At 40.9% G+C, this 144,179-nt stretch overlaps 2 protein-coding genes across 2 annotated transcripts; both read right to left on the minus strand.

Annotated features, from left to right (window-relative positions):
• Positions 1 to 31,221: 31,221 nt before the first annotated feature.
• ARHGEF28 (Rho guanine nucleotide exchange factor 28) lies at positions 31,222 to 92,574 on the minus strand. Its single transcript, XM_026057424.1, has 29 exons — positions 92,490 to 92,574; positions 84,718 to 84,848; positions 82,002 to 82,279; positions 79,253 to 79,448; positions 77,735 to 77,846; positions 74,573 to 74,653; positions 73,544 to 73,583; positions 72,835 to 72,958; positions 71,338 to 71,470; positions 70,904 to 70,959; positions 69,458 to 69,509; positions 68,713 to 68,860; positions 68,496 to 68,617; positions 67,437 to 67,577; positions 66,779 to 67,029; positions 65,757 to 65,879; positions 65,243 to 65,360; positions 64,134 to 64,388; positions 63,014 to 63,090; positions 62,123 to 62,301; positions 61,328 to 61,422; positions 60,264 to 60,446; positions 57,436 to 57,570; positions 56,587 to 56,681; positions 53,113 to 53,151; positions 52,967 to 53,014; positions 50,631 to 51,110; positions 48,153 to 48,453; positions 31,222 to 31,379 (listed from the first exon to the last, which is right to left on the minus strand). Exons 1-29 carry the CDS (start codon positions 92,572 to 92,574, stop codon positions 31,222 to 31,224), a joined length of 4,236 nt encoding a protein of 1,411 aa, XP_025913209.1.
• An 11,052-nt stretch (positions 92,575 to 103,626) lies between these two features.
• On the minus strand, positions 103,627 to 132,832 carry LOC112961821 (rho guanine nucleotide exchange factor 28-like). The gene is made up of 8 exons (XM_026057400.1): positions 132,640 to 132,832; positions 129,861 to 130,154; positions 116,779 to 116,962; positions 114,555 to 114,735; positions 111,142 to 111,214; positions 106,650 to 106,696; positions 105,059 to 105,119; positions 103,627 to 103,711 (listed from the first exon to the last, which is right to left on the minus strand). The coding sequence occupies exons 1-8, from the start codon at positions 132,830 to 132,832 to the stop codon at positions 103,629 to 103,631; spliced, it is 1,116 nt and encodes a 371-aa protein (XP_025913185.1). The 3' UTR covers positions 103,627 to 103,628.
• Positions 132,833 to 144,179: the final 11,347 nt, after the last annotated feature.

Below are 144,179 nucleotides of genomic sequence, written 5' to 3' on the forward strand. Positions count from 1 at the left end.
TCAGTATTAGTGGGGGCAAAACAAGAATGTACCACTTGGAAGTGATTTTTCTGTTTCTGAATGACAGAGAATTTTGCTCTTATGCCTCCTCCTGATTGATGGGATTCATGTAAAAGTACCAGATTCCTGTGGCTAAACATGGAATTAACCTATATACAGGCCAGCAATACCTGTCTTTTTGATATATTTCTGTAATAGAATAATAATGGGCTCCTCGCTAGTCCCTCGATTGTAGCTATTTTTAAAATGAAACATAGTGTAAGGGTCTTTTGTGCCCTTCTTTTGAAACGGGCAGCAAGAGGACATTGCTGACTGGTAGCTAAGTTCAAGGTCAAATTTTTTACAAACTATACAACCCAACTTTAGCAAGAACAAAATAATTTTTCAGCTCCTTGTGTGAAAGTGAGTGTGTTCACACTTCTTCCATTTGACAGGCACAAATCTTCACTGTTGCTGCCCTTGATAAGGTCTGTTACGTTTCTAGGCACCAACTTGAACACTAATGCTCTGTCTGCTTCTGCAGGAAGTCAGTCTATTCCCTATCAGTATGCTCCTACATATACTGTTGCTTTTAGTTACCTGAAGTACAGTGCAAGCTTTGATTTGTCAGCTCCCTTCATGGTAGCATTTTTCTGCGGACACATACAGTCCTTCCACAGAGCCATTGAGGAGACCTCTCGTGGCCAGCTGCAGCATTTTCTGCACCAACGTAATTAACACTGCTAAAGGCACCATTATCAGGCATTGAACCTGCCGTACAGGGGGAATCTGAGAAAGGAAAATGTGGTGACGTGATCAAGGCCACCAAGTCACTATAATGCAGGTCCCCTTTTCTGCTGTCTCTTAACTCTACTACAATTTTATTATTACTTTTAAGGCTCCACCATAGGTAAGTTTGTAGTCCATTTGATCTCAATTAATAATGGCTTTGTAATCTGTGTGACAGTTTATTTTAATTTTAGTAGTGGCTGAAAATTACCATCCTTGTTCCTATCATGTCCTCCCATCAGTTTCTAGGCAAATTCCTTCCTGCAACACCTTAGGTCACCTTGCACATATACATTTCTTATAGGTCCCTCACGTGCAAACAGAAGCATTCAGAATCATGAGTCAACAACTCAACACCTCATAACAGTCTCTTAAAAATCAATAATTTGGTGATTTTTTGGTAATTTTACTCTTTTGGGGAGTTATGGCTCACAACATGTTTTTACAGAAAAGTAGGAGGTTTGTTTTTTCATACATTCCTGTGAACCTGGTTGTCCAGTCCCTGTCTTGAGTCCGCGCATCCCACCGTTTTCAGTTCAGCCTCTTGTCCTCATTTTCAGTCCTGCGTGGAGGCAGTGAAACTCAGCCAGAGAGCTTCTACCAGAGACAGAGTTAGGACACAATCCCAGCCTGCCGCTGCCGTGAAACACAGTGATGACTCGGGCACCAACAGACACACTACTTGAAGCATTTCAGTTTGGCAAATGAGGATAAAACAATTTGAATGGGGGACATCAAAATGAAGTCTTGGGGCTGACAAATCCTTACTGAACACACAACCAAAAAGTGAAAACCTCTCATCCCACAAAAGCACTTTGTGTTTTAGCCTCTTCTCTGGATGGAGGCTGAAGGCAACGGGAGAAACACTGAAACTGCCTGCAGCGCTTTTTGTTCTGACCTGTTCTCAGGACGAAGGCAAGTGAACTGATATGGTTAATCTTTACCAGTGAAGGCTGGAGAGAGGATCCTGAGTTATCTAGCTGCCAGCTAGTGCTGCCTTGGCAACAGTTTAATGGGCAATGGCCTGTACTTGAATGACTTCAAGAAGAGATGTAATCAACCATTTGCTATCTTTCTTCTTTCCATTAAGTTCAAAGTACTATATAATCACTTCAATTTTCTTTCAGCAGTGATAAGGCTCAAGTATAAACCACAAAGCCTGAACTCTCAGTCAGGCTCTATGTTTTATCCTGGCTTTATCTTCAGCCATCATCAGGTGCTGTCTTTCTGCCTGACCCCATACGGAAACTGGCCTCCAAGGAGGGTCAAGCACTCACTTTCATGATCGTTTGTGCTGAAATGCTTTTCCTGGCAAGATTAGATAAAACAATTCCCTTTAATTTCAGGCCATCCCAACTAGATTCTTATAAAAATCTACTTTAAAGCAATTCTTTTTCTCATTTGCTATAGATTTAGACTATGGTCAGGCTATTTTTATATTCACTATGCCAGGAACAAAGCCCAGTAATTTACTTGCTTATGGGAAAAAATGATTTTTATCTTAAAAAGGCATTTAGAGGATATTGTCAAGGACTCCTCTCCCAGTCACTACCTGGTCAAAATCTGCAATATGACTCAAAGCCAGACCCAATAAAGCAGTCAAGGGGACAGTAGGTCTTAAACAAAATTTGCATTATCCCTGTATTTTACATTAAACAGTCATTGATAAAATATAGAAGCATCCTCCCTTAGCGATGCTCCTGGGCCTCTTCCAGTCATGCTAGTCTCCTGCTACTTTTCCAGCAGCCTGTAGCAGTGATTTCCACATCCCTGCATCTCTGATGCAGGGCTTTGGTGCCAAACCCCAAGTGAAGGTGGCCCGGCGGCCTCTCTCACGTGGCCAGCAGGCAGTACCCTCTCCGTGCTGTCCAAACAGAGGCCAGCGTGGACGTGCTGCATGGAGATGATGCTCCCCTGCCCATGCTGTGCCTCCCCATGCAGGAGGGCTAGAAACACCCCCAAACCATCCCTCACCTTGGGCATGGAGCGCACGGGGGAGCTGCACCCGGCAGCAGGGTATGCATCCTCTCTGGGAAGCTGGCGCGGTGGGGGCCAAGCCTCGCTCACAGGGAAGAGCAAATTTTCACTCCCTAAGCCAAATGCCAGGATATGTGCATAGCTTGAAGTGAAATCAGTCATGTGGTAAATATTTCCAACGTCCTTATACACGTGTGCCTGCATGCACGGGCACATACGCACATTTTCCTCTATACACATACAGACGTGATCCCATGCACAGCTGGTGAACTCCAGTAGCCAGAGAGCATTTGAAAAATGAAATACATGTGARTATTCACATTTCAGCATCTTGATCATATAAGGAATGAGGGAGCTTCTTGGTGTACAATAACATGACAGAACATGCAGCGAGGACACAGAGCATTCAAAACATTTCATAGAGTTCGTGGTGAAATTAAAGATTACAGGTAGGGCTGGTAGCTCCACCCATTTTCAAGGTCACCAGACATTTTGCATTGTAAGACCCTGTTTTCACTTCCTGGCACACCAAATGTTAGCCATTTGGACTGATGTTTGCATCTGTGCCAGATGTTTGCATCAGGATTCTGCAGTATAGGTTTTTTTCAGTTGTAGAAAAAATGGTTCAGACACTTAAAAATATAAAACTAGGAAAGATATGTTTCTTCTGCTGTTGTTAAAAGAATATTTTTGAAGCCTTTTCTCTGAGCATCTTGGGTGTCCTGTAACCTTTGGGAAAGATTTAGCAATTTGAGTAAGATTGCTTTCGCCTTATGTGTGTGCCTTCTGCCATCCCATGAAAACCCACCCAAATTTTTCAAGGTTGTAAAATCAGCTATACTGAGTAGAGACTTTGATCTTACTAAATGACATATTGAAGAATATTCAAGTGACATCTGCCCTGCACACCAGGCAGCAGAGAGTCCTGGGTCAGTTGTCCCCAGTCTATCGCCTTGAGTAACTGAGAGACCAGCTCCCGGCTGGGGGGACAAAGTCAGCTCTCCCTTTTGCCCACTGTGACCAGGCACTCAGGATCAGAGAGCCCTGACCCCTAAACATAAGCCCAAAAAGCCAAGCTGCACCCAGCTGTGTCACACGCACCCTAGCACTTCCTCTTACCCTGCTTTGAGCTGAAGGGAAAAGAGTTAATGAGACCAAGGAACCTGGTTTGACCAAGGCAGGAAGGAAGGATGAGTATTCATAGGCGTGAAAGGGGTCCCTGCTGTTGGAGGCACTACACATACACTACCGCTTCCAGGAACTCACCCAGCTGCATTGTAAAAGAGCCTTTCTTTGCCCGTTTCCTGGGTGGAAGGCCACTTCATACTCTGATGTTGAAGCATCTTCCTTTAAATTACAGCCTAAATGCCTGTGTGGGAAGTTTGTAACCACTTATTCTCATGCCAGTGTTGTCCTTTAACATAAAAAGTGGTTTTCTTTCTTATGTATTTTTTCTTGGTACATTTGTAGATCATTGTGATATTGCTAGACTGAGCAAAGACAAAGTCTGGATAAAGAGCTATCTAGTTATCCAGCTATCTAGAGGAGAGCCTGGACCTTCAGTATGGGAAGGAGAGGCCATGGGCTGGAGAAGGGGGTGTCAGGAGGGGAGATGAGATTTGCGCAAGAGAGGAAAGCTGCTGTGACAGGGCAGGTAGAAGAGGAAGGGAAAGTACAGGGAAATACACTGGCATGCTGTTCCCCATGCAGGCTGCATAGTTCTCTCATAATCCCTGTGAGTCACCATATGATACCATTTCTTTGTTTAAAAAAACCTAGGAAATTGAACACTAAATCATATGTGAAAATTGTCTGAACAGCCTCCTTCTGCTATGGTTTCTGCATGTACAGCGTCCAGACTTCCTCAGCCTAAGTGCTGAGCTAAGGACAGGCTTATTTCTAGCCCCAATCCTAAATCCAGTATGGAGATAGGACCAGCAACTTAGGGTCTAAGCTCTAAGTTGGAAGTGCTCACCGTTCATCCTCTGCTAGCTACTCAAAAATTTCATCTTTCCTCTAAAGAAAAAAAAAACAACAAAAAAGAGTGGACTGTAAGACACATACTGCAAGCCAGATCTAGCTGTCTGGGCAGCAGCTACAGCATGACACAAACTTCAGGTACGGTCACAATCTATTTTTTTCAATAGTATCCAGTGTATGGGATGGACCATCCTCAAGGATGAAGCAGAAGAGTGTGGTGATCGACAGCATTGCTTGAAGAAACCCGAGAGAGAAAATGCTCTGCTATGTAAAAGAGTATCTGGCAAAAAAACCTCTAATATCCCATGTGTTACAAAGTGAGTATCTAAACTTAGGAAATACTTCTGATTCAAGTCATTCTGTACCGCAGCTTGCCTGCTCTGAGATGGAGATAACTCTCACCATCATCTTACAGACCTAGTGGGAGGACACATTCATTATTGTTTATGAAACATTCAGGCTTCATAATGATAGGTACCACAGAAAAGCCTATAAAGCAGTTAATAACTTCATCCTCACAGCAGGGTTTACAGGGATGAGTAGTAAATAAGATACAGAGCCTCGTATTAAATAGTAAGGATAGAATAAAACACTGAATAATTGCACACTAAGCAGTCTCTTCCGCCCTGTGCGCTTAATGGGGTCTAGGGAAAAATTAGTATGCGATCTTCTGAGAAAGGGGTCATGCTGCCTAGTCATAGCAGCAACACAGGTGAGAATGTATAGGCAATCTTTATTCTGGCATTTCCTACATTTTGATTACTTGATTTTGCTTCTTGATAATGCGCTTTAGCACAGTTTCTGGTGTGTTCATGTGTCATGTGATATAAACACAGGAGAAAGATATCCATACATTCATCTTACCCTTTGTACTGCTTTACCATCGCTGGCCATTCATTATTCTGGAAAGAATTATACAGGGCGGCTGCGTGAGGTAGCTCAGGTTTCCAATACAATATCCTGGCTTTAGGTGCTTGTCCCTCAGAAAGAAACATATGCCAGACCGGGTCTTAGCGAAGCACGGAGGGAGCACTGCAAAGCTGTAGACTTTATTAAAACCCTCTCACAAATGAGACATCTGCCCAAAGTGAATGTTTCAAATGCTTCAGAAAAGGATGAACTGCTAGAATTCACATTTTGCCACTACCCACGGAGCCAGCAGCTTTCCAAACACTCGTCTCCATACGAGGTGGTTTCATGGTAATGACACATGCTTTGTGAAGCCCCTGAAGGCGTGTGCCAGATCTGCACTCCCCGCTGTGCCCATGGGGCAACCCCTGCACCCCGCTCTGCCTTGCAGGAGTCCCCGGTCCCTTCCCACAGCCCTGGCGAGGAGGAGGGTGGACCAGGGCTGCCGCTGCTCGCACGCTGGGGGCAGGACATGGACTGTCAGGACCTTGGCTGAACCTTCCTCCTTGGCCTGCAAGGAGCCAACTCGGAGGTTAGTTCAGGGTCTCCTGGGGAGCTGCAAAATCCCCCCCACAGCCCAAGGACGCTGGGGTGCTCAGCTCTGCCAGGGCTGTGGTGCAAGTGGACACAACCTGGTGGTTGCGGAGGTTTGCACTATCTAGGGGGTGTCCAGGAGCTGTGTGGTGCCTCCTGAGAAGGAGATGTTGTCTTAAGAGAGCTGCTAGGTTTAAAATAAAAATTAAAACAGTCTATATTATTTGGTTTTCCATGAATACAAACAACTTGCATTAAGGATCAAGAAGGCCAAAAATGTAACACTCTCTCTATATAAATATACAAAAACATGCATGTGTGTGGTAAAGCACTGTACCCACAGTCACACAACAGGCCAAGGGCATGTCTGGGTAGAATACACCAGTTCCCTGTTTCCCGGTTCAGGCCTTTCCTCAGGACTATGCTATTTAGTGGCACGGGAAAACAGCTCGTTAACAATACTGGCAACCTGCAACCCAAGCAGCCTGCTGTAATTAAACGATGACTGTCTGCTCTGCTGCAAAGAAGGACTAGGACCTTTGGCCATGCAGGAAGAAAAAAGTGCTCACGGTCTGGCTAGAGCATACAGAACCGTGGGAGCAATGGTGTGGACACGGTTGTCCTAGTACACAACTCTAGCTCAGGTTTCCAAGACAATATCCGGAGTTTAATGTGCTGATGTCTCAAAATACAGGTCCCAAGCAACCTAGTGTAGTGTAATGTCGAATAGATCCAACATTATGTTTCAGATCATTTTTAATATATCTCTTTTATGGTTGTTCTTTCCCTTTTTATTTTTTTCTTCTGTGCTGGTATAGGTATTTCGTGTGGTTCCTTTGTTTTAGTCTTGATTTTTATAGTCATGACTCCCTTTTTTTGTTATTGTTGAACTTTCTGCTCTGTTGAAGCTTATTAAATTATTCTTTTTTTTACAGGACGATTTACATGGTTTCCTCTACCTCTCTCTGGAGATCAGGGTTTCAATAAATATATTTCACATAGCTCTGATAATGTTTCTCCTTTTTTATTTTCTACCCAGGGGATGAGGAGAAATAGGTCTGGAAATCAAAGAACACATCCAAGGAGACAAGTAAATATGAGAAAGAGCCTCATTCCCTCTGGATCAACAGCATCACTTCCCAGCAACTCCTGTTCAAGCCCTTCAAGACGAACACAGGAGATTAGGCAACAGCTGCATTTATAGCTAGCATTGCTCTCTCTCCTTTCTTTCTGAGTTGTTGGTTGTGATCACTTATTCAGTTTATTTTAGAGCTAGTTCTTTCAGGCCTCTCAATTATTTATGTCCCAGTAGTGAAAAATGCCATCCAAAGTACCCCCATAAATTTACTAATGTCACCTCAGCTTTTGAAAGCTGAGACCACAAATTCCTGGACTATTGACCTTCCAGTGATATGATTTAAAGCCAAACTCTTAACTTATTGACAATGTATTGAGACTTACACAGACCATTTTAAATGTTTAGCCTGGCTGACTGACCACTGGCAGAGGAAATAAAGTTCCCTTGGAGTTGTTCAAAGCTTTGAATGAGGGCTACCAGCGGCAGCAGCACACACTACAAAGCTCTGTGCTTTCGTGAGCCTCTCCTAAGGCACCTTTTTAATTATCTCCATCATGGTAACAAGAGCTGGCCTTTGCTAATACAACAAGACATTGTGTTATCTGCCCTTCCCCTCACCTCAGACATGGGAGAGGCTGTTCCTGCCGGTTCAGGTGATGAAGCCTTCCTGACAAAACAAAATATTATCACTGCAACACAAAAGTTGTGAGGGAAATAAATCTCTGTCCTGATTGATTGAATCATGTGTGAGTGAGAGACATATAATGATATGGAGGGCTCCATATCAGACCTCCACACTGCATATTGCATGCAGTGTCTAATAAAATATGAAACATTTAATTACAGTGAGTGATTGCTCTCATTTCTTCAGGACCCCTAGAGCTGTGGTAATTTGATGAGGGACGATTTGAAAAATGATACATGAGAACAGAAACGTGTTGATGATGCACATTGGAAAAAAAGCCCCTGCTACCTAAACAAGGGCACCGCAGTACTTTTGAAAGAAACCTGTAAATTTCGATCCAAAATAAAGGCATCTCCCTTAGAATGAAATGTTTCTAGACCAAGATACAACAAAGGGCACTGAAAAATCTCTGGTTACTCTTATAGGCTTCTCGATTAATTTTATTATTTTGCAGAATTAAAATGGAGTCACTGGCAAAACCCAGTGGGACGTTCTCTCTGTGTTTAATCAAAATCATTATTCACTTGAAAGGCTCCTCCAAGGCAGCCCCATTTTTCCCTCACTCATTCTGCTCTGGGCAGAAACGCTGCCCCCAGGCAGGCTGGCTGACCGATGGACCCGTTGCTGGTCTGTCAGCCTGACAGCCATCACCTGGGCTCAATTCACAATTACACCTTGGCCCCAGTACGGTACCCTCGCAGGGCAGAAAGGAAGCAGAAACAGCAGCTGGAAAAAAATATGGGCAGGAGACCTTCCTTAGTGGGACAGGGTCATGGGGGGCACTCAGTCATGCCCACAGGACATGAGGAGGAGCAGGGGGAAGAAGAGCAGGGCGGAAAGGCCTGAGCAGGGCGGTCAGTGCTTCCTCTGCTCATGCCTTCAGACCATCAGGGTTACACCAAATGTACCTGCAAGTTACTGTCCTGTCACCCATGAAGATAGTACTGCATTGCCAGCCATGTTTTTATAGTCATTTGCGAATTTTTTAAAAGGGACTTAAGAGAGAAAGAGCTATATTAACAAAAATCAGAAGAATAAAAGAACTGAGGGGTGGATGGGTGCTAAAGGATTGTATTTAATCTTTTTGGTTACTTTGCAAAAGAGCTGTCTCCCTGGTCAGGGCTCTAAGAAGGATATGCAGGGCTGTTAGATGGGAGGAACATAGGAGACCACCTTTAAAGAGCACCCACACTGATGTGGCAGCTTTGAGGAGCCAGTCCGGGGAGGAAGGCCGTGAAAGGGAAGCACAGAGGCTGCTGATGCCACTTCCACCTCTCTCCTTTGATGAGTTTTGCATTTCAGTCTTCCTCTGGTGCAAAATACCACTAACTGGTGACAGCTGTTGAACACCAGCACAGTCTGTTTTTTCACAAGTGGCCACTTGACTCAAACACATTAATCTACAGCCAGACATGCAATGGAACACAAGTAGCTACGATCGCCTTTGAATGCCAGTTTGCTTATTTAGATGGGGGGAAGCTGGGTATGTGCTTGAAGCAGCCACTTTTGTAAATGAGCCTGGTAGTGAATCAGCTTTGCAAGGAATGGTGCAGCTGTGGTGGCATCTGCCCAAACATCCCTGCTGACCACAAGCTAGCTACCAGGAAATCTAGCTGCTTTTTCCCAGGGCTCTCAGTGTCTGGGGCCTAGCCCATATCAAGACACCCACCTTTTAACTGCAGGGCCTCTGGCATGTGACCACAGTGCAAAATCTGTCCAGTGGCCCTTCTTACTCCCTGTTCCTCAAACCAGTTCTGGCTCTTGAGGCTTTCATCTGAGTTTAAGCACATCGTCTCCCAAAAGGTTGTCTTCTGTCCTACAAAGTATCTTCACGAAGCTTGGGACAAAGAGGAGAAAGCAGACATGCAGTTATAAATAGCCTTTGCAGAAATTGTGCAAAGGTGCTGTTGTACTTACTTACAAAATAAAACAGGACAGATCAGAGAGGTCATTAGAAAAAACAACAAACTCCTGAAGTGCAAAAGCCCTCAGCCCAGCTACCTTCCCCACAGAGATCTTTGAGAGTCCATCAGGGTCTGACTTCTCCAACCTTGAATGACACCTACACCGATCTTTCAAATGCTCACCAACTCCCTCCTGCCTCTATCCATAGCTTCCCATGTCCCTCCCAGTGACATTTCTTTCACTTTGTTTCTCTTTGTCTCTATCTCTTTGTCCTGGGGTGGATAATATTTCATTTTCTCCACTCCTTGCAACCTTTCAGATGGCAGGAAGGGCCACCTCCTCCCAGCTTTGGCAAACACATTGTCCCCAAGAGTATCTTCAATAGGTGGTGACAGAGTTCATGCCATCGCCACTGGTTTGGCAGAGATCTTACCCAGCTTGCCTGCCCATGGAGGTTAAGAGGCAATGCAGCAACATCCATGGCAAAAATCTCAGTGTACCTGCCTGAATCAAGCTGTCCAAAGGGGCTCCCCAAATTGCTGCAACATCTTTGCCTAAAAGGCCATAGTATTACTCCAGCTACAGGGGGGATTTCTTAGCCTGCCTTTGTCACTTGTCTTTTGAATGGGAGTTACATAACAACTTTTATAACTGAAAGGAGGGAAGTTAGGACCTCCACTCCTGCTCTGGGGCTCCTGGGCCAGCAGCTGGACGGCCCTATCAAGGAGGGAGGAAGAAGCCAGACCTGTAGTTTGGACTGAGGGAGGTAGTGAAGCACAGCTGTAGTTCTTGAAACATCCACAGAGCTGATGGGGCTGAAGTTATGTTAGTGGATAGGATTGCCCAGAGATAAGACGCAGGGAGAAGCAAGAAGCAGCCAACGGCAGAACCTTATAGGGTACCACAGAAAGTTGATGAGGCTGCAGGAGCATCCCCTGAAAGATGCACCTCCCTGAGTAATGAGGGGATGACAAATGACATGGGAAACAGAGAAGAACATTCTGGTTCCATCATTAGCATTGAAACATTTTCTTAAAATGAAAAAAACTAGTTTAATGGACTATGAGGTAATTTGTTCTGTGTGTACTCTCCTCCCACAGCTCCGTGCCAGCAGGCGGTACCATCAGATACTCTCACATCAGTTTCGTGGCAATTACAAAACACAGAATAACCTACAGAGAGACTGATTACTTATTTTTAGCATTGCTACTTAGATTGCTTAGAACTGCAGAACACTCTGAGTCTCATTGTCTCTAAGGGGGATTTAGCTACAGTTTAATGCCAAAACAGAACATCCATGGTATACCCCTAATTTGATACCATGAAATTTTCTCTCTGAGCCCTGTAATGCTCCTTTTTCATCCAAACTTTAAAAGCTTTGTAAGAGCTTATCAACTGTTTTCAAGGTGCTGTGATTTTATAATCTGGAGATCTTAAGTGTTTGGTATTTGTTACTCGTGGGCTTTACTGAGCTAAATTTGCCTTACCACAAGGAATGCATGTACCCAGATGATTTCCTCCCACCTTTCCATCACATGCCTAGGCAGGCACCCAGTTTTGGGAGATGCTGAATTAGTCATGTGACGCTGCCCATGGCTATTAGGAAACAACTCACACATCTGTTTTCTTGGCATCAGACAAAAAAATGCACTAACACGTCTGAAACCCAGCTCTTAGGAACTTTAAAGGTGTGGATATTGTTTAAATCTAACCACTGTTGTTGAGGCAGCTTTTGATTCTTCTCTCACTTGGACTGCACTGTACAGCTGTGTTATTCCTTTGGTAGAGGAAATCCTCGCTCCCGACACCAGCCCTTGCTACTATTGAAGTCAGAAGGGGAACATGCCATCACCTTGGGCTAGAGTCTCAAACGGTATAAATCAGCATAACTTCTGTCTCCACTATATTGGAGAAATGCCACTTCCCACTGGTTACAGAGCTGCCCTTACAGGTTTGTAGCTCATCTGTGCTGCAGTTTGCTGATTTCCTGGATTAAGAGCGTGAAGACGGGAAGAGACTCTGGGAGGTGACAGGCACAGTCCAAGCAGTGCGTGGCATGGCTATATTTACCTGGCAGTGCCAGATGAGCTGCAAGCTGCCAGAGAGCAACTGATGTCATCTGGGAGAAAAAATGTGCAGGAACATGCCCGTCTTCTACTCTATCAGAAGTAAGGACTTGTACCTCTCCTTCGGGTTCATTCACTCTATGACATGCCAATGTTGGTAGACTTCAAAGCCTTCCCCTTTTTCCAAAGGGATCAGCAGTTTCTCAGCTCGGGGTGGGATGAGTAATCAAAGCTTTGTAAGCATGCCATAGCATTTACAGAGGTTATAATTCATACAGAAATAACATATATATTCATGGATCTGATATTTTCAGCTTTGTGTAGCCCATAAGCAAAGAAAGAAGAGAACTAATGTAAAACCTCACTGATCTGATATGACATGTTTTACAGCCAGAGCACCCCTTCCCAAAAGCATAAATGACTCTGTATGATACAGAAGAGTGAAGAAATCAGATATAAATATCCTCACTGAGGAGAGCTAAAACCACTACTGATAGCCTAAATCTGAATATCCTGTGGATGAAGCAAACTCTATAGCTGGTTCTGAACAACTTGCTGCCTGCTTCACTTGCATTAGTAATATACTTTCTAATTTTACAATATTATGACATAGGACACTAAGGTCAGTTAATCCAGGGGAACTGAGATCCCCAGTGTGTTGGCCGCGTTTCTCCCTCAGAATCAATGCTAGCACTTTTTCTCCCTGCTCACTTCATGTCAGCTCTTTGCCCTTGCCTCTTGCCCCCAACAGTCCCTGCTTTTCTATGCCTGTAAGTACCTGCACGGACAAGAGAGAAAATGTTGCCCTTTCAGTAGCACTCTTAGAGCACACTTGCCCAATTCAAGCCGGCCAAGACGATTCGTCATTTATTAAACACCATATTATGCGGGCCATCCAGCAATCAAATGTGCACGTGAGTAACAGCGACGCCTTGCAGACTTCCCGCTTTCTTCTGAAGCAGAGATATGTGCAGTGACAACAGCACAATTACTTCAGATGGGCCTGAAAAAAACTAAGCTGAACTATGGTAAAAGCAAAGACTCATGTCCTGATCCCTCACACTGATCTAACCAATGCGGAAATGCCTGAAACATGGGGGGACAAACAGAGGTTTTACCCTAAACGGGTCTCTAATTTTTCCAAGTGGCATTACCGTTTTTTCAGTCAATCTGCCTCCTTTGGGAGTTCCTCTTGTTTGGGAAGTGCTGCTGTAGCCCTGCCCTAGCTCCCGCAGCCGCACAGCGAGGGGCACCTGCGGCGTCCCCACTTGCCTCCTTGGGCAGGAGCAAACTCAGCCTGGCTCTCTGGGCTGTGAGTCGGGTTGCAAAACCAGGACCCAACCAGACCCAGCTCACAGCTTCAGCATTTCCTTTCAGGCTTTAGCCTGGAATTTGTCTCCATGGAAATGAGTGACAAAATTTCTGCTGACAATCCGTGGGCCACAGTTTCAGCCTAGGAACATCACAACCAGCCGTCAGTTTTCTAGACCAGCAGTTATACACAGAACTAAGCCATTTTGGCATGAGAGGAGAAAACTGATAAATGGATTTAAAGAGAGCACACACAGATGGAAAGAAAAGAGTGTAGTGCAGAGGTGTGGGGCAAGCAGGCACATTGCAAGGAGATGGGTCAGAAAAATGTTCAAGCCATGCCAATACATCCCAGCACATTTGACTTAGCTTCCAGCATGGGGAAAAAGAAGTCTTTGCTATGGTTTTAGCAGGGCTGATTCCTGGGGGAAAGAGACCTCCTGCAAGGATCAAGGATCCTTCCTAGGACTCTCGCAGCATCTCCCCCACCACAGGGATATCAAGAAAATAATGCATCGATAAAACAAGAGTAGCAGAAGAGACATCCTTCATCATGTTACAGTTTGCATTTTCTAGATTTCTTTTGAGTCTCATGAGTTACTCCAGTGAGGAGGGCAAACTGGTGCTAGGTTTCTTTGCTCTAATTGTAGTTGTTTGTAGGGCTGTGCCAAGCTCTGCTTTACTGAACAGAAATAATCCTACAACCCTAACCAGAAATAAAGCCGCTAAAGCATCTCCCCGGCCCCAGTACGAGTCAGGTCCTTTACTCCAGGTTGCTTCGCTGGGGTTAACAGCATGGCCAAGCCCCACAGAGGTGCTTGAGCAGCTGGACGCAGGCACTGCTGCTGGTGCATCCCCAAAATTCGACACATAGGAAAACCCATGGTTGTCCTCACATTTTTGGGGCTGCCTTCTTGTCACAAGGCAACACTTGCTTTGTAAAGGTCCTTCTCCTCCCGTGCTCTCCTCAAAGAGCACCAAAAGCTGTTTTTCTTTCCCTTCTCAATTTTTTCTCTCTTGGCCAGGTTGTACACATGTTCCATTTGGATCTGAGTCTCCCCTTGCACTTTTTGGCTGAGCTGGAAGAGCCAAGGAGGCGACCCCATCTCTGCTCTGCGCGCACAGGGTTTCCAAGCCGCTTTTCACTTCCTCATGGCTAGACTGCTGCAAAGCAGCCTTCATGCACTTGGCATGCCATCCTCCAGACATTAAAAATGAAGCTACTGCTCTAAGTCAGCAGGCAAAGAAACACCCAGGTGGCAAATTTAGAAAAGACGACTGTGCAGATGAGCACAGAGCAGGGCAGTAATTGCCTGTTTGCAAAGAGTCACAGCCCAGTGCCTTGTGCAGGGGAAGGGGGCTGCACCTTCTTTTTTTTTTTTTTTTGCATTCAGGAATAGTCCCACTGATGAGAGGATGCAGTCCTGCCTCTGAATCCTGCCTCCTCCTACTTTTCCAGATATTAGATGGAGGCACACTGCAGCCCTCAGCTCAAGCAATTAATCATGTTCCTTAAACATTGTCGACAGAGGCTTGTTTCTCATTAAACCACCTGAAAGCAGATCTACTGACAGTCCCAAGAGGAAAATAAAGAAAGGTATTTGTTTCCACAGTTCAAAGGCAACAAAACTAAGAACTGCTGAAACAGAAACAATTATCATTAAATTTTTTCCCCAGCCTGAGACAAATTCCCCATGCGACGTCCAGCTGAGGCAGAGCAGCATGGCTGTCTAAAGATACAGTCTACTATTTCATGCCTCCGACATGAGGCGGCAGGATGTAGCTTGAGAAGTGGCAAATTATTGGGGCAAAAATCTTACTTTCAACTCCAGAGATGTAGATGAGCATTAATTCATTGAGGTCAAAAATACAACTACAGGTTTACACCAGCACAACCAAGGTTCTGGTCCCAGAGCTGCACAGTGAAATATGTTTAGACAAGCAAATATAGATGTGTTTAGAGATGGCTAGACACAATAAGCAACATATATGAAGCTTCATGTCCCTGCTCAGCCATCAGGACCAGCAGACCCATTGCAATGCTCGGGTGAATTAGAAGAATGGTGAATACGATAGTCAGAAGTGTCAGCTCTCTTCTGCAAGTAACAGGTTAAAACCCTTGCAGGTGGTGGAGGTACAGGAGGCCTGATGTTGGCTGCAAGACTGTTTTTTTTCTGGTTTTTGTTTGTTTATATGTATTCCCTCTACATAAGTAAAATGCACCTGCTTTTGTGAAAGGATACAGCTGCACTTCCTTAGTCTAGACTTTGAATTCACTGCTTTCCAGAGCACATCTTATCTCTTGGCAGCCTGGAAAATTACTACAATCTGGCAAGCCAAAAATCCAGGCAGTGAACAGGCAGATAGGAAGGTCTTGGGAAATCCAAACAGCAAGTCCCAGAAGTATTTCTGGCTATGAGTCCTACAGTGGCCTTGGCAACTCCAGTACAACTTTGCTGGGCCCTTGCTTTTCTAGCATACAATATTCATGGCCTTGGTGTGTGGAAAGGGTTGGCTGGATGGCCCTGTGGTGCATATGACCTGCCCTCTGAGATCAGTCATGGGTGCTGCTGAAAACTTTGTCACTGCATGGCTTAGCACACCACCATCTCCTCAGCTCCCATCTATAAAAAGGAAATGATCCTCTCTTTCTCCTGCACTGTCCCCCATTCAGCTCTGCAGCAAGACGTCTAGGTAATCTTTTAATGTGAGGTGGGATCGATGATCCCGCTCCTGCTGGCAGCGAGCAGTGATGGTGTGAGAAGGGTCAGGCTACAAACAGCCAGAACTTGGAGGCGCATGTCAGGAATAAGGGGAACACCTCCTTTTCCCACCCTTCTGCACCCGCAGAAAGACTGAAAAACGTGAGGTCCCTGGTGTCCCTCTAGGATGGGGATAGTTGAATGAGATCCCATTGCTAAACCGGTTTCCCATCTTTCTCCCTTGATATCACATCTTTAGTCCACTTGAGCTTGAAGGGAGAGTAAAGAAACTGCTGGCCAGACTGCCATGAATCTTCAAACTTTGTCATTTGCTTTTGTTTTCCAAATCATTTTTCCCAGCTGTCAACAGGGAAAGTCACTCAGATCCCAATAGCAGAATGTCAAAGGAAGTGGTGACATTTAAGAAACTGAACAAATGGGTGTGACAGATGCCAGACATGCCTCCCTCAGCCTTTGCTCTTTCCTTTAGCAAGGCTGAAATAAACAACTTTCATGATTAATGAGAAAAAACATATTGAAAATATCAAATAATACATGATCTGAAGTCACTGCAGCCCTGACATCCTACTCTTCATACCAAAGAATATCAGAGGTAGTTGGATTTTCCAAGAAATTTTACTGATTGCTCTCAGTCCGTCAGAAAGCTCATTACCTCCTCTATGGCATTAGATCTTTAGCAGCCCCTCCTGTGCCCGTGTGTGTGGGGTCACTTCCAGCCAACTCCCCACATAGCAGGTGTCATTGCAGCAGAAGGCATCTGCAAAACTTCTCCCCAGGAGTTATCTCACCACTCAGCATGCAGGAGCTGACATTCATTCAGTCCAGACACCGAGGGCAGTGAGCGAAGGGGCAGGCCACCCTCCCTCTTCATTGCCCATGGGTCACACGCCATGTGCTCTGGCAATGGCACTTGGGTGGCGAGCCCTTCTGTCACAGATAAACACAGGAGCACCTGTGTGTCTGGCTGGCCTCTTTTCCAAATGCTCATGATGGGATTTGGCCTGAGCCCATTGAAGTCAGTGGACGTCTTTCCTTTCCTTTCAACGAGCTTCTGAAAAAGCTTTAAACAAATCCAGTAACCTCAAACTACTCATCAGTGCAAGAAGAACTTGAAATTCAATCCTCTACATTTTAAGTATAATTAGTAGGATTTAAATGATAAAAAAGAGACACAAATTGCTTTGAGTATGTATCATACATTTGTGTATAAAAACACCTATTAAGATCACAGGCTTTCAGCAGCAAATTCTAGACTATCTACAGATTTTATTCTATAGCTTTGATAAAAAACTGACATAACATGGACTGATGTTTGTCATGTTTCAGATCCTCAGTTGCCTTAGGTATTATTTCTAGACAGCATTTGAAGCCAAGGCTTACGTTCTTCAGTCCAAGAAGAATATTTTAAGAAAAAATATTCCAGCCTATCTCCTGAACCTACTTCCTGCATAAGATCAGCTGAATTTAAGGTGAAACAAAACAAACAATCCAGAAGCAAAATTCCTTTTTGATGTTGTTCTTAAGGTAACACAGCTACATATCATCCCTTACAGAGAGCAGTGAGTGCGTAATAGAATCTAGGGTAAAGAAGAGTGACCACTAGAGTTGTATTGATAGAAAATAATGCTATGTGACTGTGCAGTATGGAATTTGAAATAAGAGTAGAAACTTTTCTACACAGCAGTAAATGTCTGTTATATACAGTTCAGAGCAATAAATAAGCTATATGCCTTGTAAGTCAGAATCAAAAGAAAGGAGACTGTAAAACTCAAAAGAAATGCCAAAGCACTGGTAGAACAATGCAGACAATAAAGCTTTTATAGGCTGATGGAGAGGATGGGCCAGAATATATGTAACAGCAATTCTCACAAAATCAGAGAATAATTTAGGTTGGAAGGGATCTCTGGAGGTGCCCAGTCCAACCTTCTTCTCAAAGCAGGGCTAACTTCAAAGTTACTAGAGGCTGGTTAGGGTCTTGCCTAGTTAAGTTTTGAAAGCCTCCAAGGGCAGAGATGCTGTGGCCTCCCAGTACAACCGGTCACAGAGTGTGACTGCTCTCATGGTGAAGAATTTTTCTTTTAGCTGCAGTAGGACTTCCCTTGCCGCAGTTTGCATCTGCTGCTGCCTGTCCTTTCACTGTTTGCCTCTGAGAAAAGTCTGCCTTCATCTTCTCTACATCCCCCAACAGGCAGCAATAAGAACCTGCCTTGGCTCTCTCTTTTACACCCTAAGCCATCCCAGTCCCTTAGGCTTGTGGGGCATGTGCTCTACCCTCCTGCTAGACTCCCTCCACTTTGTCAATAACTGTCTTCTACTGAGGTCCCCAAGCTGGACAATGTTTTCCTTCATGTAACCTCATGGGTGTCCAACCCAGGGAAACAATCACATCCCTTGACCTGCTGGCTGTGCTCTTGCCACCACTGCTCTGTTGGCAGCTCAGCCTTCCTCACTGCAAGGGCACGCTGCTGGCTCAGGCTCAACTTGTCCACTAGGACCCACAGCTCCTTCTCTAGGTCTCCAGGTCCCTCAAGTCTAGGTCACCCAGACCCTAGCCTGCAGTGTCATATAGAGTTACTCCATCCCAGGTGCAAGTCTTTGCATTTGTCTTTGTTGAACCTCTTTGAGGTTCCCGCTGGCCCATTCCTCCAGCTGGTAGAGGTCTCCCTGAGTGGCAGCACTCCAGCATCCTCATCATTTCCACCTATTTGGTGTCACTTGTGAACTTTATTCTGCCACGTCATCCAGGTCATTGATGAAGACATGCACCAGTATCAGCCCCAGCATCAGTCTCTAAGGAACAGCACTCATGAATCGCTGACCACTACCCTTCAAGCATAATGGTCCAGCCATTTTATCACCTACCTTGTAATTTGCTCATTCAGCCCTTATCTCCCCAATTTGGATACAAGGATGAGGTAAGAGACCATATCAAAGGTCTTGCTAAAGTCAAGTAATAAGTTTAGTAATAAGTTGCTAGGGAAAGAAATTAAGGCATAAATATAGAACACGAATGACTGTTCCTGCCCTATGCAATAAAGTTTTAGCCCCAAACAGCTCCTAAGAAAGCTCTCGGGCTTTTTGACATGGAAGATGCAAATCTGCTTAACAGTATCCAAGCTTGATTTCAACAAGTTAGCTTGGATACCAGAAACAGTTTAGACACAGATGCACAGTGCACTACAAGTCATTTTCCCTGCCAAGGATTTTAGCACATGCAGAGCTTGAGGTTGTCACAACTAAATTTTGTCTAGTATCCAAGCTAGCTGATTTACACCTAGCTGAATGTTTTTGCATAGTGTTGGTCAGTGGAGGCATATTCCAACAACCTTCAGATACACAAGGTCATTTCAAGAGTTATCTGAAATCTCACTAATGATGACATACAGTTAAGGACCTCTGAAAAAATAGAGATGAATTTGAAGCCCAGGATGGGAGAATGATATGTGGAGAAGGTGATCTAGTGAGGAATTGTGGGAAGGCTAATAAGGGAATCATGTAAAAAATATAGTGACATTTTGCTGGGTATTAATAAGGAAAAGGAAAAAAAAAATCTTTGACAGAAAAAGGTGGTAAATAATTATAAGATCAGCCAACAACATAGGGATCTGCAGAGTCAAGGAGCAGGTGCCTTGGGCCAAAAGGCTTTTGGGCATCTACCTAAAACTAAGAAAGCATCTAAATTGCCATTGAAATCAAGTAGCTGGTAACTAAATACACATGTTCAGAAACAACTTATATAAGAAGAGTATGAAGTATTATATTAGGAGAGTATGCTCTAGAGGAAACTACTTCATGTGTTTAGAGAGAGCATGTGGACAAGCCTACACTTATTTAAAGAAATGGTACAGGTCTCCTTTACCTAATGGTGCAGGATTGGGACAGAAATAAGAGCAATATTAGTTGAGCTGAATTCACTGGAATTTCATCACAAATCTGGGGAAACTCCTCCTAAACAGTTCATTTCATTTCTGACCTTTCCTAGTGACATGATAGCTGAATCAGCACCTCTAGTTTATTTCAGTCCTTTCTTATTTAGAAGGTGATGTATGATTAATTCTAGCATATTCATTTCATCAAAATCATTCAGCCACTTCTGTTGATTTTTGAAGCTTTTCTCAAAGATTTATTTTTTCACATTGTGGATTAGACTGTACCTTTCTTTCTGCAAAAAAAGTTTTCTAAATCAAAGTAAGAATGAGCAAGCCTCTCATTAGCAACAAGAAAAACAGAAATAAATCTAGACTCATTCAAAAAGCAGGCTGTCATCTCTTCTAATTATTTCCATAACCCGAAGGAAGCCACATTTCCCAGGAGAGCATCTGAGATAATCCTTGAATGTTAAGAAAGGGAGGAAAATGCAGCAGATTTAGCAGGCAAATTGGAGAGAGAAAGAGAGGATTGAGCACCTGGGAAAGAGACATGCTGCAGCATTTATTACACTGACTGTTATTTCTCACAATCTGGAAAAAAACATACATCTCTTCATTCCTTAGTCATACAGATGATTCAGACAGTTTTACACTACAGATAATTCTRTTTTAAAAATACATATTTCAATTACCTGATTATTATACGAGCAGCAGACTTGGGTATGAAATTTTGCCAAAACATCTTAGAAAATCTTTTTTTAAAATAGGATCCAAGATGAGAATTATGCCATAGAAAAAATTTATTTAATAGCTCTCAGAAAGTTAATATCCCTGCTATTACCCTCTACCTCTTTAGATAAAAGTGTCTAATTTTGTCTTAAAACTGTGAGTTGCAGTAATACATTTTCCTGTCCAGAAATGCTGGATCCTTGTCCCCCCTCACATGGATCTGTTGGGCTTTTGCAACATTTCAGCTGGAAATATTGCAAATAGTTTTATTTCACTGTAGAAAATGTGTGCAATTTTGAGAAGCCAATTTCTCTTTTTCACCAATATACACTTAGGAAACATTGTGAGCAATTTTTTGCATTTCTCTTTCCACCAGCTGCAATCCCAGCACAACCAGTTATTCACAAATCAGCCAGGGCTATTCTGGAGTGCTGTGTTCCCACTTCCTAAAGGCTCGAATGACCAGGTTCAGGTAATGCTTTTGCCATTGGGCAGCTTTTGACTTTCTCCCCCCTCTTACTTTTGGCTGAGGCTTTGAAAACTGGAGTGTCCACCAGCACCTGCAAGGCGTGAGCGCTCCCCTTCGGCTGTGAGGACAGCAGCGGCGGTGACGGCAGGCACCTCCGCCACGTCCACCCTCCCTCTCTGGAGGTGGCTGGTCCTTTTGAGCGGTCCCTTACTCTTAAACAACCTTCCCAGAGACACTAAGAAGGCACGTAGAGAACTGGGCACTATCCCCTCACTGTTAGGCAAAGAGGAAGCACTTAATGCAGTGGGGCGATGCTGCAGACCCCTGCTCGGTGCACGGAGGGAGAGGACGAGGGTTTTGCAGTGGTCTCCTGGTGCTTCTTTTGAACTCAGCAGTACTCCTCAGGCTCCAGTAAAGCCACAGGGAGGCCTAAACTTTACATGCACCCACAGGAGTATAAGCTTCTCCCTCTCTCTTCACATGCATACATTTATGTAAGTATATAAATGCCCCTAAAAGCTATGATAATGTTTGAGCTTTTTAGGCTGAAATTAAATCCTTTAATCCTAATCCATTTCACAGGTGAACAGCTCTTCTGAATTCCTGGATGTGGTAGGAACATGGAGGTCAGCCTGTGCCTCTGACCCTGGCATTTTCATGTGACACAGGATGACCCAAGACAGACGCTGATTTTGATCATCCCTTTTTATTTTCTTTCTTTTCTCTAATCTGCGTTTTCAGAACGAGCTAGAGAAGAACTGCTTTTCATATACCAGTAGTTCATTTTACCTGGAAAACTGTCAAACTTTCTCTTCCTTTGTTTCTCACCCACATGCGCACGCACACGCACACACATGTTAATTACAAGCAGAAAGCACAAATGACACTACATACTTCACAGCATCTGCTCAGGCCTTAATTAATCCAACCTTCACACAGTCTCCATGGCAACAATGCTTAACAGACTCCGCTGACTTGGAATATTCAATAGCTAATCTTACACTACATATTTTATTCAAATTATAGCCATAGAATCACTTCTGCGCTAGCATTGCAATGTCAGCGCTGATGGGAACAGAAGGAGCCCTTGCTCTGCTTGACCCCTCCTTATGCATTACCTCATTATAATGTATAATGATGTTCAAGCTAAGTCACATTAAAGCAGACACACTCTTTTTCAATGCCTATGAAAAACCCACCCCATTTTGTGTACGTTTAAAAGAAATGCTTGGGCTTCAGAAAATGAATAGGAATATTTTTCAATGCTGTTCCTGCAATTCATATCATAAAGGCAATTACTGCATGAAAATATCAATGGCAAAAAGGACTTTCCTTGGCATATTTTCTGTCTATCTAGTCCTGGCGTCCTCCTTATCAGCTTCATCTCCAGGCATGTGTTTGGGCAAGGTGCGATCCCCATTATTTAAGTGTTAACAGAGGCTGAAGCAACATTGACTGTTAGGGCTAATGGGAGAGCTGCGTATTTTGGTGGTTTGTTTGGCAAGGGAAGCCCTGTCACTAGCTTTCAGCTGTGTCCCCTCTTGCTCCGCTACTTTCCAGCAATAAAACCTTGTCCCGGACCCTGGCGCGTGGCCCTGAGGGCCCAGAGGAACCCACCAGGACGCAGCCTCCCCAGGGACAACGGCCGACTGGGGCAGGCAGCCTCCGCATGGGGCACCAGAGACAACGGGATGGAGGGCACCCTGGCACGGAGAGCCACTGCACGCTTACATCTCATAAACCACTGTGTCTTTCCTCTGGGTATTAAATTACAACTTTAAACACTGACAGCATATACACAAAGTTGGAAAGAATGATTTTGCTATTGTACTCAGAAAACTATGTTGCTCTGAAGGTATGCACAAATTAAATGTTAATCTGAGTCCACAGATAATCTAATTATTGCTTCCTTTTGATGTAAGGGAAATAATATTTACTGAATAAATTATGGCTCTTTAAAGGTAAAACTTTCTTTGAAGATTAAGCAACACACATGTTGTTAGTTATTATAACCATGCTTGACCCCTGTTGCTTTGTAAAAATTGAAATGAATTTTGAGCTTTCACAGAGATGTTACATATCTGAAGGTGTTTCACTACTGCATATCCTTGTCAAACGTCTTTAAACAGTAGGTGAAACGACAACATAACATAGATGACCAACTACATGAAAACCTGCTTGTGTGACCCGTGTAGCACACAACTACTCTGCACTGCAAGAGAAACCCCCACGGCAGCAGGAGGACTTGCTGTGGCTGACCCCACAGCGCAGGGACGTGTGACACCGCCTCGGGGGGCTGCATCACTCCCCTGGCACCCGGAAGGACAGCGCTGTGTCCAGCAGCACGCGGTGCCCACAGCGCGGCGCCCACCTCTCACCTCCCGGCTTCAAGCAAGATTCCCACGGGAAAGGCTCACGCGCTTGGGGTTTGCGTGGGAGCAATGCTCCCAGCACCCCGAGGGGCCTGGGGACGAGCACGGGCTCCCGCAGGAGCGATCAGCAGGCTCCGGCTGGACGGGACAGTGTAATTGCACCCTCAGCCTGCTCCAGTGATGAGTCCTCCGCCTGTCAAGAAAGGCTTTCCATGGAAAGAGATGATCCTTCTTACTACCAGGCGTGAATTCCCAGGCTTTACTAAACCCAATCCAGCATATTCAGCTTTGCCTTCAGCACTGGTTTAGGCTAGAGCTACACAGTAGCTTAATTATATACTAAACTGAAAATTTTAAATAAATAATAACAAATTATTGCGATGATAAAGGAATTTCATGGAATTCTTGTATAGAATTTTTTGTCAATAACTCTCTGACCATTGTACAGAAGAAGCTGTTGCCACCGTTTCTTGTGCTGCTTATTTCCCCAATTACTTATTTTTGAGTCCGTATCACTTTGGCAGTTTATAATCCACATTTGAAAAATATTTCATTCAACCAGAGCATTTTGTCTCTGAGTCTTTAAAGTTTGGATTCAAGTCTGTATGTTCCAAATATTTGAAGGCCTTCAGATCTCTTTTATGTTCAGGCCCATCTCTGTAATTACCCCAAAATCACTGACAGACATTGCAGAAATAATAGGTTGGAAACATCTGAGCAACGTTTAGGGAAATGTTTCTGCTTATCAGAAGGCAATCGGGAAATTAAGTTGTGCACAGTAATTGAGTTACTTTTAATTGAAATTATAGATGGAAGGCCTACATTCTGGGGAAATTCAGCTGCTCAGATGTTGTGAGCTCCAAATTTCCCATAAGAAAGAATATTTTGAGGTTAGTGTCTGTAAACCATGTCCTGTTGTGCATTTTCAGAATATTATAGACATATTTTGACCATATCATTGGCTCTTTAGTTTGTGAGACTCCAGTGTAGACCATGAGACGAGCAGAAGTGACTAACACCTTACAAATAAACTAAATTGCTTCCCCTCTTTTTGGTGGTTTTGGACAATGTTGACATACTGCCTTTTAAAACTGTTATCCTGATCTTTTAGAAGTATTATACAATAAATAGAATGAGAGGACCTGGAATCAGAAATGGAAATTGAACTGTATTTACTGTGCAAACAGAGACTTCCAATAAAACAACTGATGATTCCTACCATTTTCAATAATTATTTTGTATTGTAAGATACTCTTTAGCACATTCAGTTTTACATACCAAGAGTGGTTTCCCAGTGTTGTAAGCCACCTTTTAAAATCTGCACACAAAGATTCAACCTCAAGATACCTACCTGCAGGATGATAGCCAGAAGGACTGGTGAGCTGGGGTGACTCACAGGCTCCTCCAGGGCCTCTCCTCTCCGCTGGGAGGTGAAGCAGGACTGAGTATGCTGCCGGGTCCCAGCATGACCTGGTGATATTGGCCTCAGCAGCACCAAATGGTGTGTTGCTCCAACAGCTAGGTTTTCAGATCATCAAATTTCTAGCACTTTCCTACTGATAGTCCTCTGAGAGCCCCAGAGCTGGAACCTTTTGCTACACATCCACTGTTCCTGTTAGGGCCAGCCAGAGAAACGTGCCTCCTAGCTCTCCTCAAATATGAGGGAGCACCATCAGTTTGTCAGGGAGCTCACTCCCCATCCAAGGATCGGTCATAAGCAAGCTTTGCCTCCTGTACCACTGAGTTTCACCTTCTGCTAAAAAATTCTTCTGTGCCAGAGTCAGAAAAATATCAATGCAGATCTCTATCCTGGAGCTTTAGATGTCTCCTGAGGACTTAAACAAAATTAAAGAAAACGATCTTGATGAGCCTTCCTACAGAAAGCCAGGGCAGCAACTGAAAGCTAGATCTGACATGCTCCCAGTAACCTGTGTTGCTTAAGAGATGTGCCACAGCATTCAAGAGCAGCTAGGGTTTTTCTATAGGCTCATGACTTCCTGTCCAGACATTTTACATGAATGTAGTCTAGATATCAAATGAAGGATAACTGAAGCCAAGTCATCATTTCCAGAGCGGGACCAAGTTTCCAAACCATCTGGAGAAGGAAGAGAACCTTACTCACAGATACAGCTATGTGCAAGCTTCTTCTGTCCATAGGGCATCTAGAAGCACTCCCAGATCTCAAAGTAAATGACTGATTTGATGTGAGCTTCAACGGAGGCCACACCTTAGCTTCAGATCCTCAAAGTCCTTCCTTTGCCTGCAGCATTGCCACTGTCCAGCTTTCATTCAGATACAAACTATTTAGATGCTACTCAAGCATCAGGGCACTTGGAGATAATTTTATGAAGTCCATGCCACTTTGTCAATTCACCTAGTGACTGCACAGAGACGCTAAGTAGGACCACGGTTGGCTGTATGGGACTCTGCAAGGGAGACCAACAACAGGGAAGGGGTAATTTCACCTCCACTAATGTTCTGGAATAGATGATTTGAGTACATCACCCTGAAACCTTGCTCCTCACCCATATGGGATATCAGTAACACACAGTCAACAGCATCAAAACCTGCAGGGACAAGGATAAGAATGGTTACCCTCTACTGAGTGAAAACAGGAGTTGCTCAGTCACTGCCATTAAGGCTATTTCCATCCTACTGGCTCCCTTGCATCTTGGTTGTGCTCTGCTGCTGCTATTTGCTTCAGTTAGATGAGCTTATAGTTGGCCTTCAGTGTAACGAGCCCCTCAGTGCCACTACGACAACTGTGTGCGTGTAGAACAGAACAAAATGTTTGCTTCCAATGATGCATTACTTATTTCAGCTAGGATTAACACCAATTTCTCATGTTTCTTGCACTACTGAAGACCAGCATGAGTGGATTTACAACTTGGTCTGAACCGCCTTAAAGGGCTGCGCCCTGCGAATCCAGGCGTGCTGTCATTTCATTCAAGTATGAGGGCAGAAGACTTATCCTGTTTGACAAGCTGTCTTCAGCTCATGGGGTAGTTTATCCATGCAGGCCTCTGTGGTGAGTTGTGGTAGCCCAGGTTAGCGAATGATTCTCACCTCTGCATAGCTCCTTTAGGCATGATTTGGCAGTTCTTCAGAATGCTGATGGGAAAGTTTCCTTGGGCCTGTAAAACAGCCTCTCAGAAGAAATTCTTTGTTTCAATTTGTATGCTTCAGCTGTTCCTTTTGTAAATATCTCATCCTCTCTCCATCTGGCAGTGGGTTTCAAAAACATGGCATTTAACCAGTTCTCCGATTAACAGTCTATAACAAACAATGAGCAGTTTAATAATTACTGATATTTTGTCTGATTGAAAAAGCTTGATCAATGAAGGTGCTTAGGAAACATCCCATGGGGTAGATGACACTTCCTGCATACTCTGTATCCTGTGTACCTTTTTCATGTTTCTTTTCTCTCCTTCCTGTTTTCACCTAGGATGTTTTGAGTCTCAACCTCAGAACTTTGCAGGTGCACTGAGGCTGGCAGGGAGTCAGGGTAGGTTAGCAGATAGGGGTGGGAAATAGCACCTGAAGCCAGTGAGAAAGCAGAGGTGACACCTGGAGTATAGTTCTCATACCAATACCAAATCTGAAAAAACAGCTCTAGTTCTAAGACGAACCCTCAAATTCCAAGAGAAGTGAATGAGGAGATGTGTCCTTTGGCCTGCTGTGCCATCACTGGGACATACGACTCAGTGACTGGTTTGGGAAGAAGGACCAAGGACTCAGATCTCCCTGGGGCTGAGCACACCTGGGGTATGGTGTGGGGATAAACGGATCTGAGCCTAAGCAAGCAGGGAGAAGAGGAAGAAACTCCCACATAGTTCATCACGAAGGTGGGCAACATAGCTCCCCAGGAATTTGGGGAAAACTCTGTTTTCACATTAACTTGTTAAAGGAAGCCTTTGTGCAAAATGACGTTTGAGCTATTTTCACAGTCTCATCTCAGAAGCTGGTAGCAGGTGAGACAGGACAACCTTTTTGGAGATTCAGTTAATATGCTGGTGTCCATGTGACTAAGACTACTGAGAATCTTAGCAGCTACTTCTGCAGTGCTTTTACATGCAGATATGTACTAGAGACAAGCAAACAACAAATACATCCATTTACCTCAGGAAACAAGTCATACAAGGGACTATGACTCAATAACAAAGCAGACATCCAAAATCCTACAGTATGCTAATGCCCCATAACCTAAGCTGTTTCTATCTATAGACTAGGAACAGGGCACAGAGAAGGCTTTGGGCCAGAAGGATTTGGGGCTGGAATTCTTTTCAAAAAGCAGACTCCTTAGAAGGTATCTGAGAACTCCTGTTATTTCCCCATCTGTCATAAAATTGTATGGAAAACTGCCCCATCTGCAGCTTCTGTTGCATGCAAAATTCAATCAGTGCATATCCTTAGCATGTTATTTACTATCGCACAGCCTGTTTGCTTTTCTCTGAATGAATAACTCCATGAATATGATTTTACCAGTATTACAGCACATCACCACAGAATTTACACCAACTTGATTGAGATGCAGTGAAAAGTCTTAATTGCTTTTGCCACCTAAATGGATGGCATATAAATTAATGCAGCCCATAGGGCACATGGCAAACAGACTTTTTAAAAATCATCTTAATAAATAATCTTCAGGGAGTTTTACTGAGAGGCCTAACCTGTATTTAATTTAGTCATTTGAAAATTACACCTGTGCATAGACAAGCTTTGTGAAAAATCTCTAGAAAATGCAGCTAAATGTTTTGTTTACCGCACACTATAACAAGAGCAAAGTGAAGCAATTTCTTTATTCTGGCCTCATCCTGTAAATGATTGAATGCACAGCTCCAAGGTTCTGGGTCCAGCCCACTATAAGCCTGAGCCCTTCATGAATTCCTTCTTCACCGTTTTTGTAGATTTGCTGAAAAAAGTTTTGTTGAGAGTTTCCCTTAAAAAAAATCTATCAAAGCTGTAAGATATGATGGCTTTACTATTATACAATGACATCAAGCAGGATGGGCTGGGCAAAGTCTAGATTTTGCAGTGAAAAAAATCCCCCTTTCCTTAAATGATGGAAGAATGTTGAAAAATTAAAAAACAATGAGACAGCCCAGCCCAGTGCAGTAGAGATTTGCAATAAGGCAACTGCTCTTTTAATTCCAACACTGAAATGAATGACTGAATTCTGTTCTGAGCTTTCAGAGCCAATATGCCTTGAGAAGCATGGGAAAAAAAGAAAACACAATGTATGGGATCAAAATTAAAAATAAATAAATAAAACAGGCCTTGCAAATATGTCCACTTCACTTGTAATAAAGGTGAGGGGGGAAAAAAGCATTTTGAATATATTTTTCTAATTAAAAAAGAAGAGGAATCATTAATATGTACCTGACAGTGACTGGAAATGCAGCCTGCTAAAATAGCTGAGTCTCACTGGGGCTACACTTAAATTCTGCTAAGTATTCACAAATGCCTAAACAATGCACAGAGTTCAGGGGTGCATAATATATCTTGTTATAAAGAGCACATGCTGAAACCATACTGGCCCATAGTTTAAACATTTTCTACAATTAAAATACCTAAATCTAGAGGCCACCTGTTTCCTGCCTTTGCCTTCCTCTGGTGCCTTAAGTCTTACTGTAAACACAGGTGAGCAAAATAAGATGCTGCCTGATGGTAGAGGATGGGAGGAATTTGCACAACAGCTGAAGTATGGGCCAGCCACTTTTGACTCCCAGACCCTTAATTAAAACTGATGAGAGAAGCAGCATCCTCTCTTCCTCTCCCAGTTGCCAGGTACTTACATGACAATTCCCATATTGGGTTGGGACAGCAGCCATCCATCCAGCAGCTTGTATTTGACAGTAAGCAGTACCAGATGTTTCAGTGAAGGCATAATAAAATGCAGAGTGAACAAGTATGAAGAAAACTGCCCATTTTTTTCCAATTTCCCACTGGTCAGTGGGTAATGCACATAGCATGAGACGCTGCATTCCAGGAGCTGGTCCTGCTATTCAGAAATTTGCCAAAAAGCTGTCCAGATGGCAACCCCAATTATATTGCTGGCTAGTCAAATAGAGAGGTTATGGACTGCTCTTACTTTAGGACCCTCAATAAGAGGTTGGATTTTGGATTCCTATTTTAATTTTTGTCTAACAGTGAAATTTAAAGAAAGTAAAAAAGACTTTCTTACCTCCTAAAAATCCTTTATGGAGCATAAGTAGCATCAAAGTAGTGCTGTCAGGTTAGCAACAATCCTGAAGGTTGAAAATAGGAACTTGAAAATACATCTGAATGCCCCATCTTTCCCTGGTGCCACTGGAAAACCAATTAATACCAGCAGGGAATCAGTACCTATTTGTCAAGAAAGTTCAGTGGTACAGTCGCTAGTCCAGGATAGCAGCCAACCGGTAAGCCTGGTAGCCCAGCAACAAGCAACTCAAAAAGGACTAGTTTTGAATATTCCCAATACCATGGCAATCCCTGGAAGAAAATGCTCCACAAGAGGAAATCTGTGCTGACAAACATCTACTATCTAAACCTCTGCTCTTTGCAAGAGGTTTTGCACATCACAAGACTCAATGTAAAGCAGAAATCATATGATATTTGGGGCTTACCCAGGCAAGCGTGCACGAGCAATGCTGTGTTCCCCTGCCCCGTGAGGTGGGGGGTGAACACGAGGCAGCTCTGATCCGGGAGCTGTGCATCTGCATTCCTGCTGCACTATTCCTGGTCTAATAAGCCACGCTAAGCAGCCTCTGGCCAGTCCAGAGGGCAGGTATAGCAAGCTGAGGGCTGCCCACGCCTGCTGGGGTGGCACAGCCTTGGGTTTGCCAAGTGGGGAAGGAAACTTTTTCCTCCTGTTTTCAAGCCTCTTTGGAGGACCTGACATTGCATCAAAGTTGCAGTGAGAGGCACAGAGTATTTATTCAATTCAGCAAAAGTATACAAGGATTTCTGAAAGACAAAAGGCACAAAACAGGTACTGGTTTCTTACTGTCTACCACACTGATGATCTCGTGAACCTGAAAGCATAAAGGTAGCTAGCTGCTACCTACATGGAAAAGCAGCACACTTTCAAAGGGGTTCAGTTAAACTAAAAGAATACAACTTTTCCTCTCTCTTTTCCTTTGATCAGTGAGAAGGTTTCATCTGGTAAATTTTAATGCAAATATAAGTACGGGCACTTACTGAAATAAGGTGCAGTTATAATACAATAACAAACCGACTTACAGCATCTCTGCACAGAAACTGGTAATAGCATCAAACTGATGATAAGCTTTGGGACATGAACAAACACTTGCTAGCAATTAATGTTGACACCATAAAAAGCATCCTCCTCTGAGCAGTTTCTGAGCCAAGTGACAAGGAAAACAACCTGATATAGCCCTCTGGTTAAGGCTAGATAGCGCATTTTAACAAAGATTATAGCCATCATTCTTATTTTGCTGTCTTTTGGTGTAACATCACAATTGTTAGAAGGTTACTGATCCATACTCTGAAATCACAGATAGCAAGTTCATACCTCTGAGTTTGCCCTTTGAAAAAGAGGACTCAAGAGAAAAGCAACACCAGCATTCACAGCTCTTGGTGGCATCTTTACAATTCCAAAACGTTATGTTTCCCCTGCTTCCCATTGCTTCTTGTGAAGCATTTGAAATCACGTCATAAATTAAAGATTATAAAAAAAGGCTTCAAAATAACTTAATTCTTATATTTATCATGGGGCAAATTTTGCACTGAATATTAAATACTATCCTTAAAGCCATTTGGTCATACAGAGAGCAACTACATATATTTAGAAAAGCAAACACAATTATATTCCAAAGTGCTACTGAGATTAGAACATAAAGCATCAGAGGTAAACAATATTTTCCTCTACTCTGTCTCCACTTTCTGCATCCTGCTGGCTCTCCAGCTGGTGGTTCAACAGCGCATCTACCCGCAGGGGCTGGATGGATCCATGGCTGGGACTGCCTGTTTGGGGACCCTGGGCCTGTGATGCATTTAGATCTGTAACACACAAGAGAAAGCCATGTAACAATCCATCTTCTTCAATGCCCTTGCACTCACAAAGAGCAAATACAGACTTTTTGATTAGCAGTGTGTTAAAGCATTATTTCCTAGCTTACAGCATCATCTAGAAAGGAAAACACTTACGTATAAAGAATTATACTAAAGCCTAGAGAAAGGTATCTTATCCAAATTTACAAAAATCTGTTCAAGTCTTCCCGCTGTTATCCAGAGTCATTATATTTGCAATAGTACTAAAAGCACATGCAAAAAGATCTATAAAAGAGTTTTATACTCATACTTTACTAACCAGACACACACTAATGGAAAGGCATAAATGCTCTAAGAGTTGGGCTGGAGGGCAACATACAGTACATAATTATCCTTTATTAGTAAGATAACTCATTTGTAAAATTAATATAGTGTCCAGCGGTGCATAAATTTTATTTGCAAGCCTTTTTTTGTGGATGAAAAAGAATAAAGTGAGTAAATCTCAGTTAAGTCTACCTAACTTGCACTTGCAGTCTGTAATAGCTGCATAATCATTCAACTTGTTCTGCCAAGACTATCTGTGTTAGCTCAGGCAAACCACCTACTCTATTTCTTGTTTCAATCCTTTAGGTGTGAAGTGAAGATAATACCTGCTCCCAAACACTAATAAATTATTTCACAAGGATCTTCATTTGTTATCTTCCAAATTTTCTCCTTCAAATGAGGAAAACAGAATCACATACTTCTTCTTCAGGGTAGAGCTTTGAAGGCTTTTGCTATCATCTGTGGGTTACTCAAAAACAAAAACCATGGTTGGGCTTTTTTTCTTACTCAGCTTTCTGTACCACTTCAGGCCCTCAGGAAYGATACTGTAGTTGGCATTTCTGCATCTTTATTTCTTCAAAGCAACATTTACCGGAGTAACAAGCTGCGTAAGAAGGAAGCACATATCGCCATCCTCAGGGAAGAGAAATGACTGTCTGCAATGGACAGGGCTGCAATGCTTGCTCCTTTCTGGTGACTAATCCCAGCCCAATCTACCTCTACTATTACTTCAGGAGGGTTAACTTTTCACTCTCAACTCTACAAAAATGACCGAGTAGGAAGAAGCAGAGCTTGGCACCACTCCCACAGTCAACACTGGTAATTCCAGAAGCCACCAAACCCAGCAGCGGGGCTCTTGGAGCCCTTTGTCATTCGTGCAGAGAGGTGAAAAGGCATTTAGTGCCTGCCCTAGTCCCTAACCCTTCTCACAAATGTACATGCGAGCAAAACCTGGTATAAATGAGACGCTTGTTTTTACACATGGTGTCACTCTGAATGGTAGAAATTTAAAATGACACCTACCCACATTTAGCATTCCCCAGTTGCATGCAGCTTTCCCCAGTCTTGTTCACTGAGGCAACAGTTTAAGGAAAAACAAGTTTGCTGGCACCCTCCAAAGCCTCGGCCTCTGCTCCAGCTGCCTCCCTGCCACTGGGCGTGTGGAGCAGTGGGAGATGATTATGCGACGGGCATGTGGGAACACATCGTATCACGGCCTCTGCCTTCAGAGTACTCTCCTCTCTGATATTCGCACAGCTGAGGGGAGCAAACAGGCTTCAGGGATTTGGCTTCCAGGATAAACTGAATATATGCGTGACTGCCACTGAGATTGCAGGGTCTGTGCCAGGGGCAAGGTAGATGTATACAAGTAGTGCCTGGTCACAATGGATTGACACAGGATGTAAGAAAAATAAACACAAATTCCCTTTCTTTTGTTTTACATTGGATTGAAAGGATCATGTTTTGCTATCAGTGAAAATCCAGAGTAAGTCTTGACAGCAGGTGAGTTACTCTGGATTTGCAGGATTTGACTCTTGAACTTACTTGACTAGTCCTTCTTTGTTAAAGCTGACATTTGCATTTATTTCTTTTTGACAGCCATATTAGAAAAAAGATTCCAATTTGCAGACACAGACTCAAGAAACCAGAAATATCCTATGTCTGCTTTTCTTTATGGGAAATGTATACTTTGATTCTATTTATTTATTAAAAAGAGCACCACCAGTGAAAGGTCCTCATCCTCCGAACACTTACATTTCAGGGTAATTTTACCCACATTAATATTCCTTTTAAGTCCTGCGAGTCTATTCACCTTAACAAAGTTAAGTACATAAGAATACCAGGCAGTAAGCACTTATTTGAAAGATCTGTTTCCAAAGTTTTTGAAGTACATAATTGGAGAAGCCTAATTAAAAATTTGAAAAAACCTAGAAAAGAAAAAGAAACACCTTACATACAGTTATTTTATATCATCAAAACTAAACAGTAATTGCTCCACCAATTAAAACAGTAGCTGTTTCCAAACCATTTCTCATTAACTGTTACAATTCTGAGAAGCAGAGCTAAGCAATGGAAACTGACTGATCTGGGAGAAAAAATCAGATTCTGTCACTATTGAAATAAACAATTTATACCTAGTTTAGCTGCTTTTCTATCTTTTCAGTTCTGTTGCATTAAGAGAACCTGAACAGTAGGAGAGTACCTAGGAGGTGAGAGCCTGCTATTACTGGAGTGGCAAGCGGCTTCTGGGGCTGGAAACGTTCTGCTGCACCTGACAGACGAGGACACGTGTTGGTTTTGGCCACATTCGGGTGACACAGAAGACAGGCTCTGCCTAATAAAAGCACAATGTGTCCCCATGCTGCCGCAGGCTGCCTGGACGTGGGCAGGGTGCCTGCTCTCTTGTGCTTCATGCCATGCTGGGGACAGCCAAGCCCAGATACCAGCTGGTATCGCAGTAGGCAGCGAGATGCTACGATGGGAGCAGCTGCTCCAGGAGGGATGGAAAACTGCCCGGAATTGGTAATAAGAGCCTCAGGTGAAAGGAAAGGGGACCTGCTGTACGGTTACTGATATGCCGGCGCGGGCTCTTGTTATGCAGAGCAGGGACAGCTGCCAAGAAGGCTTCCCCAAGCTCACCAGTGCGTTGCTGCTGCGCCTGGAGCACGGGGGCACGGGCTGCCCTTGGCGCTGAACGGTCACTGCGGTGCGGAGAGAAACCCTCCTCAATAAATGTTCTTCCCAAATAGGGAGGAAACCTTCAGAATCAGGCTGGAAAGTATCAGCTGCTGCCTACTAAACAACTCCAACAACTAAGCATGCTCAAATTCCCCCATCAAAAAAAAGAATTATTTAGGAGTCCATGCAACGAGCGGGGCAGAGGACGGCTGGCTAATGGGGCTTCTACCAAAGGAGACTGCCTGGAAGCACCTAATATTCATAAGAAACTGGTGGTGCCCAAGGGCAGCACAGGGGCATACACAGGCAGCCTCCCGAGCTCCTTTGCAGGCCTGGTTTCTGCAGTATTATGACTGATGGTAAGAACTTGGTCCTTATTTACCTGGCACGTAATCCATACCATCTGCCTTTTATGAGCCTCCTTTGTTAAGATCTTAACTCACCTGCCAACATCAGTCACCAAATGAGTTTTGTAATCTTCCCCTTCCTAGTCTTTAAATTTGCCATTTACTTCTTCCTTTCCTCTGCTAACGGGAGCTGCCCGGGTGCTGCTGCAGCCTGGCGTGCTCAGCTCAATAGCGCGCCCAGCAGCGCAGCAGCCTTCACCACGAGCCTGCGAAGTCCAAAACACTCCACTGCGCCTGCCTTCGACCCTTGCCAGCCCGGGGCTCACGCGGCCCCACCGCCTTGCTCCCCACCAGGGCTTATGCACCACAATGACAGGTAAAGGTGACCGTGCCTGGCCACACCACTCCTCTCTTACACTTACGCCTGAGTAATACAGTTTTTTCTTCACATTTATACAAGTGCGGAAAATATTGCCAGATGACTGAAGGTTTAAGAAAGCTAAGGTATAGCCCAGAGCCTTTTCAGACAGCCTTCTGTGAGCCTCCACAGGCCCTCAGCTCTCCTCGACGCCAGCAGCAGCCAAGGGTGGTCAGCATCGCCCCACAGCCGGGCCCCAGGGACTCTAGCAAGGCTCCCGGGCATCGTCGGCAGCGCTGCATGCAGCCACCTGGCTGTTCAAAGGCCTCTTAAAGAACAAGAGATTCTTTCCTCCATGCCACTAGCCCTGGCCAAGGCAAACTTGCATGGGTCTGGGACATGAATTTAAGGCTAGCAGTGGCATGCAATTGGGTAGATGCCCTAAAGAGGAATCTGAAGGCTTCCCTTGATAAAGATGAACCCTGGGGAAGCTTGGAGCTTGCACACATTGAAACTGCTTCTCAGCTATGCGAAATTTAATTCTCCCATAACAACTCAGGTAACTTTCTTAAAGAGCCAGACCCCCAGCTGCACCAAGTATACACTAGCTAAAAGTGAACAGCAGACAAGTCTGCTCTTTCAGTGTTGGACTGGTCAAACTCCCCAGCAGAGGGATGTCCTTGAGGTCAGAGACCAGGTATGAGGTGACCTGTAATAGCACTTCAACATTTTGAGGCCATGCAGTCAGTTCAGCCCAGCAGTGCCACACCACAGCAAATAATATCACTTAATTCCAGCTTTTCCTTCTTTTTTTCCTCAGCTCAGACCATTTCATATATGCTATAAAAAATCTGTGATGTTTTGGATTTTTTTACCCTCAATTATCTCAAGAGGATTTAGAGGCTGTTTCAACAGAATTCTGGAAAAAATCACAAATTGTCTCAAGCACACAGACACATATTGCCAAATCCAACATTAAAAATGAATCCAAATTTTGCCCTGTTTTCCATAAGCATAGCTCTAGCATAATGAGGACAGATATCAAGCAACTGCACAGAAACATTTTAATCCCACAAATGGCATTTCTAAGCAACGAATATGTAACAATAAAAGGCAAACTGTACACCTGAAGCATGTGGAGCCAGCTTTCATGAGAGTTTATAAGGGAACCTCAGTTCTCAAAGTGGGGTCTTGTTCCAGATTCAGAGAACTATCAGCTATTGGCTAAAAACATGCTAATGTAGTTGCTGGTAAATGAAAAAAGTAGCATTACGCATCGTAACTACCTTACCCTCCCCTTTTCGTAGCACTAAGAGACAGGATTTGTGGCATAATATAAACTTGACAGAAGGTCAAAGACAAAGCAATGGAATTTGCACAAATCTGAGATCAATAGGTACCCAAAACAAATACAGCCTTTGCTCCTGGAGGAGGGAAGCACAAAAAGCACAAAAGCTGAGTAAACAACTAATTAGTCACACTGATTCCCTCCTCCTGTCTGTTGTCAGAGGATGTAAGCATTTCCACATCAAATAAATGCCACAGATTTTCTCCTTCACCCTCCTCTCTCTCCCTGGAGAATCTGAGCTCTTCAGGTAAGCCTGGAGTATCCCAGTGATGATTACAGCAAGGAGAGGAAATACTCCAGGCAACAAAACTCTCTCAAGTGTCTGTGTTTTTGATATAAAGCTCTCAGTTTTTCTCCTCCAGCTCTGACCCTAATTTGACAGCATTGCAGGCAGGTTGGAAGGGATTTCAGCAGGCCTCTAGTCCAAGCTCCTGCTTCGAGCTGGGTCAGCTGTGAGATCAGGCCAGCTTGGTACCAGGGGCCTTTTCTTCCCAGCCATTTCAGGAAGAAAGGGAACTCACCACATGGACTTTGCAGAAACACAGTATACACTGAATGAGGTTGCTGTGGCTTTCACAGCTCTATGTCATGCTTTAGTCCTCTTCACAAAATAAAATTTCATTAAATGAAGAGAAATTTATGCCACTTGTAGCATCAAACATGTTAAAGATTCTTAAAACCACTATTCCCTTTGAAAAAAAATACATGGAGTTTAGTTTGCCAGTTTTTATACCAAGTTCATCTGGACTGACAGCTGACACATCAACTTCAGCCCAAAGCTATTTGAAATAGCAGAGCTGCTGTATTTAATCCCCCCAGTGGCACTCATGCATAATGCAAAGCACAAGCAGACACCTAAAAAACAGCGCTAAGTGTAATAGCACTGGGTCTGGGACATTCAGAGGAATTCAGAGGAAAAAAGCTCTCATTTGCCACTGCAATTCAATAGCAAATGGCAGCCTAACTTCTGTAAGCTCCACTGAAAAGTCCCCACCAGCAATTCTGCCACAGCTCCTTGTCTTTAATGATGCTCCTTGTGTTTTCTACCCAGAACCATTAGCAATAGTCAGTCCCCTGGGGAGCTCCAGGTATCTTGGCCTCTCTCCCTTTCCCTGCAGAAAAAGGCTCTATGAGAGGTTTTGATTGCTTTTTTAGTGCCTACTGAGAATTCTCCCTATTTCCAATGGATTTTCCATTTTGCAGGTTCAGTTGTTTATGGATCTGCTAGTTGGAGGGAAGGAGGGGGGGAGGGAACAACACAGGGCAACACAAAACCTGCCGGGGCAGCACAGCCACTGCCCCCACTAATGGAATAACCAGGCTACTTCTGCTGCCAAGCACTGAAGAAGGGATTAGGCCCATTGTATAGAAATGCCATCTCTAAGATTTAAGGATCTGAGGACAAATCACTGGGAGATGAGATCTCAAATAGCCTTGAGAAGCTGGGCCTTAGCACCTCAGAAGGTCTGATTTTACAGCAGGAACTGAATTGAATTTATTACTGGGGTTCAAAAACATGAGAAAAATATTTCAACCCTGAAGCTACCAAGGAAAGAGCCCAATCCATTTCTCAACTGACTGAATAAGACAGGAAATCAATCTGAGAATTTAATGTTGCTATTTACTTTTAACCAGCCCAACAGAAGAAAAAGCAGCTGCTCTATTTCTTAGGCAAACAAGTGTCTTCATGAGTAAGAGGTCTTTTCACAAAAAGCAAATGAGCAATTAGATCAGAATAGATCCTAGGTTAAGTAGCCTCCTCAGATTTTGGTGCACATTTTTGTTGCAAGACAGAGAGCAGAAAGAATTCAAAGTCTATGATAATAAAGGTCTGCAACATAACTCTTCTTCATGTCTGTACTCTGGAGTTTTGATCATGGTAAAATTACCAGAAATGTCATTATTCTGTATGTTTCTGTTCTTTGTTTAGCTGTTGGCTTAGATAAAACAACATGATGCTGTTTTCTGGTTTTGCCTCATAATTCCTTAGAGAGGTTTGGTCCTGAGAATTTGGACCAAGTTCTTGGATAGTGTGAAATATACATTTATTCCACTGAAGCTGCCTTTTCATAGAGCTTCATAGTAGTTCCAACTCATTTATTTGATACTTGTCTTAAAGCCTCAGGTTTTGAAGTCATGTGATGATGTAGTCCTTTCTTCTTTGATTAAAGCCAAGCAAAAACACACTCTATTTCGAACATTGGCGGTATCAAAGACAAGATTACAAAAACATCTCAAGCTCAGACACTGTCAGTGACAGTGCTTTAACATCAAGTTCATAACATGTCCCTAGGTTAAAATAATTTAAAAATTTAACCTATGTACATGGCTTTGTTATCAGTTGTGTTAGTTTTAAAGCACACAGCTTCTAAAATAGTTTTGGCATGCTGTTTTTAATGCATATCAATAAGAGAGGCTTAAAAATAGACCTGACTCAAAATCATAAACTGTCTGTGCATTAAATACCCACAGTTTCACTTTGGCAGGGCGTACTGCCTGCCAGCCGTCTGCTACTGCTTAATATTAATTTATTTAGGTATGAATTCCCTATTAAGTTGTCTTTGTGTTAAGCTTTGAAGCTTTAGATGGTCAATCACAGACCTACACATGGTCCAACAGGTATTCTGCTAACAATGAACACACGTTTTATTGACCTACTTCTCTTCCAGCTCATTAAACACAGCTGCACTCAAATGGTCAAGAGAAAATAATCATAAAACCCTGAGAATACCCTTCCTATGAAGGACCACAGTGTGCGTTACCAGCTGCCTGTGCCGGGCCCCTGCTCCACGGCACGGCCGCCCTCTTGCACCAGTGTGCCCCGCAAACTGCAGCCCTCCAAGGGAGGGAAGAGCATCTATTTTACCAGCTGACCACACCACTGAGGATGCACGGGTAAGTGCCTGGAGCTTCTTAATTCAGGTGCCTAACTCAGATATCTGAAGAGAGGTGCAATTGCCCCCCACCCCTGCCATGTAATCTGCAGGCGGCACTTGGCTGGGGGCTGAAGTTAAAGCAAGCTGCAGTCCATAGGTAAAGCTCCAGTTTGAATGCTTGCTGGAGAAACAAAAATCCTATAAAGTTACAGCCCCAACAGTGTTTCCAAATATTTGGCAGCTGATGAAATCAGCTCCACTTTCTGCTAATGGCCAGCACATCCCCATGCGTTCCTCGCCCACCCTCCCGGTTTGCAGGCCACAGGTAAAATGCACAGCACAGCTGCCTCCCCTCCCCTCACAAAGAGCAGAGCAGTCAGCATTAACCCTGGAAAAACAGCATCTCTGGCCATGAATTTGCTCCCTTTGAAACAAAGTGGGACATTTACACATCAAAATGATTGTTTTGAGCTCTCCATTACCACAGACAGACATTATTGTGCTGATTAACCTTGCTTCATGTTTTATGGCTTTTTTTTCAACTACAACAGTTTGCTTTGAAATTAAAATTAAATCAAAGACCTTGGAAAAACATCAGTTTTGTTCCCAGCTTTCGGGCAGTCCTTCAGATGTAACACAAAGGAATGTGTTCTGCACTTTGGCAAATATTTTCTTAACGTAACACGAGGGCACAACTTTTACAAAAGCGGAAGAGAGAGGTCATTTATAAATCACTCTCAGCCACCTCCTAAGCACCTCAGATTTAAATGGTGGTTTCCCAACAATAGGCCAGATCCGACACTTTTCACTCATAAATGCTGACAAGATCAAAACCCAAAGTAAGAGGTAGAGGAATACTAAGCCAATATAAAGAGTTGCTGCAGAAGCAAAAATAATGCAAACACCTGTTTCAAATCAATTACATGCTAATCTTACCCTTTAATAGAAGTTGCTGTTTATTGATTAATGTAGGAAAAAATATGGGTGCTACTATAAGAGCTAGCACCTGAGAAAAGCCTCCTACCTCATAGTCACAGAGATATTTGCTCTCCACCGAGCTCAAAAGAGAGAAATGTTCACTAATTTTGACTGCAGTTTGACTATTACCACAGCCATTTTTTATCTCCCTGTTTTTAATCACGTTAGCAGGAAGCACACACTGATGTTTGTTTCTTGCAGTCATTAAAAAAACAGCAAAAACAGAACAGTTGCACATTCCACAAGTTTTGCATCATAAGCATAGGAGGTTTCAGGGTGTGATCAAATATTTTGAAATGGGTGCTCTTCTTAATTGTTTGCTAAATGGTCTGTGAACAAATAACTGCTGTGAAAACACTTTGCATAAAAGCTAAAGGGAAGACTGTACATCAAAGCCAGAAGAAAAGCACAATTATCAAGCAAGCATGTGTCTTCACCTCTTCAGCCAAGTGCTTTTCTGCAGTGAACGGAAGGTACCAGGATCCACTTTCCTTCCTTCTGCTCCCCTTTCTCTCTGCTATGGGTAAGACTAATCTCACCCATAAGCCTCAATTCATGACCACCTCCTTCCATCTTGCCTTTACTACAAGTTTTCTTCATCCCAAGTCCCCCTGAAGAGGCTCTGTAGGCCCTGGCTCGGCTTTTGCCCAATCCCCTCCACAGCCTTCCCGCCCCTGGATTGAGCACTGCAGCTCTGCCACAGTCCCAGCCCATGGCTCCAGAGCAGGAAAAAGTGATCCTACCTCTTCACACTTTAAAATACCCTCCCCTCCACTTATTTTCCAGGTTCAGTTCAAAACTGCCCATGTTTGACGCAGAAGCCTTTCTTAGGACCTTCTCCTTCTCTTTGCCTGTCTGCTGTAGTGGTGGGTTCCTACGCATGGGAGACAGCTTCTCGGCAGTGCTTGCTGTCACCAATGACTGTCCTGCAATTCGCAAACCTCAATTAAAAAGAGAAATCTCTTTTCATCCTTGCCAAGTACACTAATTACTGTGTCTGCCACATGTTCTTTAACATGGAGTATATTCAATGGCTTTTAAAGGCACATGAGTTTTTTGGATTTTTATATGGGAAACACTAAACCAATACAGTCAAATCACATTTATTTCATAGCATTTTATGTTTAAGCTCTAGACCAAACTTCCAGGGAACACTAGAGGAACCTAGGCAGGTTACTGTTGGAAATCTTCCCACTTGATTAAACTGAACAACATCCATAACAGCACCAAGACTCCTCCCCTCTGCTATCCCACCAAAAATTTACACCCAAAGGAAAGTCTTTTATAGCATCTGAGGAGGCAGAGCAAGATACTCCATGAAATCTCCTCCAGCAATTTGGCTACTGCCAGTATAATTTATGTGGAAGGCAATCGGGTGCTCTGGTGATGAATGCCAGTAAAAGATAGACAATCTTCCCCAGTTTCTCAATAAATATTTAACAGCAGATGCTGCTGAGGAGGTTTCATATTACTAAGACTTCATTACTTCTACACAACATGCTACAGGCCATTTCCCAGAATATGTAAAGTATAAAACTAAATAATTAAAATTAGATTGTTCTTTTCAAAATAAGCCAGCCAGATACATGTGGTGATTCAGCTACATGATTTAACTGGGTGTGTTTGCATACTCAGTATCTTGCAAAATTTGATCATCCATAAACAGCTTCTCCCTGCCATTAGGGTGCATTATTTATTCATACTTGTGCATCTATTTCAGGCTTTAAGTGCATTACAAAAATGTATACAAAACATTTTTCATGCACTAAAGCAAGGCACCCAACCAGGCCTCCACCCACAGATCACATTACATAAAACAGGGACCTCCCAACCTATCTTCCTGACATCAGACAACAATTAGCAAGACTCTATTGTTTTGTGACTTCTTTTCCTGAGAGATCACCTCTCTCCATGTGGACATACTGCCAAAGTCTCAACTCAGCACAACTCCTGAGCGGCAGCTGCTCGACTATAAACCAGAAGGAGCGGTCCTCCAGCAAAGCACTCCCTTGTGCAGGGTCTTCTGCTTGGAAATTTGCTCCTTTCCCTCTTTCTAGTTCCCTGAAATCCAGACCTATTGGAAAAACCTTACCTAAGTAAAGAACAGCTCTGTGTATAAGAGATGATAGTCCAAACCACTGCGATCTCATTGATGCTAGTAATCCTATTGACTTCAGAAGCCACTGCACCGAAGTTACTGGAACCATACATACGAGCAAACCGAGAAAGATGTGCGCCGTTACTCCAGTGCCAGTGGCACCCCAAAAGAAAGGGGATGAACAATCTCTACACTCTATTCATTACCATGAAGACGTGACCCTATTTTAAACTTCCTTCGTAATGAGTGAACTCTAAATGAGAAGATATCAGAAAGAATAAAATCAGACAGGCATTACACAGGAAATTCTGTGCCTATATTAGTACACAAAATAAAAACAGAACATCATTAACTGCCTTAATAATACCACTTCATCCACTGTGGTTATGTTCAGAAATGAGAAAAAGTGTTTGAAGATGAGAAAATGAGTAACAGAAGTATAAGCCCCTAACACCACAGAGCTGAAAAGCAAGTGTTACTTGAAATATACTAATTGCAGATGACATATAACGACATATTTTTCACTTTGGTATCACTCTGCCATGTGATTTAATCCCTTTTGCCATCTGCTTAAAACAAATGTCAGTGTTATTCCCAAGAGGAAAAAATACTTCCCCTGTGATTCACTTCCACCAAGTGTCCCACAGACATTGATGTCTTAAGGCAGAGCATGAAACTCAGTGTTCTGTGGTATGAAAAGGAGACAAATTTGCTGTTATCAGTTGCAGGGAATTCTGCTGTTATCAGCTGCAGAGTTACTAAGTAAGATCTTACTTGTTCTACTAAATCAAGGTGATTTTGAACCTTTAAGATACAAATACTGTTGCTATTCAACTACATTGTCTTATATGTTTCCATCTCATTTTACTTTTATTACAACTTATGCTGAGCACTGAATGAGCTCTGTGCATACCTACACAGTCACCCATACTAAGAGTAGAAATAATATATTAGATACAGAAAGGACAACTACCCAATTTGGAGTTAAATGGATGTTCTCAATTTGACATCTAATCACTTAAAAAAGACAGAAAGTTGAAAGCAGCTCAAAATTTCACATCTGCCCAGGAGACTCCCTTACAAATCTGGACCTTCATTATCATGTTATCCTCTAGTTTTAAGCAATTTCTCTCCTTTTCTCAAGTAAAAGAACAACAGAAAGAATTCACTTACTGTGCAAGGTGAACAGTAAAAAATGGTAGTATTGGCACTATTAAAAAAATGCTGTGAAACACACTGGGAAAACAAACTCAGAATATGTGGAAAAGCATCTTTACATGCTATTCTGCAGGTGATAAGGGGTTGTCTGCAGCTGGCTACAAAGGATGCTGTTTCAAACAGGTGACATGTTAAGTGTGTATTGTATTGGATATTATGTTTTAGTTCAGAAGAGGAGCAAGTCAGATGTATTCCAAAGGAGTTTATACAGCAGTAATATTAAAAAAAATTAACTGATAATGGTCACATATGCAGAGCTGTGATGACCGTTTTTGTACCTGTTATTCATTATTTAACAGGTTCCAACCAATGAAAGCAACCTTATTCAACAAAGCCCTCAGTGTGGGATCCCATTAACCACCTCCAGCGCTGGCAGCAATAACTATGCTTATTTGAATAAGGCTCTAAGTTACTGAGACTTAAGCACTTGCCAAAATCCTTCTCTGACTTGGAACCATGGGGAAACAGCTTGTACATTTCAGATGGCTTTTAACACTCCGTGGTACGAAGCATATTTCACATGATTTTTATCACACTTGCATCAGCTTTACATTGTATAACTCTTCTGACTACAAGAGACTTGTCTTACACAAATACAATGAGAAAAGAGCCAGGCCCATACACTACCTTTCTCAGCTTCCCTTATGCAAACATATGCAGATACTTTCATATAATATCATTAGGTCATAACCAGTGTTAAGGCTGCTGAGAAAGAATATGTTGTTCTAGACCTCATCTCACACATTACCAATAGGAAACTAAACCAAATGAATCTGATCTACAGTTTTAAGAACAGGTTCAGTAGAACAATTATCATTTATCTGCCTTCAGGAATAGGAAAGGAATGTCTTATAAAAGATAACGAAAAAATTGAAATTATTGGATGCTACATATTGTTTGTTTTTTTTCTATCATGAATTAAGTATTTTACATCTCTAGAAACCACTTTCTTTGATGAAAACCACTGTGAATGRATTCTTTTGCCAAAATCAAACCATCTCGTTTGCTAATGTGCATATATTTACAAATTTCCATCCTTTAAGAAAGACTAAAACCACATCAGTCAAAGAGAGCCCTATTTTTTTCCTCTGGCTTCGCATTCGGTTGTCTATGGAGATCACAATTTTTTATATGCTCCCAGTCCTGATTTAAACTACATTTTTCATTATATCATGCATAAAGATCCTTCATGCTAACACTACAAATGTCTGGAAAAAAGTCTCACAATCAAGTTTCAGTGCAGTTTTCCAGATCTATCACTTTTCAACTCTATTTCTGTAGCTACAACATCTGAATAACAAAAATGAAAGGCAGTAGCAGGTACTGCAATGCTGTTCACCTTAAAGCTTAAAAGAATTAAAATTGCATGGATTCCTAAAATCAAAGAGGTGAATCTATAGGTAAATCCTTAGGCATCACTTTGGCTAGTTAACCTGACATGTCAATTAAATGCAAGATGTAATTTATTCAATTCTCAGTCTAGTCTGACACAAAACCTATATTTCCTCTGATTCCTAATTAGCTAAAGTAGTTGTCTTCTTTCATACAGATAATTTCATAACCATTAGTGTAAAGCATTAACACATTTTTCTTTCAATCATATTTTCCTCCTGTTGACTGACACACCTTTTCTAGTGAGTGTACTTGTGCCAGTTTCTGCTTTGTGGGAACTTGCCCCAAGGTTTTTAGTAAAATTCCCTCCCATACACATAAAACAATGATATAAAATCATGATGCTAGCTATGCGAAGAGACATATGTCTTACCTTAGAAAATATGAATGGAAAATTATGCACTGGAGGAATGTAGCTATTTCCATTTGGGTATATTTATGAAGTTAAATTGCATAGTATTTAACATACAGTAGAATGTAGCATGATTAACTTCCTGGCAACACGAACAGGTAGTGTTTCTAATTAAATAAATTAAGGGTTTTTTTTTAAACAGACTTCTGACTTCTTACAGGATGCCTAATAAATCAAAGAAAATTAATCAAAACCAAGAAATTTCTATCGTGTACCACGCACACAAAACTTAGTATATGCAAGATATGGCCATCCTCAAGATACGTACATTTCCAGTAAACCATACTCACTATGTGTTTTGTAATTCTGTTTTGACTTATTATTTAGGAATAATTTTACAAATAGAATTATGAAACTTCACACACAGAGCTCATTGAAAAATGCAGAAAGATGTCATGAAACTTTTGTCAGCACAAGAATATGAAAAGTTTCAGCTAGCTTTCAAACTCTTCCTGGTATTTCTTTCATTGCACCCCCAACAGCTTTCCTTCACAGTGATCAGAACTGTCTTTATTCTGCAGAGGAGTCAGGAAACACAAGCACAAGGTCAGAGATCTTCTTAGCTTCCGCTAAACTGTAGGGAAAAAGCATGGCCAAAACCCACCACCACAAAGGACCCAGCTTCCTCGTATGAAACATTCATACTGTCCAGCTTGATTCATATTGCTTAAGAACAACTGATTTACTTCATTTCCATGCGTGGAGTCATTTGCTGGGGGGAGGGGGAGAGGATTCAGATGCCATCTGTCTTTCGGTGGAAGTTTAGAGTTCTTCTCATTCCCTGCTCCCCATACGGCAGCTCATGGTGCATGACAGCAGTAAGCCTGAATCATGCAGACTCATGCACTGCATGATCACAGTATAAAATACTTGTCATCCTCCAGGTTACAAATATGATTATGGAATATGATCGCACATCTATCTCGGGGGAGGTTCACAACCCTGCCTGCTCTAGCAATGTGCTGGGGGCTTCACAACACCATCTGCGCCATCAGGATGCTGCAAGTATCTGCTGCCCTGTGTTGCCAAAGGTGTTTTGTGACTCAAGCAAGGCAGTAACTACAGCTTTTACAGATACGACTTAGCCTAACCAGAGAGATTTCAACTAGCCTGTTACTCTACCTCTTGGGCAGGTTTTGTAGCCAGTGTTGCTCTCCAGCCTGCTGGGACTGCACTGCTGCCGTTACCAGAGCAAGATAAGGGTGGCTACACCAGAGGCCGTGACAGCAGCTGAATGCAGCGCTGGCCTGTTGTCAGCCCACTGTAGGTGAAGGGCATCTTTGCATTCAGAAGCACCACCAGGTTATCTCAGAATCAGTGCAATTAAATAGGTGCAAGCCAGTTTAATTAAACCAGGCTCTCTCATGTGTGCTCAATACAGAGTATCCTGGTTAGCTTGCATCTGAACCTTCGCCAGTGCAAGCTAATCCACTTTTGAGAGGTATAAACCCACATATGTGCTCCTTTTCAAACTTGCACTAGCTTAGCTAACCTATTACTAAAATGGCAGCTTCAGTCAAACCCGAACAGGTTTCACCAGGCTAATTATTTAGGCATTTTTAGAAATATTAATCTCTTCTACTAATCAGCTTGGTTTGCTGATTATGGTGATGAGACTAGTCTGCCCTACCTTTGATTATAAAATGCTATTTTGGCAATCTGTATGCTGGGGATGATGTTGTTCTAGTAAGACTGTAGTGGATGCCTATTTAATACATTACAAAGAGTATTAAGGAGCCAGTTCCTTAATCAAGGACTTTTTTGTCTGAACTACAACTTCAATAGCTGCAGAAAAGATGGGAGCTCAGGCCCTGGAGTGCTGACTTTCCTTGTGTCACAGGGATCCCAAAGGAAGTTGTGTGGGAAAACCTGGCCAGATCATTTAATGTATTATGCCAAAAGTGCATGATGGTCCCCTATGACTTTCAGATGTTGTGTATTTACAAGCTGTTCTACAACTCTGACCATAATGAATGAATGAAGATACCAAGTAAGATCAAAACTAGCACTGTGCAACATGAGAAATAAAAGCTAGATACTTTAGAGTTTAGTATTAGCATGTTTTAAAGTTCTTCAGGGAATTTCCAGTGCACTGTGCAGTGCTCAGATACAAGCCCTCTTCTACTCATTTTGGTAGCCACAATCAATAACTACCACAGAATCCATGTAACTTTGGGGATTCTGGAAAAATATAAAAACAAAAAAAAAGATAAGGCAGTAAGAGCTACACTTAACAAACGGCTACTTATTGTTAAAAACGATATTATCCTTTAGAAGTGAAGTCATTTTCTTTCCACAACAGCAGACTCTTTCAAGGTACTCTCAGTTCATTTTCAATGAAGAAAAGAGGATGGTCTTCAAGCACAGATTATCAATTTAAGCTGGTAAATCAAAAGGTATTCTAACTTGGACCTACCAAGTAATGCACATATGTTTTATAGCAGTCAGTAAAACGCAAGAGAGAATAAAAAAAATCCCAACAAACCACTGGGAAAGGATCTGGAGACAGTGACATACCAAATACCTTTATGCAGACAGATGAGATATCTTGTATGCAAAAACTTACTGTATTTTTGTTCTGTCCTGCTCATTTTCTCCTCTATCCTTGACAAGCACAACAAAGGGGCATACAATTGTTTCAGCAAAATCTCTTGCTTCCACTGCTGCCAAGTTGCTTTCGTTCCTAGAACTAATCATTCTGAGAGGTAGCATACTGTCCATACTATCTGTTAAATAATAAAGTATTAATTACCATTATTAAATGCATCCTTGTTGCTTTTGCAGGAGAAAGACACCTGCTGGTAAGGGCCAGAGGACTTCCAGAGTTCATTGGTCAATGTTGGCTGGCAAGAAGTGTCCATTTTGAGGTGCACCTGATTTTCACTAGTCCTTGCTGTATCAGAATTTGAGATGTTCAGCCCATGCACACCATCCTCATAAACTAGAGGAGAATCTGATCTGTTGAAACTGCTTAGAGACATATGTACTACAGCTTCATTGAAGTAGAATGAATTTTCGCCATGTAAGCTGTCCGAAGAATTATGTCCCATTATCTGCAGAAGAAAAAAATGCAAGAAAACAGCATTTTCACCTTTGTCCAGCTCCAGAAGAATCCTTCTACCAGGATACTATAAGTTAACTTCCAGAAGGAATGAGGATTCATAACAAATTGCCACTTAATTTCCAAGACATTAAGACTGAAATATATTAAATTGGTTGTATGTTCAGGAATAGAACAGGAATAATCTAGTATATTTTGTCTCAGCCCCTCTCAAAACACAGGAACACACAGTAAAAATTGCAAAATAGCAAACAACAAAGGGCTGATACCTGGGAGGTACTGAGTTTACTCCTTTTAGGGGATTAATGTTTTGCCCAGTGGCTCAATAAGAGACCATTTCAGATATGTAAGCCTGTGTACACTGCAATCCAAAGATAACATTGCACCTTATATAGACATGGGAACATAAGCAATAGGACTGCATCAGTCAAATCAGGGACAATAAATAGCATTCTGCAAGCTGCACGTGGCTCCTGGGGGCTAAAAATGCAACCCCTGCAAAGACTCCCCACATGCAAGCTATGCTCATGAAAAAGCAGAAGCAGAAGCCATCAGTGGCTGCAATATCTGGCCATCCAGTACTAGCTAGTGAACTTATGGCTCAGCATAACTGCAAAAATATAGGGCTGGGAGTGCTGACTGACTGGACTACCACTCAGCCAGCTCTCTGCTGCTGCAAAGACTATGATAGTGGAAAATGCAAAACAAAGAAGATCCCAAGGGCTGGCATGCATTAAATGCCATGCAGTTTACTTGAAATAAGAATACAAGTAGTCTTACACATGGAATACCAGATTGAGAACTACTTAAAGCTTGTGGCTCTTTAACACTAAACCTTTTATTATTTGGCTCTCGATTTGTGAAATACTGGCCATCCCTGCATCAGGCTACCATCCTTCAACCTCCTCTCCCCCCAGAATTTCAAAAGTTCCATTCATTAAAGTTGATGGGCAAGTTCAGTTTTTGTTTCTCACCCATTTCATAAATACTGCCAAATTAGTCAAAATTTTATTGCAAACTATACTAATATGTAGTGCCTTCACTGTTCGGGCTGGGTGAGCATATATGGGTAAGTCATGTTCACACAGTGTTCACAAAAGCTGGATGAAAAAGGGGAGGCCAGGGGCCAGTCCTTCATTTCCTCCTATGGGCACAAGCCTAGACACCTAACTTGCACTGCCCATTACAGGTCAGTTGCCAGCTGAAGAACTAGCGAGGTGATGGCCTGAAGAAGGGCTTTAAAGTTTTTCTTGTGAAAATGAATACTGGGGAAAAAAAAATTTTGAATCACAGAGCTTTTAATACATGCAAAATCCAAGCAAAAACATTATGATTTTCAGGTGCTTTAAAGAACAGTAATGGAAATTAAGACACTATTCACCAGTGCAGGGACTAGAGCCCAGGGCCCACCCAGCAGGTAAGCACCCAGCCAGCCCAACCAGTTGAGTTCAGAGTCTGCCTCTCTTCTTCAGCCTCAGCTTCAATAAAAACTTAATCATTTTTACTATTAAATCTTTAAGCAGACTCAGAGCTGATCTAAATTACATCAGCTAATAATGACCATCTTTAGGCAATTATATTGCCAAGGGTGTTGGGATGGAGCACAAAGCAGCCACACACCACCTTCTTCCCCTAAGAGGTTGCTTGTTGCAGGGGAACAAGACAGCAGGCAAAGGGGCTAATACGTAGGCTTTATGGCAGCCAGGAATTTCCCACTCCTGGAGAAGCCTCTGTTCCTCACTAGAAAGAGTACTGTTGTCCAGAAATAAGGACAGTGGCTGCAGACTCTTCATAAAAGGTTTAAGCGGCTCAAACATTACAATGATTTAGCTTTGCTCTAAGTGAGAGCAGGGTGTCTCTAGCCAGAGGGAAGCCAATGTTTACCCCTATCACTTGGTGGCAAAGCAGAATAAAACACAGATTCTCCTAGTTACAATTTCCATCTCCTCAATTTAATACCCTTGGGTCTGAATATGATTTCTGCAGGGCTCCCAGCTTAAAATAAAGCCTTAGATATACCTGAACCTCAGCTTCCCACAGACTCACTCATTAAGTTACCAACCAAGAAACAAGACTGCTCTCAAAAACCCAGATGTACTAGTCTCTTCTTCAGTGTAAGCTTCTACAGCTCTGGAGTTAGGGATATAATTACGGTGGGGAAACATATACCTCATGGCTCCCTGAGGACGAAAACAGGCCGCTTTGACGACTGTGCTTCCAGTGCCAGAGGAGCTTCTGCTGCATTTTCACACTGTCTTTTTCTTTCTCTACCATTTTCTGGCCCTCCTGGAGCCTTTCCAGGCTCTGCTGGTACTCCTGCAGCTGCAGCTCCAGTGCCTCACGGCTCCGCTCAAGCAGTTCCTCTTGACACCCACATTCCCTCTCCCGCTGCCCCAGTCGGCTCTCCCTTGCCTCCTGCTCCCACTGCCGCTGCTCGCATTCCCGGGACCAGTGCTGCTGCTCTTGCTGAAACTGCTGCTTAAGTTTGCGTATGTTTGCCAGCTCCTCCCTTTGTTTTTCCAAATTCCTATATTTTTCTTGTTCCAGTAGGAGGTTTACCCGAGAACTGTGACCCCGACTGGTCTTCTCGTTCTCTTGCAGGAGTAACTTATGGAGTTCTCTGTGGCTGTCCTGGATAGTTAATGCTGCCTAGTCACCGCAACAAAATCAAATACAAAAGTTTAAATACTAGCATTTATCTGGTGTTGCATTTTTCCATACAAGCATTATATAAAAATGTTTCATCCTCCCTTAATATCAGTGCTTAATGCTTTTTTGAAGTTTATTCATCATGCAAGTAGAGAATTCTGTGTTCATGCCTATATTAAGAGATGTTTCTAAAAGCACTCAACCATTTCAAGCACTTTTAACAGTGCTTCTGGTTTGCACTTAGTATTATTGTATGTAATGTTTATGTTACAGCTGTGCCTATGCACTTTGATTACAGTTGGGGTCCTGTTCTATCAGATGCAGTTCAGTCACATAAGAATACAGCATCTTTTATGGTTAAAGAGAGCGTTAAGGCAATGGTCTAGTAGAAGGGAATTCAGGGCTTAAATCTCGCTCTGCTACAGATTTCCTGTGTGACCTTGGACGAGTCAGAGGCCAGATGTATGCTAAGAATGCTATGGGGAAAACTGCCCTGTTTCCAGTATAGCTTGCTCCAGCCCTAAGGCTCTCCTGGCTGACCTGCACCAGTGTAGTCTTACTAACATCAATACTACAGGCACCTGCCAACATAGCCATGTCGTCAGGACTTCCACACACCTGAGTTATCTGTGCCAACAGAAATCTGTAGTATAATCATGATTTCAGTTTTGCTGTTTCAATTGTTTATTTTACAACAGAGATAGCTATGTTCCATCCTTCACAAGGATGTTGGGATGTTGTTTGCATTAAAGATTGTGACATCCTCCAATAATACCAAAAAAATAGCTGGGATTAAGAAGGAGGAAAAAAAAAAAGGCAAGAAAGCCCTAGATCTACTGAGGCATTTAATCCATAGCCTATTTCCAAGAGCTGACATGGGAATCCACTTCAGTAGGCATTCCCAGAAAATTCTCACAACCCAGTCACCCCATGCCATCCACTCCAGAAAGACTCTTTAGCTTTATGCAACGTGCAGTTCCCACATTTCTTGGCTCTTCCCCCAGTATTGGGTCAGTTCCAGTGATTTGTAAACAGGGCAAGGACAAGATCCTCTACTTTTTTCTCTGCACCTATACTGCCAGCTTATGCAAATTTTCATGGTCTGAACAATAAGGTGTGATGCTGATCCTTATTTTATTGCCTTTGGCATTAAGTCATTTATTTTTCTGTTTTTCAAAAATTTTGCCTAAATTAAAAGCTTTTTATTTTGCTTTTGCATTGCTTCAATCCACCTAACTTCTAAACCCAAGATATCCAGGTTTATTATGAAATATGACAATGTCAAGAAGATTTAAAAATCAAACATATTGAAATGAAACATTTTGAAATAAAACCTTAAAATTGCATCTAAATAGGAAAAAATAAATACAAATATTCAAACTTGGCATGAAAGAGGCAAAAATGTCAGACTAAGGCCCTACAGAACACACATAATAATTAATTTAATTAAAAAAATCTATAATGGGTTGATTTGCTGCTATGTGGCAGTGCGCTGTTTAGAAGTAGCCAGGAGACTATTCTAAACAAAATACTTAGTTCTGAACGTTTTGAACTATAATTTCAAAAATCTCTACATGAAATCGCATCAATTCAATTTAACTTTGTCCCTAGATTTTTGGACTGTACACACATCCTTCTGGGGGGGGAAATGATCTCCAAGAAAGCATCATGGAGTCCTTAAATGAAACACATCTCTGATGTACAATAACAATATATTATATGACAAATTACACAATATTCAGAAGAGCTGAATATCACTGACAGTGTCTAAAAGTAGGGCAAGATAAAAAAAACAAACCTTAAGAAGTAAATTATTAAGACTCATTACTCTACAAAGTTAACAGTGGAGTAGTCACCTGTATGCTGTACAAGAGACGGGTTAAATTCTGGATTGCTTGTACAATCTAGAAAATAAAAGAGAAGGATTTTCAAAGCTTTAACTGCTGTTAACTAACCACTAATAAATGTTAGTATATTCTGTCTGGGGTTTAAGCAAACTCACCTCTGTCCCTGTAGATCCTGGGAAACTCATACTTCCTCCCTAAAATAAACACATGTTGCTTTAAAAAGTAGTTGTTAACTTTACAATTGTATCTTCTAGGTAATTTTTTTTTAGTAGTGGAGACATTCACATTGCTAATATATGCAGTGCTGAGTCAAACCTTTTTGTGGGTATGTGAAAAAAGACAGAGGCAATAACCTATGAAGACTAATAATTCTTCAACACTAGAGTTTCCGTGGAAATCACTAGAGATTCTAAGCACAACTGTAAAAACAAAAATATTTCATCCACAATTTTAATCCTCTTGTGACTAATGATACACAGAAACGACATTTCCATTCATGCTTTGTTTATTTGACAGTTTTGAAATACAGTAACCAGACTTCTGTATATACAGCGGAGTGGGTTTAGATTACTTATAGTCAGATGAAACAGCTCAAGATTCTTCAAAAATCAAGGTACTAATACAGCAAGAAGCTAACAGAAGTTGTGTTAGCAGGTTATGGTAAATGCCTTAAATGTGCTGAGAAACATTAAGCCAAGGCTGAGTGCCTGCTGTCCTCTGAAAAATCTACCAGTGTGCTTACTACTGTACATTGCAATCAGGCTCGCTGCTCTCCGAGCAGACTCAGCCATTTTACACTTTCCACCCAATTCCCTTTTCCTAAGGACCTTTTTGAATTTATGGGGTGAAGCCACCCATAATCCTTTCAGTATGAAAAACAGCTCCTCTGAGAAAGGTAAGGTGAAAAAGTGGAGAAATAAAACACAATCCCTTCTGAGGCTACATTGAAAAGACTTCCTGTATGATTTCTGTTAGCTTTTTTCAGAGGAGTGGAGGAGGGTTCTGGGAATATTTGTTCTTTCTCTGACTCTCCTGAGTTCTCTACTGAGTCTCATTTTCCATTATAGAGAACAAAGCAGCTGCTCTATTTAGCTGTGATAACTGAAAATGAAGATCATAAAGGCCAAGCCCCAAAATACAGCTCAAAATGCAGACAGATTAAGGTGAAAGTGAGCCCCAGCTGCTGCACTTCCTTCACCCCTTCTCCTTTTCTTTTATTATCTCCCTTCTGTATTTGCTTTTATTCCCCGCATCTTCACCTCCTCTTCCTACTGCACCATGACCCAAACAACTGTCCCACTCTGCAGCGAGAAGCAGAAGATTTCGCATGTCTGTCCCTATGCAGCATGAGGACTGACACAAGGGAGCTCTGCCTTCCCTCCGCCAGGCTGCAGAGATGAGCCGCACGCAAGGAGGAAGAGCAGGGAAAAGAAGTGAGGGAGAGAGAGAAGAAGGACATGCAGGCAGGGTGAGGAGGAGCTAGTGTACACAGGAGAGCCCATATGCTCAACAGCGTGGCAGGGTCAACTGTTCCCTTTCTTTTATTCTTTGAAAGCCTATTTAATTTAAAAGAGGAGGTATACAGTGAAATTAAAGGCTCAGCTGGCTTTGGCATCGCTAAGAGGTAGCAAGCGGCCAACCCAAGCACCTACGGTCTCCTCACGGCAGCAGGGCAGCGGGACTTTGGCGCTGGGGGATGCAACTGAGTCAGGTTTAGCCTGGCTAGCTGGGGTGACAACAGCGTTGCAGCTGCACCAGTACAGTTTCAGCACAAGTCCTCTAAACCTGCTTAGGACTGAGGAATCATATTCAAGTCTACAATCCATGCTGTGGGCCACCACCACTCCCCCGCCACTCTCCCCCAGCTCCTGGTGCAAAACTAGGAGCAGAAGAGGGGGGCAGGCCAAGACGGGGACCATGTCCCACGGCTGCCCACTTCAGATCCCCTGTGCTGCACAGGCAACTTTCTTCCATCTGCTGTGTGGTCAGCATCCAGCCCCAGGAGCTGTGGCTTTCATTTTGGTGTCCTGGCTACCGTTTTGCAGACCAGCTGGGCTGAGCTCTGCAGAGCCAGCCCGCAGCCCACAGCAGCATCCCCAGCAGCCCAGGGAGGCTGCAGAACCGCTTTGCCCTGGAGGCCTTCCGCACCTGGTTCATGTGCTTCTTCTGCCATCTCCTGGTAAGTCTCATCATTACACAGTAAGATGTGACATGAGTGCTGCCCAAATGATATGCTAGAACAGAATAATAACTAAGGTTGGAAGGGCTCGCTGAAGACCACTTGTTCCAGCCCGCTGCTCAGAGTGGGGCTAGCTTCAAAGTTAGATGTGATTGCTCTTTATCTAGTTAAGTCCTGGAAACCCCTACAGATGGAGATCCCACAACCTCCCTGGGCAACCTGTTCCAGTACTCAACCACCCTTCATGGTGATTTTTTTTCCCCTTACGTACAGTCAGAATTTCCCATCCTGCAACTTGTAACCGTTGATTCTTGTCCTTTCACTGTGCACCTCTCAGAAGTGCCTGGCTCCATCTTCTCTATAACCCTAATGGCAATGTTTTGGTGTGGAGCTACTGAAACTTTTAATAGGCTAGATCTGAGCCCCTCCATGCTCTGTCAGGTTACTCTATTTCATTTCACCTAGCTTCTGTATTCCCTCACATAGACTTTTTTTTTTTTTTTGCCAGATCCACTCTTCTTCCTACCCTCTTCTAGCACAGCAGTCTGGCAGGTGATGACCTAAAGCTAAACACGAGGCAAGGTTTATAGGGAGATAGAATATTGGTAGAAGTCTTACAGAAACAGCTAGGCAAAACAGAAAAGGTTTCAAGCACTCAGACCTCTTTCAGATTTGATGCAGACAGGGTACCCCAATGCTAAATATCTAGTAAACTTTTTCTAGCAAACTTTGCTTTCTATTTCCAGTCATGTATTTTCTATTCTCATTTTGTCTCTCCCCTTTATTCCTTTCTATGGTCCCACTTCTCCATCTAAGGACTCTATTACATTAATTATTATATTTCAGTTTATTTCCACACAACAGTTCATACTGCTCTTGTTCTAACGCTCTCTGCTGCTACCTGAAATTTCTCATTCATAATTCTGCCTCGAATTGACTTTTGGGTCTGCTTTTTCTACAGATTTGTTTAAGAGTAAAACCTATTTTTAAGAATCCATCCTATTTTATATGCTTGTTCCCAGCAGGAAGTTCTCCAGTGCCCAAGTCTTTGCATTAGCTGAGGTCTCTGCCATTGCAGGAGACTCATCACCCTGAGAAAAGGAAGACGGAGTAGAGGGAATACTATTATCAGTGCCACAGAGATGGATGTATTGAAGGATGACAGCACAGAATCAGGCCCTTAAGAGGCCCATACGAGTGGTACTGGATCTGTAAGCCTGGCAGAAAAATTGTTCTGGGTCTGGATTGTTTATGATTGCTTTTTTAAATTGATTGTTAACTACAGTGACCTTTATTAAATTGTATTATCTGGACTTGGATGAAATGTGCCTATTCTGTGCTTTGGGTTTTGGAACAGTCTTTAGATACCTTGTAGGAACTTGAACAGCAGTTACACTCCCAGTGCCCAGAGTGGTAAGAGCAACACAGCAAGAGAAAGCAGTTACGATACCTTATCCTTGAGACTGGCAACTGCCATTTCCTTTTCAACAGGGCTAGCACTGAGATAGACTTCAGATGATTCTTCATCTCCTCTCATTTCTGCATCTAACAAATAAAACCCCAATGGAATGCATGAGAAAGGTATCAAAACATATTCTGACTACAGAAATAAATGGCACACTTTCTTACAGCTACTCACAGGATCCTAAAATTAGAGAGTTACATAATTTGGAGCTAGCTAATAGATTCTAGGGATGAGAAATACCCATATGGAAGAAAGGATGGCATAGGCAGGATAATCTGGTTTTCCTACCTTAAAAATTAGAAGTGTCTCACTTACAAAAGTTAGGATATAAATACAGCCATATCACTGAAAATGCTCTGCAGCAAAGGTTTTTACAGGATTTTATTTGTATTTTCAGTGCAAGATTAGAAAACCATGTTATACTTTTTACAGCTGAAATGATTGGAATGTCAATCCTGCTAATCAATTGATTTTCAGGCTTCTGATTAAAACTGGCTGACTCAGGAAACGGCCTACACTGCAGTATAGATTTGCTATGGAACTGAGCAAAAATGACTAGAAAGCATCTGGGTATCATGTATGAAGATATACAAATCTGACTCAATAATGCTGACTGCAGACATGTGCTATGGAAAAGCTGCAGTGGATGCAAATATCTATTTATTTCAATGAAGCCATATGACAATTTACACTATTTTAACATTTGCCCAAAGACAACTTTTATTACATTGGTTTTGATTGATTCTGCCATAGTGTGAAAAAGCCTTCCAAAAAGAATTCCTGTATCAATCAGTTTGACAATGTGAATATGTAAAAGCATTAAGTTTTACTCACCATCAGGAAAAGTTTCCAAGATTTCATTTGCCCTAAGTCTGTGTTTCGAGCTTAATTCTTCAGTACTTTCCTCTGATGATCTTTCTGTTTCACTCGCTTGTGATGATGATATTACAGCAACTTGGAGACTTTCAACTAGAGAGGAAGATGTGAAGAATTAGAGATGCTTTAAGTAGGTGCTTTATGCATTGATCAGTGACATAGAATAACAGAATAATTTATCTGGAAGGGACTTTTGGAGGTCATCTAGTCCAACCCCCTGCTCAAAGCTTGTCCAACAAGATCAGGTCATTCAGGGCTTTGTCCAGATAAGTTTTTAGTATCTCCAAGGACAGAGACTTCACAACCCCTCTGGCAACCTGTTCCAGTTTTTGACCACCCTCATGGTAAATAATTTTTCCTCTTATTTAATTGGAATTCCCCATGTTCTAGCTTGTGCCTTTCTTCCTACCACCATGCACCTCCATGAAAAGTCTGACTTCGTCTTCTCTGTATCCTCCTATTAGGCAGTTGAGGATAGCAAAAAGATCCCACCAAGCCATCTCCTCTCAAGGCTGGACAGACTCATCTCTCTCAGCCTCTCCTAATACATCATGTGCTCCAGCCCCTTAATCATCTTGACTCACTTCAAATGGAGTTGCTAGACTCATTCCAGTATGTCCATGTCTCTAGCAGTGGGGAGCCCAGCACTGGACACAGCACTCCAGTTGTGGTCTCACAAGGGCTGGCAGAGGGGAAGGATCGCCTCCCTTCACCTGCTGGCAACATTCCTCCTAATGCAGCCCATGATGCTGTTTGGCTTTCTTTGCCATAAGGGTACATTGCTGGCTCATGTCCAACTCACTGTCCATCAGGACCCCTAGCTTCATTTCTGCAAAGCTGTTTTCTATCCAGTCAATGTCCAGCCTGTACCAACATGTGGGGTGACTCAATCCCAGATGTAGGACTTCATATTTGCCTTTGTAGAACTTCTAGAGGTTTTTCTCAGCCCATTTTTCCAGTCTGCAGAGGTTTCTGTGAAGAGCAGCCTACCCTCCAGCATGCTGATCCCTTCTCCTAATTTGATGTCACCCATGAACTTGCTGACAGTGTACTCAATTCACAGTTCACTTCACTAAGGAATGTGTTAAATAGCATTGGTCTCAGTGCTGATCCCTGAGAGAACTCGCTTACAACAAGTCACCAGTTGTACTTTGCACTGCTGATCATAACCCTTCAAGTCCAGCAGATCAAACAATTTTCCATCCGGTTATGCAGTCCATATCTCATTTGGCTATAAGGATACTACGGCAGACTGTGCTGAAGGCCTTGCTGATGTCAAGGTAAACAACATACATACACTGCTCTCCCCTCACCATAAAAAGTTGTCCAGTTGGTCTGGCACAGTCTGCCATTGATAAATCCCCACTGGCTGTTCCCAGTCACCATGTGGTTGGAATTTGCTTCCAAGAGGATCTGCCCTACCACCTTCCCAGGGATTGAGGTGATGCACTGATCTGTAGTTCCTGTTATCTTCCTTCTTGAAGATGGGTGTGATGGTTGCCTTCCAGTAATCAGGAACCTCCTCTGATCACTACGATCTTTCAAAGATGATAGACAGCAGCCTCACAATGACACTGGCCAGCTCCCTCAGCACCCTTGGATGTATCCCACTGATATGTGTATACCCAACTGGCTTAAATGCTCCCTAATTTTATCCTTAGCTACTGTGAAGAGGAGTCCCATAGACTCTGCTACTAGCTTAGGAACCTAGTACTTTTGTACTGGAAAATGATATTCATGAATTGCTGCAAATTCATTACACTGTGCTGAAGAGCCCTGAAATCCAAGACATCATCCACAGCAACATTAGCATGAGAGAAAGTGAAAATCAGAAGTGGGCAGAATTAGGTGTGTATTTATAGGCTATCATTTTAGCTGCTAAAATGACATCTACCATAGCATCACTGGCCTATATTCTCTGTCTAGAGAAGAATATTTTCATTAAAAGTGCTCTCTGATTTCATAATGATGATGGAGGTCAGCCCTTGTTGCTTTATAGGTTGAAATGTCATTATTTAGCCCATTCCTCTTCTCACTCTCAGTGATGCCTAACTTTTGCACACTTGACTTCTCAAAGAGCTCTGAAGTCTACATCTTATAATCACAGGAAGGCTTTCAAAGTACAAGGCCCATGCTGGATATGGCTTACTTTACTAGGACTCTTTCTAGCTGAGTTTAACAGGAGTTTAGTTAAACTTCCAATAGGACATGGCAACCAAAAATATCATTCCCCTCCTTCCTTCGGAGGACAGCACTGCAGACAGGACAATGCTCTCAGCTTCCTGCTAGAGAGTATGCAGAAAAACACAGCTCCTACAGCAACTATGGCAGGTCTTTCTTGGCAGAGCTGCCAAGATCACTTGCAGTTTGGTCTGTATGTGACCTTACATGATTCTGATCTGTCACCAGCCAACCAAAGTAGGTGGGGTCAGGGACCAGATACAATACTGTATTGCATCCTGTGATGTATTTCACAAGGCTGTACTGCAAGGAGGTTAGCTAATGAAACACTCCTGAGATGCCATCTAGCACCACGGCCCTGCTTACACATGATGTTATGCATCAAACATGTTCCTTATCTTATAACCTGATAGGTCCCATCTCATGCATCTGACAAGTATAAACTTGAGAGACTTCTCTTGAATGTCTTGTTGACAAGTTTTGACAGTGCCAAGCTCTTGAGACTTGACAGAATCACAACACAGGGCAACATGGCTGTACTTTGATACCTTGAAGCATCTACCCACTCAGAGCGCCACCATTTCAGTTTTCCTATGCAAACTCACCTTCCCTGAGTGCTGCTGCCAGCAGTGAAGCAGCCTGTGGAGTTTCTCCAGAATCAGGTTTGATAAGGAGGTGAGGTTCTACATGAACATCCTCAAACCCACTCATATCTCCCAGCTCTGCATAGATATGCAATTTGTCTTCCAAATAACTGCAGATCTGCTGGTCCTGGTTATTCAATGATTCTGTCAACAGAAATGGAACGCTCAATTAACATTTCACACCCTGCAGGCAAAGCACATACCCCATTCACCCTTCTAATCCTTTTGCCACATAGACACTGCTAACTCAAGTGAGGCAACAGAGCAACTGAGTTGCACAATGCCTTTTATAAGTGGCCAGGAACCAAATTCATTCCATAGTCTGACCTGATGAAAGCTAGCACAGACCCTGGCAGAGAGCCAGGCCAGGGCCCTACCCTGATGAGGCAGCCTTGGCTGCGCTTTGGGGCTCTCAGCCACCTCCTGTTGCACTGACAATAAGCAATGCTAGAAAAGCACCTGGCTCAGGCAGTCGGAAAAAATGCTAATTCAGTGCATCAATGCCAGAGAAGAACATCAACTCTCAGTTAAGAATGCCCCTCCTGTGGCTGTCTCAAGGAAGGACATCACTTGCATTTCTCTCCTCTAGGCAGTAGAAAGATTTGCAAACTGGGTGTAGTGGAGTCAAGGAAGCTGTATTTATCCCTATTAGTTACATTTTCAGATTAAAATCAAGTAGCAGAAGATGAAATGCCATAAACTAGCACTAAGCCATTCAGTTAGTGAAGATATGAGGTATTTCTGCAAATAGGAAACTATGACAGCTTAACGTTAATCTCGGAAATTCAGTGTTTATTCTGAACGTATCATTTTTCCTTTTCTTTTGCACTCTCTGTTATGTAGCAAAAATAGAAAATGCTTGGACAAATGTTCTCTTTCAGGAAACTCATATCGCACATCATCTACCCTGTGAGTTCTGCCTATCAAGCCATTCTGAACCCATCAGCCAGTATGTGTGGTGTTATTCATTCGTTCTGAACTCTCTGGACAGGAGAGCTCTCAGAGCAGCAGGAAAGGTACTGTACCTTGACACTTCTGAATTCTGGATGCTTTGGCCTCAGCAATACGTCTGTCCTCATCAGATTCACTCATTTTCCCTTCTTCTTCTTCCTCTGGACAACTTTAGAGATAAAAGACAAGCAAAGATGGATAAAGCAAAATCTGCACATCATATATTAATCTTCAGTAAAGTATTGCATCCATAGTAAACAAAATACAACATTAACACCAACTTCTGCTACAATCTACAAGCAAGACATTTGTCTGTCTCTTTAAAAAAACAGTAACTGGATATAAATCAGACTGAAGGATTCCTTTTAATTATGCCAAGACTGTATTATGCAGTGAATTGGTGACTGGCCCTCATACAAATTTATTGTGCTGATCATACCCTGGGCCTCATGAGGACCAAAGCTCTCCCTGCCATTCCTAAGGAACTGACACCGAGGTAACAGATCATTTTCTGAAGTGACAGGGGATTTCCCCAAAAAGGGCATGTGGACATCTGCAGGACTCTGAAAAGTCTCCAGTGCCAAAGCAAAGGTGAGGGAAACATAAAATGGCTAGTAAAGACATCTAACAGGGAGAGGGAAGGGTCTAATGATTCAGTGGGAAAGCACAAATAACACCAGAAATTTGGCAGAACGGAACCTGAGGTTTTGGAGTTCATGAATCCTGAGCTCAAAGGAAAGCCCAGCCTCACAGAACGGATCCACTGTGCAGAGCACACTGCCAGGAATATCCAGATCCTGCCTTGAGACTACCAGACCTTGCATCTGCTTTGGACTAGCAGAATGAAAACCAGAAGCCTTTTCCTCTACCTTTCCACTGCATCTTGAATATGCCTCATCCAGTTGTTACGTTCCTCTTTGGAGTTGGTGTGAACCTCATACATCTCAGGCCCTGCAGATGAAGCGCTAATCAGAAACATCCCCCTTTCTTCGTTGGCTACTTCTCTTACTATGAGCTTCTGAAGGGAGATAACTGAAGGCTTCTGGTCCTAGTGGAAACAGTCACAGCATATACAGAAAATAAATTATAAAAGACTTTCTAAAAATCTCTTATAAAAGACCATAGTCTTAAAAGAGCATGATTTTTCAATTAATTGAACTAATTGTAGTCTTGCCACTTATAGCCAGCCTATGTGTGTTCTCACCAAGCATACAGCTCTAAGTTTTGAGTATTCCGACATCTTTTTTAATTATTTTGAGAGATACTTTACAGTATTCATAATGAGTAAAGCATTGGGTGCATGCTAAAAACAAATTCCAGAAGCTCAATGGCACTGAAGCTCTATATTTACATAACTGTTCAGGGAATTTCTATCCAAGACCTTTCACATATTTTATACATGTTTACTACTACATTTGCAGTTAAAATAAAACTTCAGTTTTGTTTTACAGAACTAGAAGTTAGAATTTATTTTAGATAATTGAAAGAACTAGCTCTGCTTCCCATCTTCATAATCAGATGAGACATGAGCCTAAAAAAACCTAATCATTTGGCTATTTTCATCCCTCTTCCTAAAAATGTTATTTAATTTTGAAAATAAACTTTATTTTCCATATACAGGCATATTACTGTTCTGAATACATTACCAGGATTAATAAAATAAACATTGTGTGAGAATAACCTGAAAAAGGATCTAACTTTTGAGAAATACACAAATAAAAATGTAATATATATATTTAAAAGGCTGATAATATACTTACAACAGCTGCAAAGATATATTTTTGGTCTTTTTCTTGTAAAAACAGCAGCACATCAGTTAGAAGCAGAGCTAAGATGTCTTGAAAGGAGAAAAAGAAAAGAATGTTTTTTAACGAAAGGTATTACAGTTGTAGTTAACAACTTCTTTTATATTTGAAAAGGGAAAAACCCTGATCAATAAATATCCCATAGAATTCTACAGTAAACTAAACAGGAAATATCTGCATTACACTATGGTCTGCCCAAAGCAACTGTAAGCCACCACTTTATATCTCCTGGGAAAGACAACACTTCCTGCTACCCACCCTCCTGCAGCAATGCTGGAACTTTCAGTCCACACTAGCCCAGAGAAAGGAGAAACACTCACTCAAATGTTAGCACAACTTCCCCAAGCTGCTCACTGGCAACTTGGCAAAAACCACCCCACATAAATTTTGTTTTGTCTATGCTGTAACACATACTCATAGCACAATGCAATACTGATGAAAGCATTTCCGGAATAACAATGAGCAGATAGCTTTATAAAGTTGTACAGAGAATATTAATAAGCTCCAAAAAAACAACCAAACAATAAACCCAACTGCTACATGTGATTATACACTGAAAATCAAATTCTGGGCTTGAACATAAAAATCAGGCTCCAGTCATATTTGGCTTCAGATTTTCTTTTCCACTGAAGATGTCACAGTACTGCTGAAGAATAGCATGTGATTTTTTTATACAGTATTTTTAATAGCCAGTACTGCAAACAATATAAACGTACAAGTCAAGAATCTATGTTATGGAATGAAACTGCAAACTCTAAGAACTAAGAGGAAGGAGTGGAGGGGGAAATACAACAGAGTGTGCAATGTAAAAAGCTCATATCTTTCCAGGCTCTATATGAGAACTTGCCTTACCTAGATATACAGCATACTAGCCACAAACAATGGCAGCTTTTGGAATCACTGTTCAAGCAATTAGTGGCATATTCTCAATACCATTACCTCCCAAATTTGTGTTGTAGTATAGTGTAATAAGGTATTTTCTCTCTTAAACTTATCTCTCAAACTTCTCTCTCTTACTCTTTATATGCTATTTGCAAATAAAGAGTTAAAATACTTTACTGCTGGGATGGAATACCTTTGAAACGGCCAGTAGCTGTTTTCCAGTACACTAAACCTTCATGAAGAAGTATCCTCTCTTTCTTCATCAAGTCCTGCTTCCTGAAAACATGGCCATTTTTCAGCTTTGTATATGTTTTGTTTTCAGTCCTACTAAGAATTTCCAACAACTTTTGCTTCTTCTCATATTCATTAACTTTCAAATCTACTGCTGCAATCATGTCCTTAATTAGTCGAAGGGCTTTGCATAAGTCTTTATGTTCTTCTGTTCCTTCTGTATGAAAAAAGAAAAAAAGAGAGAGTAGACATCATTCCTTACTTTATGTGAACCAGTCAACATGAGCAAGGCTTAAATCAACGCATACATCATTTTAAGTAGAACCTGGCAATCAATATTCTGGAAACCCTAAAGACATCTGGCCTTTGCCAGAGTTTGTCTTGCATATTAAAAGATGACATGTATCTCAGATTTATTCAGTAGTCAAAACTACATGTCAAATAGTTTCTGACATATTTATGAGCATTTAAAAAATTTTTATTGGCTAGGTAAGTCATATAGTGTATTACTCTTCTGACTAAATAAAAATAACTTGAAATGTGATTTTAAGCATGAAGGGTTTGCTACGGGATATGTAACATTCTGCAATACTTGCTTATTGCCCATTTTTTGCAATATATCTGTAAGTTATTAACATTTTTTAAATGCTCCAAGAAAACTCAGTGGTCATTCAAACTTGGTTTGAAAGTATGAACACTAATTCATGAAACATTTTCCTAGCCCTACTTACAAGACACTCCACTGGAATTTATTTAAGAGAATGTCCAGTTATGTTCCCAAATCAGTTCACATCCTGTATTCAAGATCTTTTGCTAAAACAAGTATGCTCTTCTGGACTTCTGTGACTTACTTGGCTCAAACCTTGGAAATTTTCACAATCTAACTTTGACAAAAAATATATACCAGACACACTGTTCAGGTGATAATTGTCCCATAGTAGTTAATTATATTGTTCTGATTCTCTAAAGAATTGTGCATTTCATCCTTTGTTATTCTGTAATACTGCATTTTCTTACCTAAAAATTGCATTTGGATTCCACACATGAAGCACCACTTAAGCTTTTCCTCACCTTTTGAATATTGCAATATCCTTTCAACCAGAACAGGGTATTTGGTGATTCGCTGAGTGACAAGCAGAATGCATTCGGGGATTCCTCGGCGTCGAGCCAATAGATTACTATTTCTCAGCTGCAGAGACAAAGATAGATACCTTAGCTACTGAACACACATTAAAATAACAATTGACTATAAGAAATGTGATCTAAATGTGTTAGAATAAACTAAAACAAAATGCTGGGTTATTTGAACCACCCCCAAGGAACAATTGCCATCCTGAGCGATAAGGTGCTTTATAACAGGAACATGTGTGTAATACACACTGGCAGCCAAAGCTTTCGCAATTTTGAAATAAAAATGTAATTTATCAGATCACTGATTAAGGAGGAAACACTTGGCTATTTTTATTAGCTATTAAAAGAGTGTTACTGAATGTAATTTTGAACCTAAATTTGAATAAAAACTACAAGCTATATATCTATTTTCTGAGCATTTTGTCAATAGTAATCATATTCTGTGAAAACTTACTTTAATAAAATTCTGGAACTTCTTGTTTTGTTGCAACTCTTTGAAGAGATTAACAGCTTCTTTCTGATGGCTGCAAAACTCTCCATATATTTTCTTCATTTTACTTGCATTTTCCTCTGAAAACTGAAGAAACTAATAATTGTATTGTGCTCAACATTGCATGACACAGGAAGGCATATACCTAAGGATTAATATATTTTGTACGTATACGGAACTTGTAACTTTTAAGCTACTCATTTCTCAAGTTTTCTGAATTTCACTAATAGGGTCTGCCACTACTGAATGAACACAGGCTAGTCATTTTTAAGAGCAAGAACAGGAACGTAAGCTGGACAGAACACAAGCTACTTCCATTACAACCTTGCCAATAACGTCTGGAAAAACTCTTACTACAACAGTGTTTCCTCTCCTCCCTGCAAACATGATCCCTTTTGAGGCTTATTGGTGTCCCTCTGACCTCCACCCCACTTCTAGACAGGGTAACAACAACTTGGTTTCTTTAGTTCAGTTGAGTGAAAATGGCCTAACTGATGGTGAAAAATTGCACTCTGCTGATTGCAGAGACTGAGCTGTTGCCAGCAAGCAAACGAAGTTAGCTGCTCTATAGCTAACAAACTCTGTGCGACCACCCCTCCTCTATTGAGCAACAGCTGGAGATACACCATACCACATTACTACAAGAAATGACTGGGTAGCTTGTTTTCCATGCTCATTTTCAGTCCTTCACACCTCTGCTTGGATGCTAATGAAGTGTATCCATTACTTTCATTTTTTGCAATCCATTTAATGATGGGAGCAGCTTTCTATTACAAACAGGGTCAAGGTCATCACTACTCACAGTTATCTGTCAGCAATGATTTTCTCTCATTACTGTTTCACCCTGTAATAACCTGGAGGAGCTGATCTTTAAATTTTATGAGGCAACCTTAGCCCTCTTCCTGCCCACAAAAGTTTTAAACTCAATAAATTGTTTAATTTGAGAACCCTGAATACATAATGATTAACAGATCTGATGTCTCTACCTGTTGCACAAGGATGTCTCCAATTCTGCTGATTACAAAATTACGTTCACTCCCCCCCTCACATGATTCCTGTCGTCTCTCCTTCATTCTGCAGAAGAATTGCCTGTGAATCTCCAGTAGTTCATCTAAGCAGGGAAATATTTTGTCCACTGTGCTGTGGTCCAGCTGCAGTTCTTCCTTCATCCCTTTCCTGAATATTTCAGACATAATGAACAGGGTATGGATGTGATGCACTTCTGTTTGCATCAGCTCTGCAGTATGAAAGAAGACAGCATAATACAGCAATCACCCGAACATTCTGCACACATTCTATGATAAATTTTAGTAATATTCAAATATATGATCATAAATGCTTTTTCCATGTTAGCCTCAAACTTAATAAATTATGTCAGTAAGAGACATAATTTATCCACCTCTGGCATGGTTATCTCAACTGTACCCCACTGAACAGGGTAGACATGTCTTTGGTAGTCCAAAGTGTCCAACATGTCCTTAGCTCCAGAAAACATGGTAAATTGTGAAAACTGTTCTTTGAATCTTCTCATTATGCTAACTGAAGTCTATCCATCCATCCTCCCAGTCATAAAATATGTAGGTTCTCTTTCTACTTTCTATGCCAAATTGTTTTCAAACTTACACAAAACTTTGAAATACTGACCAAAAATCACATCCTGCCTTTTGATAACATCCTTTTCTTGCTTGCTGCAGAATGATGGATCCACAACAAGACTCCAGGACTCTGCCTCAAACTCTTGTGCATCTGTGCTGAGGTCAATCCACTGAGAGGAATCCACATCATCTATAATAAAGCATAAACCTCAAAAGCACCAGCCATATGAACAGTAAGGGAAATTTCCTTTGTACATGCACACCTCTTCAATAAAGTAAGGGGAACACATCACAGGGATGAACTTCAAACAAGATTTCTGCCAATGTCAACAACAGTTTTACAACAGAAAAGCCTGTCAAATGTGAATATCAGTAGCAGAGGCTTGAAATGCAAATGCAGCAGTGGGGAGGAGAACAAAAACAACCCATCTTGTCTCAGATTAAATCCTTCCTATATTTCTTTGCTTGAAGAAATTTTTTGCAGTTTGAAGATAAAATGCAACATTTTCAGAAGTACCTTTTGGCATTGGAAGGGCATTTGCCATTTTGCAGATGTCCAGTGAGGGATATCTGCATGATCGTTTGTGAATGAATGCCCTTCAGCTTTGACATTCAGTCTCATCCTAACTACAGAAAATGCATGTTTCTATTCACTTCACAGTCATGGACAGCTGTTTTAGGAGGGCAGTTCACCAGTGGGAGGTAAGGTTTTCGGGCCACTGAGGAAATACAAGTGACATAGGTTTATCTACTGCAATGTATGCTGTCAGTGCAGGTGATTGGATGAGTGCTGGAATAAAATATGCTGCTGTTATAGTTTTGCAAATATGCCAATATGTTTTGCCCACTATTTTCCAATGGTAACACCAAACAAAAGAAAGTTCTGAAAGGTATCAGAGTTCATTATGGGGAAGAAAGAAATGGTTGTATTTTAAGGCACTAGCCTTAAATGTCTGATTGTGTCATTTCAATGAAGGACATCATTGTAACTAACAAAAGATAGGTGCTGCTTTTTTAGTAGATGAAGCATCTTCCTTATTACAAACAATTTTTATTTTGTATTTACAATATAGTCTATAAAATGCAAAATCTGTGCAATATTTCTCACCTTCCATCATAAAAGAATCCATTGATGGAAAGGTCCCTAACGCCTGTAACATCTCTTCAGACCGTGACTTGGACCTCCAGGTGCTAGTCTCAGAGTCTTGTTCAGGAAATGGCATAGATCTTCTATAGTGAAAGAAAAGCATTGATTTAACGGTTGCAATTTTTCTAGAAATGCTGAATGATGTATTTAGGATACTGCTCTGGCAGCTGCACTCTACCTTTCAAAACTGGCACTGGGGACGCTTTTGGACAAGGAGTGGGATTGTTGTGAGGCTTCCCTCCTTCCAGCAGACAGTCCGATAGGCAGAGAGGAAGAAGGATGCACTGAGGAGAACACGGGTTGGGAAATGTCTCTGAGTGAGGAATCTGTGAGGCAAAACAGTTGACAAACAATGTATGGTATAACATAAATAGCATAGTTATACTGTGAAATGCTATCTAGTGTTCATATAGACCCATACAAGGTTACCAGGAATTTCCCCACATGGTACAAGACAGTGATGCTCTCCCACAGAATAGAAAGATAAGCCTGTAGGCAAAGCTGAGAAGCTCTGGCATGGATATCGTAGATGAGAAAACAATCTCAAATCATTCATGCTCTTACACTGCAACTTGAATATAGGTGAGCCAAATATTCATGCACATGATGAATAATGACACACTCGAAAGCACAATACAGAACTTGCTACTTTTTATTTCCATTCTCACTGAAAACAAACCATCGTAAAATTCCCACTCATTTTAGTAGAAGAGTTAATTAAATGGTAATTTCCTCAGAAAATCCTACTTATATGTATCAGGTATTAGAGATACACCTATTTTCCTATATATGTTGAAATCAGAAAGAGAAACACATAAATGATGAAGGAAATGTTTGTTTTGCCATTCCTATTACTTTTTAACATAGACTCAACTTTGAAGTGCTAGGTTTACACCTTCTAGCCCACTTACTAAAGTACTTACTTGTTAAAGCAACTTGCAGTTTGTTTTTATTATGGTATCTCTCCTGTGATTTCTGAAAGAGAAGAATTTTATGAAATTACAATGAAATAATAGTTGAGAACATACTGAACAGTCAAGTAATTCACTTTCATATGTCATCACATAAAGGGGCCTCAAGAAAACTGTCCTGAATCATGGTTCTAATTTCTGCTAATAACTAATAACCAAAGTCAAAGTAGAATATTATTATTTGTACTACAATACAAAACTAAATCTATTTATTTCAGTCTGAGTCACCATACAGTTATAACATTATACTTTTTCTACATGAATATTGCTTGTGGGGGCTGCAAGAAAAGGAGTTCATATTCAGGGCTTCATTTTCAAATAACTTTGAACGATCTGTGGCAAAGTGGACTTTGCAAAACTTGTAACAGAAGCCTGCTGTGCTTAGACATGTAATTCACTTGATGTAAGTCAGTGAACATTTGTGTACTCCATTCTTACTGAAATGAGTCAGTCTTTTCTCCTCTTAACAAATACCCACCAGTTGCAGTAACTGAAACTGCCAGTTCAGCTGTCCTAATGCCCTAAAATTGCTCAGAAACTTGTACAAGTTTATCACATGACAGCTACGGACAAAATAAATAATGCCTGTTTTATGGGCAATTAAAGACTTCTTTCCCTGTAGATTCTGTATGAAAACATGTTCTTCCTGCTAACCACCATGATGCAAAACCCAAATATACCAGAAAGGCACACTCAACTCATTTGAAAAATGACTTGTATGGCTGTAGTGTACTCCTCTGCAAGTCCCTTTTTATCCCATGAAGGCAAAAGCCTTACCTGTCAGTCTTTGAAAGGCACATCCTTTATCATGATAACCACACCATGTCTGCATTCCTACTTAAAGGAACATATTTTCCATCAGCTCTAGTGCTGATTTTGCCCTGTCTGCAGTGGCAGCTCAATACTGGGAAAGATTGCCTAGGAAGGCTGGGAAGGCTCCTTCTCCAGAGTTTTTTCAGAACAGGTTACACAAACATCTGCCAAAAACATTGGAGAAGCGAGCCTGCCTCAGGGTGAGGAGCTGGACTAGGTAATCTCCCAAAGCCCCTTCCACCACTGCTTCCAATTTTTCCAATACAGAGGATCACCCTTTCTACATAGGGGGACATCTGTGATTTTGAGGAGCCTTTTTTTTAATCCCTTCTGTAACCCCAGTCACATTATTTCATAATTAGACCTTATAACTGTTCAAGAATATATCCCTTTTCTAAAAATACTTGTTCAAGCACACTGCTTTCTCTGTTGCTCACATTAAATGTTTGACATTCCTGTAGCCCTCTGTGCATAGACACCAGGTCTGGATGATCTGTGTGTACTTTCTTATTTTCTTCATCTCTTTTTTAGACCTCTTGGAAAGCAAATACGCTCTAGTAAGAACAGTGAGGTATAGAAAGTTACCTTGGTGCACACAGGAGCACACTCCTTACAGCTCTTATGCACAGTCATGTTGCAATCTGAAAGAGAAGGCACGTTTCAAAGCCTGAAGCTGAACACAGTCCTCAACCTGCAGAAAATTTTACTCTCTGGCTTCACCATTATTCTTCCTTTGGGTCCACTTACTAAGTAGCCTTGAGGCTGTGTTGATGCTGCAGCCCCTGGCTAGGAAGGAGCTTTTGTCTAATGTGTTTGGGGTGAGGAGATGGCCCTGGTCCCTTCTGAAGCTGGTAGTTGCGGTCTTTTTTCCTTCCCCCTTGCTGACCTCAGCCCTTTACACAAAGTAGGTATTTCCAAACCTAGGCAAGGCTCCTTTTTGAAACAAAGCACTGAAAAATGATCTTATGGCAGGTTTCAGAGCACTGTAAATTCACACATAAAAGTCAGTAACTACTTACAAGAGCACTGCAGTGACTCCTTTCCTAGGAGGGCCTTTTCACAGGCTGTACACGGGATAACTCCTGAGAAGGTCCCATTTATAAAATTATGTCTGTTCAGTTTCTCTTTATCTTTGGCATCTTTATTTTTCGTCTTTATCCCCAACAGCAGAGGCAGGAAAAAAAAGGGACATTAGAAAAGACAATAAACTGATTCAATCTTAAAAACACTAAAGCATCTTCTTTTAAGAGTAAATGATTCAAAAATATTTATTCTCTGTCCTAGAAGACTTGGAACAGAATACTATATTATTAAATTCAACATTGTTTAAGCTTTAAAATGATGAAGGTTTTGTTTTTATTGGCAGCTAAGCCAGCAATCTTTATCAAGGAAGACTGGCAGAAATAACTTTATAAACCTGCAAAAAGGAAAGGAGCAGAAAAAAAAATTAAAAAGAGATATTGACTAGCTGCACACACGGGTATCAATGCCTCCTTCTCCCTGAGGCATACAGGCAAACTCATGACTATGCAATTAAAGGTACATTTACATAAATTTATACAACTTGCCTTTAGATCTTAAAAGACACCAAAAAAAAATCTAGTTTTAATGAGTGTTAATGAGTTTAATAAATTTTGCTTATTTTCACAATGCTTCCTTTGGGGTGAGTACCCATTCCTCCAAGCAGTCCAAGTAGACATTCTTTAGGAGACCACACAGATACTCATTTATGTACAGCTGCATGATTAGATATACATGTTCACAGCCAGTTCTACTCCTATGAGTATATATCCTCAGCAGCTCTTTGCTAACCGTCTTGACATACACATATTTTAGAATATCCTGAGATATAGGAGGGTGTATCAGAGAGCCTACAAAGCTGCTGAAAGGCCAGACAGAAACATCCTGCAGGCCAAATTCATCCCTCAAGCTGCTAATCAGTGGCCTTACTCTAAACTTTAGATGGCTCAAAATTAAACCATAAATGTTCTAAATCTACCTTTTATACTATGCTTGACTATGTAGGCCTTGAATCTGCAACTCTTTTACAATAAGCAGTACTTATTCATGCAAGAAGTTCTACTAACTTCAAATAAGGCAAATTCAGTGGATTATGTGCAAATGTAAAAGGTACAGACTCAAGTACTTACTGCAAGAACAGACATACACCTTTTAATTTTGTTTAACAAAGAAAATTATTTCTTAAAGGTAATTCAGAAATTTAAACTTTGGCTAAATAGTCAAATGAGATTACTGATAACATTAAAAATGTCCAGAGAAATATTTGATTTGTTAAGCTAAGGTTACTCTTTAAAAGGATTTTTTTTTTTTTAAATATGAAGGCCCTGTCAGGGTATCCTGCATAAGTTTTAAAATTAAAAAATAAAGATAAAAGCTTCTTCCTAGTACTTATGTGTAATGCAATAAACAACAGTTTATCTTTACATAAAAATGTATTCTTATCTATAATTCATTTAATTGCAGTGATGTAATTATAAATATAAATCTCAAATTACCTTGCACTTATTCCGTGTACTAGTCATCCTGTTCATCAGAAAGCTGAAAGTTCGACTCACTTTACATTTTTCAGACTCAGTTTTTGAGGGTACAATATATTTATCCCATTCCTCCTCCTGAATCCTATAACACAGATCCATGAAAACAACTCATTCTATTGGGAATAGTCTCTTAAAACAGAGCAGAATCTGGATGACATTTTTTTCATCTAACATTTACAACTACCTGCTTTATTCTGGTTTTAACTGTAGTTATTAAGAAGTTTATAATCCCTCTTTCTAGAAAGGAGTATTATCGGCCTGGGTAGTGCACAGAAGGTGCAATGTGCTACAGGTTTGCTGTGATCGTAATCATTCTCAAATGCCTCCCCGTGTTTCTCCCGGTGTTTTGGATGTCTCCTCAGACGGCTCCTGCGCACAGCAAACCCCCGCCCCGGGATGCACACCGGTACAAGCCGCAGCGAGCTGATGGCGGGAATGCAGCACGCGCTCAGAGCCCCCCTGTCAGGAAGCCCCCCACATCACCTCTAAAAAGCGGGCTGCCCCGCGGCCGAGCGGCGCTGCCGAGCCAGGGGGGCCGCGGCGGCCGCCTCTCCCCGCTCCGCTCCCTAGATGGCATTCTTGCACAGACCTGCTCCCAAGCCCGCGGAGAAACACCGCGCTGCAGAGGATGTCTTCCCGAAAATTCCCCTGTGACAAGTACTGATACCTTTTCTCTCGCGACTGCTCAGGCAAACTGTACGCTCGCTCTACAAGACATAAACAGTTAACGAACACTCAGATCGTCACATCAGCATATTTATCGGAAACACACGACCTCCACCAGCCCATAAGCTTGTCATTAAGCGCTTGCAATGTCATTTGAAAATTAGGAAAGCAAAAAATATCTATATTAGAAGCAGCTTCTCGCAGGATAGTACCACTGCCTATTAAACATCGTGAGGCTGACAGAACCTGCCAGAACCAAGACTGATCTCCGAGAAGGCCAGTCTCTGCAAACAGAGAGTCTGTGTTTAAGAGTAGGAAAAAACAGTTCTTTTTGTTTTTCGAAACAACACAGACCTAAATGATTCATCCTTCCTTTTGCTTTTTACACAATTTGTTGTAAAATAGCTTAACGATATTCATCTAATATTTGCAATTATCTGTTTTATTTGGCTTTAGCTACAGTATTAAAATTTTTTAAATCCCTCTCCATAAAGAGGAATATTACTAGTCTATGTGCTGCACAGAATGCGTAATATGTTATATTTATGTCCTGGAAACAGTAGAGAGGACTCAAGGAGATACTTTTCAGCAAACTGTATAAAAAGCAGATTAAAAGACAAATCTGAGTTGTTAAGAAAAATAAAAGATAGGGTCCCATCTACTATTTCCAAATTAGAAGTCATTTAGTTTTGTAGGGATTATTTGCAAAGCTACCACGAGCATGGTTCAGAAAGGTACTTAAACACCTGCCTAACTTGTAAGCATCAGATTATGCCATACTTAAAAGTTAGATACAAACTCAAGCACGCTTCACTGAATAAGTGTGCCTTCAGACAAATACATACTTTGGGTTAGCAAGAGCTAGTATATTTATCACAGAAGTAGCGAGACTAGAACGGCATTTCAGTTAGTCGCCAAACAAAAACTGTGCAACAGGATGCTTTCCGAAGAAACAAAGACCATGTACCCGTGGAAGATGGAGACAACCTCATGCAAAACAGCGCTGTTGGGTTGTCACTGTGGTACTTACTACAGGGGTGGAGCAGAGACACTGACTTAGAGAGTGAAAGAGCCTGAAGGAGGGATCGACCACTGTTCATGAACACACCATCTACAGAGCAGGGACAAATCCTTTACTGTTACAGACTGGTAATGCCTTCTTGAGTAAAAACAGGTAGTTGTTTGAGTCCTGAGCATATTGAAAAACTTTCATCAGAAACAGATGGTGACTTCTCACTTTCTTCTTGCACTTCATGTTAGAAAGATCAGTCTCTTGCTATCAGGTATTAGTCTGCTTTGGCTAACATCAGCAAGCATACATTCCATTGCAGTCTACTAGTTCAACTGTTCCTTTCTCCTACATAGCTAAGTTTAAGTGAGATGTCAGAAGTGGTAGAGCTGGCTTACCAGCTGGGCAGAGGGAAAATGGCAGGTTTTTCAGTGCACAGACATCTGAATGGACCCAGACACAGTGCAGCTGTGGCCCGTAGAGATCAGGATGAATTATCTGACCTTGCTTCTTGAACCAAGCTCTGGGGCTAGTCTGCTTCTGGAAACCAGATGAGATTGCTGAAATCTAGCACAGGTGCCTGCATCATATAGTAATTACCACTGCCGGCTGCCAAATGCTGTCTTTAACAGTTCTGTCCAAGCAAAACACTGGCAAGGGAGGGATGGGGCAGAAGCTGCTGGTGGCAGGGGATAAGGAAGCACCAGCAGAACTTGAGCAGACACTGGCCTAATTCCCGGCAGTGGGTGGATGCAGCGCACACTGGATTTGTAGTGTGGCCGGCAGAATGACCCATTTCCAAAGCTTGGGAAGGATAAGGATTCCACTTTCTCCACAACACAGGTAAATGCCTAATATTAACTGTATTTGGGGGAAGGGAAGAGAGAATGGACAGGACTTGGGTCTGAGCCTAGATCAGGTCAAAGCAGGTAATGGTATCTGGATGAAACTTAATGGTCTATGACACCAATGGTCCCTTTATCTGTGAGCTCAAAGGAATACTTTTTTAACTTTAAGCACATACTACATGGGTTTGCTTATCTGTCATTCCCTACTTCTGTGACTTATTTTCCTTATTTTCTTCTGCCTTGTTGTTTTTAAAGACTTCTCACCAAATCTGTAGGATACAAATGGTTACAAACAAATTAAGTGGCATGGAAAAATATAACACAACTATGCACTGCATGCTAAAATCTTACAAGGGGTCATAAAATCTTACAGTGAATTTGAGCAACAACAACCAAGGTGCTTGTTGCACTTTTTAATACAGTTTCCTAAGGAAAAAAGATTTCTACCATCACTGTATCTGTCTGTCCATTAACTTTCACCATCTTACCTTCCCAACAACTTTTGAATGTTACCTACTTTCAAAGTTAATTATCACATTTCTGCATTTTTGTGACAGCAGGCTGCTGAGTAGATGAGAAAGACCCTAACTAATGCTTCAACTGAGAGAAAAGCTGCAGTGCCCACTCAGCAGTTCTCCCTTCCACCTGGTTGGCTGTAACTCACAACTATTCATCACGTGGCCTGTCTTGCTCAGGACAAGGGAGGAAGCTGAAGGTACACTGCAGGGAGAGACAGGCTGGAATTACAACAACAGACAGGGTTATCGGGACAGAAGACACCAACTCACAGAAAACCAGGCTTCATTAATTGCACTGCTCATGGAACGACTTTTTGAGCTCTGCAATTGAGCATTATATGATCATTCCACAACCCTGCAAAGATTTCACATGTATTAATTTGGACTCAGTAATAACATTCACATATTTAAAGTGAAGCATGTATGTTAGTCTTCTGGGACTAACTCAAAAAATAAACCCACTACAGACATTAAAGATGACTGGACATCAAGAGAGTACCGAGGTTGCTGCTAAAAGTTTTATCCAAACACTTTGGTGAATAAAGAAAAGTTATTAAAGGATGTCACTCATTTTAGAAAAAATACATTTTCAAAGACTTCTGCTAAAGAATCTGTGTGTTGGGAGGTTTATATCTGGGGATTGTATCGGCTTGCCAGAGCTTGTTCAGCTTTAATTTATCCCATTCATGCTTATAACTAGTTAGTTTCCTAGATTTTAACTGCACATTGAATCAGGGCAGCAGTGGCAAGCCAAGAGCCAACTACAGGAAGTTAAGCCATTTATCTATCTTTCAAACCCACATTTTTTATTACTTAGAATTCAAAAAATATTTTTCTGCTGAAATTAAGACAGGTGCTTTCTCAACACATAGCAATCTTTTTGAGAGCACAGTGAACCATCTCATTTCTTGAAAAGCCAGTGTTTTTAAGTGATGTGATCCATATGAAAAAGCATATGCGTATTTCATACTTAGCATGGTTTTCAAATATAATCCATACCGTCACTGAAGAAAGTTTGGATTGTTTGCTAAATATGATGCCATGTGTTTACAAATAAAGGATGTTAGAGGCAGTTTGGAGAAAATCACAGGCTTCCTGTTAAGCAGGACAGTCATTTCTACAACACAGTAATAAAACGTGAGGTTCTTACAGAATTTTCTTTGGGCAAATACCTGTTCACTTGTTATAAATCTGACATCCTAGAGTGATCAAGAATGGTCTTAGCTCAACCCTACTAGAGAACAGCACATGGACACCATGTGCCAGAATCCCTGCAGAGAAACCTGTGACTTGCTTAGTGCTGAGGGTGGGTTCTGCTCCCCAGCCTGGGGAGACGACCACAACCCCCCCACCAATTTCTCATATTCCCAGGATCTACAGGAAGCTGGGGCTATCTGCCCATTAGGACTTTGCTTCTGTGCCATCTTTAGCCTCCTCCAGCTGCTACAGGGCTTCCAGCTGGAGGTTAAGGTAAGGCTCTTTGGAAAAGATTACTGCCCTGGGCCACATTACTTTTTCCGACTAAAGCTCTGCCTGTCACAGTTCCCACACCCTCCCAGGTGTCAGAAGATGTATCAGTGGAGGCCATGACAGAGGCAGTACATAAGAGAAAAGTGAGGGAAGATGGCAGGGGTAACTGGAGGTAACCAAATGTTTCTTTCACGTGGCTTGGCGAGGTCTATGCATACAGCAACCTTGTGCGCACAAGTATCGGTGAACAGAACAGGCCTGAGTAAAGACCTTAACATTACATTTGAAGCAAGCAAACATGGGATGAAGCAATGCAGACGCAAACCCAGAGCACAAATGACATGGACCTTCATTTGAATCGCCAACAGCAAAGTCTCGGGGAATGCAAGGTCTTCCTAGTAAGCCTTTGGGTGAGGAACAGGAATAGGAGCGTGACCGAATTCCAGACAGTAAGCATTCCTAGAAGAAATTGTGGCAAATGAAAACTTGTATCATTTTGAAATTCATCAGCAACAGAAACAAAACTAATCAGAGACAGAATTCTTAAACAACAGTGCACTGACCACACATGTTTTTCTTGGCTTCACAAAAGTTTTAAATTTAATTAAGATATCTGACTACTTCATTTCACTTTGAGTTCTTACAAAACCTGTCATATTTCCACCATGAGAAATTTTTTATTTTACAGGAAAGAACTTGGGGGTATAAGTTAGACTAAGAGAAAGCTTACATTTTTCTCCAGTTTGGTGGCAGGCTCCATCCAAACAGTGGTGTTTGCCATTTTATCTGATGGCCAGGCTGTCTGTCCTGCTTTTACTATGGAAGCCATTAATCTTAGCACTTTAGTACCAGAAGAATATTTTCCTATTTTATTACCCTATCTCAGTGATTACTGATATCAGAGTTTACAAAGTAAACTTTATAAACTTTTACTTTACAAACTTTTTTTAGTTTTACAAACTTTTACTTTGTATAAGTAACTTTTACATTACAGTAATACTTATTATACAAAGTAAAAATTTCTCTTTTCCTTCTGCATTTTTCTGATTATGCTTGAAAAGACTTTCAGCTTCCCAAATATGTTAAAGATATGGCTGGAAAGGAACCCCCCTGATTTTTGATAGATCTTTTACATTTGCACAGAGTAAAATGTAAACTTCTAAACTGCTTGCAATATTGTTTGTAAAAGTAGCCCTAACAGAATTCAGTGTTTGTGCTGGACTCTTTTTCTCCCTCCATGTAATCATTTGCTGAAGGTCAGATGAAGCTCTACAGGGGCAAGAAGTCTGCTTAATAAAATATAAACAATCCCTATTAATACAAAATAGCTCTATGCATGTGTTCAGATTTCCCAGAAATGGCACCACGGTTCAATAAAAATGAATATAGCCAGGATACTTTAGGAAACTATCATCAGGAGCAGAGATCTGCACCGGTCATTGTACAAAATCCAATTGACCCTTCCTGCATCTAGCAATTATTTTTAAAAAAGACAACAGACCGGTTTTATTCTTTACAAAGCTGTTACCCTTTCACATAACAACACCTGGTTAAATGTTTCCTAACTAAATACATTTTGGTTGGAAAATGCTGATTCACTGAACCTGGTTTATATCCTTTGAAATACTTCTGATTAATGATGGCTTTTTCAAAGCTAAAGTGAAATTCTGAAGGACCCTTCCCTGCATTGCTGCCGAGCAGCTACACCCAGGGAGTTCCTGTATGTCCTCCTCTCAGAACTGACTAACACCTATGACTTTCAGCTGGAACTGATTTTTCCCCTTCAGATTCAAATACAATGTCTCATATGTTTCCAATGATTTACTTAAAAGGAAAACAGCTCAAACCAAAATAATGTTAAATACCTTGGGCTGCAGACTGGGAGATAAGGAAAGCGATTCTGCCCGGCTGATGTTAAAATCAGTGCTTGTCTCAGAAGAATCTAATCCATCTCTGCTAGAAGCCGTCATCTCTGAAGAGCTGAGAGGAGGGTAGTGAACACGGGATCTGTCCGAAACACTTTCACTTCTGCTGTCTACTTCAAGGTCATCAAGACTTGAACTGAAGCAGACAACAAATTCTTTATTTCCCATGTAATCAGTATCAATCTAAATGCAACAAGCAAGGATAATTCTATATGCTTTGATAAATGACAACCAAAACCACCTCGATCATGTCAGGTAAGTCACATTCTGAGTCCTCTCTCATGTTTCCTGGAAATTGTACTCAGTCACTTGTACAAGACTTATCTAACCCAACCTCATGAATCTACTGTGCAGATGTGCACACCTTCCATAATCATGCAGATTCCCACCACAGTCAGTAGACAGCCACCTCTGGAGGATGATTATAAGACTGGTATTAGATATCTACCTTAAAATGAGATGTTTTGTTCCACACAAGTACCTGCATAGGTACTCTCTACATGGACTATAAGAAGAACTGAGGTAACTAGCTCAGATTTTGATAAGAAGATATGTAGATACATGAGGAGATGTGTGTATGTGTGTGTGCGTGCGTGTAATTAAAGGATATAATGTGGCAATTCACGGATATCTTTTTTCAACATCTGTGAATTGATGGAGGATGGAAGAAAAAAAACAGTAACACAGAGAGATGGGGGATGGTCTGAGCCAGTTTATGAAATTAATTTCAAAACACATAAATTTTAAAATACATAGGAATATAAAGAGATTGAAAAATCTCTGGCTAAGTCAGTACTTCAAACATTTAGAGACTATTGACATGCAGGTGTTCTTCAGCAGAAGAGTGCAATAAGGTTTCCCAGCATTATCACAAGCAGGGGTTTTCCACGACGCATCCTGTTAGCTGTATGTGAGAGTTCATGGTCTCTTTATTAGTGTGACTGGAACAAACAGCTGACTGCTTGCAATAGCATTCCAGCCTTAAAGCATAAAACTTTAAATTATGTGTGGTATTTCTAAATAGCCAAAGAGTCCACCAGGAATATTAGCACAACTCCTTTACGCAGCACTGAAATTCACTTTGTTAAAGAATAAATTTATCAGTACTGTCCAAAACTATTTCCTTATTACACTTCTGGAGATCATCTTTCGCAACGTTTTCTACTAATATCCCATGTGACTTCTCAGAAATAAGCCACTTAACCTCAGGATTAGTTAATGTCACATTTTAAAACTGGAAAAGCAATATGTGTCTTTGTCCTTTGCTACTTAAGAAAAATAAGCATAAGTGACATCATTTGCATTGAAATTCTCCATCACTGCTTATTGTGGGTACCTTACCAGGGAAATTTCCTTGATATATAAAAATGGTATAAAGATCTGCTAACTAACTTGCTACATACCCTCAGATACTTGAAGGAAAGTGCCACAGGAATTATGTAATAATAGTCTTATTTTATGTGTAATATTTGGATCACTTACAGTTGACATATCAAGGTCAATCACGCACCTCTGAAAATTCATATAAGCTCCAAAAGCTCATATATAGGTACCTAACCTAGGTCTTAAAAAATGTGAGAATATCCAAATATGTATAGGAGAAAAATTGTTTATGACAGAGAAACAGAGGATTATTTATGATAGCCCACATATGATATCCCCATAACTAGCAAAAAAGAAAAGGTTTAGAAGAGAATAACTCATAGCCAATCTGACAGTTGTTGTCCTATCTGTGGTAAGACATTCCTCTTAGAGGGATTTTATAGTTGTCTAGGAAATTCAGAGAAAATGTTATTGACCACTGTACTTGACAACGATAGACAGCCACTAATGCTACCTTACTATGTGTTTTTACACACAGTGCCCTAGCTCCAATTAGTCCGGACACTTTTGAGAAGTGGGAGATTCAGTTTCTACAGATTCAAATTTTCTTGTGTAGAAGAGGGAACTGATTTCAGGTCTCTTTTATCCAGAGAAGCAATAAAACTGTAACACCATTTTTTCAGGTATTTATTAAAAACAAAAACTATAAGTTTCTAATTCAAGCCCTGTCTACATTCCTGAAACCAACCAGTTCCTAGAATAACCTAAAGCCATCTGAAGGAGGATCCTCAGACCTTCTGTATGGGCAGAAGAGCAGAAAACAGCCTGAACCTATCAGAAATGTGAGCTGTACTGCGTACGACTGTCTTTTGAAGTAAAACAACATACGCTATCAGGAATAGGTTGCTCCTTCCACAGCCCAGTGCCAAAGATGGAAAGATTCCCATTGACTTCAACAAATTTTGGATCATTCCCTTAATGGAAAATACAACTGAGAAACCAGCTAGGGGAAAAATTATGGTTTCTGACAAAAATGCCACAAGGAAGAATGCAGTGAACAGCTGTCTGAGTCTTCTTTTCCAAAAATACATACAAGAAAAGAGGTATAAAAGTATAAATTTGGGTTAAAAATAACAAGTTTGCTTTAAAGACACTGTTATTTGAAGGACTTGTGTGAAGAAAGGTCTTTATAAGCACTTTATAAAAACAAATCATTAGGTTGACACAATTTAAATGTCAGTGATTGAAACCAGTGATTTTACCATGGTAAAAATCTTTATTATTCCAGGTTCTGCCTTATTTTTTGAAATAAAAGATCATTATAAATAATCCTAATCCTGGTCACATCATCAAATTAATTACATACCTTCTTTTCTTCACATCAGCATGAAGTTGGCCCCGTTCCTTAATAAATCCATGGGTCTTGACTGGCAGGTATGCATCTGCTCTGTGTCTCAGACCTACATTTTCTCCATTTTTCACTGACATTTGACTTCCTTCATTTGGATCATATATATATTGGTTATTTTCCTCAAGGGAGAGAGATGAAGAGCTCTTAGCCATTGGGGTTGAGTTGGTGGGATTCAGACATGTTTCACTGCTGACACCATCTCCATGAATGTAGTTAGTCTTTAAATCTCCAGCCTGCAGGGAAAAAGTGAACGTTGGTAAAAGATAGTAAAAAGATGTATTGTTAGAGAACAAGGACCCTTCCCCAGATTATAGTTTGCCATTTTTTTATGGTTATAAGTTTTTGCCTTTTTTTTTCCTACTACTTTTTCGAGCACATAAATTGGAGACAAGTTATTTGGCTAAGACATTCTAGACCTTGCATTAGTTTTTCCAGAATTACAGTAGTGATGGGTTGATATATAAGTCTAGTGGATTTCTTACTCATATTTGTGCCTTTTTATTAAATGTATCAATTCATATATCTATAGCTCATATTAAAAATAAAAACCTCCTTTTGAGTAAAGCAAACAATATGCATAATACATTAGTGTGAGCATAAATGGGGGGAAATTAAAATGTTGCATAATTTAATTTGGAAAAAACAGTCTACACATTATGCACATTTTTATTTTTCCAGCACCAATTTCATAAACTTTGGGGCAAATGTGTATAACCTGGAACAGAGAGTCTCTAGGGGAGGAAGGGAAAGGAATTTTTCTTTTTTGCCATTAAGCAATTGTGGGTGCAAAGCAGCCCTCCTTTTACACAAAGAAGGGAATGGCATTAGCAATTATGTTTACTCAGGTTTGGTACAGGGATCCTGTTTGGTAATGATTAATTCTTTGTGAAAATGAGGTTAAACTCTTCTGTCAAATCTGCAAAAAATATGAATATACAGTTTACTGTCAGTCTTCTAATTAGAAGCTACTGTCATCTAATCAGATGCTAAATAGTATGGGAAAGTCACACAGTTAAAGCCCACCGAAAACAACCTCAAGAAAGCACCTGTGTAAGCAAGAACAAAGGAAGGACTGTAAGTGTTTCCGAAGCCCTCCTATTTCACATGGCTGACTTCCTCCTCTCCAGCCCCACTTGGGATGCATTTTCATCCCCATTGTAAAGATGTTTCTTGTAGTAAGAGACACAAGGAACTGCTGACATTTTTACAACAGTCCACATTTGCATTCAGAGATACAGTGTATGAAAGTCTGGAATTACTTCTATTGCACTGTGCAAGAAGGTAAATTGCTTCTCCCAGGTTTTACACAGCAGTTACCCCCTTCGAAGTCATTTCTGCCTGGGCAGCGTTTCCACAGGGCACCGTGGGAGCTCCTCAGGCAGCAGCTAAGGGGGGGAAGGAGCTCCACCTCCTGCTGAGCGGTGCTTAAAGGAGAATTTGGACCCAGTCAGCATGTGGCTACACCTTGAGCCGTCAAAGGGCAGTGATCCAAGCGACAGGTCCCCCAACAATATACTCAGGTAACATCTGCATTTGTAATGGAGTAGAGAATTTTGCAGTTCTGCCCTTACAACTTGGATATTTTTAAAATTAAGGGTTCAGAGATCTGCGTATATATTCCCATGCCTCTTGCTCACTGCCTGATGGTTTGTTTGTTTTTTACACATGTATCTGGTAACCCTAGGTGTATTTTCAACATGCTGAACTCTGAAACACCTGTCTCAAATGTTCACAAAGAACAGTATCAAATGCAGCGGATGAAGTGTTTCAGGAAAAAGAGCAGCAAAAAAATCCCCTTTCAAAACATTTCTAAAATCTCAAGGCTCTTCTACGAACCGATCCTTCCTTACTCCTGTATTCTGCCTTCCACCCTGGGAGAACCCAGAGCACATTACACATATATACATCTCTTCAACCATCACTGAAACATAGCTACATTCCACTAAAATTTGGCAGCTGTTAAACCACACACAAGTATACACAATAGTCAGATTAGTCCCCCCTCTCCGAGTTATGACATCAAAGTGTGATGGTGGGGAAGGGATTTCAGATGTAGCACTGGTGATTCAACATAATTTGTTCAGGTTGCTTTGTCTAATCTCCAGTGCTGGTGACAAATAAATTAGGAACATGAATACTAAGAAACAGGTGGGCAGGATCTCTAGTATCAGAGTACTCTATACCAGTTGTAGGACACTGGTTGTACCTTTTTGATCAATTTCTCATTTTTGTTGCACTTAAAAAATTAAACTAATAATTAACTTCCTAATTACCCAGTATCAGGAAACTTTGCTCTTTTGTAAATGTACACCAAATTTAGAAAAACTGAAGTGCATGTGAGCAAAGCGGCATTGTGTTAATATTTCTTAGAGAAGCAAATACCATTTAGTTCACAGAACACCAAAAAAGACTGTAGAGCTCTCTCAGAGTTCTTCCTACAGGCTAGGGAGAGTAATTTATATCGTTATTTGAATCTATTAAAAGGGATTTCATAAATCAGTTACAAGACACAGCTGAAAAGAATACGGTATTCCTGTTTTCATTTTAGGGCTTTAATAAGTGCCTATACACCATTGCTGACAGAGCCAGAAGATTCTACTGTCACTCAAACAAGTTAATTTAACAGAAGACAATGAAAAAATATATTCCAAAAGCGCAAACATAAACTTACCTGGTCTACTACCATGCAGTTTGCATATACTTCATCACTTCCATTCAGCGTGGCAGAAAGTCTGGCTGCTGCAAAGAATGTAGGTGGAGTTTTGAATTTCTTGAGAACATCAAGGGTAGAATGTCGCTGTTCTAGAAAAAAGAAATTGTGGAAAATATGCAATTATTTGTCATACCATTTTCATATATATCTATCTATATCTAGATAGATAGATAGGTATAGATACACACACACATGTATATAAAAATACACACACACAGAGCATAACAAAAATGATAAAGTTTAACCATTAAGTACCAAAACTTAGGATTACAATTTGGTAATATTTGTCTGGCCACTCAGAAACCTGCAAATTTCCTAATTGCCTAATATTTCCCATGTGTTTCTAGAAGCCAACAGTTGACAAGCCTCTAAAAGGTACATCATAATGACACATACAACTTAAAAAGTTTTCCTTTATCTTGGCTAGGAATGCCTTCTATTTTCCCCCTGTGCTAGAACTTTGTAAAGATCTGTAGTGGCTGAAGTATAGCTGTACTCAACAGGATTAAGACTTACGGGCTGGGATGAACTATTCATGATTATGGTCTACAAGTTATAAATATCTAATTTCTGATACATTTTGTGAACAGAATACAGTTCAACTGGAGTCAAACAATTGCCTTCCTAAGGCATTATGTCTTCTGGCAGAAACATAATAAAATATTAATTTCACCTTCATTTGTTGCTGGGTTTTGTTTTAAAAACAGTTTTCCACTTTAGTGTTTTACTACACTGCTACCAGTAAAGTAGAAAATTCTTTTTAAAACAAAAAACAGCAAAAAAGTGAGAAGTATACAAATAAAATGCCATTTATAGTGCCATTACAGGGTGACAGAAATCAATTAAGATTTGACCTGTGACCAGGATGCTACGGATGAAGGCTGTATCTGACCTGTTTTTTCTTCTGAAATGATAAATTATCTGCTTCAACAATAACCATTATGAAAGTTTGAGACTTAGTTTTCAATAGTGTGTTCCTGACTCCAGATATCACGAAGAGTTGCATGGGCTGACTGTATTTGATGGCATTGACTAGCAGAAAACCTAGCCAAGTGCTACAGCAACACTTTTAGTCTGTCCTGTAGGCACGCTTCTCTTAAAGCTGCTTATGAGCATGAAGCGTACACACCAATCCATGACTTGAGCTGGTAGTCAAGGCCTCATAATATCTTCTGACTGTAGAATTAAAAAGCTGTTAAGGAGCAAAATTTCACAAATTGGAAACCAGTCCAGTTCTAGACTGTGTGAAAACAGGCAGCTTAAAAAAATAAATCACAGATGTAATAAGTGTATTTTTCTTAATTTTAAAGTGCTGTAAGTCAAGCATTTCCGTTGGAAGTGAACTGAGATACACTAGCATAAAAATGATTCAATAGAGAAGAATATCAGACCCAGTAAAACATCTCAGTTCAAAATTTTCAGCAAACTGAACTCCAGCTCGTCTGTTATTGAAAATTATGCAACAATTCCTTCTTGGTTTGTACCAAGTATAATTTATTTTCTGCAATGTTGGAAAGGAAAAGATACCACTAAAGACTTTCATTCCCCAAGCTATATTCATAAGACAAAAGAACTGCATTTGGAAGTTGCCCATGGCCATCAGATTGCAAGAAATGATACTGTGAAGAAACAGCACGGATTAGCAACTACACTTGTCAAGATCTGGTGCATTCATTTCTTTAAAAAACTCCTAGATCACTGCCAAAATTGCAATGCTATACTACAGTTTTCATTTCATTTTAAGATGTTATCTCATAAATCCCAAGAACAGAAAGCTCTACACCTATGGAAAACTGGAAATTCCCATTTAAAAATGGTACACTATGAATTATTTAGTTTCTAATCCTGACAGGCCTTGTGGGCTCTCATACCATTAAAAACTTCCTTATATATCTCATTTTACTTTTCCTTCCTGCATGAATTTTAACATGATTTTAGTGAGTGTGCCATCTTAAGAATTGCTAAAGCTACAAACCATTTCCTTATGTTTGCCAAGATCTTGAAGCCTTTATTTACAAATAGTATAAGCCATTGTTTTCTACAGCAGTTCATCAGACATTGGCAGCTAAAATCATATGGGAAATGTGATTTGGCAAAACAGGCAGTACTTTTTTGTGGCAAGCAAAGTTTTCTGACTGCTGGTCTTAAACCAACAACCAGGAAGAAAAAAATTTCAGGCTCTACATAGCTTCTTGTATACTTACTACCTTCCCCAGCATGCTCTTCCTCCAGTACACAAACCTACTGAGTATAACTATCAAGGACAATATTCTGCTCCAAAGCTAGGCTGAGCAAGGTTTAACATGCACCCTTGAGAAACAGCCCACGCAGGGCCTGTTGAATCATGGTGTAAATCAGAGCCGACTCCTACTGAGCCAGTTTCCTGACTTAAGCAACTGTCCCCATTGCTGGGGTCTCTACAGTGAGGTAAGGGACTGGGCTATGACTTGCACGTCCTGAGCCAAAAACAACAACAATCATCCTATTACATTTTCATTTATATAGCAGCTTGTAATACCACATTTTACATGATTTTAAAACTTTATAAAAGAGGAACAACCTGGTACAAACTTCCAAAGAAGGCTGTTGCAGATAAAACAGGATATATCAAAATACGTCATTATCCGCAGTACTTTCAGTCACTGAATTTTTATCCATAATCTCTATCACTGGTAAATACTATCTATTTTTCTGGCGATGTTCCAGTCAGTTTGTTGTTAAAGGTGAGATCTCTAGATATTCACGAGGGCTTTGAATGAGAAGACAAAAGCCAGCAGGTTCCTTCGGGCTGTGTGATGCCATGAGGTGCCCCTGCTCCACCAGGAACAGGACTGCTCCTTCCTCTCACTCCCCCCTCCCCAGATTTCATACATGCGTGAAGGGTCAGCTACCTCAAATTTTGTAATAAGAAAAGTATTTCAAGACTTTGCTGAATGCAGGGGAGAGCATTATTAATTACACATTGACCGTGCTAGTAACTTATTTCTACTGCAAAAGCCAGCATAGTTTAAAAAGTGACAAAACTGTAGCAAATGTCCACATTATGCGCTGAATTCCTGCAGGCCCCCTACTTGCCTCCCGCCTGCTGTGCAAGCAGTTACAAGCCATCCTAGTCAGGCAGGCACCAAGAGCAGCACTTCTACCAGTTTAAAATGCAAGCAGATAATAGCCCTCTGCACCAGGTGCCACTATTAATATACAGAAAGTCTCTTCTTGCCTAAAAGATTAGGAGTATCTAGTAAATGCATTCTGAAACAAAACAGCTCAAAAATCCTCCCTGCCCATTCAAAGTGGCTATTCTCATTGCACATGCAAGACTTCAGCACAGTATATGGAAAGGCAGGTAAAATGTGTACAGCTCTTGCACCAGACACCATTATAGTGCCAGAGGCACGAACTTACCCCATGGATGATGTGATGTTTCTGCCTCTGACTTGCACTGGGCTTTTACTGAACAGCATCTACCTTTTCTTCTAGCAGGGAATTCAAGAGGGCAAAAATTCCTGTGGAGTCGCACAACTAGCTCTCCCTGAGAGCCGCTCTCAGGCATGCTAATACTATCTACTCACAGGCTACACCGTCCTCTTTTGGGCCCTGGGCACCAGCGCTGGAGTTGTGCCTTTCTTCTTGGTGCAGCTGACACCTGGCACCCAGGCAGAGCTTCTGTCACCCTCCTCTTCCTGTCCATCAACACCCAACTGGGCAAACTGGCATCTCTTGTGACAGTGGAAGTGTCCTAAACCATTTTATCTGTCTGAAAGGCGTCAGTACTGGACTGTAAGGTGTTTACTGAGAAAAATTTTGATGCAGATACAACACAGAAGTATTCACTCAGCCTTCTGGTACTGAAATACATGGCAAGCACAGCTCACCAGCCTGCTCCTACTGCCAAAGCTGAAGGCTCTCAGGCTCTATACTGTACCAAGGCCACAGAAAAAGAGTACAATAAAGGCATGTCTCCTTTAACAGAGCATGTGGATCTCTGGCATCTGCCTGGTAAACAGACAGGAAAGGTGTATGTTATTTAAACATAGGTGAAAAAAAGCCACAGTGCTGGGAAGAATAATCTCCAAACATGGATAAAAGACCTTGACCAATGAATACTAGGCACGAGCTCTCTGCATCTTCTGTCATGTTGTCATCAAAGTTACACAGCAAAAGCTGCACATTTTACCAAGCACAAAAGCTTATAATAATACTTTAAAAAAAACACATGATCATCATAACAATAATTTAAAACATGCTTTATGTTGGCATAAGAAAATGTACAGCCTTGAATGACCCATTCTGGAAAACAACAAGAACATAATACTGATGTTTTTCCACAAAAATCAAAACTTGTATCATTTTATGAGAGGACACATAGTAAAAGAGAAGTGAAATACATCAGTGTGACCAAACTGAGAGCCCGGAAAGAAATTACAAATTCCTTTGTCCAGATACAATGAATAGTTTTCAGACAGTTCATCGCAGTTACCCCCAGCAATCTGAACAGGGGTTAATGTATAACTGGAAGTAAGCACCAAAGCTATGAAGTAGGAGAAGAAATGCAGACAACTAAACACATGGGTCACACAGGACTACTAAAATACTCTTCTAAATCCACAGATGGTCATCTGAATTTGGGGAAAGAATTCCACAAGTTCCTGGCAAGGCACTGACCAAAGTGACATACACATCTGTAGATGTGGACAGTATGACCATTTTCAACTGAGCATCTGCATTGCTAACTCATGAATCTTAGCCCTCCATTCATTCCGTGCAACTACTCATGAGATTAAAGTTAGGCAAATACATAAGAACACCACTACACTGAGAGTAAAGTAAGGGAAGCCTTAAAGTACTGTTGTCATAAAGCCCAACACTTAACTGACCTAAATCTCTGGAGTGGAAACCAAAGCACTAAGTTTTCTATGTATTGAGAGAATCAGGCACCCGGATGCTGGAAATCATGCCCAGGATGTTCAAAATGTGCTCCTAAAGTAGCCATTAAGAAACACTGAGGAGAAAGGCAGTCCTTAAGCATCACCTTTGGTCTTTGTCACTTAAACCCGGACTGCAAGAAGTGCCCCCTTCCAACATGGGATTCATGGCTCTGAACTCACTCCCTGAAGCAGGCACCTTAGCTGTTTCCAATAAATAAATGAATACACAAACAAAAATAAGTCAGTGTCTCATTTTACACTAAGCGCAACAGATAAGTACTTTCCCAAGATATGGGATGCTTGATTTCAATTCTCATCTCTGCCTGAGAGGCTTCAGAGTGCAAGTCTCACCTCCCAGGACTGCGGGACAGACTTGCCAGACAGATGCTCTCAGAACCCATGAGATTGTTACAGCCTGCAGAAAAGTCTCTAAGAGTTGCTGGTTTGGAGAAAGTAAGACTGTGAGCCCAAGGATTACGAATGTATCTGAGGGGAGAGGAGGAGAGAGCTGTCTTCTGGCCAATTCACATTAAACAACAAAATAAATACCCTCAAGGATCTTGCAGTAGGGATCAAAACTTAGACCCCTCTCCAGTCCAATCACTAAGCCGGAGTCAAACTCACATTCTCTGTTAAGCCTAATTAATCTTTAATTATGCCATGTACACACATGCTTAACGCAGGGGGCAGGAGGAGTCTGCTGCTTGGCAATATGTGGAGGCTGACGGCGGAGGCGTGCAGCCTGCACTCGCTGCCTGCTGCCCTGGCCCCAGCAGTTCACTGGGAAGGCAGGGGCTGAATCACCCCATTCAGTGAAGACTGAGAGGTCTCTGAGCATGGACAAAAACTGAACTTCGTGCATCAGGAAATTTCAATCTTGAAAACACTGGTGCATACGGCCCAAGGCAGGGCCTGAGAATTTCTGCTTTGGACTTACCCACCTGAGGTCTGCATAGCTCCCCATTGCATTTACCCCTGCCTCCCAGGAGGAGCATTGCCAAACGCGTACACCAGACTACAAAACAAACAGCATGCTGGCTGGGGGGAGAAGGGAGGAGGCTGACAATTCATTGCCCACATCAGCTGGAGCACACAATGCATGATACATAACAAAGAGTCCGTGATTTTAGGGGTGGGGAGGAGAGTGCTACACTGATTCCTGCCAGCCTCTAACATCCTCTTGTTCACTGAGAGTTGAACTCCTACATCAGAGAGGTACCCTGCCCCACCTGTGCACCAGCAACAACTGCATGACTGGAAAAAAACAGGTCATGTTCTGCCTGGGGAGGAAGCCACAAAGGCAGCATTCCCCAAGCGAGGCAGGGAGCAGGGCGCAGGTCCGGTGTCCTCTTGCAGAGCCACTTCTCCCACCCAGCGAGGAGCCAGGATTTCAATGCTCCAAGCACAAATGAACCCTTGGCATTTATCCACCAAAAAATTCCGGGAGCACATGCACCCAGAGTGTCTTCTTGCTCTAACTACCCCACATAAATGGTCATCTGTACATAAAAGCAGCATGTGTTGGTATACCGCTAACGGTTATGGGAAATAAGTTGCAATACTAACATATAAAACACCAGATGTGTACACAGCACTATACAGCAGGCGAAGTATAAAAAAGATAATGCTGTCTAAAGGTAAAATAAAGAACAACAGAAGTGCCATGGAGGATGGGTGCACAGCTAAAACATTTACAAATAAAATGAGTTCTCACGAGATATAGAAAGAACACACACCACAACTTGCAACACATTTCACCTTCTTTACAAATTGTATACGCAGTCGCACACATTACAGAAACTCCTATGCTCTTGGGAAATAATGGGTTAATGACTAAATCCCAGGAATAAAAGTAAAAATCTCAGAAGACATTCTGCAGGTTAAAATGTGCATTTTGTACACATTTTCATTTTAAAATTTAAGGTCAAAATCTCAGCCCGGGTAATCAGCATAATTCTCCTGGACTATTGACCTTAATGACACTGATGGATGCTATTTCTCTTATTTATTTTTTCCCCTTCTGAAACACAAAAAGCAATTTTATGAAAGGAATAAGCAATTATACTTTTTCCATTCTATGTCTTCATTTCTTTGCTTCTGTCTGAATGCAGCAAAAATTATGGCCTCATTAAAGCTTTCAATGATAATTCTTCCTAACATAAACTTGTTGGTCAGTGCCTTTAAACCTCCTTAAAACACACTTTATCATATTGACAATAATTATAATGCTTACCTCCCAAGGACTTCTCCACAAAGGAGGACTACATCTAACTGCACAAGGATCTGTGTAAAGAGAGCAACTGACCTGTCATCTCTTTCTTTTACAGAAAGGGAAAGATTTTCCTCTTCATTCTGATAAGATTTTTGTATATAACTAAAATTTTTCTTGTTCACTGTTGAGACATATTTAAATTACAAATTTCCCCTTGAATGAAAACAACTGTAACTAGCAAAACTTTCTGTAGCAGCTGCAGTGCTGTTCTGCAAGCTCCTAGGGTGTCAGAACTGCTTTCACTACAGCAAAAGTAACACATACAACCAGAAGAAAAAATCCCTGAGAGAATAAAGAAATAGAAATAATGTTAAAGAACTATATATAGTTTGGAGAAAACACTTTCTTCTTACTTAATAAATTCTAATACCATTATTTACAAAAGTATAACTAACAGCTAAGTAGACTTTTGATAAAGAGGAAGAAAATCTACCTCATTAGATTTGTGTATAGCCACCTGCACACAACCAGACAATGAAAAGGAGGCAGAGCTATTAAGCAAGAGTCATTTAAAAGAAGACAGCTTTCTCTACCTTGTCTGGATGCCCTTCTTCGAATCCTCATTTTAGGTAAGGAAGGCCAAGAGTAATTAAAAGGTGAGTCAGAGTCTGAGTCCATTTTTTTGCTAAGTAAGACAGAGCAGATTCTCAAAGTTGCACTTCGTTGTTCTCAATAGCAAGTCAAGTCTAAGAGCGATGTAAAATAAAGGAATGGACAAAGAAGGATTGAATTGCCCACTAAACACAGGGGAGGGAGAAGCTCCAAATGTTTGCTCTCTTCAGGCATCCAGGCATGTAGACAGATCAGGCTGCAAATATTAAGGCAAAGCAAGGAGGTTGAAGTATGAGAGCTTCGAGTGTAGCTGTTGCATCGTGGTCCAGAGCTATTTGAAAGGTCACTGTGTGCCAATGAATCATTAACTCACCTTCCATTTTGATGTAAATGAAAACAATAGGAACTGAGCAAGGAATGAGAAAATATGTCTCAAAAGTAAACAAACGATTGCAGGCTTTTTCAAAGCTTTGTTTCCATGTTAAAATAGGGATATACAAGGACTCTCAGATTGAAGCTAGGCAAAATGCTGATGTTATAGAAGCCAAAGATTAACAAACAGTACCAAGGAACACTTATCAATCTGCTGGACCCTGTAATACTGTAAAGCAATACTTTCCCTCTCCGTGTTTACAACTTTGGCAGACTTTGGGATGTTGCAGCTGGAAAAGCACTGATAACCCACTCAAAAGTCTGTAGCTTCCATCTTTCTGACTCAAATGAGCTTAAAGCTTAAGTGTTATAGAGAAAGATTATGCTGTCATTAGAAGAGCTCTCTTTTGAATAATATTTAGTCTGAATAGTATTTTCTCCCTCACACAGTCACCAAGTTAGACAGTGAATCATAAGAATTTTGTAGAGTTGGCACCTTTACAGCACTGGTCTAACCTCATAGCAATGCACAATACAGCTAGTGACTAATTTACAACAAATCCTCCATTCTTATACAGTCTCCCTGAACAACTCGTAGGCAATTAGTATTCAGTAGAAACTCATTATCCCTTCCCCCAACACTACACAAACTACAATTTTTAAACAGGCTCAAATGTGGCTATACAAGAGCTAATACAAAAATAACATGTCCAGTGTTTCTTAACCAACTCTACCAAACATTTCTTTTTGTTACCCCACAATGTATGTGCCTCTGTTTTCCACATAAAGGAGGAAAGGGAATGTGGATCAGCTTAAATGTCAGTTTTTGGAAGATGATGACATTTGAGCTTGTTAACATTCTTTACTTCACTTCAATTATTTTTCAGCCTGCTGAGGTCTGCAGCGCTACTTCTGTATTATGTTTCAAGTGACTCCTCAGTCCACACATTTCAGTGAGAGATAACAATGTATTTGTCAAAAGAAAATAATGCAATTCAAATGCAAATTTAATTCAAAACCCATTATACAAATATCTATCAGGTTTTTAGGGATAAAATAATTATTATACAAGCACTTCATAAAGTGCACACATTACATAAAACATAGTTGAAACAGATCATTGTTCTGCCTTTGCCTTAACTGAAGTTCTGCCAGCTTTGTTAGGCCTGAAAAGAATAATTTGCCCCAGACGCTAGAAGCTTTAGACTTTCACTTTAAATATTAGACACTCCCACAGACTTTGTATGATTTATATATATAATTAACAACCCCAGGGAATTACAACAGACAATGGATGACTGAAAATACAGAGAGGATATAAATCCATGGTTTAAGCATCCACTTCAAAATATCTCCACTCCCTGGAATGTCAAGTTCAAATTGCACTGATAAATCCCCTGGATATACTGGAATGTGGGAACTGACGTGTCCTTTCACACCTGCACTCCATCCAGAGCATTCGCTAACCCCAGTCGTGGCCGCACTTTAAGAGAAAAGGAAAAGACAGAGCATATTTGTTGGATAACTTATTCACTTAGGAAATGTCTTCCCAACTGCCCAGACACAAAAGACTTCCCCTGAACAAAGCAGTATTCCCTCATGTAATCAAGTGTGCTCCCACTACCAACCCGCACTCCAAGTCCTAATTTCAGGCATACAAGAGGGCAGAGTTCCTCAGGTGAACTGCAGTTTACATTTAAAGAGCACTGTATTTCTTACACTGGCTTTAAAATCTCTCACCTTTCTATTTCACTAATTATTCCTTTGTTCTCTTTTCTATGAGAAATGGTAAATTTTGCTTACATCTGTGATATCTCCCTTTGTGCATCCTTTCTCTAAATTAACCAGTTCTGACTTTTTTTACCTATCCTTCAATCAAAAAAAGTACACTTAGTCACTTCCATTGGTCTTCCTGGACTTTTATTTAATCCAGGATGGGATGACTAGAACTGAAGAAAGCACTCATAATGAGGACATACAGCTGATGTATTTAATAGCGTTAAAATATTTTACATGCTGAGACATTTACTTTTCTGAATTACCTCTGTACACTGAATAAATGTTTTCACTGACTGTTCAGTTTTTGCCTGCTCTTTCTCTGAAACTAGTAGAGTTAATTTAGAACCTTCTAATACAAATGAGTAATTTAGGATTATTAAATATTTTTTTAACTGCAATCCTATTACCTAACACTTAGAGAATCCAACTATTAAACTTCTGCTATGATAAAAACCTGACCATTTGTTCCTGCTGTTTATCCTCTATTTCCTGGACAAGTCTTAGGCTTTTTGCCCGCTTGCTGCAATCTCCCCTGAATACAATCTTGTAGAGGGATTTGTCAATGACATTCTGAAAGCGCAGATAAATTATCAACCTTAACCCCTATTTCTGAAGGGTTAATTGAATATCACTCACTTTATGTGCACTGTTTGAGCCTCGTGAAAGATTTTTTTTTTCTTGTTTGTAAAACTCCTTTATGCAGCCATGAAAGACTTCATGCTGCTTTTTGCCATGAGGAAGGACTTCGTTTTACAGTCGTTGGCCAAAAATACTTTTCTTCCCATTCTTGCACTTTGTGGGATGATCCAATCCACTTCTCACCTGCCAGTTTTCATTTCCAAAGTGACAGCATTTCAGTGGTGACATTTGCATGCAGCTGGCACAGAGATCTGGCAACTTGTAAGATAAAAGGTGCTTTCTAGCTGGAAAACATTAACCTTACTTTCCATTAAAAATGTTTTCAATTATGTATACCGAGGTATAGATGTGAAGTGAAGATAAAGAACAAATGTTTTTTGTGTGCATTACCTAAGGCTAATGCTTTTTATAAATGCTAATGTAATGTTTTAAATTCTTTCACCCAGCACTTGCCAAAACACATCCATTTGGTATAAATGTTTTGCTGAGATATTACAGTCTATTGTCTATTGTCTGACTGTTCCCTCAGCTTGTGGTAAGACGGAAGGAAGTACAGGAATGCAACCAGTATTTGCAGTTTCCATGGAGTGGCACTTACATTCCCCAGGAGCAGGCAGAGGACAGCCCCATGGCGCGGCACTGGGGAAGAAGGTGGATTCTCTTTCCTGAAAACCTGCTAACTGAAATCCACAGCTGGTAACTCGCTTTCTCTGGCAGACCAGAAAGTCAAAATCCCTTTGAGTCAAGTGTCCCCTCTCCAGATGGAGAACGGATGCACATGGGATAGAAAACTGAGCTAGAGCTGACAGCCTGAAGAGCAGGGTTGGAGACAGGACACCACTGGATATGGGTGATGAGAACGACAGCCCAAAACGTCCTACCCAGTTTGCTCTGGGCAGAGTCTCCCGCAACATTAGGGATGAAGTTGATTTCCTCCAGCTTGACTCTGCCCTAAAACAGCAGAGCCTGCAACCTTCCCCCAAACTGTGCAGTTTCAAATGGAAAGAAGGCCCTGACATGGAAAGAAGGTGTAGAAAAGGCTAGGTGCCCTTCTCCACTGACCTCTGCAACCTATAGGTGTATAAGGCTTTCCTTCCATCTTCACTCTGTTTTTGTTAATTAGACCACATCTTCTCACAGAGAGGATCTGCCAAGGTGCCTGGACAAAATATCTGCATTGTTTTGCATTAGATTTAACAATTATTTTAAAAATTCAGTGAATGTGAATTAAAGGTGACTGAAACCAAAGTGCCACCAGCCAGATCCATGCACTGAACACATTCCAACTCCAAAGCTTTTCCCAGCTGCCCACAACAATTATGTGATGATAGTGTGGACTGCTGTCAGCAAGTGTCACAATTCTTGTAGCACAGCTCTTCGCACAAATTGTTTTTACCACCTCTTCTCTGCCAAGCACCTGTGTTATTCTGATATAAATTTATTTACTGGAATTGTCAGAAAACTTTGTCACCTCACTATTCTCCCTCTCTCTCTTTTCCAAATCACTAATGAATACATTGAAAAAAAAACAGAACCAAGCCCAGATCCATAAGATCAGAGGACCTCTCTCCTCTTGTTTTCATGACTTTCCTTATTGTTTAAATTCTGATAGATGATTCATGCATTCAGTTTAGAGCACTGTCATTTCTGGACAGTTTATTTCCTTATCACTTTGCACACAAGGAAAAGTGTGATCTGCTGAGGCCTCCCACAAGTAACATGGCAGTTTGTGATTTAAACCGTTTAGCAATGGAAACCAAAAGGTCCAGGCAGCTGTTCAGCAGCCTTCATCACTGCCCAGAGTATGGCAGTATTTGGTGGATCTCCTGTCTCCCTCACTAGCACTGGGCAGCAAGCACCATCTCTTGTCTCCTGAAAGGGGAAGGGGGTTGGAAGGGCAGGGAGCAGGGAAGAGAAGACCGCAGAAGGAGAAGGGGAGGAGTAGGGAGTTTCCTGTACTGTACACTTCCTCCCATGACAAATACACCTGCTTCTCGCTGTTTCAACCCTGCTGAAGCTATGAGGTAGCAATTCCAACAGTATGAAAGATCATTAGTGTTTAACTTCATGGAGCCTCTCCTGCTCACCTCCCCTTTAAAGTGGCATTTTGTTCTCTCAGAGAAACACAGTCCTGGGCAAAGGCAGATCTCAAACCTTAGGCACATTCTGATATAAGACTAAATGACCTTGAGCCCTCAAACCCCTTACCTCCTACTTACACCTCCCTTCTTGCAAGTGTTTTCCAGTCCTTCCATTTGAAGAGCTGAAGACAAAACCCACCCACACTAGAGATGCCTTTTCCGTAATGAGCGTCTCCTGTAGATGCATAGACAGACACTAGGAATATTAATGAAAAATAAAAGTAAAGATATGGTACTATAAATTTGAGTCAATTTTTCATTGACTAGTTTCTACAATTTCTTGGACATTAGCCTGAAAACGAACACAGAACAGTTGCTGTCTTCACAGACACCTTGGTGAGAGCGGCAGGCCACCCTGCCTCTCCCTGTAAGAGCTGTTCTATGCAGACACCAAAATTTACTGAAGCACTCTGAAGTCAAGGCAGGATGCAGAAGAAGCAGAGTCAATTTGTGTGAACGGTGTTCTGGATTGCTTTAAACAAGAAGGCTTATTAAAAGCCAGTCCAAGTATTTTTATGTTCTACTGCATTTACTTCCATGTGGATATATCCTTTCATCCACATCAAATGCTGTACATGGAATCACACTGTTGTAAACCATCCAGACTGAGACACCATACCATTTAAATTTATATCAAATACTAACTATTCCCTTGCAGGTATATTTCTAATTACGATGTGCTTATGAAATTAATTTATTAAAACTGTATTTTTAATGTTTCCTTTGAAATGAGGATGACAGCTATAGTTAGAACAGCTATAATAACATTTTCATTTTAAAAATATTGTGTTTGTGATATTCAGTGAATGATGCATTATCCTGCAAAGAGCTATTAGCAATACTTATCTTTCCTTTGAAAAGCAATCGTTTGTAAGTGCTGGTACTTAAGCTTTGTTTCTTTGTTAAAGGAGCAAGCTACCTTTAAGAATTTTACAGGAACAGCTTTGCATAAGCTATACTAGTAATGCAAAATCCTTGGAGACCAACTGAGAGGTTGGGATGAAGAAGGATGGCCTCAGAGTTTACATAGCTGAGGCAATAAACACATCTCCCCCATCTCTGCCCAGTCCTGAGTCAGTGTAGCTCCACAGAGCCAGTGGATCTATATATGCATTAACTGAAGCTTTGTCCCCAACTCTACAGGTTGGCCAGTTTACTGTCCCAGGGTTGGGATTTCACAGTGCTCCTCAGATCCAGAACTTCTCTGAAGTCTGATTTATGATTGATTGGCAATATATTTTTTTCTTTCTTAACAACACCATCCACCTGAGGCGGGTTAGGACAACAAGATCATTAATATTACTTTCACATGATTGCAGTCAGTATGCCCTGACTCTTGAAACAACTACAAAACAGTTCCAACAAAGTGCACAGAGAGATAACTTGCCTAAATGCTTTCCTTGTCCAGTATCTATTCACAGCAAAAGAGTAGCTTGGATACGCAGTACAAATATGGATGGAAAGCCCATTGCTGTTTGTCTCTTATCCTGAAGAGAAGGTCCCTTGAGTTTATTTGCAAAAGCTTGAGAATTAAGGGCTAGAGTCAATAAAAATCTCTTCCTAGTTTCTGCTCCACAGAGGCCTGTACAAGCCCCAGTAACACTGAGAACTCACATGGCCTTACATGAAAGCAAACTGAAGTTTGAATTGGACCTGGTTCTTACTGAAGTTTCGCCAATGACTTGGTTGTTGAGTCTACACTTGTGCTGGCAGTCTGCACTGCCAGAAAGTTCACCAAAGACTGATTTCGTTAAAAATCCAATTTTCCATGTTTCAGGGAAGATTTCAAGGGAAGGGCAGCCTCTCAAGAAGGAAGAAAGTTGAGAAATGTGTTCATATGTGCAATTTCAAGACTACAACTATTCTCTTCACAATTTATTTCTGGACTATATTTTACATTTGAAGAGTAACTTGACATAAGATATATCCCAGATTGTATATTTATATTAGCATGAAATGACATCAGGCAGAACGAGCAATTAAAAAATAGGCAAATGAGCCTATTTAAACATCAGAAAAAAGAGCCTCTTTTTGAAGGATTATTTTGTTGAGCAAATTTGTTTTGGATTGTAGGCAGAGGAGGAGGACAAGTTCTGGGAAGCCAGACAGCACATGTTTGTAACTTGTTCATTTTTCTTTCTGTCTTTCTTTTGAGGTTAACTTGAATTATAATGTCTCAGAAAATCAAGAGTAGAGGAAACTCCAAGAAACAAGAACAAGCTTGTTTTAGCGCTTAATGCTTCTTCTTCCAGATTTCTCCACAGCTTTTTAATTAAGCTCAGTTCACACTCGCATCCCAGGAAGATTTTACATCACACATCTTCTGTAGCTTTCAGCTATTCAGCAGTCCTCAATATTCAGTTGTTTATAGACAGTCCAAACAAATGAAAATGTGTTTTATTTGCTGAAGTAAACTAGAACCAACTATCTGCTGTTTAAAGGTTGTTTCTGGCAGGACTCTGACTGATAAGCCCCAGGTTAAGCCTCTTGTCTGCAAGGTGCATGGAACTGCACAATGGTTTTGCAGAAGCAGAAAAAGCAACATAAAGATCTCTGAGAACTACAGCGAAAAAGGGCAGAGTATAACTGCCACAGCCATTAAAAGATAGCTGCAGCAATAGCTCCACAGTTTTCTTCAGCTATTATGTTTCTCTGTAATTTTCAAACCATCCACCCTGTAAATAAAAATGGGTTTTAAAAAAAGCCTCTCTCTATAGCAAACTGATCTTCCAGAAGTTCTTCAGTATAATCAGTCAGCATATTTGCACATCTCCAAACACCTAAGTGTTGCAGTGCCTCTTCCTCAGCTCACTCACTATGGTGTTTCTCATTTCACAGATAAATAACTGAGACGCAGGGAAAAAATAAGTGACATGCCCAAGGTCATACTGTAAATCTGTAACAGAGCAGAAACTAAAGTAAAGGTCTGCAGCTCCTGGACGAAGGATGCAACAGCTAGATCACCCGACCTCTCTCAAAGCATACATAAGGGAAACACAGGACTGAAAGTTGCTAGGAAAAAACCAAAGACGACCACAAACACAAAAGATCTGCATAAGCATATATCACAGAACTCCCGCAACTGTCTCAACAGGCAACGTTTAATATACAACTTTCACTTTTATCTATCAATAGCCATAATATTATGTAGTCCTAATGTCAATGCAGGCATACTTGACTCAAGAACAGTTCCAAATGCAAATATTCTGCCCATCAAAAACGAAAAATAAACAAGTAAAAAAAGCAAGGGAAAAATCTGACCTAAATCAGTAGAAGTACTAATCATTTTACAGACCTAACAAAAGCCATGTAAAGGCGGGAATCCAGACAGCAGGACAATGTTTTTTTCAACAAAAAAACTTTTTAAGTCTTACCAACCACGGTAAGGAAATCTAATTAAAAAAGAACAAAACAGCAACATTGAAAACATATTTTCTGCAGATCACAGTTCAGCCCTACTGGTTTACACAGAGAAAAAGATCATTATGTTCTGTTCCTTAAACTGATTTGTGGTTAAACTGCGATTTCTGGAGAACCATGAAAATCAATGGACAGACTCAACTAAAAATGTTTTGTAGCTGCCTGGTCTCATACAGAGAACTGCCAAAAATTTGGCATCAAGGTTTTTTCTTTTTTTTCCTTTTATCTAAGTGCAAAACGTGGCTCGCAGAATTTTTTCGCTGCCAGCAGAGCAAACAGAATAGATTAGACAGACACAAAATCCACCACTAGGTCACTGGCACTGTAACTAGGACAGCAAGGAAAATATTTTGAAAAATTATCAGCATCCTGCCTTCCTGAAGTTTAGGGAGAAAAAAGCTATATTTCCTTGGAAGAAAAACTGTGGTTAGATTTTTCTTATTGGAAAAAAGAAACTTTTGCAGCTTTATAAATGGCCTTGTGAACATCCTCTTTCCAAACCAGCTATGCAAAACAGGAAGGAATTATAACTTTAAAAACATATGTCCTGCTAACATAATCACATGCCCAACAGTAACAGCATTCAGCTCTCACCTCCTAGTCACCTTCCCAAAATGTACAGGGCTGCTGACTCTGAGGATGACAATGCTTGGCAATAATACATATGCTTAATATTGAAAGAAAAAAAATCTTTTTTTTTGTTGCTTCCCTTCTTGTTTCTTTTATTCACTCTCCCCAACTGGTTATTATCTTCCTCTCTCAATCTCCTCTCTCAATCCTTCCAGTGTGTTTTCTTTCACTGAAAAAAGTCCTTTTTTTTTTTTTTTCAAACACAAAACAGATCTCTAACAACCTCCAGGAGAGAGAGAGAGAGAAAGAGAGAGAGAAAGAAAGAAAGAGAAGAAGGCTGGCAGGTGTGACTAGCATCGAACTCAGGAGTCTCCACACAATCCAGTGTTCAGACTAATCTAGCAGCCGACTGTGCCCTGCAGTTCACTCTTATTCCATCAGTTCTTGAATATGGCAAACCCTGCTCACAGTAAAAAACATCCTACCTAGTCCTCATGGCTTCACAGCAGTTCCCTTGGGCACCTGCCCCCACCCTCACCAGTGCAGGGGCTCTCCAGCCCTCCTGGAGGACAGGAAGCTTCCCGCACAGTAGAAGTCGAGGGCAACACTCCTAAAAATTGAACTAGAAGACTCAAGTGGTGCTTGAGGCAGCCAGGTCCCAAACCAAAAATGAAGACAAAGAGAAGAGGAGACAGTATCCTTCTGGCATCCTACTGGGCGTTGCCAACACCCCTGCAAAGCTACTGCCAAAGCGCCGGGTCTCAAGGGCTGTCAGGTTGGGGGGAAAGAGCCAGAATGGTGCACGAGCTTGAAAGAGTGGGGTGGAGCAGAAAACAGCGGGAACAGGGGAGGTCTTTCAGGAGCTGCCCTGATTAGATGGATTTTTGGTAGAGGTTTCTAAAAGCAAGAACCATGTAGGAAAAGAAGACAGAAGAAGAAGCAGGAGAATTCATATCCGTTCAAAGACACCCATTCAAAAAACACTAATATTCTTTCTCTTAGAAGTACTCTTTGATTTACGCATCCAACTTCCTAGTAAGATTCCAAAGTCTGCTTGTTTCTATTCATTCGTCTTCACTCAACCCCCCCCTTAGCTGTTTTCCCTCTTCCTCTCCCCCACTAACAACCATTTCCATTTCTCTCCTTATCCCCCACTGTGTGCTTTTCCTGCCAAAAATGTTGCCATTTAACAACAATGCCAAGCAAACAATTTTTTAAAAAGTAATTTAAAGCAATCCAGCATAATAAAACCATGACATTTAGCAGTATGGTTATATGGGTCAGGTTAAACATACACTGATTTTTACATTCAACTAAACTATTAAAACCAGCTTAAGTCAACTGGTAGGTTATTCACCAAATGGCACTTCCATCCTTCTCCAGCCCTTCCCACTTGCACCTTTTATACCACGTCTGACAGCCTACCTATTCCCCACGTTAACCCCATCAGACCACACACACAACGCTGCCCGGAGGCCCTCCAGGCTCTGTTGAGGTCAGTGGCAAAATCCCATCGGATGTCTGCATTATGAGCATTTCAGCCAAGTTCAGCTCTCAACAGGAATATGGGTGAGGAAAGCCCAGGGTGCAGCAGGCAGCGAGTCCAAACTCCAGTGCTTGCACGGGGTAAGCACATTTTCAGTTATGGTGACTTACGTCTAAAACAAGCAGAACTGACTTCACTATAATTTCTCCACAAACAGGTCAACCTTTTAAACATACTACAGTGTAATTAATTTAGTGAAGAGATAAAGGGTGGATGAGTGCCTTTTTCAGATAGGAGGTAAAGCAGGTAATCTTTCTTAGTTATATTATAAGCTGAGCCTGTGCTCAGGACAAAATGTATACATATATATATATAAATGTTCATGCCTGTGTATGTGTATTTTTATACATTTTATATATATATGCATATGTATATGCATTTATATAGGTATTTCCAATTTTATACATACATACACACAAACACATATATATGCATATATGTTTTAAAAAAAAGCCTAAGAAAATGCATCTAAATCAATTTCTAAGCACTTAAATCTTGTTCTGAATTGTATGTAAATACACTGTGTTTCTCCCAAAAATTCCTTTGAGAATCTACATTCTGCCACTCCTAACTAGGAGTATGAATCATGGTTAAAGTCGCTCGCCTGTTCCTGTAGAGGACCCAGGATCTGCCTGCAGCTGCCCATTCAAGCATCAAAGAGGAGACTGAGCTGGTTTGAAGCCAGGGGGCCTGGTTCCTGTTCCAGCTGTCACAAGCAGCACTGTATAAATGATGCCTTAGAAGGAAAAGGCATTTCAGGGGTAAGAAAGAGAAATATCAGCTATAATTTCAGGGTGGAGAACTTCCACTCTGCCAGCTCTTAAGCCACCTTATGTTCCCTCCAGATGGTGTAACTGGAGCTGAGACTGGAGCATGCAGCTTCAGATTAGCAAACCATAATCACTCCCCAATGGCTCTACACCCTCCTACACTGAGCTGCAATCCAATAATTTGGTTTTGCTTGACAAAACAGATTTGATCATATGGGCACTAACATCTCACATACATGTACTGTATTTTTGTGCAAGATGGGGACTGCTACTCTGTGCTATGCACAAAGCACTTAAGTCAGAATAACCCTACTACTATTAGAATATTACTATTAGAATAACTACTAGTAGCATAACAAACTATTTTTGCTACTACTACTGATTCCCTTGTCCAGCTCCCATATTCCTTGGATGTAAGGGTAAGACAGTATGATAACATTTTTGAAGTATAGGCATATTACACAACAATGATTAGAAGAACTGAGAACTGGACAATGATTACAATGAGAGATTATTGGAATATTCTGCCGGCTTCTTATTTTACACCTTTGTCTTTGAATTTACTTCAACTCATTTCTCTTCAGCACAGAATACCTACATTCATACATATATATCGCCTCCCTTTTCGCACACAGAGTAACTCTTAGTTCTGCAGCCACCAAAGTTTGCATGTGGGTTGTCTGAATGCCACCATCCCAGCTCCTCCATTCTAAGGATGGCATCGGACCATAGGCAAACTAAGCCAGCCTGGCAGTCTCCGACTGGCACAGCAGCTGCCAATGGCAGAGCTCAGTTACTCGTTGTCTTTTTCCTCTTTGCTCTGCTTTGCATGAGCCAATGTTTGCACTTTGTTATTGGAGCTTTTCCCAAACTTGAAATTATTCCTCACCATTCCCTATGGGTTTCATTCTATAAATGTACTGTCTACTGTAATTGGCCATACTCTTTCTACCAGTCCTACAACACTCTTATCACTGCAGCATCTAAGCATTTTTACATGCTTCATTTAATCTTTAGTCACATACGTTAGTTTTAACAGAATTTATTTTAAAGAGTTGTATTCCTGCATCAGTTAATACACTGCTGAACAATCCTAGGATATCATGATACTGTGTGGACACACAACCTATCTATACCAGAGGTGTATCAAAAGAGGTTCCTCTTGGACATAATTATAACTGACGTAATGCCAAGCTATGCTGCAAAGTTAATGACTTTCACATTTTCTTTTAAAGAAACTGCCTTGTGTGTATTTGGCATTACAGTATAGATCAATAGCTTTTTGGAAGTCAAAATGATTAATGATTTCTTACCTATGCCTGACAGCACATGATCTTCATTCTCTTTAGAAGGAACCACAGAATCTCTGAAAAGCTAGAAAAAGAAAACTTGAGCTAGCTCTTTGAAGACAAATGACAAAATTTGAGCCATTTTAATAAACACAATAGATAGCACCACTCCCAGCCTCTAGGAAAGATATGAATATGAATCATAAAGCTGACGCTACAGGCTCAAACTCTAAACATAACCACCAAAGAGAAGACCAACCCAAACCATATCCCACTTTCCATGCAAACTGCAGCCCTCAGTTTGTTCTTCCCTTACAAGCTTGGCTGTGCTCTGACTAGTTAACACAGTGTTTTGGACAAAAAAGCAATGAATTTCTAAGAGAGCTCCTTCTCTATTACCTGAGTTGTTCACACCTGTAGAAATATCATAGATCAGTTTGTTCTTTTATGAAGTGAAGTATGGCCTTTACTGCCACCTTAAAAAAGAGACAGTCAATATGGAACTAGAACTCTTTCCCCCAGCAAGACTTATGAGCTGCCACACTATGCTCCAACACAAATTTTCATCATAGACTCCAAAAAGCCTACAGAAGCATACACACTGCACTAATATAATTTTGAGATGAAACAGACTATAACATCTGAATCTCAAAGAAATGACCAACCTTCTGCACAGCTGTCAATTAAAAAAACCCTAAGAGGTTGTTCTTTTATAATAGTGATCTAACAGAAACGGCAATCCAATAAAATTCTCCAAAATTCAAATGCTAGTAAAAATTAATAGGCATACCCTATGGAGAAGATACTGCCTTTACCAGATTTGCCAGTTGTTTCTCTTAACCTAAATCACTATTTTAGCTTCATACCAGTTGAGCTCATAATCAAGCTCCTTTTTTAAAGGTTGATAAAAATATAAGAAAGACAAAGATTTTCTGATTTTGCAACCAGACAAATAGAAATAAATAAAAAGCAGAATATAAAAATAGGGAACAAATACAGCTGACTAACCACAATGGGATTTTTCACAAATATTGCTCCCCTCAAAAAAGCTCAAAAAGCTGTTAGGTAACTCCATGTCAATGTCAAAATCTGAAAGACCATGGGAACTGCCTACTTTTTACATGAACCATTTTTCCCAGTCAGTCCCAATCAGTTTTTGACAGGCCTGTATCTGATCTGAGAAACAATCCAGTTAAGGATTCACAGTTACCCCAAAGATCCCTCTCAGAGACTGACTCCTCAGACATAATGAATAGTGTCATCTTAAGGATGAAGTTTGCACATGCAGGAGATGGGTTTAGCTCCTGATATGCTTGAAGCTGAGCTGTATGCTCCCTGAAGGAACCAAGGATCACCAAAAACACAGGAGCTTTCCAGTCCAAAAGTAGAGCTTGCTTTTCAACCTAGCTTTCCGGCCCAAAACCACGTAACAGGTTCCTTCAAATAATAATAATCTGCACATGTAACTATTCCCACAGGACATGAACAGACAGGAAACGTCGTTTGGCAGGCATTAGTCACCTTATTTGTTTGTTAGCTCTGGGAGGTGCTCAGAGAGCCTAGCAGAGGTTGCTGTTTCAAAATTTAAACTATTTGTATAAGGAGAAATCTGTACCTTCGCATCATCCTGGGACAATTCATCAGATGCCAAGTTCACAGGACCTGTAAAAGCAAAGAGTCCTTTTTTAAATAACAAACAAACTCAGTTTGGGTCTGCTTTGGTTTGTGCTGCTGATCCCTCTCCTTTTTCAAATGGGAGGGGGAAGCACTGAGCAAACAAACATGCCGGCAGGGCAGAACAATGGCCCTTTGCAGCCCTGCATCTCCCCAACCGCATTCCAGTGGGCACAGTACGAGCGAGATGTACAACAAGTGCTACGTTATTGTCATGAGCCAGTTATGAAGAGGCTATTGAAATTAAAGAGACAGCCTAGAAAAATACGGTGATTCGCCAGCTAGCTACTGATTAACCCTAAAGTGCTCAAAAGACCACCAGTTCTAAAGCCTCCCAGAAATGACACAGAGCCATTGGGCTCTTTTTTTTCCTAAAAAAGTTGCATGCATTTTTTAAATTAGACCTTGCATTTTCACACACACACACAAAAAAAAACCCTTAATTTCTGTCACTCTCTCTTTTACGGTTTCTTCTCCAGACTGTAGGAAAGAATACAATATATACAAAAACACAACTGCATTCAGCAAGTTTTGCCCAAACACAGCCTCCAGCGCTACCGTAACCAGCAAAGAGGAGTAATCTGGCTACTGGAATGCAAATTAACACCGGTGTCCCCAAGGCTTCCATGGGCATTATTATTTAGTAAATATATTTTAAAAAATAATTATATAACCACAGTTATGCTGGTAAATATGTTTCTTTTTATAGCGAATATTTTAATTCAAGGTTCAGGTCTGTTCTCAAGTACACAGATGTCTCTCCATGCTTCATCTCCAGCAATGAGCATAAGCACGACTCAGCGGCCAATATAGTGCATTTTGGGGAAGTGCCTCGAGCAACAGCAGTTCTTTCAGGATGTCTCTCCTTTCTTAGTATTGCACAAAGTCTAAAACAAATGCTTTAACAATATGCCTTTGGAAGAACAATTCAAAGACAGCTGTTTATCATCTGAATCACACAAGCTCCAGCAACCACGACACTACCTGTAGCTCTCTGTAGGATGAAATTCTGGGATGCAATATGGACCCCCTGAAATCAGTGTGCATGCAGTCAAGGACCTCAGCAGTACCTCTAGATGTTGGCTTGAGTCAGGACTGCAAAGGTCCATGCTGATCAATATCTGAATGAATATCTGAATGGTTAATTTTTAATTAATTCATCTTCTTTAATTAACCTTCTGCTACAATCAAAGCGACCTTCCCTTTCACTCCAGCGCTACCTGCTGCACTTCTATGAAGGGGGCACGACGGTTGGCACCCCCGCACAGCCACGATGCCTCCTGCCAGGGTAGGGTGCACGAAGTGCGAGGGCGTGCAAAGCGCGCAGGGCCACCAGGCACCGCACACCACCGTGCACGGGCTCCCCGCTGCCCACCAGCCAGTGGCACCACAAAACACCACACCGATTCCCGACTCTGCCCCAAGCTGGCTACGCAGCTTTACCGAAGTAATTTTATCTCCCTGTTTTAATTCCCTGTTTGTTAACTGCTGGTGATAATTCCCTTCCCCTCTGAGGTAACCAGGCATGCCGGGAAACACTCAGATGTCATGGGGTGAAGCAACAGGGGAAAAAATGCCTACATGTAAAGTTGGGGCCTACAGGATGGCAGTGAAGGTGTTTCCAGGGTCTAACAGCTTTAAGGCCCCAAAGGTGCCCTGGACTGGCAGTAAGCCTACAAATCAAGTTCTTTTAACACAGGAAGCACAATCACAGAGCCCAAATTACTACACTAATCACTGGTGCCATCAAATAAATCATCCCAGGCACCACTTTTCAGTTAGAAGGAACAGACGACTTCTTTAGTAACTGTTAGCAAAGCAACTGACTTTGAGATGTTCAGCAGGAGATTTCTGAACTTCTGAAAGCTCATTTCAAGAATCCAGGTTCCTCTTTTTACAGTATCAACGTGTAATTGGCATTATTGCTACTCAGTTTTACAATTCTTAAAGAAAAGCTGTTTTGTCTATAACTAATAGTTATCCTATAGAAGCAAATGGCTTATAGCTCCAGATAACTGTATTCAGTCAAATTACGGACAGAGAATTTCAAGGTCAGAAAAATGGAAAAGAGCAGAAACTATTGAATTAACCAAAATCTATTTCACCTTTGTTCTATATCCTTACTGGATAATGTATCATTCCATGTATTTGAATTTAACTAAGTTGCTATGGGAGATTCACTGCTAAGCTATAGTATCACCTTACACTGACCCACTGCTTTGGTTTGATTGCATTTCACAACAAGCAACATACTGCTATAGCAACATTTAGCAGATAATACCTCACAGCTTCTGATAGCATTGTGTTTTAAAGGTTTGTCAACCTTGACTTTAGGCCCACCCAGAAGTGAATAAGTATTACTTATTAGAACAGCAGCTGTTTTTAAATTTGAGGGGAATCCTATTATGACATTAATGCACCAAATTAATGCCCTGAGCTTAGGAGCTAATTTGTAAAGGAGTTTCACTGATGCAACTGAGAACATGATAAAAAGTACTCTGTTAATCATTTCATATGATTTCTGCTTGTAGCAACAATTTTAAAAATCTCCTGCATGTTTGCTAATGACAGCATAAGACAGACTATTAGTCATCAGTTGTATTAATGATTTCTCAGTATCTGGATTTGGTGGTGGTTAGCAAAAAAGGCAAATTAAATGCTCCGTTGATATGGAAGTAATACAGAAACCAAAGACAATACCAAAACATGGGAAGATCAAAAAACTTTACTGCCTATCAGTGTAAAAAGAATAGTTAAGGGCTCCTCATGATTACAGGCAGATAACACAGAATGCAAAATTTACAAGTCTAATTATTACAGCTTGCTTGGTCAAGTCTTGGATCCTGCCAAAATGTGGCATACTCTTCTTGCCATTGAACCTGAAGTGAGAATGTTTTTTTTTAAAAACAGGCACAAAACAACTCTGTTCCATCAAGGCTTTGAAGTATTGCCTTCTACTGAAAATACTAAGAGGTAGGTGCCCAAACACCTTTGTGAATCTCAGCTTGGCAGAAAAAAATGGATCAGAAGCTTTACCATCAGAATTCAGAATGAGACTAGATATCCTGAACTTGCGATTCCCTCTCTGGGGGATCAATATCCATTGATGTTCATTATTTGCTTGCCCCAAGTCAAGCCAAATTAAAACTGTCTAAGGCAAAACATCAAAGCAATCATCACCTAAAAYTGCACTGCCCAAGCTACTGCCACACATAGCGTTACCAGCCTGCACCATTCACCTTCCATCAGTGAAGAGCCACATAAAGATGATAAAGATGATGCTAGCCAGAGTACGGCACTCAGAGGAATGTCCAGAACCAACACGCACACTGTATCATCAAAGTCAGTCACATACCTTCTACACTTACAGTAACAGGTTCATAGTTTGCAACTGCTAATAACTATTTATTGTCTCTCTGCAAATTTACATTCTGTTGGCATTACACTTGTTGCCTGAACAGTGCTGGAGAATTTCTAACACTAACACAATCACTGTTTCCCCAATGTATTCACTCAAAGTTACGAGCGGATGACATTTGAAATTGTAGTCCAATTCTTTTTTCTCAGTCTAGTCTTGATCTTGTAAAAAGCTTATGCAGGTGCTCACATTTATGTTGATTTCAGTAGGACTGCTTCCAGCACAGCAAGTTTGCAGGATTAGCCCTCTCACAGAACTAACCATTTTCAACTAATCACTTCATCCAAATATACAGTGCCAGCCATATAAACAAATGACAATCTGACAAAAACTTATAATTAATCCCTGACAGTCATATGTAAATGCCCGAAGTGTCACACTTTTGATGCTTAAGGATGTCTTTTTTTGTGATTTTCTTTTCAATTATAAGAGATCCTTGTTCTAAGGTACATAAGGCTGTATATTGATAGAGAAAGAGCATTTCCATCAGAAAGCACAGTCCCGCAACCTTATAGAGGTAAAGTACTCATCAAAATATTGAATGTCTTATTGAAATACATGGGAATTTCACCACAGTAAAGTAGGCTGGGCTAGATCCCAAACCTATTCATACAAAACGTTATTCTAGTTAATCTGCCCTTATCTTTATTAAGTTGATTTATTTGGTTTTACCAGAATTTGCAGGCTGGAGTATTAGTTCAGCTAAACACTGCCCTCTCCTGGAACTTACTGACATTTTTCTGGCTCCTACAATAAAATTAGCGAGGTTTTTCCAGTCACTGTAAATGCCTTAATGTTTTGTGAGCCATTTCAGTTTGACATTGGAAAACCGATGCTCTGTAGGGAGCATCATGATTTACACAACTCTTACAGTGCATGACTTGAGTATTCCACTGTCAGGTCTCTAATGTCATATGAACTATGTGATCTTCCTGAATAAATAAATGGTTTAAGAATTTGTGCCAACTTTCCAGAGCTTTTAAAAACTGTAACATTATGGAACAAAAAACTGTACCTTCTACAGAGCTTGTTGTACTGCAGGGCATTTTTGGACCTTCCACTGTCTCAACTTGGTCTGAATTAATACTCTATAAAAAAATCAAAATGACAGTAACTGTATTGGATACTCACGACATTTATATGATAACTCAAAAATGAAGTTAAAGACTAGTAAACAAATACATTATAGGTAATATTAAAAGGATTGATAGAGATTCCTCAGAGTATCAGTTTCCCCCAAGAGGAAAACCAATAAAATATTTTCAACTACAGACAGAAATTACCTTATGCTTCCAATACACAAGGGATCTAAAACATCAGATTTAGCATTTTTACTGTTTAGCACTGTTTATAACTTTCTTCTCTATGAGAAAAGAAACACAGGAGTTATGTAGAACAAATCTGTTCAAAACTTTTCTAGTTAATCTTGAAAACGTCCCTCCAAAGTGAATGGTTTTTACAGACGAGGAAACAGAAAGGAGCCTCCAAGGAGCCTCCGTGAGGACTAAGCCATGACCCGGCAGCTGAGGCAAGCTGGAAGGCAGGACTGCTGCCACCCCAGCACCTGCTCCCCGGCTGGGCTGGCCCCTCCGTCCCCTGTTCTGCCTCCTCCCCGCAATATTGCCCCCACTACCAAAAGGAAGGGTAGGGCGAATCCAGGCCCTTATTTTAGCAAGTACCTTCAAAGGATATAAGAAAATGAAGTGGGGGAGAGAATGTCTCCTTTTGTGCTAATCTGCACCTTTTGTTGCTTTTAGTTTCTTCCTTCTACAGTTAGGTTTCCTGTATGCTTCTCATCTAACAAAGCAGCAAATAGAGAAAAGGTATGGTAATATGAGTACGAAAGAATAAAGTCAGGGAAACACTGGGCTGAATTTTGCGGACAAACTGTTTTGAAAGCTGCATAGTCATCAAGCTGGATTCACCTCCTCCTTGAAAAATTATTAAATCTATCTGTACCTGGCAAAAAAATTGCTTTCTAAAGATAAACGATCGTAATCATTTTAGGTGATTATCCTGGTGAGCAATTTGCCCCATTGTTTTGTTTTATTTTTTACCCTGACACCATTTCACATTTGGCCTTTAGTCCCTGCATTTCTTCTCTTGCAGAGGACCTTTCCCCTATGCTGGCTGTGCTACCTCCAGCAAATGACACAGCCAAACGTACCCCTTCGCTGGCTGATGAGGGCTGTGCCAGCAGTGCAAGATAAAACACGCAGACGGAGGGCTTGTAGTGCTCCCTCCCTCCCTCCAGTTTTCCTCCAAGGGCTGGTTGCGCAGTCCCTGCAGCCTCACTGATGGACACTGCTACCACTGCTGCTATTTCTGCGCTGAGGAGGTCATTAAAGATTGAATAATTTTGAGCTCTTTCTCATAATCTTCAGAAATCTCTCCTCCATACTGCCTAGCAAACTCACTAAATCTGTGGGTTTCAACTTTTTGGGCTTGCAGGGCCCCTAAAGGTTTCCAGTGAGGGCATAGTTCCCTGTGCGGCTAACTCAAGCTTACTGACACCATTGTTGGTCCTAACTTTTCAGTTACCTTTTCAGGCTTGCAAGGAATAGTCCAGGGACTGATAGAAACCCACAGACCAGGCACTGAAAAATATGTACTAGAAAGATTGGGATTTTCTTGAGTGAATAGTTTGTGCTGTTGCCTAAGCCATCTATTTCATATACATAAATCCAATGCTTCACACCATAACTGAAGCAAGCCCTTTCTTTTTAGTCCATGTCTTCTTCTGACCCAAACCTAAAATAGCAGTGTGGTCATTTATGTGGTATCAAGGTACAATAAACTAGATGTACGGTCTTAATCTGCTGTAGATGAGCTGAATACTCCAGCACAGCAACAAATTCTACTTCTATTTTTAAAAGACTATGTATTTTGAAATCTGTAATGACCACCTTACGTTTTGGATCCAACTAAGGGCTGCAAGTCCTTGTTTGCAACAGAAAGAAAAGGAATTTTACCTTACCATTTGCTTATAATACACCATCTAAACATAACAGTTTGATCATACCCCCGCCTCAGGATGACATCTGCTAGCATGTGATCTTCTGTATTACTCTAGCTTATTTCTACTATGTGCTAATACTCTAATTAAAAGTAGTGCAACACTGATACTGAGGGTGGGGGGTGCCCACAAAGGAGCATCTAGACTGCAGCAACTACAGGAATGAGCAGAAGAGAAACCCACAGTTGAGCAGAAGAGAAACTCACAATCGAAGGCTGGTTTTGCAACCTTTAAGAGTATTTGTCTCCTAAAACCATGCAAACATCTAACATACCACACTTTTTCCTCCTTTCAAAGGCTGCAAGAAGAACAAGGATTTGATGAGTACAAGAAAAAGCCAATGATATAAATAACAATGCATTCTTCATTATAGTCTTGGTTTTGCTATTGGGTTTACTATTGTTTCCATGGAAAAGCTGCAAACAAATTGGAGGCATTCTACAAGCTACAAATAAAGAATAACTTTTTTCTATTGGAACAACTAAAATCTTGGCAGTGACTGTACAAGATTATATGCAATTATATGAGAAATCACACTTCTTTTTCTGTTAAACACACCATAACACATAGATCATGTTTTAAGTTTTAAAATCAAGTATAATACAGTAAAGACAACTCAAGGAAAAATAATATGCAAATAAGGAATCCTGAAATAAAACATGGAAAATAAAAGCTAAAATTTAAGACTAGAAAAGGGAAAAGCCAAAGCTTTTTTGTACATTTTTAGCTCACTAGTTTTATGTAATCATGCAGTCTCAATCCAAAAATGAAACTGAGTATCCGCACAGCTTTTAAAGAACTTGTGTTTTTAACTGTTACCCTCTTTACTTAAATTTAGGCATGTCCTGAAGGATATCACAGCAGTGTTCCAGACATCTTACAGCAAAATAAAACCTAATACACCGTAACTAAATTCCTCTATGGCAAAAAGTCTTTCAAGCCTGCCTTTCTCCTATATGTAATATACTGGGTAGTTCAGGTTTGTGACAAAGGCTCACAGGCATTGCACTAATACAAAGAAGAATGGAACTAAATAAAATATTTCAAACAACCAATGTGAATACAAATGGCAATTGAATCAAAGAGACAATCAAAGAGACAAATCAAAGAGACAGAAAGGGGAAGATATTCACTGTAGAGTCCACAACAATTCAAAAACAGCTTGGGAGGTAAAGGAGAATTTGATAAGGTTCTCAACATCTCTTATCCTCCAGCTTCAGGCATACAGTTAGCTACATTAACCTGAAGCTGAAGCCCACAATGATAATCCTTCATGACACTAACCATTACTGAAATAGGCACAGTTTAAACTAAAACTCTATTTAAGAAAAACATATCCATCTTGAAGAGACTATAGATGGAAAATATTGAAAAAAACGTGCGACAGTGCGCTGAGCTAAACTGGTACCTACCTTGTAAAGAAGAGGTCTGTCCCAGAAGTATTTTCTGAAGAGTTTAATGTCTGACTCCAAGAAGTGCTCTGCGGTGTGGTTAAATGTCAGTGTCAGAGTTCCTGATGAATGAACAAACCGTACGCAAGCACCCTCACTGAGCTCAGCTCTCGAAATGTCAAACGAATGACTGCCCTGGGAACTGAAACAACATGCTCTTTAAACCAAAACAGATGCTCTGTGCACAGGTAGAATGAAAACATAAACACAGCACGCTTCCTGCCCATCGTCGGCACAGACCGTCAGTAGGCTAACACGCTCGCTATACAAACCAAGGGCAGAAAATCTGAAACATTCACCCAAAACACAGCTGGACAAACAAATACTTACCAATGACTCCATTCAGGCCTAAGAAAATTCAGCTACTTCTGCACGTCAATAGGGAAAAAACAATGACTGCACTAGAAACGATGGTTACTGGCTAGTTAAATATGCCAGTAACAGCAAGCCATAACAATACCTATTTCTCCGTATTGCTGTAAATTATCAATAGTTCCTTTTCCTGTTAATGTTGCCATATATAGTAGTAAGACGCGACCAGCAGCTAGCAGGTTTATTATCCCACTACCGTGAAAAGCAGAACATATCTCAAGGGAATACGGCATTGTTTGGATGTTACAAACAAATGAGACATTCATAACATAATGTACTGTACCAGTTTTTTAAGTAATTTTCTCAGACAAACTGAAGTACGCATAATTCTCGCATAAACGATACGGTGCGCAGAGCCAGAATCGAAAGAGCCACATTCCAAAATAAAAATGTAACAGAATTCCTGCATGTTTTTCTCTCTTTGCAAAGAAAAGCCAACACTAAGAATAGGCTTCTGATGATGAACATTTGGTACCACAAGACACACATACACCATGCAGCTCCTCAGGTCCGTGCAGATGAAACTTCAGACAGCTGAAACATGCCAGAAGGCACTTGTCCTTTTAGCCATTTGTCAGTGTGGCAGCTCTCTGGCAAAAACAGACTCAGAGCTGCAGGGCTGGGTTTGCTACTGACTCTCCCTTATTTATTCAAACCCAAGATTTTACAGAGGTCACAGAGCCTCCTGAGGCCTTTGTGAAACCCAAGTCCTATGTTTCTGTTTATATTTATATATGTCTCTATATATTTTAAGGGATGTCTTTACTTGTTAGTAATAGGTCTGGATTCAGCTGCAAGAGTGCCACTGTGAGAGGTACCTGATGGCACAGCTGATCCTCCATTACCAAAGGCAGAGCATGTTGGGCTGGGATAACGGAGACTCCAGGGCCCTCCCCTGCCATTAAATGCTCTCTAGTTATTAACAAGATAGAGCACTACCGTAAACCCTTCACAGTTTTTCATCACTTACACTGTTTATTAACTTTTTCACTATTTATGAGTATTTATTTGCATTTTCAAAACTTGGGCAATATAAAGAGAAGACTTGGTTTCCCTTTTGAAAGATGGCCATTTTGTTTTCCCCTCTCCATATACAAGCTGAGGCAATGTCACAGAACCAAGTCACAACACTACCAAGGGATGACATTTAAAGTGATCTGAAAAGGCCAGCTGCTTATTTTTTTTCTTTTTTAATATTTTCTATTTTATGATACACTTCTACAAATGTCAGGTCTTACCATTCAGATTTAATAAAAAGCACCTTTTTTCAGAAGAAAGAATGTAATGCATTTTGCCCCATTTTATTAGTTTTGCACTGTTAATGGTAATAACTCTAAACACAGAGAGGGTGCCACTCAAAGACAGACAGCATTCTCTTCAGACAAGTGTGTTCTCTAGCAAGTCCAGGAATATGACTACCTGCTATTTAATAATTTCCTTTTAGCAGTCTCATAAATTCAAAATTATGAAATATTAAAATACAATATCTTAAAATACAAATTATTTTGTATTCAATTTATTATTCAGTTTGAAGGGAAAAACAAAATAATCTCTATCTGAATCACAATAATTGCTTAAAATCACACAAGTGCATATATTGACAATAATACTATTGACTTGCAAATGTAATGATGCAGACACATCATAAACTTCCTTTAATTGTAAATACAAGTTTACACACTTAAAATGGTAATGATGACAAGAAGCAACAGAAACCAATACAAAATTGGCATCTCTTTGAGAAGAGCAACAGTACTCCATATACTTCTTAACAGGCAACCGTCTTTCAGAGGGAGAAGAGCATTATACTCACTTTGTGAAGACCTCAACAAGTCTGGAGTGCCCATTTTGTAAAGCCAAATCTAACGGTGTTGCTCCATCTTCATTAGGCAATGCTAACGCCAATGACCCACCAGGCTGGGCTATTAAGAACTGGGAAAGTTTAACCAATCCCAATTTCATTGCAATGTGAAGAAGAGTTTCTTTGTGTTCAGGCTCTGAAAAACATAACAAACAAGCAAAAACATAGAAACAAAATCCAGCACTTCCCCACTGATTTGGTAGGAAGCATCAAATGAAACTTGTCTGCAGAAATACCACAACTCAGGTTCCAATTTACAAAAGTAATAAGGCAGAATCCTTCTTTCACTGAAATCAACAGAGTTATACACTTAATGGCATCTGTGGAGCTAAACTAGGCTATCCAAATATCATCTAATTTCAGGAGTTAAAGAAAACACTTTGAATTAGATAATTTCAGTATTTCTTTCTCTGTATGTAGTATAGCAAATGGCACAAGGGATGTCCCAATGTACTACAAAAGATCAATAAGAAGTAATTATCCAGCTGCTTTGCATTGCCTCAGCAGCACAAAACATCTGTCAGTGTGTCAAAGTATTTAATTTTTATTTTTATTTTTTAAACTGTGTGACTTATCAAGGAAGGCTGCTTAACAGCATGGTAAAAGATCCTTAGTGACGCAGTGAGCCATAAGCTAACACATTTGAGTAAAATGTACTTTATAATTCTTTTGTCTCTCTTTTCAGAAAGGTAGTCTCACCTGCTAATTTTTCCTCTCTACTTTTTAACACATTATCATCAAGTTCAACAGGGGGGAAGCTTAAAATAAAGCTGCAGACAACATGGACTAAGTCATGAGATACTGATTCTCCTTCACTCAAGGCCTTCTCCTGCCCTTATTCAAAGAAAGGTCTGCCTGTTGATATACATTTTCAAACACAAAGCCTCTGCACTTTAGGGCAACAAATGAAATGAAGCTCAGGTGCCACCCAACCTGTTCCTTGCGTTGATATTTTGGTATGAAGCTGAATATAAGGGCAGACTTTTACAAGGGTCAAGTATTTAAGGCAGGTACCCCACAGCTCTCAGAACAACTGGGTGAAATCTATTAGGATTCCACTGATTTATGAAATTCCATTGAAATTTTATCATCCTGAGTCAAAAGAATTTTCTGCCTCATTACCCAAGCTGTTCAGAATATGTTATTGAAAATTATACGTTCCAGTGACAAAGGAAAGGTGAAGCTCCTAATACATATTTAGGTATGTGCACACATTTGTGTAAATAATGCAGCAAAAAGCTGTCAAATTTGTTCTCTGCATCAACATTTACAAGATAAAAACAGATGACAGAAAGCTATCCCCCAATAGAGAGAGCAGTTACGTAGCCAAGGAGCTAACGAATACATTTTTCAGAAACACTCATGCATTGAGCAGGAGTATCACGTAGTTATGTAAAAATACAGTGTCTCATAGCTGATTCTGAATCCCATTTCTCCACCAGCACATCAGCAGTCTCCTCTGAAAATGTCAGGAAAATTTATTATATAGAATCATCGAAAAAGAGTCTGAAGAGGTCTCAAGAGGTCTTTAGTCAACTCCTTGCCTTAAGGCAGGATCAGCTCAACCTAAATTATTCCTGACAAATGTTTGTCTAACGTGTTCTAAAAACCTTTCAATGACAAAAGGTTTCATAATCTCTGTAGACAATCTATACAAAGGCTAATTTACCCTTATAGTTAGAAAAATTTAAAATGTCTAACCGAGCTCACCCTTTCTCAATATAAGCTTGCTGCTTCTTGTCCCATCCAAAATGGACATGAAAAACAGTTCATTCCTTTCTCTTTGCAGCTTTCTTTCACATAATTGAAGGCTGCTGTCATGTCTCAGCTGAGTCTTTTTCTTTCTAAGCATCTATATGGGAGAGTTGCTTTCTGAAAAGCTTTTGGAGTGTCCTCTCAGAACTGAGGTCCAAAAATCATTAGCATCTTTTGAAAATGTTGGACTTGAAGTGTTATAGATACATATGCTAGAATGGCAAGGAATTCTGCAACAAACCTAAGCAACTTGCTTTACCTCTCCATGGGGAAAATTATTGAGAAAGTGAGGTCAGACTTCCTGGATAACATATCATTATTCATGCTTCTTGAATCTTAGATTTTTTTTTTCCAAAAAATAAAACAAATTCCAGACATCAGATTCATAAAAGGGAGCTTCAGGACACAGAATCTAGCACCCTAACAGCTGACAAACCTGTGTGTAGTGTCTGAAACTTCTATTTTGCTATAGTGAAAGAAAAAATTTCACCTCCAACCTTCCCTTTTGTTTGTGGCTAGCTAACATGTAATATGGTGCATTTGCTTGCCTGTGCAATGATTATTTCCTCCCCAGGTTGTGGGCAATAAAACTGGTTCTTGGTCTCCCCGTTTCAGACCCCAGGCAAAAAATATGCTCAGCTGAGCACAGGATCTGCTGCAGGATCTTAGGCCACAGGAGAAAGCACTGATATGTATTTTTCTCTCAAAGGCCTGCAAAATATTTCAGATTCAGTCTTTGGGGACACTGATGATTGCTGCATTTCAGTTATTAACATTAATCGTTAAAATCGTTAAAAGTATGAATCATAGTATTTACTATACTGTAATTCTATATTATACTATACTAAGCGAGATGGCACATATGTTTCACAGTTTTCAAGTGCATGCTACCCTAAAGTCCACTGAATCCAACTCAAGCATATGCAGAACTGCTTGCTAAATAGGGATATAACTGTTCATATATTTATGGTTAAGCTAATGTTCAATATTTTGCTGCTTTGGGGCCCAAACTATAAACAATATGTATGTCTGGTCTGAAATATACAGTAGTTGTGAGTTACAATAACTGCAAAGATATGCCAACAAGCTTTTCAGTATAACCAATTCAGCAACGCAGTATGAACAGCTTTTCTTCCAGGAAGGCAAATGGAGAGATGTGTTAGAGGAAAGAAAAAGTGAAGAAAAAGTTCCTTAAAGCAGCATGGGGATTTGACTGCAGTCCACAGCTAAGAGCCTGACCTAGCATCCCTCATCAAACACTTTGATCTGCCTGGATGCAGGACCACCTTCTACATGTGAACATCTAAGTAAGCAGGACCCGGCTTTCCCAAAACATATCCAGAGAGTGTGGAAATGATGGCTGAGGTACCTCTTCAAAAATGGAAGAGCTTGATTTAATCTCCACCTCAGCCAGATGACCTTGACATTTCTTCAGGTCACCTATTTCACATGAGCATTTCATGTCCTGTCCCCTCCAGCTGCAGAGAGCTTGGGAATGGATCATGGTACAGAAGGAAATCCAAGGGACATGGAGCAGGAGGAGAGCGAGAAAGCACCAGCCTGACTCTGTAATGCAACAATCAGCTGGGAGAAGTCTCTGCTTTTGGGACATAGATGTGTTTTGTATTATAATGTCATTGGATGTGAAAAGAAATTATGCTGGGACACCCAGGTCTCTCACTTCCTAGCAGAATGCCCTAACCATTTAGGCATAGTACAAAAAGGTGTGTCATCATCTTCCCTTTCCCTTGCTATGTATCTGAATGGAGAATGATCACATCTTCTGTGCTTTGGCCTGGCCTCGGTGCTACTTCTCTACTTTTGCGATAGGCACCCCCAGTGACCTTAGCAGGCTCCCAGCTTTGCCATGGGTCCGGAGTCCAGGCAAGCAAGTGGGAGTCAGGCACCAGCGCTCCCTTCCCCAGGTGGTTATCCCTACCCAGAGGAGCCTGAGCTTAGGCACCCAGGAAATGTTGTGCTCCAAACAAACATTACGCATTTGCAGATTAACATGGACACTAAAGCATAGGCTTTCAGAATTGCTCCTTGGTCTAGAGTAATTAATTCTGCCGAACACGCACCTCAAATGTGAAAGGGGGTTCTTGGGATGTTTCCAATTAGACCATTTTTTCCTACATAAAGTATTCATAAACAGCCAGCACAGAAGACCACTCTAATTAAAACACTTGCAAACATATCAACTGATATTAAGGACATTAAGCATCTGATTATATAATAACAACACCCCAACTCTAAGATTAAAAACACAGAAACAAAAGGGCAAACTTTGCTCTAAACTCCACTGCCTGACTAAAATTTTCTCTTTGGCCTCAGGCCACTGGGTTTCAATGTATGTTGTAATATTGTAAAAACAACCAGAAAAGCTTGCACTGGGCAAGGTGAGATTAAGACTTTCTTGCTCAGCAGAAAGGGAGTGCTTAGGACGACTTCCATATTTATGGACAGCATTCAATCAGCTCTGATTCTGCTGCAAATACAGTCATATTTCTGGCCCAAACCTTAAAAATAATACAGTATGAATATGTTTTCCACAAAAGAATCTAGTTTTAAAAATAACTTAAAGAACACTAAATTAATACTCTGTTGTCTTAAAACACAAGCTACAATAATATATTCTGTTATCTCACCACAAAAATTCTGGCAACTAATTTTTTTCTCTCATTAAGACATAAACATACTCCTTCACCTTTAAAGCCTGCACTATGGACACAAAACTGAAAAGGGATTTTCTGGGTCCTACTGTCAAGACCATGGCTTCAAAGCAAGGAAACTCCTTTATGAGATTATCAAGTTGAAAATTACTCAGACATTTTCACTGCCAGTACTGTAATGGAAAGGTTATGGCAGAATCACAATGCTCCAACCTAGCAACCTTCATCTCACTTTAGCCTAAATTTATTCATGCCCAGTTTAAGAGTATATGTCAGCAGGCCCATGCTGGCAGCTCAACCAGCTCTCTTCATGCATTTAAGTTAGAAATAACACTGAGATCCCTTCTCAGCCTTAATTTCTACAAACTAAGTATTTGCTGGGCTACTCTCATCACCTCTATCTGAGCTGCTCAGGAGTGATCAGAAACTGATGAGGTAGAGAGTCATTACTAGTAGCTTGCTTTCAAATTTGAAATCTAAAAGATTACTGGAAAGGTAAATCTATTCTTTAACACAAGGAAAACATTCTTCACCACGAGGATGGTCAAATACAGGGACAGGTTGCCCAGGGAGGTTGCAGAGTCTCCGTCCTTGGAGATATTCAAAACTTGACCCTGAGCAACCCGACCTAATTTTGACGCTGGCCCTGCTCTGAGCAGCAGGCAGGGCCAGGCAAGCTCCGGGGACCCCTTCCACCCATGATATTTTTCCACAATTATTTTATGATTCTATCCCACGATTAACAATATCGAATCAAAAAGTAAAAAGACATGAGAACAGCTAACAAGCTTTCTAAGCAGACCTGCCTAAAAAGAAAAGATTTACACTAAAGTAGTAGAATTCTGAAACAACTTTTTAAACAAAATTTTTTGGAACAGGTTTCAGTTTCAATTCTTCCTCCTTTCACCTCCTCCCCTTCCAGCTCCTCAATGTGACAGAATCAATGGCATTTTTCACCTTTGTAATTTTTCTTTTTTTCCCCTTCCTGTGAAAAAGATTTAAAATGCAGAAAAATGGCAAAAAAAAACCCAAACCAAATAAATAAAAAAAACACATCAAGAAAGAAAAATAAAGGCGTTGAGAAAAAATAAGGAACATAATTTGTTCAACAGTATTCAGTGGCAAAAAGGAGGAAAATCAGAAAAAATAATAAGAATATAAAACTTCTGCAGCATTTTCACATTTAAATGGATAAAACACCATTTTCCATCAAGACACAACAATAAGCATTCCTAAGATTTGAAAGATGCACTGCTGGCTGATTAATACAGGGTTAGATACTGCAAGGCAGGTGGTACTATGAGGAGATACACTATCAGGACGTTGTTTTGCATTGTATCCTGATTCTGCAGCCAAAACACTCTGAGTTATACCGAGCTAAGCCAAACAGAGTCTGTTTTAAACATTAAATAAATCCTTTTGTTCCTCCTTGCACCTGAATCCCTTCCTATGTCCAAAACAATAAAATAAAAACAAATATTTCTCTCTGACAGAAATGACTAAGCCCTTTCTGGACTATGGATCTCATTCATTTCCTGGAAGGAGACTGAAAACTCAAGACTTGTGACTTGAAAAGAAGAGGGAGACATCACAACGGGGTGACAAATTCTAGTTTTTCCTGGCTTCATACTTTTATGTATTACTGTTTTTTTCATTTTCCATTAGGTAAGAGATTGGTCTTGCCAGTTACTGAATAACTGGAACATCCCCCCCTCCTCTTTTTTTTTAAACTAGTCCCCCTACTCCTCACATCATCACCTGCCCTTTTACACTGGAGTATCTCCTACTCTCTCCCCTCACACCCCCGTGCTGCCCAGCTCTGAGCCTGCCGAGACAGGAGACAGAGGAGGTTGGTACAGAGCTGAGTGCAGGCAGATGATTTCCAGGAGAAGATGGTTTCCAGGCTTACAGAAGATGGGTTGCCACACTCAATTCAGCCAACTACAGTTTCTACCGTTGGCTTGGTCAAACTGGACCATCAGCTGCCATGGGACTGACATAAACTGTGCAGAGGTGAAGGAGGCAAGGGGGAAAGCTTAAACACCATTTTAAAGGTGGACCTTAAGAAGTCTTGCCACTGTAGTTTTACCAGCAGCACCATTAGAGGATGCCACCATCGATCAGCCCCACATGGCAACGGCTGCACATGGTAACCTCATCTACTCAATAGATGAAGTTTCAGTTGTGCTTACTGCTTGGGCGATCCCAGCAAAGACATGAAACTACGCACGAAATCGCTGCTGTTAGCAGAGGGATACTTCTCTTCCTTTGTACTGCAGCCAGCTGCTCTCCCTCAGGCTGTTTAATTTATGATGTTTGTTTATTGAGTACTACTAATGTGCTTGACGCAAGGCAACAGCAATCTCAAAGCCAGGTGCAGAGAAGACCACAGCAGGGACAAAGCGCCAACCAAACCAGCTCAGCCCCGAGATCGATACCGAACCCTACTTCAGTACCACATCTCTAACAGTGCCCACTACCAAAGGAGGGTACAAAAAACCTCCTAAGCCCCACTATTTAGATATTGGCTTAAATAAGAAAATTTGTCTCTAGTGTCCGTTACAATACTTGCTCTACTGACTACTGTCACGTGATATACTACTACCACCTCCAAGCACTCATTCCTTTTCCCCAAAAGCCCCCTGAATGGTCAGGGGGGTCTCAAACATCTCTTCGCTGCTATTTCTACTACAGACCAGAATATGAAGACTGTACGTTCCCTGGGGAAGTTCAGGTTCAAGCATGCTTGCCAACATCTTGCTTCACACCACAGTTTTCTTGGTTATCAGCAGGCACTGAAAGACACTCCTCTACCTCCTGATGCCTGTGCTAGCATCTTTCCCACACAGTTTCTAAAGCACCTGGCTTCTGCAGGGCCAAAGAGCTGTCTGGTTCTCTAACCTTGTAACCTGTCTGAATGAAAAAGTTTACCTCTCCTCACAAACCTCACCATACCTATATAAATGTTTATCTGCTGTTCCCAGTATTTTCCTAATTCCATGAAGGAAAACAGAGGCACTTTGGTCCTCTCTTTTTTTCCTTCAAAAAATTTGAAAATTCTAACTGAGGAAAACACAGACATAATTTCTTTTAATTTAGATCAAAAATACGACACACCTCAGTCATGTTTGAATGGATGAAGCTTATCAGTAATGTGTTTAGCATCAAGTAGGAATAGTAACAGGATTTACATAGGAAAAGGCAGAGGAAGGGAAATAAAATCTAAAATGTCACAGAAAATGGAACAGTGTTCCACAAAGGCAGATCAGAAACCAGTGAGTGTGAATACTTCAGTTCATTTCACAAGACCCATTCCTAGAAAATAATTATAAAGCATTTATGAAAAAAAAATATTCTTCATGAAAGAGAATTAAGTACAGACACTGTTCCCTTTTCTATGATCCACATTCAATTTTCATAATTCAGGATGTAATTTTATTGCTACTACTAATAGCCTTAAATCTGAAAGAGCTCTCTTCCTCTTGAAAACAACTGTAAATGGTGACAAAGCCAGTGGCAAATGTTCTGTTTAATTAACAGCACAGTTAAGTCACCCAGACAACCTGAACTCAGCCTCACAGCAATGCCCTCAAAACAACCAGAAACTGAGGCAACCTCAGCTGTGTGTACGTAGCACAGAGCCCTTACAGAGACCATGCTCCTGGGCACCCGTTCCCCCTGCGGCAGCCAAGGGAAGTAAGCTTCAGTGTGCGTCAAGGACACAGAAGTTGCAGTGAAGATGCTGAACCTATGTTTGATGGCCAATAAAAATATACAGGTATATCTCACAACCTTCCTCCCAAAGCCCTATTTCTAGAACTCCATAGCCTGTGGCCAAAAGCGCAAGCAGGTGTCAGATGGCGTGGTGCTGGGAGCTCCCTTGGGGATGGAGACCCCTTGGGAAAAGCACCTGCAAAGAGGAGCAGTAGTCCCAGGTCTCAGGGAGCAGCAGGAACCCCAGGCGGTGGCTCCCCTCGCGGCCACGAGCCCTTGCAGAGGTGACCTGGCCTCTGTCAAAGGCAGGCACTTCCCAGTGCATGCTGAGCTCCTACTGCCGTGTTCATCTCTAACTTGGACAACGAAAGCCCAGGCTGGCAGGACAGCCTTGACAGCTGCCAATTTTGAAAGATTGCCCTAACCTGATCCTGTTGAAAGAGGAAAGGATACATTTTTTGAAGGTTACCTTGAAGCATTTTTCTCATCCAGATTAGATCATTCCATCTTTCTTTTTTTTTTCCCCCAAGTAGGTTAAGGTATCACAGCTGGACAGATTACTGTATTTATTTCTATAAAGAAGTTTAGTCTACATTCTGTTCAGGAGAAGAGGTTAAAAAGTCCTATCGCGGGAAGTATTTAATATTTTTTTGTAAACAGAAAAGTGTGGGAAAATTCTTTTTTTTCTTTCCTACCAGTTCTAGCAAGTTATATTGCATAATATTTACTAATGATCAGCTTCCTAAACTGAATGATCCAATTTTCAGAATAAAAATATCTTTTATAAAGATACAATTAGCAAACAAGCAGCTTCTTCATCCGACTCCTTCCTACACTGTTCCCTGTCTTCAAATCCACCAACAACTAAATCCCTAAGCATAGCATCTCTGTCAGGTCCTCACGCAGCCGCCTTTTGCTCTGGCAGGAAACTGGTTGTGGGCCAGGTGAGCAGAACATCCAACCAGTTTTTGTGAGTGGGCAGCTCGTGACATGGTTGTCAAACAGGCACTTATTATAAGTGAGGATTACCAAAAGGTTCGTGCTTTCTTGTTTCCTTTGTTGAACTTAAATAATGTGTCTAGCAAGTCCTGACCTGTGCAACTGCACTAAATTCCTGAATTATTTGCAATGCTCCCTAGACAATCCAGCCTCTCTCTTTATCCAATCCTTTTTATACCTTATAAAGGGAATACAAACACTTTTTCCAAATACCAGAACTCCTATGAATAAATTATTCTTCTATCTTTCCATCTACCCATATGTCTCTAAATCCTCATAAAAATGAAGTCCAGAAACACCAGATGGTGTAACAATTTTCTCCAGCAATGTCACTCAAAAGTAAGCTTTTTTTCTTATAAAAATAGCTCAGCAGCTCTGAAAACTGACAGAATCAACAGCTCTTTAGTCTCACAAGTATGAGGTCCTAACTAGTGACAGCTGATAGCATCCAAATCTTTCACAATACTGATACCAAAAAGAACATCCTGATACCGTTGAGCGTCAAGACACTATCAGACTTTTTGGGCAAGGAGTTGCAGGGACAGCAGGCAGGGAAAGAGGTTCCCCTCCCATCTTCCTAGCTCCTCACAAATCTCCTACTTCTCATTCAGTTTAATCTTTCGGGGGAGGAACAGTGGTGCTGGGACAGGTCTGGATCACCCTGTGATGAAAGATGAAGAGCTTTCTCCTCCTCCTCCTCCTCCTCCTCCTCCTCTCCCCTGTGGTGGGACCTGCAGCCCTGCTACTCCAGTTGTCCCAGTCTCGCTCCCTCTCCTTCCTCGCATGCCCAGAGCTCCCTCAACCACACGCACCCTGCAGCTTTGCTCAGGGAACAAAAAACACTGGTGGGGATGGAGAGGGAAAAGAGTATGAGTCAGTGTTTTGCAGGCTCAGGTAAAAGGACAATATGGCTGTAAAAGGGATCAAAGCTATACTTTCAGAGTACAGCTCTGAACAAGAGCAAAAGGACACAGAAGGCAAAGAGAAATTATATAAACCAGGTGGGGTGACCAAAAGAGACAGAATTAGTATGTGGGGGGGGGAGGGGGAAGAAAGTAAAAAAGAACTATTTAGGGATTTGTAAAATCAAACACTGAATACTCAGCCACTGTGGCTGAGGCAGATCTCCTGCCAATCTGACTGTACACTCTTTGAGACAGGGGCCTTTCCTTATTTCTGTATGTATGCATAGGGCCATAACCCTGTATTTGAGCTATCCAGGCCCTTTTGCAACAGATACACTAAAAAAAACCCACAGACAAATGCTCCAAAAGGCCAAGAGCTAAGACTTCCCCTAGATCTGGAAGGTTTATACTGGCAGAGCTGCATTAATAGAGAAACTGCAAACTTCCCCAAAGGCCAGGCTCCATTTCGTCCTGGTTCAGCCTCAGTCTCCTCTGCTGTACAGAGGCCTCCCCACTGTGCAGCCAGCAGCAATGCACTTATTGTGCTGCACATAACCTGACTCAGAGGAAAACCCAGCAACGTCAGGCCCCCCAGCCCAAGGTTGGACCTTGGAGAGAGAGAGAGGGAACAACTGATGGCCCTTGCGCCGCAGGAGAAGCTGTTCACAAAGCTTTGGGGACCACCTACTCAATAGGAGTGACCACTACTTGTTTTCCTGCCTGATGGGGATACCCCCCGGCCAAGTACGTCGCCATGCTAGTAATGTGCCTACCTGCACCTGGGAAAGGACCGAGTTGACCACCCTGAGCGTAACACAAGCAACATGGGCAGGCCTACATGGGCTACCTGTCCAGCAAGAGCTCCTCGTTAAGCAAAAGCATTGCTACCAGGCTCAAGGAATTAATTTCAGGTTTTGTTTTGTTTTATCCAGAAACAAGAGAAATGATCCCAACTTAATTTAAGAGCAACAACCGGGATATAAACTGAGATGTGATCTCACGTATGGACAAGTGCCACCTTGAAGACTGCCCGACAACCCGAGCTACATGCAGGAACGTATACCAACTCAGCACACAGCTGTATCAAAAAGGGGATCCTCCTTCCTGATGAGGGAGCTAGTCTGCATATGACAGGATTTCCATCCAACCTCTCAGGAAGACTGAAAAGCTACAGATCATTAACAACTGACTAAAAGAGAATCAGAAAATTACACAGGAAATCTACAATGTAACAGTGCTCCTACAAGCAACTGATAATGTAAGCATGCTCAAGTCGCACGTACCTTACACTCACAGAGACTTTGTGCACTGACTGGAGCACAGACCCCTGCTTTTCTGCTGCACTCTATACTTTTTTTTTTTTTTTAATGTAATACTTAAATCTGAAAAGCAAACAAAGTATGAAAATCACAGAGAAACAGAAGTTCTTTAAATGTCTCATGAGGGCAACATAGTCTTTTCAGTATGAACACTGCAGTACGCTTCAAAATTAACACCTAGCATAATTAAAAATTAAAGAATCTTGATATCTGGATAGTAACTGCCCTTGCAGAGCTCTGCCTGGTACCAGCAAGCTGGTCTCCTGTTGCTCTGGACCCAAAATACATCCAGCAAAAACTTCCACATTTCATGCAAGCAGGTACCCAGTCAGCTTTGCCCAAGCATCTCTCAGTACCTCTGATATTCAACTGATATTTCTGGGCTGGGCTTCAACTGGTTTTGATTAAAAGCTTAGCAAAGTCTGTGAAAAAACTTCTGCTGATTTCTTTGGCCTTTGAATCAAGCTCTTGATTGCTAAAATCCAACAGTTGTTCCAGCGAGTAATGCCAACAAATATTTACTATACACCAAAATGAAACAAGGCCTTTTTTCTTTTTTCTTTTTTTTTTTAAGTATCTAGCCAATATTTGAATGAGACTTGGTGAGGTTTTATTATATCTTTTGAAAGAGCTGTTTACAAGAGTCATCAAAAAAAAAATCCTTCTCCTGAAGAAGGCAGTAGCAGATTCCAAGCTATCTGTCAGTAAGAATTAGAAAGATTTAAGAGAGAGGAGAAAAATCTCACTCAAAGAAATGGGCTAAGTGTTGTGGTTTTAGTTCCCTACATTTTGCATGAATCTCTCTTTCAGTTTGGCTCATATGGAAACTGCCTGCCCTCTGATTTTTAGCAATTTAAAGTACTGAAAGGAAAACAGCCAAAAGTACCGAATTTTCAATGAAAAACATGTGAAGCCATCAAGCTTAACACTGTTTCCAACCTCAGCTATAAATCAGCTGGGTCTGCAAAAAAAATTATACTCTTCAGCAAAACCTAACCATAGTTTTGTGTTTGCAATGAAACCTGAAACTAGGCAAATTTCACCTGATTTTGTTACAAAAGTTTTTAATAACAAGCTCTAATGTAAAGTATCATGTATATTTTTTCATTCCACTTCCTCTAAAAAAACATAGCCACAAAACTTGTTTAATAATACTTTCACCTAAGGATGATTATGAGTCCTAAAGAAAGCATAAACACTGTGGTAAACAATATATTTATTCTGTACATTAGAATGCCTACAGTGACATATTCTTGTGTTTTATGACAGTATATTTTGTCTCCTTTTTGTTTGCTTAATTTTTTAAAATATTTCACCTGACTGGAATCATGGTGGAGACACTTCACTGCTACAATTCCTGCTTTTTTTAAACAGACAGCTCTTTAATCTTGTTAAGACATAATCTATCTATAAAAAGAACTAAATTCACAGTGAGTCAAAGTAGAAAAAGCTTCTGGAGAGACTGAATTACAATAACAGTTATTAATCCTTGCTCAGCCTCTGGGCACAAAACGAATCTCTGATTACCCCTCATTCTTCAATGATTTTTCATCGTAACCACAGAACAAAGCATAAGGGTTGAAAACCTTCAATAAAATAGTGAGATACTCTGTTCTGCACTGTACAGCAAAACACCATTAAAAGCTTTCCAACTTAAAATAAAATCTTACCACCTTCTGAGTAGTTTCCAAGGATGTTCCATGTTGATGGCAATTCTTCGTGAGCAATGGCCATCATCAAGTCATTATCCAGGGACTGCAGATCTTTTATACTTAGTTCAAACTTATCAAGTAACATCTTGTGACTAGCAGCAGTGACACATTCTGCATGATTAACCAGAAAACGAGATAACTTGCAAGACAGATTCTCTCTGTAAGTGACAGGACAGCTGCCGAGGACCACAGGTGAGTATCCCTTTGTGTACATTAACACAGAGACAGAAACTGCTTCTTGGCATCCATGGCCTGAAATTATAATGCAAGTTAATCATTAAAATTAGCTATGTTCAGAAAATACATTAGTTTTTCCTCATTTTTGCCCCTTTAAGAAAGGACTCTGACTGCTCACCCAGAATTACTTATTCTCTCCTCTAACAAAATCTACCACTTGTAGCACCTCTACCAGGTATTTCTGGTGATGAACTTGGATTTGACTAGACTCTGAACTGACAGTCCTCCCCATTATACCAATATAATTGATTTTAAAACCAGCCTTTCTAGGTGAAGGTTTTTTAACCACAACAGAAAGAACAGGTAACTACATCAGGATGAAATGCCACAAAACAAAAATACGAAGCACATCAGGATATTTTAGCATCCACAGTAATTTCCATCTAAAGAGATGGAAATTTCCCCCCTTCCCCTTCAAGCATGACATGTTTAGCATTGGACCTAAGAGAGAAAAAGAAAGAACTGCTCACTGAGCAACTACCTCCGACGATGCAGCGGCACTGAAATGACTCCAGCACACCATCTTCAGGGCCACATGCAACCACTGTGCATCTCCTACACCTTAGTGGGCAGCACCTGGACACAGCCACAGGCATCACCATCCCTGGTATGCCAGTGCAATGTTTTGTGTCATTTGAAAAAAAAAAATTACTGAGTACAGAGCACACACAGTAAATAGTCCAGCAGTGGCTCTTTCCAGAGCCCTTTCTTCCACTTTGGTAGTGGTACACAATCAGTACACAATTTCTGCCATTCTCCATCACCTGAGATTCTTGGGTAAGAATCAAGAAAAATGAGACACCCATGAAAGGAGTGTCAGAGTGGCCTGGAAGGGGAGTTCTGAGGAGTGTACTTCTTTATTAACACCCATATTGTATCTACCAGTGTCTCCTTGTATGCCAAAATTCAAAAGCTTAAAAAAAAAAAAAGTATGTTTCATGCTTTTGGCAGATTGGATTATATATAGTATCAACTGTCTAACTTACAGCTAGGATCTTCAAAGAAGTTCAAGGCAGTTTGCCACCAAAACCTCTCAAGTACCTCTTGCATTCCTTTTACTCCTTTGCCATCCAAAGGAGGATGGATGTCATACATCTAAAGAAGTGCAAGCTGTCCTCACGCTTCTCACTGGAGAACTAAACATGAAGTATTACGAGTGCAAATCTAAATTCCCCCAAATAGTCCCAAATAACTACAAGTATATATACGCAATCTAGTCACTACAGAAGCAAGCATGCACTTACCAGATCTGCAGTTGTCTTTAAAATGCTCTGCATAGCTTTATGTTTAATTTGGCCACTACAAAACAACAGTAACCACACAAGGACTATATTTTAGCCTCAGTCTTTATTTTCGTCCCCTAATGGTTCTGTTGAGCACTGGCAGAGGATGTGCTGCCTATAGCCTACTGTTTTTATTCCTAGCCCAGATCTAATCATTTAACAGTGTCATTTCAGGCCTCTTCAAAAAAAAAAAAAAAAAANCAACCATGGAACAGCACAGAACTTTCCCTTTTCATACTCACCAGTTATTTTCAGACTCTAAACCCCCTTTAGAAAACAAGAACAAATAACAAGGATCTAATCATTTAACAGTGTCATTTCAGGCCTCTTCAAAAAAAAAAAAAAAAAAAGACTTTGCTATCCTGGAACAAGCCTAGCATTACATTTTCTCTAATTGTATTCCATGATAATCTTTTACCATTTAAAGAATTAAAGGAACAACCATGGAACAGCACAGAACTTTCCCTTTTCATACTCACCAGTTATTTTCAGACTCTAAACCCCCTTTAGAAAACAAGAACAAATAACAAGGAGATCCTACTGCATAGGCACATCATGTTTATACCACCTACTCACACAAATGAAAAGGTCACAAAGCACATGATAAAGACAACAACCAGGTCTTGTATTACATCAACAAAGGGGAAAATGCTAAGGCAGAGAGACGCTGTTAGGCAACACAAATTCCCCTTATAGTGAGGCTCCCCTGTTAACAGCTCGTCCCCCACACCTCCTCAGCATGTACGGCTTAGGCAGAGCTCCAAGCACCTCACTGCAGGAGCCTTGCAAGCCTGGCTCACTACCGCATGCAGGGATGGCCCAAAGATGTGAGCTTTGCAGGTGTGAGGATGCCTGGAGACAAGCCGTTGTGGCAAAGGCTGGGTTTGTTGAATAGAATTCTTTCAGATTAAAAATGATGCCATGCCTGAAGATCGCACTTGAGTGCACACCCAACTATGCAAGCCCAGGAAAGCCCTGCCTGTAACACTGCAGAAGCCTGAACGGTTCTGGTGAATGATGCAGACTGATGTAAGAGGCAGGGTCAACTCTGGTCAGTAAAACTCAGCCTGGATCCCAAAGGCCATCTTTCAATTCCTTTATTTCTTCCATGATAGAACCACAAAACAGAGTTATACCAAATTATCCAGTTTTGCCCAGCTTCAAAATGCAGGTGGAGTATAACAAAGAGAAGAAATGTGAACAAGAGTAATTCTCACCTGGAACGATGGACTGAAGAGCATTATCACTAATTCGCTCAGCAAACATTATGTGCCTCTTCACAGATCCATTGTAAACAAAGTAAAACTCAGCATCTTCTGGGAGATAAATGTCTTCGCCAAATGTTGCATTTATAGTCACCTGTCCCTGAAAAATGAATGTACCTTCATAAACATCCAGTATTTTTCTCATCTCCAACAAACCTATTAACATATATTTCAGATGCAAGTTTATTATAACCTTTTCAACTCTGTATTATGCAGAGTCTGCGATTTAACAACAAACCTGCTATTTTCTATTTCCATTCAGAAAATAACACTTTTTATGACTGCGTGAGCAAGGGTGATTTAAAATTTTTACTTTAAATAGCAAGTCTTTTACCTAATTCCTTTCATCCCAACCATGTAAAAATATCTGAATTCTAATTAAAAATGTATCAAAATAAGTAAGTGAATTAATCTGAGAATTTTGGGGGGGAGGGGTTGTTTTGTTTTGTTTTTTTCACAAAAGCACTCTTTGCTTTAAAAACATGAAAATTTTGTTTGAATGAAAAAAAATTCAGAAGTGCTTGAAATGATCTTAGGTTGGTTTACAAACCAAAAGCACTGATATAATTCTACAACTGACTGTGCTAGTTTCAAAGCATACTAGTTCCCAGATATCTGTCCACGTTCTTTATAATAAATAGAAAGCAGCAAGCCAAGAAAAATCTGTGGTACAATAGCTTCAAAAAAGAACAGGAAAGGGATCTGAGAAGTAGCAAACAATAACAAACGGCTGACATGTCTGCAGAAGGAAATTTAGACAAAGTTGCATTTCCTCAAAGAGAAGAACAGCTTGCTCCACCACGGTTCCTGGTTGCCATGGTTCTTCTAAATAAGACAGAATTGTCCCAGCATCTGGCTGAATTGGTGTCTTCTGGAAAACACACTGCAGAAGAATATCGCAGTCTTTCACACTTCCAAAGGATGCCTAACCTGCCTCTATCCAAAAAAGCTATCGGAGCACTGACCCTGCTGGATCCGTAAATAAGTTTGGTAAAAAAAATTGACATCAAAGCACAACACAGCATTACAGAAATTTCCATGACTGAAAAATGCAGTTAAGTCCCGACTGCTCCAACAGGCGTCAGGCTCCTCCCTCCAGCCATTACACAACACAGGAGTCTCCGTGCAAAGGTGCCGGATAGTTTGTCACTGTGCTCAAAAAAAGCACTTGGCGCTTCACCACCCCCAAACCAGCAGCACCCCACTCCCCGCTTGGGCCCGTTCCACCTTCCCAGGCCGCACGCTCGCTCCGCCTCAGCGAGACTCTTGCGGGCCCCTAGCAACAACACACCTTCAACAGCCTGCCCTGAGGACACCTTCCTCATCGCTCACAAAAACCTGAACCCTGCGTTTGTTTTCCTCTTAAATACAAGCAGGTCTATTGAACTAAGACTGGAGAGGCAAAGCTAGCTTCAGACACGCAAAATCTTCCTCGGATAGGATTGTTCTTGTAAGGATAGATGTAAGCAACACTGGGAGCCTAGCACTTAGAGCAAACATGTCTGTCATCCCCCAGAAAGCGATAGGCATCTCCGTTTATTAGCCTCAAGTGTTGTTATAACTGCTAAGAATTTTCTCCTACTTCTCCTTGGTTTGTGCATTGTTATTTATATACTAAACAGAATTGCTTTTATGGTTTCTATTATTATTTGCAATTTAACTTTTTTTTTCTACTCTTTTTATGTTAGACATGAATAAGCTGTTTTATCAGTTGAGTAATACTGTGGATGGCTTTTTGGGGGAGACAGGAACATGGTAAGTCCCTGAAATAACTCAAACCATTCCATGGACTGCTCTAATTTGTACTTAGTTGACAGCAGGAGGGTGCAGAGGAACAAAGCAGAATTTCATCCACATGTGCACTTCTGGCTACAGCTCACAAACTAGCTCTAAACCCTCCAGACTCCTAATGCCACAGGACTGCATAGTCAGCCAGCTTTTACACTTTGCACCAACTGTACAAAACACAGATGACATTTTGTGGCAGCATTTCTGATTTCATAAGCCTACTCTTAGAAAAAAAAAATCAAGCTCAAATTGCAGCCATTGGCTTTCACTGCTCCTTTTTCTAAAATAATTTAGATGCAGTGAAGACATAGAAACATCTTAAGAAACACTGATCACACTGCCTGATGGGCAGGCATGAGGGAGAATTTCTTAAGTTCTTGGCTTATAAAACGGGGGAGGGAAAAACAAAAGGGGAAAAGATAGGGAGAGGACAGCTGATGGGTATGGGATGAAAAGCTGTTATTTCATGACTCACATCTTAAAACCCTGCAAAAGAAGAAATTGCTAGTAATGTAAGGAAAGATTTTACAGAAGGAATGCAAAATGGCAGCTACCCTGTATCWGGCCAACCAATTAAGTGATTCATTTGGAAAATCCCATGTAATCCAAAATGAGGGTTAAAACCTGTATTACTAGAGAGAATTCAAAAGTGAGAAAGTAACTTGCATAGGGAATATGAAGCTACACATTTTTGATGCTGTATGATTAACATATCTGGTATTAAATCCAGTTATTTCACAAAGCTTCAATCATCATCTCCAGCCCTTCCCTTTTGCCTTCATATCCATCCTTTCTTCAGACATTCTCATTTCAGATTGCTTAATGCTGTATTTTTTTTCTCTACCGTCACTACTAAAATATGCATCAGACCCAACAGTTTGTTGTCCACACCACCATAAATGGCTTTTTCTGCAGTTTCAAAGTACCTCTTTTCTTCTCAACTACTCCTGTCCAAAACATCCTTCCTACAGTCATGTCATGTCCTCTTCTCATCACCTGAAAACCTTTCACAATTGCATCCTATTACCCCTGGAATTCATCCCTACCTTTCCATACTTTCCTGTCCTCCCACTGCTTTCAACAACATTTGTCACATATGGCCAAATCACTGTGCCAGCTGTGCTGCTGTCTGACCTCTCACAGGACATCTTCCCACTTCTCTTCCACCTCATGTTAGCCCTTCTGCCTTCCTCACCCTCTTCTCTGAGCTACAGTCTTCATCTGGACTTCAAATCTGCATGACAGACCCTATCATAGCTAGCCTGTATTTGGTAAGGCATATTTACTGTACATTGGAAACACTTTGATACTAATCTCCATGTTAGCTTTGATGTTTTTAAAGGTAAGATATGCTAGTCACAGCTTGAAAAAGACATGAAAAATAAAATCTTTTGTGCTAAAGACAATGTTGCTGCTGTTCAAAACCTACCTAACACTACCTTGTAACCTGAATATTTAGGCATGTCTTCATTTAGAACAGTTTTTCGTCAGTGCAGAATTGTGTCTATTTAACACCCAGTTTTGATGTAAAGCTGTATTTCCACTAGAAGCATCACGGATCTATAATGACATGCTGTAAAAGGAATGGAGTTTACAGGAGTGTGTGGAACTAGCAAGAAGAACCTCACTGTGTTTGATCAATTCCTTTCCTACACTAGCAAAATCCTTTTTTATTTTAATTATCGTACAGTGAATACAATTATTAGATAGCATTTTGCAAATGTAGCATGCATGTAACCTACACCCATAAATAAATACATATAAATTGAAAAAAATTGATGCTGTAACACAGCCAGACAATATCACAGACTTGACTCTAATGGAGATGGATTGTACCCATGATCCATTTGCACTCCTGGCAAAAATGTGTTTATTTGGCAGACCAGTATTTCCCACTCTTGTGACCACTTGCAGTTTCTTCCAAACATTGCTGACAGAGGTTTCTTTATTACACACATGAAAACATGAATAGCATGGAACACTGAGGATACTTTTATTGCTGCTATGAGAGGTGTCCCAGCACATATCTACGCACACATCCAGTGTGTGCTTTCCCATCCTTTTCACAACTGTGAAATGAACTGCAGCAAGATTGTGCTGCAATCATTGTGCTGTTCATTACCTCTGCATGAAGCCAGCTTGGTTACCACAACCATTTTTTTTGTCTAAGACTTCAAACAAAGGTCCCCTGCAGTCAACTCTAGAAAATGTTCAGGTAGGTATACTCCAAGAAAGTGATGTTTGTTCTGAGCCTCTTCCAGACACTGCAGCTGAAAAAGCTGAAAGGATTCATCTAGCTCCCAAGACAGACCAGCATGCAGCCTTTCAGGGATGGAGATGGAGGGGGAGAACTGAGGGAAAAATCTGTCAGCTCATTTAGTTCTTTACACTGCTTCTGGATGTATGACCTTACCGTTAGCTGTACTTAAGTGTAGATCATTCAAGGGAGTTGACTTTACCATGCAATCAGTTCTGCACACAGGCAGTCTACCATTTTTGTGAGAGCTGCCAACCTCATTAGCAATGACTGTATGTTTCTTCCAGAACTTTGATCAACACATTGAATAGCTCTGGGCCAGAAAACATCTCCCAAAAATGATACACCCCAGCGTTTGCCACATCAAGGCCTGGGGAAGCTGTTTGATGGAGACTGATGCAGGGAACTTTGTTAGAAAAAAATGCTTAGATGGGTCTGAGGTTCCAAATATGAACAGCCAGGAAAGACTGCTATGCAAAGAATTGTTGAAAAATATATACACTGTAAATAACAAACTTTCAATGCCACAACCACTTTGAATTATTATTTATTGAAACAATTATTAAAGGTCAGTATTAGAAAGATGCAAACACAGCTTCAGAGACATATGGGAGCTAGATTTCCATCAGCCTCTCTGTACACATGAGGTAAGCTCAGCTAGGCAGAAACCCAGAACCCTTACTTTAGCCCTTTGAGAAAAGAGCTTATTTTATTAGTGTAAATCTAAGGGACAGTTTATGTCTTTCCATCATACCTAGCCCTGCAGAGGCATTTTTTTCCTCCTCTCCCTCCGTTACTTCCTCATTCAGCTGAGCAAGGACAGCCCAGCCTAGGGAACTGGCTGCTGTGAAAGAGCACAAGCTACTTGCACAATTCTTTCCTCTACATACAAACAGACTTAGGGGTGACAGACATAGCAGTGATTCTGGCTCTGTCTTCCTGCTTCTGTCCTAACAAGGCATATAGGAAGGAGGGAAGTAGGGTGGATCTTGAAATGAGATTCAGTAACATATCCCTCCACCACAGCAATGTCTCTGTGCTTCACAAGCCTTTCCCACAGCTTTTCTGGGGATACTACCTCTTCGTAACACAACTTCCTCTTGGCAGAGCCCAAGCGCCCAAACCAGGCTCTCAATCAAAACATATATCCACCAGACTATTATATCAATTAAATAGTGTGAGTAAACAACGGTGAAATACAATACCAGGAGTTCCACAAGAAATTCATATTCATAGAAAAAATTGTTTGACTTGACTATCACTGCATCTGGGGAAAACCAGTTGCTCCACTGTTTCCTATCCCATATTGCAAGGCATGAACACAGCACTTTCTCAAATCCACAAAAAACTCTGACACTGACCTGTCACTAAAGTATACAGAGATTAAAGTTAGGGTTATCAGCATTTAAAAGTAGGTAATTAAGCCCTAATTCACATATAACTATAAAAGAGCAAAAATGACAGAAAAAACTGATGATATATGCACTACCCGAAATTGAGACATCATGCTCCTAGAAAGTGACATTTTTTCTGTGTCTGTTCCAGACACTGTAGCTGGAAAAGCAACCTACTGACATATTTCTTCCAATACAGTGTGCATTTCTAAATACAGAACTGATCCAGACCTAGCAGCTCTCCTTTGGGTACTGAAATGCAACCTAGACAAGACACACAGGCCCCTCATCTTTGGAAAACTGACCAAGTGGCCTGAATACAAGGCAGTTGTGATAGTGTGGACAGCATGGGATTTTTCCGGGCCATATTCCTGTGAATTTACCAGTTGTTAGGTAAGCCTTGCCTTTGACACTATTTTCACAAGTTCATTTATCTACTGACAGTTTAACCGCTATCCCACTCTCTTCTCATTCTAAAAAGCATATTTATTTCCAGATGAGCTTGGAAGAAAATACCAGGTAGTTATAGGCTTATTTCTGTATGTAAGTATGATTAAGCATGCTTCTCAGGGTCCACACGGACATAAGACAATTTAATCCCCTTTTAATTACAGCAGAAGAAAGGATGTGCCACTTCACCATCTCAGCAAATAAACACCATCCCCAATTACAGTTAGTTCCTAACATAAATGCTAGGGATGGTGTTGTGCCCTGAAGTTCATAACAGTGTTGGTCCTGGCAGGCACAGAGAGGAAGAAAATTTTAAAGGCAAGAGCTATTTATTGAGACCTGCCTGCCATTACCTTCCTTAGATTTATATCTGGGTGGCTCAGAAAGAGTACCTCAACTTTGTGCAGCCATCTCAGGAACATATGCGAACTGGAGACTGGAGACAAACGACTAGGACTGTAACTGTAGAGAACTTCAGACAGCCAGTAGCACCTCTGATTGCAAAAAGGCACTAAGGAATATGCTAAAGGCCAGACAAAATTTTTGCCAATCACCTCAATTGCTGCATGGACTTTTTTTTTTTTTTTTTCCTCCCAAAAAAACCAACCTAAGCAAAACTTCACATAGAATACAGGGCAGTAGTCCAATCACCTCAAGCTCAAAAGTTAGAGAGGCAATGACCACCCTCTCACAGCCTGGATCTAGTAGAAAAATACAAAAATATTCAAACAGAAGAAAGAAAACAGTGTCAGGGACCAGTGTTTTGTGAAATCCCGGATGCGTTACAGGGTTCAAGAAGACTAGACCTCTAGAGGCCCCTTTGGCAATGCAGCAGGCTGCACAAAATGCCTTTATTAACATGGGCCAGATCCAGAAGTTCCTACTTCTATTAGACCCTCTCCGCATCCCCCACTGGCATCACCTTCATATCTCTGGGTTCAGTCAAAGAGAATCAATCTCAAAGAGAAATTGTACACAAAGAAGAGCCACCCTGTTTAAAAACCATGGGAGAAATGCTTGGCCCATTTAAGTCAAGAGGAGTTTTGCCACTGATTTAAAGTGGGTCAGGATTATCATTGCCATCTCTGAAATAACACAAAAGCACCAAAAAATTCAAGCTGGCGCCCTCATTTGCACTGACGACAAACACCTTCATGATGCGATATAGCAGTATGTCTTATTTCAGGGGCTTTATTTTCAAAAATATATATACACATGGAGGTGCCCAAGTTTCCTGGCCAGTTACATCAATACCACCAGTGTCTGGGAGTATAAAATCCATTGGCATGCTTGTGCATCACCGAACAGCCCCATCCCTGGGTGAACTTGCAGGCCCTGAGAGCGCCGATCCCAGCACAGGGGAGGATCAGATGGGTGCGGGTGCCGCTACCAAGGGGCATTGAGAAAGATGCTGATCAGATTCTAAACACATTAAACCTGTGACTGAGCAACTGTTTGGCAGCTTTGCCTTCTTTGGGATTTAGAAAGAAAAGTGCATCTTTTATTACCAGTGAAAATGCTGCCCTGGCACTGGAGCCAAGGAGATTAGGAAGGTTTGTGCTTTGAACGGGATTTATAGGTCGAAGCACTCTTTCAATGCAACCAAACAGGTTTTTCAGACATATGTTTTTATTTGGTTTCTCTAGGGAGCTCAATAGTTGACAGGGATGGGCAAGCAGCAAAGGAAAGCAGGGTCCCCAGGGCACCGTGTCCCGAGCCCCAGGCTGGAAACCGCCTCCATGTCTCAGATATGGAACAGCGAAGATCTGCTCTGACAACCTTGGGAAACAGCTCCCGCCTCCAAGCAGTGCATTTGCCTTCTTCTGCACGAAGGCTCTGTTGAGGGACAGCTCGACCACCACAGTGAGAGACTACGGGCATGCTCCCTACATGAAGAAGAGAGAAGGAGAGCCAGAAAGCCCTCATGGATGAGGCACAGCGATTACCAGGCAGGCAAGATGGGCCTAAGGAGTGATCATGAAACTTCTAATACGTCTGATCCCTGCTTTGCCACAAGTCATCCTTTGTCCAAATAAACAAACACCTGTGAATTTCCACCTTACCCTGAACTGAAATTCTTCTGTTTTGAATTCATTTGGACAATACCTTCCTCACTAGCAACCTGCTCCAGCAAAACAAATGCAATGCAAAAAGACCACTAGTGGACTGACAGACTCAGTCCACCACACTGATTATTGCTAAAAGCATAACAATTGGTTCCTATACTAGTCTAAATAGTCTGGATAAATCTATTTTCCTGACAGCCTTTTACCACAAAAATAATTACTCCCATTTTTAGATATTGCTAGTATGCATCCTAACGTACCCTAAAAACCTCTTTATTAAACTATACAAGCAACATAATAGCTTAAGAAATAATGTATGAACTCAGGGTTTGCAAAGATGTTATCTATACATGTAATGGTATAAATAGATCCTAAATCTGTAATTATGTGCTCTAAGGAAATTATATGTGCAAGGGTAAAACATGGCTTCTTTGTTCCAAAAATGCAAATCCCAAGATCTTGAAGTAAATAAGAATCCCCAAGCATTGCTAGCAATGATGGGGCTTTTATCCTCCACACAAGCTGACATTAGCCACTACAGTTTAACATAGATATGCATGTCAAGCAGTACATTCCAGTATGAAGTAGGCATGTAGGCAGTTTGATTTCAGAATTATATTTACTTTAGATAATTAAAATCAGTGCATTAAAACTTTGTCTCAACAATCCCGACTAAGACAAGACCTCACAAAGTGCTACACATAGATGCACAAAATTTAAGGCCAAAAGAGAACATCCTGATTATTCAACTTATAACACTACAACATGAAAGAGGCAGGAGAATTTTACTCATCAATTTCCTCATCTTTACATAGTCCCTGCCAGAGCGTGAGGATTGGTTCTTTTCTCAGAACAAGACAAGTGCATTAAAACATTTCTTCAATGTTCAACAGACTCGCTTCAGAAATTTTTGATATTTTAAGGTGAATTGTTTGAAGATATTTTAGATAGAGCTTAAATAAGAACAGCAGCAAGATATTTTCCCTGAGCAGCCATATAGTTTTCATGACCTTTGTAAGGAAAATTTGTTGCAACAATCAACAATCCTACGCAAAAGATGACAAATAATCTGCAGGAGAAGCAGCAGGCAAGTTGCAAATAACTTTTTTTGAAAACACAAAATGACCATACTTAAATCATTAATAACAAGGACAAAGTTATAAACAAACCCTTCTAATGTTCAATGATGTTTTTATAATGCCCAAGGAACATTTCTTGTGGCCAGATTGCAGTAAACATTGTCACGGCATTGTTTAAGAAAGCATCTGCCTACCTATTTGAAAGGAATGCAACTGGATTCAAGGCTGAACAAGCAATGAAACAGCAATTACACACAAGGAAGGAAAAAAGAGTAGCAAACAGAAAGACAAAATAAGAGATAATAACTGAACATTTCATATAGGCTTCAATTTATGAACTGTAAAGCTAAAAACATCTCAAATGAAAACAGCTAGCTTTTTTCCCCCAATTGAACTAGTCAAGAGAAGAAGCAACTGAGTATAACAACAGTCCTTTTATATCTGCAGTAACAGAACAAGCATATTTCCACATACAGATGAAGTATGTGATGATATGGTCATATTCAAAATAGTATTACACATTGCCCAAAAGTCTACACATTATTTTTATAAAAATTAAATCTGCACATAAGGGTGGTTTGAGAAGAGCCAAATCCTCTGCTGATTTACACTGGCAAAACTCCACCAACGTCAAGTGAACCTCACTCATTCACACCAGATAAAACTGGTCCTCAGTGTTTGTATGTGTGCACAAGCCGCTCTTCCGGTACACTGGCAATTGCCGAGCTTTATGCACCAAGTGTTTTAAAGTGCTTTTTCAGTATGAGGTAGCTTTGTAACAAATGCAGAGAAAGCATTTGTGCAGAAACCTCTTGACACAAGTAAGAAGTATCTCCTCTACCTTTGCTCAGGGTGAGACAGCATGGGGAAGCCCGGTGATTAGCAACTGAGGCAGCTTCGAGTTCTTGTAAAGAGTGAGAAAAAGGAGTTCAGTGACCACTTGCGTCTCAGAACATAACCTGAAGGAAGTTTCTAACAAGGTCTCAGAACAACCTTGAGCAAAAAAGCCTCAACAGGGAAATTTTTTAATGAAGATTTATAAACTGCCTTATTTTGATATGAAATTTCAGCAAGTTCACCATTTCAGGTTAGAATCAATGCCCTTTTAAAAGGGAAAATAAGTCTTTGTGGTAGCTGTCGCCATTTTTTTAGATGCTTAATAGCCAGGGATTATCTGTCCAAAAAATATTTACTGGAAAAATTATAAAGCATTCATGTATGTGCAAATAGATAACTGAAGTGCACCTTTCAGGCAAAAAGAAAAAGAAGGCTGGAAGGGATCCTGAAAGGTCAACTAATTTACTCCCCTGCCCCAAGGCAGAATCAACTCTATCTAAGCCATTCCTTAAAGATGGTTTTTGTCTAACCTGTTGCGAAAGCACAGGTCTGCACATAGTCACCTGATGCGCAGAGCTGGGAACAACTTCTCACCGAAACAATTCCTTTTGGCCTCCCCGTGTTCCACAACTGGCACATGTTTTAACTTTTTTTAAGCGCTGAAATGTTTGGCCTAACAAGTCCTTGACCTTGATACGTGATAACTGGGTGAAATGTAATGGCCAGCAATATGCCAGAAGGTTGCACTAAATAATTCAGTGTAGCCTCAGTTTCTGTACAGCTGTTTTCGTGCACAATTTCAACTCTAGCCTGCTGACAATTCTGGAGATGAATATTTTTTAATTATTTTGAATAAGAAGAGAGAAATAGGGCTTTTTTTTTTTAATAAAAGATCAAGCCCTAAACCTTGTGGGTTTTTAGTCAAGCTTATTTGAATACTCCCCTCAGTGACAAACTGAAGTACGTCTACTGTACTAGGATTTTCTGAACTTGCACACACTGGCATTTTCACACAGTTGATGCTTCAAAATAAGCTGCACATCCTGCTTCCTCACTGAGCTCGAGAAGGTGACAGAGGCTCACTCTCTTCCCAGACACAGACAGAAGAACAAGTTTCTTGCTGAGGACTGCAAGATTTGGCCCCTGAGAAAAGGAACTAGAATCCATCAGAATAAAAAACTGCAGGAATCTAAAATACTGCTTATTTACAGCAATACCAAATGCAATTCCTCCAAAAAGAAGAAATCCAGTAACAGGTAACAACATATATGTCTGCAAGTCTCTACGATGCTCTGCACCACTAAATTGCTTCTAGTATTAGCCACATTAAAAAGAAAAATGTATTAGACATATTGACGTATTTAATTCAGTGCACATACAATAATCCCAGCCACTTCTCAGGTCCTTATTTTCCACAGCATCATCTTATTACAGCAGAATGACCTCCTCAGTCCCATTGCTACTGCTGCACTCTCTCAGTCAGCCCTGCTTTGTTTTTTGCTAGCTATTCCAGGTTACATTGCTTTCCTCGCCACCACACAGCACTGTCCCAAGAAAGGTGTAAAGCACAAACACAGCAGGAGCTTACACTTCACCAAGATTGCAAAAAAAAGGCTGGCAC

Source organism: Apteryx rowi, unplaced genomic scaffold (genome assembly GCF_003343035.1).
Source record: "Apteryx rowi isolate R43461 unplaced genomic scaffold, aptRow1 scaffold_139, whole genome shotgun sequence".
Taxonomy (NCBI): domain Eukaryota; kingdom Metazoa; phylum Chordata; class Aves; order Apterygiformes; family Apterygidae; genus Apteryx; species Apteryx rowi.

Bases quoted from the DNA above. Each gene is read 5' to 3' on its own strand.
- LOC112961821 (XM_026057400.1), bottom strand. From the start codon at position 132,832: ATGAGAAAAATACTGGATGTTTATGAAGGTACATTCATTTTTCAGGGA. The intron at 130,155-132,639 runs GTGAGAATTACT...TTATAATTTCAG, and splicing joins TCTTCAGTCCATCGTTCCAG to GCCATGGATGCCAAGAAGCA. The intron at 106,697-111,141 runs GTACAGTTTTTT...TTGCTTTTACAG, and splicing joins TACAACAAGCTCTGTAGAAG to GTCCTGTGAACTTGGCATCT.
- ARHGEF28 (XM_026057424.1), bottom strand. From the start codon at position 92,574: ATGGACTCAGACTCTGACTCACCTTTTAATTACTCTTGGCCTTCCTTA. The intron at 72,959-73,543 runs GTATCAGTACTT...TCTGTGTTATAG, and splicing joins GAGCAGTCGCGAGAGAAAAG to GATTCAGGAGGAGGAATGGG. The intron at 69,510-70,903 runs GTAACTTTCTAT...CTTCTCTTTCAG, and splicing joins GTGCTCCTGTGTGCACCAAG to AAATCACAGGAGAGATACCA.